Below are 144,179 nucleotides of genomic sequence, written 5' to 3'. Positions count from 1 at the left end.
GTGCTAACACACGTCTGTCTGTTTCTGCTAACTGACATTTGTCTGTCTGTCAGCCTTTTCATCCATCCATCCGTCTATTTGGATATAAGCATTTGCTTATGATCCCTTATTGATGTCACTTGTTAAATCCCCTTCAAACATTGTAGATGAAGGGAAGGAGACAGGTTAAATAATGATTTTTAAGCCTTGAGACATTGATTGAGTTTTTGTGCCATTCAGAGGATGATAGTGCAAGACAAATGTAAGTACCTTTGAGTGGTGTATGGTAGTAGGTGCCAGGCGCACCGGTTTAGCAATGCTGCTGGGTTTTTCACGCTCAACTTGTTTTTCCGGGTGTATCAAGAATGATCCACCACCCAAAGGACATCCAGACAACTTCACACAACTGTGGGAAGCATTGGTGTCAACATGGGCCAGCATCCCTGTAGAACGCTTTCGACACCTTGCAGGATCCATGGCCCCGACGAATTGATGCTGTTCTGAGGGCAAAAAAGGGGTGGGGGGAGCAACTCAATAGTAGGAAGGTGTGCCTAATGTTTTGGTATACTCAATGTATTTTATATTATTGTAATATTAATTATTATATATATCCATCTATGTGTGAGCTCTATCAGTTCAGACAGCCAGTCTATCTCCTCTGTGCCTCTCGTCCAGCAGCGTCTTCAGCTCTGTGATCAGGCCTTTGAACTGGATCCTGTTCTCCGGGTCAAACTCCCAACACCTTCTCATCAGGGAGTATACCTGCACGCACGCACGCATGTACACGCGCACGCACACAGAAAAAAAAGAAGAAAGTGAAAGAGATATGTATGAGTATGTCGCACATCACTAATGAGAGAGAGTCATTTGAAAAACAATTATCTCCATCAAAATGCGTTTGACAGAAATGCCTTCGGGAACATGTGAACTTTCATGTGCCTTAATAACAAACTTGTATGCCATCTGTAAATAATAATACAATTGTTAAATTACAAGCCTAGTTGGTTCAGCCACGGAAAAATACAGGAACCTTCGCACTAGCCATGATTGGCTGAGATAATGGATGGGCTGGACATGCCGAGAGATGAGTTCGGATTGGTCTGCCATGTAGCATGCTTCTGTCTATAACATGAGCTGCTCAGTATGTAGATAATCCTTGCTACTGCAGCTCTTTTGAGAGATATGTTAGCCTTGGAGAACTGAAAAAGCGTTGCTAACATTGCTGCCCTGAATTTAGCAGGCACTATCGACAAGGATCAGTGGGAAAAAATTGTGATGGACTACTATATACACACGGTCAGTGTGAACCGGAGTGACTTGTCACAACGGGCCAAACAAGCTGTACAAACAAAAAGACACAGGACGTCTTACTTCGTTAAAGGGGTTCTGCCATGAAGTGTTCCTCCATGTATATGGGTAAGTCTAGCTGCATTTTCAGATATCATAACTTTCTAATTTAGGCAGAAAGTTGTTTTCATTACAAGTTAAAGAGTATTGTTAGCTAGCTAGCGAACTTTAACTTGATTGCTCACAAGCTAATGTTACGTGTACGTTCTTAGCAGTAATATTATTCATATCTCAAATCCATTTCCATTGCTAGTTGTAGCCTAATGTTAGCTAGCTAGCTAACATTGAACCTAGTTGGTTAGCTTTAGCTACTTGCAAATTCATACTACTGCATTTTATGCGTGGTGGCTAGCTATGACTATCTGTTTGTATTGCTAGTATTGTATGGGTTGGGATTATGGTTCATTGTTTAGCTGGCTACATGTCCAAACAACAGACTCCACATCGCCAGATGATTACATGACCCATCAAGTTAGCCAAGTGTGTCTGAAGGTGATTACGGCCATCCATTGTATTTCATGAACATGTGTACATGTCTAGACATTAGTGACACATCCACTTAGCTAGATGTGGCTGGAGAGTGGTTGTAGCATTTATTTCACATACATTTAGACAGGTGTGTCTGGGTTAGCATCACCTACACACTAAACAAAAATATAAACACAACATGTAAAGTGTTGGTCCCATGTTTCATAACCTGAAATAAAAAAACACAAAAATGTTCCAGCTTATTTCTCTCAAATGTTTTGCACAAATTTGTTTACATCCTTGTTAGTGAGCATTTCTCCTTTGCCAAGACAATCCATCCACGTGACAGGTGTGGCATATCAAGAAGCTGATTAAACAGCATGATCATTACACCAGGGCGGTAGCCAGATGTATTTGTTTTGGATAGGCCTAGAAAAATGTGGATAGGCATTTTTTCTACTTACTCATTACATTTATTTTGCGATGTGCACCGTATATTATTTTGTAATACAATGGTTTTATACTAGTGCATAGTACTTGGAGCAACCTCGTTACACAAATGATTACCAATCCCAGCATATTAAAATAAGACAGTAACTTTAGACCAGTTGCCAACAACATAAAACTCATCTTCCGTCGCACTTTAATCTCGATGGGTAAACAATATATTTGATGTTACAATTTATACCACGGCGGGCAGTAGTACTATAAAAAGGTTCCTTACCTTTAGTAGATGCATCATAAGGCCTGACCTACATCACAAGGCGCAGACGGCGAGGCTTTGAGTTGAATATGGTGATGATTTCATCATAATCCAATGTATCTGTCAGTTCACACTCAAAAGACAGCAAACTGAAGTGGTTCAGCCGGGCGCTTGTCATTGATGTGTGAAGACCATTTTTTTTTTAAATATCCTAGTTGTTTTTGAGAAAAGTCTCTCCACACTGCATGATGTCATTGGAAGTGTGACAATGAATCCTTAACAGAGAGTTTATATAAGGGAAAATATCATCAGGGCAGCTGTCAAGTACACTCATTATGGAGGAAAAGTCCATCTTTCCCATGTTCATTTTGTAATTCAACTGCTGAGTAAAAACGGTGAATTCAGCATCCTCAATTGATATTGCATAATGATTGCATGAGGTCTTCAGCTGCTCTTTAAAGCCGCAGGTTTGGGATTCTTTGGAAAAGGAGGCTTCCGCTTGCATGATTCCATGTGTCTTCTTGAAATTTTGAGTTTAACTCAGTAATCTGTCTGTCTAGAATACTCTTCCAAAGTTGCCTCAGGTCACGGTCACTCTTGATGCTTTCCCTAATGAAGTTGTGACTACAAATCAAATCGATTTATAAAGCCCTTCTTACATCAGCTGATATCTCAAAGTGCTGTACAGAAACCCAGCCTAAAACCCCAAACAGCAAGCAATGCAGGTGTAGAAGCACGGTGGCTAGGAAAAACTCCCTAGAAAGGCCAGAACCTAGGAAGAAACCTAGAGGACCCAGGCTATGAGGGGTGGCCAGTCCTCTACTGGCTGTGCCGGGTGGAGATTATAACAGAACATGGCCAAGATGTTCAAATGTTCATAGATGACCAACAGGGTCATATAATAATAATAATCATAGTGATTGTCGAGGGTGCAACAGGTCAGCATTTCAGAAGTAAATGTCAGTTGGCTTTTCGTAGCCGATCACATTTAGAGTATCTCTACCGCTCCTGCTGTCTCTAGAGAGTTGAAAACAGCAGGTCTGGGACAGGTAGCACGTCCGGTGAACAGGTCAGGGTTCCATAGCCGCAGGCAGAACAGTTGAAACTGGAGCAGCAGCATGGCCAGGTGGACAGCAAGGAGTCATCAGGCCAGGTAGTCCTGAGGCATGGTCCTAAGGCTCAGGTCCAGACAAACAGACAGACAGACGAAAGAATTAGAGAGAGCATACTAGCACTAGCATGTCATTTGCTATTATCGTGTTTGCAACAAGCATTTCTTGTGAGTTTCCAGTTTTTAAATTCATCTCGTACAAATTTGAATTCGACATTTGCCCCAGGAAAGTGCCTACAAAACGTACAATATATTGCATATATTACTTTACTATACTGAATCCACACGAACTGGTCATACCACCTTCAAGAGAAGCAGCGTGATTTGCCATTTATCATACTTGAAGGGAATTTTGACTTGGTTGACAGGCTGGTTCATCAACGGTAGACATCTGTCGGTGGACCTACTGCAGGTTCACCCCCGCCCGCAGCATCAAGAACGGTAGGAGACGGTGGGGTAGGCAAGCATGCCTGGCTCAGCGTGGCATTGGCGGTTGTGATGGCAATTGCGTTTGCTTCTATCCTGGCGCCACCTGTTAATGTCTCATTCTGGGAGCTATCGGTAGATTGATCCAAATTATTTTCTGGCACACACTCCTTTTCCTCCAGACGTCTTTTTTTATTTATTTTATTTATAAACCTAGCAATCGACATTTGGTTTGCCATTGCTAGAACTACTAAATTACCTTAGCTGGTGAGTCAATTCGAATAAGCTAGTGTGGTAGAGCTTGCTAGTTTATGCGCCTCAAAGTTCAGCCACGTGACGTTGCCAGGTTATTTAGGTAAACCACTGTAGGATTAAAAACTTTTTTTAACCAATAGTCGGAAGCCAACTTGATTGTCGCAGACTATTTCTCTGTTACATTATATTAAAATGACCCTTGGAAAATAAATCTCACATGCGTTTCTTTTAAAAATTTAATAAAATAAATACTGATAAATATGTATATTGAATCATTTCTGATACTTTTTTGGGGTGAGATCAAACTGGGAAGGTCATGGCCTACCCGTGGCTATCCCGCTGCATTACAAAGGTGCACCTTGTGCTGTGGACAATAAAAGGCCACTCTAAAATGTTCAGTTTTGTCACACAACACAATGCCACTGACGTCTCAAGCTTTGAGGGAGCGTCCAATTGGCATGCTGACTGCAGAAATGTCAACCACAGTTGTCGCGAGAGAATTGAATGTTAATTTCTCGACCATAAGCCACTTCCAACGTTGTTTTAGAGAATTTGGCAGTACTTCCAACAGGCCTTACACCTGCAGACCACGTGTATGGCGTTGTGTGGCAGAGCGTTTGTTGCAGAGTGCCCCATGGTGGCGGTGGGGTTGTGGTGTGGGTAGGTAGGTATAAGCTACAGACAACGGACACAGTTGCATTTTTATCAAAGGCAATTTGAATGCACAGAGATACCGTCACGAGATCCTGAAGCCCATTGTTGTGCCATTCATCCGCCGCCATCATCTCATGTTTCAGCATGATAATACACAACCCCATGTCGCAAGGATCTTTACACAATTCCTTCAAGCTGAAAATGTGCCAGTTCTTACATGGCCTGCATACTCACCAGATATGTCACCAATTGAGCATGTGTGGGATGCTCTGGATCGACATGTACAACAGCGTGTTCCAGTTCCCGCCAATATCCAGCCATTGAAGAGTGGCACATCATTCCACAGGTCACAATCAACAGCCTGATCAACTATATGTGAAGGAGATGTCGCCCTGCATGAGGCAAATGGTGGTCACACCAGATACTGACTGGTTTTCTGATCCACGCCCCTACCTTTCTTTTAAGGCATCTGTGACCAACATGCATATCTGTATTCCCAGTCATGTCAAATCCATAGATTAGGGCCTAATGCATTTAATTGACTGGTTTCCTTTATATGAACTGTAACTCAGTAAAAATCTTTGAAATTGTTGCATGTTGCCGTTTATATTTTTGTTCAGTATAATAATTATTAAATATTTATTCTCAGCACTTTCTATTTTTGATATTGCTACTATGCAAGTAACCATTTCACTGTACAGTTTACACCTTCTGTATCATGTGCATGTGACAAATAAAGTTTAATTTAAATTTGAAATAGTGTGTGCTTACCAGAGACGGAAATGTGAAGAACAAATTGACCTGCACCAAAGTCAGATTAGGTGACATGCCAAGGGCTTGATAAAGTGTATTTTTACTTGATGTTTTTTCCTTATTGAACTTTGACCACTTTTAGTCTTGAAATCTTTGGTTGTTTACTACAGTACACTAACTTACTCTGTTTAGCACATGGCCTCACAAGTGAATTCTTAAAGAGATGGGTGGGGCTAAGGCTTCAGAGGATGTGAACAATGCTGAATAAGTGTCGACAAATAAGAGCTCTCTAGTAGGTGTACCAAAACATTCAAGGGTCCTTTTCTCAAAAGTGCGGTTACAAGTTTATCAACTTTCAAAGCAGAATTACTTTCCCATTGTTCCTTAACTGCAGTGTATGATATACCATTTTGTAGCGCTGAGTCTCTACCTTTATCCAATATAAAAAACAGCATTTCAAATGTTGCTTCACAAGACCGAATAGAAGTGGTCGGTCACAAATCATTACAATCTCCCCCAAAAATGTGGCAATCAGCTAAAAAGATGATAAAAGGTTGAAACATTGACCTACGGGTCAAAACATCATGATACCTTTGGGAAGACATGCTAATCCCAGTGTATGCAGTTGTCCTTTTTTGTTAATGAATATTTCAGGGTGTTCACTGTGTTTTCAAATCAAATCAAATTGTATTTTTCACATGTGCAGAATACAACAGGTGTAGAGTAGACCTTACCATGAAATGCTTAGTTACAAGCAATTAACCAACAATGTAGAATATTTTTAAAAGCAAGTAAGAAAATATTTGCCCCAAAAAATTAAACAAGAAAATAAAGTAACACAAAATAACAATGACGAGGCTAGAAACAGGGGCTACCAGTAGGGTTGCACATTTTGGGGAATATTCAGAGGTGGAAACTTTCCGTGGGAATTAACGAGAATATGTGCAAACTAATATTAATACCTTTTAAATGTAGATGTTTTTTGCATTGGATATATTTACCATATTATATGGGGACAGAAACATAAACCTTTTACCTTATCATAAGTAGACAATTGCAAATTATTAAATCCTTCCAATAGAAATGTAAAAAACTAATTGAACTTCAATTAAATGAGTTGACTCTTCGCATGGGATGATTTCACTGAACAACAAAAGAAATGTAATATTGAATGATCCCCAATGATCCATCGCACCTCCCAAAAACATTTTCAACATAAATCTGTCAAATGAAAGTCTAGAAACTAAAGCTTTGGTTGTCTTCCTCTCAGGCTTCCATGTCTTCTCCATGTACCTCCTCCATGTCCACCTCTTGAACATCTGAAGATGAGGCCTCAGAGTCTCTGTCACTTTCCAACCTAGTTGAGGATGGCTCGTTGTCAGGCTCAAAAAGCCTCAAATTTACCTGGATGGCCACCAATTTTTCAACCCTTGTATTGGTCAGTCTGTCGCGTGATTTGGTGTGTGTGTTCCCAAACAAGGACCAATTGTACTCTGAGGCGGCTGATGTTGGCGGGATTTGGAGGATGATGATGATGGAGGCAACAGGGGAAAGAGCCTCAGATCCACAAAGTCTCTTCCACCAGGTGGCTGAAGAGAAATGTTGGCACAACTGCCATATTGCATCTCCATCCCAAAGCCCTTGCTTGGAAGTGTACTTTGCCAGACTGCCAAGAACCTTGCCCTCATCCAGGCCAAGGTGGCGAGACATGGTAGTTATAATACCATAGGCCTTGTTGATCTCTGCACCAAACAGGATGCTCTTGCCAGCATACTTGGGGTCCAACATGTACGCTGAACTGCAGTTTCCTCTGCTTGGAGCAACAGTGAAGTGGGCAGAGCAGTACGGATTTCTTCTCTTACATCTGCAAGCAGAGTCTGAACATCAGACAGGATGGCATTGTCTCCCTTAATCCGTGCAATGGCTACTGCTATAGGTTTCAGGAGTTTCAGGCTGCTTACCACTCTCTCCCAAAATACATCATCCATGAGGATCCTCTTGATGGGGCTGTCCATATCGGCAGACTGTGATATGGCCAATTCTTGGAGAGACTCCTTCCCCAGACTGTCAAACATGATGACAACACCACCCCAATGGGTGATGCTGAGCAGCTTCAATGTGGTGCTCTTATTCCTCTCACTTTGCTTGGTGAGGTAGATTGCTGCTATAACTTGATGACCCTTCACATACCTAACAATTTCTTTGGCTCTCTTGTAGAGTGTATCCATTGTTTTCAGTGCCATGATGTCCTTGAGGAGCAGATTCAATGCATGAGCAGCACAGCAAATGGGTGTGATGTGAGGGTAGGACTCCTCCACTTTAGACCAAGCATCTAAAGTGACCATCTGTCACCAGTGCAAATACCTTCTGTGGTCCAAGGTCATTGATGACTGCCTTCAGCTCATCTGCAATGTAGAGACCGGTGTGTCTGTTTTCCCTTGTGTCTGTGCTCTTGTAGAATACTGGTTGAGGGGTGGAGATGATGTAGTTTATTATTCCTTGCCCACGAACAGTCAACCAACCATCAGATATGATTGCAATACAGTCTGCTTTCTCTATAATTTGCTTGACCTTCACTTGAACTCTGCATCCAGCAAATTACTAGATAAAGCATGTCTGGTTGGAGGGGTGTATGCTGGGCAAAGTACATTCAGAAATCACTTCCAATACACATTGCATATGAGCATCAGATGTGAACAGCTCAAGCAAGACATTTATCAGATTTCACTGACTCCGTTCCTCCATTGAGTAAAAAAAAACTTCTGATTCCAGGAGGACCATCAGCTGTTGCTATCGATAAGGTGTCTGATTCACCATTTTCACCTCGAATAGAAGTAGAGGAACTTTTGTCAGAAGTTGCTTGTTGTGAGCGCTGAGGGAACTTTATGCACTTGACCAGATGTTTCTGCATCTTTGTTGCATTATTCACACATGATTTGGCACAGTATTTGCATATGTACACAGCTTTTCCTTCTACATTAGCTGCAGTGAAATATCTCCACACATCAGATAGTGCCCGTGGAAATTTCCTATAAAGATTAGGGAAAAATGTGTTAAAAAACCCCAAATACAATTCCATGTACAGATAAATAGTTAAGCAGTTAGATTAAACAACTTTGTAAGATACATGTTTTATAATGAAACATGTATGGAAACAGGTGAATTAACACTGTTAGCAGGCTCAAGAAAGCTAAAACCCACATAGTAGCAAAAACTAACTAGCAGAAATTGTTAATAAGTTAGAAATGTTTTAATCACACTTTGCTGTAGGCTACTATATACTAGTTAACAAAAAAATAATGTCATATAAAATATATTCACCCCACCCAGTATTGCAATGAAAACTTATCAGAAAGCATGTCGTCCTTGGCTCAGACAGTGTAGTAGTGTGGGCTCAATAGCATCTCATTAATGTGCAAGATCTTGAGAATCAGCAGTACATGTGATGGAAGAGTGCACTGCATATGTGATGGAAGAATGCACTGTGCATGCAGAAGGTTGCAATTCCATTGAATTGGGGATAGTTTAATCAACTTATGCCACAAGACCTAGACTTGCCTTATGTGTATCCCACAAAAAAAGTGCACTGTTATGAATTTAAGGAAAGATTGCCCAAATTCCCGGGCTTAACTTCCCATGGAAAATTATCGGAAAGTTTCCGACCCTTTGCAACCCTAGTTATATTTGTGACGCTCGATGCGCTGCAAATCCCAAGTGGGCTCCTGAGTGGCGCAGCGTTCTAAGGCACTGCATGTCAGTGCTAGAGGTGTTACTACCAACCCTGGTTAGATTCCAGGTTGTATCACTTCTGGCCGTGTTTGGGAGTCCCATAGGGTGGCGCGCATTTGGCCCAGCATTGTCAGAGTTTGGCCGTCATTGTAAATAAGAATTTGTTCTTAACTGACTTGCCTTTTTACGGTTCTCATTGGTTTTTAGGAGCATACATAGGCGGAAATCCCAGGGCGGATGGGGGGGACACAACCCCCCCATCCGGCGAAAAATATGATTTGTCACCCCCAATATATCACTGTAAACACTATGTAATTTCAATAATATGAATAATATGCAATGAAAGCACTTGTGCTGATTATAGACACTTAATAGTGTGTTTTTAAGTTTTAAAAGATTGCGATCCCCCACCCTTTGCCCCACAATGGTTTGATCCACTGCCATTTCCTTATCTGGTAGGTAACAGAGGGTTCGTATCTACTGTCTGAAAGGCACTCAATGCACGTAACTGACGTGAGGTTAATCCAGGCAATCGCGCCGCGCCATAGCAATGTTTTTTTTTGTTTTTTTTTATGTTGGCAGGGTTTACACACACACACTAGCTGAATTTGCAGAGCTAGCGGGCAGACATTAACTATTAAGCTAGCTAGTACCTATTCCATATATGTGGCGTCGTCAAAGATTGAATCTATGCTATTGTCAGTTTATTCCAAGATCAGCATGCAGCTGTAGTGCTTCAAAGTCCCTGTGATAAGGTTAGCGATAAACTGAACTCCCAACTGAACAGAACTACACTCTCTTCTACTATTGTCTTAAATATCTTCAATGGTCTCGTTGCAAAAGCTAAATTATCGCTATGGGACTTTGAAGCACCTGTGTGCCGATCTTGGAGTAAACTGACAATAGCAAAGATTATAGCAAAGACCACAGAAATGGAATTGGTGCTCGCTAGCTTTGCAAATTGAGCTATTGTTGGAAACCAGCCAATATGAAACAAACTATATTAAAATTACAAAAGGTTGCAGCATATGTTGTGTAAATGGTGAACTTATACAACTGTCATCTCTTGTCACTGCAATCCGTTTCACATTTGCTAGCTACCTTTTAGATCGAAGCCCATATAGAATATAAGATGATAGAAGCCCATCTCCTACTGTAAATAACCTACACACTCTGTGTGTGTGTGTGTGTGTGTGTGTGTAGCTAGCCAGCCTGCCAGGTAGAAAAATGTAAAAAGACAGACATCAGAGTATTCTGCAGTACACCAAAACGCAAAGCAAGAACCCTAGTAGCCTAAGACTAGTTGATAAAATGTTCATTAGAAAGAAGTGAAATGCTAATGGAAATGTTTCACAATGATGTCATTAGGCAGATCAGGCAACAGAGGGCACACAGACAGCAGAGCTGGGGACAGATGGGCAGGGACAGACTGGCAGAGACAGGGAGTCTCAGGTAAGTTTGTTGAGTCTTTGTTTGGCAACATTATGAAAGGTTCTCCATTTTTTTGACTTGTAAAATAGGGACATAATTGGAAAATGCCATGGATTTATTTTATTTATTTATTTCACCAGGTAGGGCTAGTTGTGAACAAGTTCTCATTTGCAACTGCGACCTGGCCAAGATAAAGCGTAGCAATTCGACACATACAACAACACAGAGTTACACATGGAATAAACAAAACATATAGTCAATAATACAGTAGAACAAATGAAAACAAAAAGTCTATATACAGTGAGTGCAAATAAGGTAAGTTAAGGAAATAAATAGGCCATGGTGGAAAAGTAATTACAATATAGCAATTAAACACTGGAATGGTAGATTGCAAAGGAGCAAAATAAATAAATAAATACCAGTATGGGGATGAGGTAGGTGGATAGATGGGCTGTTTACAGATAGGCTAAGTAAACTGCTCTGACAGCTGGTGCTTAAAGCTAGTGAGGGAGATGTGAGTCTCCAGCTTCAGAGATTTTTGCACTTCGTTCCAGTCATGGGCAGCAGAGAACTGGAAGGAAAGACAACCAAAGGAGGATTTGGCTTTGGGGGTGACCAGTGAGATATACCTGCTGGAGCGCGTGCTACGAGTGGGTGCTGCTATGGTGACCAGTGAGCTGAGATAAGGCGGGGCTTTACCTAGCAGAGACTTGTAGATAACCTGTAGCCAGTGGGTTTGGCGACGAGTATGAAGCGAGGGCCAACCCACGAGAGCGTACAGGTCGCAATGGTGGGTAGTGTATGGGGCTTTGGTGACAAAACGAATGGCACTGTGATAGACTGCATCCAGTTTGTTGAGTAGAGTGTTGGAGGCTATTTTATAGATGACATCGCCGAAGTCGAGGATCGGTAGGATGGTCAGTTTTACGAGGGTATGTTTGGCAGCATGAGTGAAGGATGCTTTGTATAGGAAGCCGATTCTAGATTTAATTTAGGATTGGAGATGCTTAATGTGAGTCTGGAAGGAGAGTTTACAGTCTTTTTTATATATATTTTTTTTTTATATTTTCCAATTAAGAACAATCAAAACAAAAGTGAAAAGATATTAGACAACGATAGGACAAAGTGACAGTAACAGACGAGCGTAACAAAAATAAAAAATAATTATAATTATATAAACAAACATACAATAAGAAAAAAATGAAAAAAATAAAAAGAACGAGACATTGGATCACCTGCTGTAGGCTACATATTATACGTTACGTGTGAAACATTATGTGAGGATTATATATAGATTCAATCAATGAGATGTGGGGGGAGATTCTCCATATAGTCAATAAAAGGTTGCCAAATTCTGTAAAATATCTTTAACTTATTCCTCAAGCAGTAAGTGATTTTCTCCAAAGGGATACAACTATTAACTTCCGATAGCCACATTGCAACTGGCAGGGAGGAATCCAATTTCCATTTCAAGGCAATACATTTCTTGGCAATCGCTAGCAATATTTCTGTTAGCTTTATAGTATGGCTTTGCCTAAGATTGGTGTTAGTAAAGTTACCCAGTAGACAGACCTCCGGGTCTAAAGGGAATGCAACCCCGTGAATTGAGGATATGGTATCGCATACCCCCTGCCAGAAACCGTGTAGTTTTGAACACTGCCAAGTGGAATGGAGGAATGTTCCTTCATCTGAGCCACATCTAAAACATAGGGAGGAGATATCTGGGTTGAACTTGTGCAGTCTAGATGGGGTGATATAGAGCTGATGGAGGAAATTAAACTGGATCAGTCTGTATCTGGAGTTCAATGTGGATGTAACCCCATCCCTGCATAGGTCACTCCATAGATCCTCATCAAGATCAATACCCAGATCTTTCTCCCATCTAAGTCAGGGTTTATCTAGCCCAGGCAGTGTTAGTCCTGACATAAGAGCATTGTAAACACGGGAAATGGTCTTGAACAGTGGTTGGTCTGCGTGGCAGAGTTGTTCAATAGGTGACATCTTAGGGAGGTTCCATTGTCCCTTGAGAGTCACCCTAATAAAGTTTCGTAGTTGTAGGTAGCTAAAGAAGTCCCTGTTAGGCAAGTGGTATTTCTGTTTCAGCTGATCAAAAGACATAAGAACTCCCTCCCCGTAACAATGTTCCAGAAGAGTGATCCCCTTATCAGACCATGGTCTAAAGTTACTATTCTGGAAAAACATAGGGATCAATCCATTGTTCCATAAAGGGATTTTAGGGGAAAGGAATCCCCCTCGTCCGAACAGCTCACGCAGTTTGCACCATGCCAGGACAGAATGTATGATTAAAGGGTTGTCTGTGATGGTTTTTATAGATTTTCTGTCCCATTTGTATAACAAATCTGCCCCAGTGTCATTTACCTCAAGCTTTTCAATGTTCAACCATGAGGGAGAGGGACCACTGTCAAACCTCTGAGCCAGAAACCTAGACTGTGCAGCCCAGTAGTACATTCTAAAATTGGGGAGGTTTAAGCCCCCTTGACTGTAATCAAGGGTCAGTTTATCCAGGCCAACCCTAGGGGTTTTGCCGTGCCAGATAAACCGTCTGGTCAGCTTGTCGAGAGAGGAAAAAAATGCTGCGGGAACAAGGATAGGGAGAGATTGAAACAGATATAGAAACCTGGGCAGGACATTCATTTTAATTACATTGATTCTACCCAGTAGAGTGAGAGGTAAGTCCATCCATTTACAAAGGTCAACCTCCACCTTTTGCAACAAATTGGACAGATTGAGTTCATAGAGGTTGTTCAGATTACCATCCACCATTATGCCCAAATATGTGAAGCCCATAGGCGACCATCTAAAAGGAAACTTGTGCTTGATGGTATGATGGTCAAAGACAGACAACGGTAAGATTTCGCTTTTATCAAAATTGACCTTATATCCAGAGAAAGAACTATAACACTGTAGTAGGATTTGCAAGTGAGAGAGGGAGTGTTCTGGGTTTGTTAGAAATAAGATAAGGTCGTCCGCAAAGAGTAATAATTTATGGGTATGGGGGCCCACCTCAAAGCCATGTATGTCAGGGCACGTTCTAATAGCCTCAGCCAACGGTTCGATGGCGAGGGCAAAGAGGTGGGGGCTAATTGGGCAACCTTGTCTGTTCCCCCTATCAAGAGGGAAAGAGGAGGAAGTAATCCAATTGGTAGCAATCCTAGCTTTAGGAGATTTGTAGAGTGATTTTATCAAATTTACAAACACGGTACCTAAACCGAACTTTTCCAAGACGCGAAAGAGGTATGGCCATTCAACCCTATCAAAGGCCTTTTCAGCGTCGAGGGAGACTGCGAGACTAGGTATTTTGTTTTTGTTAGCAAGGTGAATTATATCAAAGAACCTTCTGAGATTATTGGAGGACAATCTATTAATTATGAAGCCAGTCTGATCTGGGTTGACCAACAGGGGAAGACATGACTCCAGTCTCTTAGATAGCATCTTGGTGACCAGTTTACAATCTGTGTTAAGGAGAGAGATTGGTCTATAGGAGGCGCACTTTAGCGGGTTTTTCCCTTTCTTGTGGATTACAGTAATCACTGCTTGAGAGAAGGACTCTGGAAAGCAGTTGTCTTCTCTGGCTTTTTTAAGTACCTCCATAAGGTAGGGGACCAACAGCTCCCTAAATTCTTTATAGAACTCTGGAGGGAAGCCATCCCCCCCAGGAGATTTATTAGAAGGTAAGGATTTAATGGCCTCCAACAATTCAGGAACTGAGAAGTGTTCACTCAGGCACTCACTGTCTTCCCCTGACAAGCATGGGAGGTTGAGAGAGGAGAGAAAGGAGTCGATCTCTGATAGATCATCGCTTGATTGGGAAGTGTAGAGGTCTTCAATTTCCTAAAAGTATTATTCATTTCAGTAGGGTCGAAAGATATCTCATTAGTAAGAGTTTCTATGGCATTAATTGTCCTACCAAAAGCCTGTATAGATCTTTAGTCGGGCCTCTTTGGTAGGTTCTCTAGCTCAGAGATTTCAGATTCAAGGGCACTCAGTTCCGCACCGTGTTTTTTCTTCAGCCCTTTAGTATAGGAAATAATATGTCCCCTCAGATAGGCCTTCAATGTGTCCCAGAGAATGAAGCTGTCAGGAGCAGAGGTTTTGTTTGTCAAAGTAAAAATATTGATCTGCTCTTTGATGAATGCACAAAATTCAGGTTGCTTTAGGAGTGTAGAATTTAGTCTCCATCTATATGCTCCATTTACCTTGGTAGGAATGGAGATTGATAATACCAGAGGAGAATGGTCACTAAGCAATCTGGGGAGATACTCGACATCTAACACTCTATGAAACAGTTGTGTCGAAAGTAAAAAGTTATCTATGCGTGTGTGTGTCTTGTGTGGGTGTGAATAAAAAGAGTAGTCCCTATCCTGTGGGTGCAACTGTCTCCAGATGTCTAGTAAATTGAGATCTTTCATGAATGACATGGTGAGCTTGCCGGCTTTGGTAAGAAGTGAGGGTTTGTCAGAAGACCTATCAAGAACTGTATCTAAGCAAAAATTAAAATCTCCTCCAACCAGTAGCCATCCTGGTGGTGCTTGAGCAACCTGAAGGAAGACATTCTGAATAAACATATGGTCATCGAAGTTAGGAGCATAAATATTCAATAGGGTCCAAGACTCTGAAAACATATGCCCCTGCACCAAAACAAACCTGCCAGAGGGATCAGAGATGGTGTTGTTGACGCAGAAGGGGATGTGTCTACTTATCAAAATTGCAGTTCCTCTTGCTTTAGTTAAAAGAGGATGCAAAAACTTGTCCTACCCATTCCCTTTTCAATTTCTTGTGTTCAATGGCTGTAAGATGTGTTTCTTGTAAAAACACAATGTCAGCCTTTAATTTCTTAAGGTATGTATAGACTCTTTTCCTTTTAAATCGGGCTGTTAAGACCTTTTACGTTGAATGTGACATATTTTAGTGGATTAAGCATAGGTTGGGTTTCAAATATGTAACTGAATAGAATGCAGATAATTAGGAAATGTTTCAACTTGGTTTGAGCACAAAAGTGACCTGTGTCTCTCTTTAGGAAGGAAACAATAAACATAGAAAAAAGGAAGAAAAAAATAATAAAAATCCCACCCACCCCGATTGTCAGAATAAAACAACAATCCCAACAATCAAACATGAATACACTTGTAGAGATACGTTGCTGCTCGCTTTCCATCTTGCTCTTACTAGCTAAACCTTGGCGTAAACTAAAACCTGCGAGCTCTCTAAATTGAAAACAAATCAATTATAGTGACCGGGAGATACCAGCAGTTCAATCCGGATAAGAGAAAACAAACTAACTGAATTTGATCCCCCAGAGAGACCGTCCTGGCTCAGACGTTGCTCAGTTCTTTGAGAAAAGTGTGCACTTCTCCCGGTGTGTTGAAGAGATGGCTTCGGCCTTTGTACTGAACTTTCATCCGCGCAGGGTGGATGAGGTAGTCGGTGATGTTCTTCTCCTTCAGTGCTTTGGCGGCAGGTCTGAACTGCTTGCGGCGTCTGGCGAGATCCGCGCTCATATCTGGGAAAAGGCTGACCCTCTTTCCATCGATGGTGATGTCCCCTTTGGCTCTTGCGAGTTGCAGTATCTTCTCTCTGTCTTGGAAACGGAGGAACCTGATCAGGACGGCTCGTGGGGGCTCATCTGGCCGGGGTTTCGGCGCTGATGTTCTGTGGGCGCGTTCGATTTCCAGCGGCTTGGTGAAGTTGATTATGCCTAGGACCTCCGGGATCCATTGAGTGAAGAAACGGACCGGGTCACGGCCCTCGCTGTCCTCTTTCAATCCCACCACACGGATATTACTACGTCTACTCTGGTTCTCCATCTGATCTACCTTGTTTTTGAGGTAGGCATTGTCCTTTTGCAGTTGTATCAAGACCTGGTCGTGTCTAGCGATGGTATCTTCAACTGTGCTAATGCGCAACTCTGCCTCAGTCGTTCTCAAAAGGAGATCATTCATGGAGGATTTCAGGTCGTCAATGGAAGAATCGAGTTCAGCCGATTTCTTATCAATTTTCAGAGAAAGACCTCTGTTACCATCCTGAATTTCCCGGAGGAGAGTAGCCAGCACGTCGGCAGGCTCGCAAGAGGCTGCTGAGAGCAATAGTCTGGAACTGTCGTCTGAGTTATGAGGGCTAATGCTAATCTTGCTAGCTGTAGCGTTATCGTTATCTTGGGAATCAACAACGTTTTGGTCGTCCTTCTTGCCTCTCGGTCGGAGGTCCATGGCTCTTTGGGAAGGTAAGTACTTGACAATTTATCAGCCGATGTTAGAATATTGTTTCAACGTTGTTATTTAGGTAAAAATAGAATAACTTTGAAGAGCTCGGTTTGTCAACGTCTGCTCAGCTCCGCGGCATCACGTGCTCCCGAGAGTTTACAGTCTAACCAGACACCCAGGTATTTGTAGTTGTCCACGTATTCTAAGTCAGAGCCGTCCAGAGTAGTGATGCTGGACGGGCGAGCAGGTGCAGGCAGCGATCGATTGAAAAGCAAGCATTTAGTTTTACTTGCGTTTAAGAGCAGTTGGAGGCCACAGAAGGAGAGTTGTATGGCATTCAAGCTCGTCTGGAGGTTAGTTAACACAAGGAGGGGCCAGAAGTATACAGAATGGTGTCGTCTGCGTACAGGTGGATCAGAGAATCACCAGCAGCAAGAGCAACATCATTGATGTATACAGAAAAGAGAGTCGGCCCGAGAATTTAACCCTGTGGCACACCCATAGAGACTGTCAGAGGTCCAGACAACAGCCTTACATAATCAGAAGGCTGCATTTTTACGAGATTTGTTATTTTTCTTGCAATAGGAATTACTTTGTTGATATTTTTTCAGTTTGTCATTTGACACACTGAACTCTATCAGAGAAGTAGTTGGTAAACCAGGCGAGGCAATAATTTGAGAAACAAAGGCTGTTGAGTCTGCCAATAAGAATATGGTGATTGACAGAGTCGAAAGCTTTGGCCAGGTCGATATATACGGCTGCACAGTAATGTCTCTTATCGATGGCGTTTATGATGTCGTTTAGAACCTTGAGCGTGGCTGAGGTGCACCCATGACCAGCTCTGAAACCAGATTGCATAGCGGAGAAGGTATGGTGGGATTCGAAATGGTCAGTAATCTGTTTGTTAACTAGGCTTTCAAAGACCTTAGAAAGACAGGGTAGGATAGATATAGGTCTGTAGCAGTTTGGGTCTAGAGTGTCACACCCTTTGAGGAGGAGGATGACTGCTGCAGCTTTCCAATCTTTGGGAATCTCAGACGATACGAAAGAGAGGTTGAACAGGCTAGTAATAGGGGTTGCAACAATTTCGGCAGATCATTTTAGAAAGAGAGGGTCCAGATTGTCTGGCCCGGCTGATTTGTAGGGGTCCAGATGTTGCAGCTCTTTCAGAACATCGGCTATCTGGATTTTGGTAAAGGAGAAATGGTGGGGGCTTTGGCGGGTTGCTGTGGAGGGTGTCGGGCAGTTGACCGGGGTAGGGTTTGCCATGTGGAAAGCATGGCCAGCCGTAGAGAAATGCTTATTGAAATTCTCAATTATAGTAGATTTATCGGTGGTGAAAATGTTTCCTAGCCTCAGAGCAGTGGGCAGCTGGGAGGAGGTGCTCTTATTTTCCATGGACTTTACAGTGTCCCAGAACTTTTTTGAGTTAGTACTACCAGATGCAAATTTCTGTTTGAAAAAGCTTGCCTTAGCTTTTCTAACTGCCTGTGTATATTTGTTCCTAACTTCCCTGAAAAGTGGCATATCACGGGGGCTATTCGATGCTAATACAGAACGCCACAGGATGATTTTGTGCTGGTCAAGGGCAGACAGGGCTGGCGTGAACCAAGGACTATATCTATTCCTAGTTCTAAATTTGAGAGGGGCATGCTTATTTAAGATGGTGAGGAAGGCACTTTTAAAGAATAGCCAGGCATCATCTACTGACGGGATGAGGTCAATGTCATTCCAGGATACCCCGGCCAGGTCGATTTAGAAAAGGCCTGCTCGCAGAAGTGTTTCAGGGAGTGTTTGACAGTGATGAGGGGTGGTCGTTTGGTCGCAGACCCATTACGGATGCAGGCAATGGGGCAGTGATCGCTGAGATCTTGATTGAAAACAGCAGAGGTGTATTTGGAGGGCGAATTAGTTAGGGTGACATCTATGAGGGTGCCCGTGTTTACTGATTTGGGGTTGTACCTGGTAGGTTCATTGATCATTTGTGTGAGATTGAGGGCATCAAGCTTAGTTTGTAGGATGGCCGGGGTGTTAAAAGCATGTCCCAGTTTAGGTCACCTAGTAGCACGAGCTCAGAAGATAGATGGGGGGCAATCAGTTCACATATAGTATCGAGGGCACAGCTGGGGCCAGAGGGAGGTCTATAGTAAGCGGCAACAGTGGGAGACTTGTTTCTGGGAAGGTACATTTTTAGAAGTAGAAGCTCAAATTGTTTGGGTACAGACTTAGCCTGCAGAGTTCTGTATTACTTTCTATCTTTGCAGTAGATTGCAACACCGCTCCCTTTGGCAGTTCTATCTTGGTGGAAAACTTTATAGTTAGCAATGGAGATTTCAGGGTTTTTGGTGGTTTTCCTAAGCCAGGATTCAGACACGGCTAAGACATCTGGGTTGGCAGAGTGTGCTAAAGCAGTGAGTAAAACAAACTTAGGGAGTAGGCTTCTAATGTTAACATGCATGAAACCAAGGCTTTTACGTTTACAGAAGTCAACAAATGAGAGCACCTGGGCGGTGGGAGTGGAGCTAGGCACTGCAGGACCTGGATTAACCTCCACATCACCAGAGGAACAGAGGAGTAGGATAAGGGTACGGCTAAAGACTATACGAACTGGTCGTCTAGCACGTTCAGAACAGAGAGTAAAAGGAGCAGGTTTCTGGGCACGATAGCATAGATTCAAGGCATAGTGTACAGACAAAGGTAAGGTAGGATGTGAGTACATTGGCGGTAAACCTAGGCATTGAGTAATGATGAGAGAGATATAGTCTCTAGAGATGTTTAAACCAGGTGATGTCATCGCATATGTAGGAGGTAGGACAACATGGTTGGTTAAGGCATATTGAGCAGGGCTAGAGGCTCTACAGTGAAATAAAACAGTAATCACTAACCAGGACAGTAATGGACAAGGCATATTGATATTAGAGAGAGGCATGCGTAGCCAAGTGAACATATGGGTCCAGTGAGTGGTTGGGCTGGCTGGGGACATGGCGATTCAGACAGTTAGCAGGCTAACAAGCTAACAGTTAGTAGGCCGGAGCTAAACAAGCTAGCAGCTAGTCGACCAGGGCAAGCTAGCAGTTAGCAGGCCGTGTTAGCAAGCAAGCAGTTAGCTTGGGCTAGCAGTTAGTAGACCAGGGCAAGCTAGCAGTTAGCAGACCGGGTTAGCAAGCAAGCAGTTAGCAAGGGCTAGCAGTTAGCAGATCTGGTTAGCAAGCAAGCAGTTAGCAAGAGCTAGCAGTTAGCAGACTGGGCAGGCAAGCTAGCAGTTAGTAGACCAGGGCAAGCTAGCAGTTAGCAGACCGGGTTAGCAAGCAAGCAGATAGCAGGGGCTAGAAAGTTAGCCTTTGGAGGGGGTGTCGCGATGGGGGTAAGTCCCACTCTCAACTTAAACAAATCTTAGTTCAGTCACCAGTTTAAGGCAATGATATTGCTGTTGTGAATAATTGGGTAGTTTTGGGTACCGGTAGTTAGGAGTACGGCAAACACCTTATTTATTTTCTAGGAGACAGACTGTGAGGCAGTGAGGGTGGTGAAAGGGAAAGAGCCAGGGAGAGAGACTTCAGAGGACAGTGCCACAGCCACGGCAGGACCAGGTGTCAACCTTATTGCCAGCAGCACCAGTATAGGGGACAGTGGCACAGCCACGGCAGGACCAGGTGTCAACCTTGTTGCCAGCAGCACCAGTATAGGGGAGAGTGGCACAGCCACGGCAGGACCAGGTGTCAACCTTATTGCCAGCAGCACCAGTATAGGGGACAGTGGCACAGCCACGGCAGGACCAGGTGTCAACCTTGTTGCCAGCAGCACCAGTATAGGGGACAGTGGCACAGCCACGGCAGGAACAGGTGTCAACCTTGTTGCCAGCAGCACCAGTATAGAGGACAGTGGCACAGCCACGGCAGGACCAGGTGTCAACCTTATTGCCAGCAGCACCAGTATAGGGGACAGTGGCACAGCCACGGCAGGACCAGGTGTCAACCTTGTTGCCAGCAGCACCAGTATAGGGGACAGTGGCACAGCCACAGCAGGACCATGTGTCACCCTTATTGCCAGCTGCACCAGTATAGGGGACAGTGGCACAGCATTGTCCAGTTACCTAAGTGATGGCACAAAACCATATCAGCCACACCCACAATGTATAGAACCGCAAACTCTTGCCAACAGTGTTTTGACGTTTCAAGAGAGATGGTTTCGCGATTTCCCCCCTACATTATAATCCATCAATAAAAGGAGTTTTGTGTTTTCACTGTAGCCAAGGGTTTCTCAAGCCAGCCATCTTTTGGCCAAAGAGTGGATGCTGCCTTCATTAGTGCAGGATTTAGGAACTGGAGAAAAGCCATTGTAAAATGCACAGCACATCAAACCCACCGCCACTGTGTAACTGTAACAGCACACCAGCTAAATCCAATCCGTGTCCAGTTATCCAGCACGTGGGGTAAACAGCAGAAATGACGAAAGCTACCTTGCACTGTATGAGAAAGCAACAACATTGATTGAATCCATTGAGACACACTCAAGACGATTTGCTGGCAAAGCAGTGGATCACTATAGAGCAGCATTTTTTAAAGTGTTGGATGGAGTGGAGGTTCAGTTTGGTGACCGTTTTGACAAGGACAGTGTAAACATTTTGCAAAAGTTGGAAAGAGTGCTTCTCATGGGAGAGTTGGATGAGTCTCTAAATCAGTACCCTGGGCTGAACATAGATTCTCTTTCAGTGCAGTTCCCTCTCTTTCACAACAAATACCCCTGGAACAGCAGTTGAGAGGCAGCAGAGGTCCTCAGGAGGCTTCCAGTGTAGGTGCGGGGGTTGGTTGACCAAGTTGAGGTGCTGATCAGAATTTTGTCTGTAATGTATATAAAGACAGGCTAGACAGTCTTGAGGGAAAATATCTGCCAGCAATTTGTTGGATCCATTGAAACCCTCAAACATAGGTTCGGTTCTTTTGTTCAGTAGTGTGTATAGCAGTGGTTCAACCTTTTTTGAGTACTGGAACCCCTGCATATTTTGAGGAAAGGCAGGCAAGGTTTTGAGTGGTCCTCGGGGACCTCCACCCCCTCTATATTATATGTAAAGTTAGTGGAATCCTTGTGCTGCTGAATACATTCATTACACTTTTTTATATTTCATGGACCCCTTGCCATTACATCAGGGACCCCTAGGGGTCCACCTACCCTGTTTGAGAACCCCTGGTGTATAGTATGATATGTTATTTTGTTTAGTAGTTTTTAGTACGACAGTACACTTACTAATTATTTATTTAATTTAAAATTGCATACTTTGTGTGACATACTTGTCCATAGCTGTTGTTTGAAGAGTTGAGACACTGACTGAACAATAACTAAGTATTTCTGAAGAATATTTTGGTTGATTTGTTTGGGTTTTTCATTGAAGTAGTTATTGGGTAACGATGCTTCGTGGGTGACTGTTGTCTGTGTGCAAAGGGTCCCTGTTTCGAGCCGGGGTAGGGGCAAGGGGACGGACTAAAGTTATACTGTTACACTTGCAAGTAGTTCACAGCCATAGTGAAGAATGATTGTGATGTTTTGAGAAAGCTCTCTTTAGACATGGCTCCATTGTCCTCTAGCTCTCTCAGAAGTCAAAACTGGAATGAAGTTGTCATCACGTCTTGCAGTGAATTTTGCCTCAATGTTTCTCAGAATTGCAGCGGACTCCCCAGCACAGTGGTCCTGGCCTCCAAGCATCTTGATCGTGTCACTGAATACGGTCAAGTTTCCATGGACAAAGGCCAGCCAAAGTTCAGTCAGTGGATCTTCGAACATTGTTCACAGGACAACAGGCCATTTGTCTTCAGAAATAAAAAAGGATTTCAATGGCACATACATTTTCAGCACTCTTTCTACAGCAGGGAGCAGGGACATCCAGCGAACATGGCTGTGTTCTAAAATATTATGGTACTTCTGGCCAACAAACTCACAAAAGCCCTTCAGTCTTTCTACTCTGACGGTGAAAATATGAACATATCCAAATATCTTTGTGAGCAGGTACTCAACATCATATCCAAAGCTGTTCTGGCCGTGTTATGATGTGGGCAGGACAACCTCAGCCAATCACCTCCCGCTGCAGAGCATTTTTAACTTTGGTATGGACATTGACCCTCCTCAGCCTATTCAGTCCTCCAAAGTTGGTATTTGTTGTCGGCAGAGAATGTTTTCCAGGTTACATTTGTGGATGACCACCAGGACCTCAGTTGCAATTCCCTCTCGTGTTGTTTCTCCATTCAATTCAACAAAATCAAGCAGATTTGTTTCCATAGATGCGCTGCCATCATAGATCTTACATATCTGACTACTATTGGCAGCAGCTTTAAATGTCCATGATTGGACGCATCAATGGACAGGGACACAAATTCAACCTGGTCTAGGTCCTGTGTTAGCAAAGTAGTTGCCCATGTTGCTAACAAGTTACTCATTATGGTGTCACATTTTGTCCTAGGACATGTAAATTTTGGCTCACAAAGCTTCCGTGTCAATTGTGCTGTGCAGTCCATAGATCTGTAACTATGATTGTGTCACATAGTGTGGTATGCAAAGACACCCTCCTGCACAGTTAAACCATATTCTTCTTGGGAAGGCTCTACCTTCTTGAAGAATGTGGTGACAGAGGGCATTTCAACACGGGCAATCAGATTTGTATTTTATATCAAAAACATTGTTTGGAATAATAAATTGTCAGGCTCTGTTACCATATCTTTACCTTTCCTCCTCTGTCTCCTTCACTCTTCTTCCTCCTCTCCTCTCCACTACTAATCTTATCCATGAACATTTCTAAATATATTTTCACACTACTTATTATAATGCCAAACCATTAAAATTGTAATCTACAAAAATATTCTCAGAATTAATTGTGCATTCATTTAATATAATCACATTTTCAAAATAGCCCGTCCACTGCATGTTTACATGTGAACGTTTTTTAACCTAGCTACCATAACAGTAGTTAGCTAACTTAACGTTAGTCTACATAGCTAACGTTAGCTAGCATAACCTATTTAAAACCTTATAGGGCAGATCTATCTATATAATAAATTGTGATATAACATCACTAGCTAGTATCTCAAACGATTGTAATTTACCTGGCTTGAAAAGACGTTTGTGGTGATGTTGTGGATTCACTTGACACTTGCTAGCTTCTGGCCGAGTTTTCCACAGCAGTTCTCTCTAAAACTATCGCGAGCAAATAGTTAGTAGAAGAGTGAATGAAGCTGCTATAGCGAGCAGGCCCCTCTGTTGGCCTAAACAAGCACAACGTGATTGAGACGTCAACCGGTAGGCTCTGCTGCCGGGTCTTTTTTCACTTTGCGGTCAGTTTGTAATGCACAGTTAAAAACGGGGACATTTCCGGGGACAGGCCACCAAAAACGGGGACGGTCCCTGGAAAACGTGGACGTCTGGTCACCCTAACCTACTGGCCTTTCTTGCTATTGCTGGTTGTAAATACAAATACCTGCATACATACTGGATTGATAAGGAACGCTGCTACATTATTAGTAGTAGTATAATGATTTAAACATTTTAACAAGTTGGGACAACCCTTCAGTTAACTACTGTACCTATCAACTATCCAGTAGTAGTAATTATGGTTTCTCAATATACATTTAACATATTACAACGTAGGCTGTGTTACAGCACTACTTTTGGTGTCCCCCTCAGGAATTGCTCTTGAGAAAATTATGTAATTGTCCCCTCCAAAGTTGATATCAGATTTTCGCCCCTGTGAGTATATACCCACGTTGGTGATAGAAAGATGAACTGAGGTCCAAACTCGTCAGTAGTGGGTAATGCACCTTAAAATTGGTTGCCAACCGCCAAATAAAGTCCAAGGGAGGAGAGATTACTAGAAAACGTTTTACCCTTTTATCTGTGGATTAATTGTCAGAGTAGAGGACCTTGAGCGTTTCAGTAAAACACCCCAATGTTTATATCCCAGGACAAATTAGCTAGCAACAGCAAGCTAGCTAGATAAATTGCCATAAATGTTTGCTTATCGACCTGTCCCTAAATTCATAGAATTGGTTCAGAGTTCGTTTTGATATTTCATCCTGCGTGTCCAGATCGTGTTTGACGTGGGGGATAAAAATCAACAGTTGGCAGAAGCACCCGCGGTCTGGTCAGCATGTCAGTGTGTGGCAAAAGTTAGATATCTAAATCAATGTCAAATTAAATTAAAATGATAAAACTAAATTAAGGGAGAAGGATAGGCTACAACGACCCCGAGCCAACAGGTAGGCTCCTTTTTAATATTCCCGAATTGAGTTATTTGTAACTGTTGAATGAGAAAGCGAATGCACTGCAGCCTTAATTAACCTTAGCTAGCTAGCTTGGCTATCTTCGTGAAGGGGGTAGCTGCATCCTAATATGGCGACCGGGTGTGTCGAAATAAGTGGGTGTATGGAAAGCGAGTCGGTCCGATTTGTTGGCACTCAAGACAGTTTTGCGTGGCAGATGGACTAGTCAATAACCCGGCGGTCAGTGCTCAATGTTCTAGTTTTGTGCCTGCCGACTCAAAGTTCTTCGTACTGTGTATAATTGATGGTCGTGTCGCCGGTGCGGTGGTAACTACGTGGCCATTTTCTCTCGCATTACTTTATTTCAAGTACGTTAGAAGCCTACACAATAAATAACTCACATTTATAACAATCTAGACTGTAATACATAGTCTACTACGGCAACAACCGGAACAGTGCCCTTTACTCCTGCTTGGAAAGTAACGGTAACGGCATGGAAAGTACCTACCCAGAGTGAAAGTAAGTACACGCATACAACGCATGAAGCAACAGTTACACCTATAATTAACTTTATCAAAAATACGAAAAGATGGTCCTTTTTATAACTGAAAGTGTACAATCATCCTCTGAGTTAACGGAAGAAAAAAACAGCTCAATCAAAAACCGTATGCCTTTACAAGTAGTTTTCCCATCTATCTAGTACCCAGATTTTTTCCTGCTCAGATCATGAGGGCAGGAAAAACTTCCAAGTCCAAACAGAAACCCAACTCTGCATGGTAAAGAAAGACAAAGACAAAGGAGATTTAAACTGCAACACAGACGATACACTTTCCGTCTACCAACTTTTATTAACCATTTGCATTGTGAACACATCAAATAAAGCAATGTCCATCATTCCTTTCATTTGCACAACACCAACTAAAAATAACTAAAAATCTTTACATCGTCATGTAGTGACCAAAGTAGTGCGCAGTTGCAAAAAAGAAAAAGAAAAGCCGCAAATATTGGAATTTACTGTCGAACATTTGAACCCATCTATCACTGAATCATTAGCTTTGTTATGCATCAATAATAAGATACCTAGCTTCTTTGATCTTCAAAGTCTGGCATATATCATCATATATACATTTGGATCGCATGGCACGTCACTCAGATGCTCCTTGGCTATAAGACTGCATACCTATGCGCTTTCAAACTAGGATTCTGTCCGAAATTGCACTCTATTCCCTTCATAGAGCACTGTAGTGCACTATTTAGGAAATAGGGTGCCATTTCGGAAGCACTTAGTAAAAAAGTAGAGACAAATGTTCCTATCTTAAGGAAGTAAAAACATCAGAAAATGAAACTGACAGAGGTCTCGTATTGCCAGCAGTGATCCAAAGGGCTTCTTATCCAGCTCATGTTTCACATGGAATTTACCAGATCCATTTCACAAAGGAAATAGTATGGGAAGTTGTTTTCCCCACCTCAATCTATCCATCCCCCTTTCGCTTTCTCTCACTCTTCAATTTGTCTCCACAGTAAAACGCTATACTGTTAGAAAATATATAGTTTTGGTATATTGTTTTATATTGTACATAGGAACATGAAAAACATGGGACGCTCCAACCTCCCCTTCCCAATGTCCAGACATACTGTATCTGCTGCTTCTATCTATGGAAACCATGAAGACCAGGTAGAAAGTATTTTCCTGAATGACAATCTGAACACGTGGGTCTATTCTGGATCCCCAAAGTGCTGGTGGGGGGGTGTTGTGGGCCCGTGTGTCTCCTTTCTCTTCTAGTGGTAGTCCTGGTGGGGAGGAGGAGGGCTAGGTTTGGGGCGGGAGTTTATAAATGCCTTGACGGGACCTGTGGAGGAAGGAGGCCACGGTCTAGGCTCAGAACCTCAGGTGCGACTTGTGTTTCACCATGTATCTGTAGAGAGAACCGGAAGAGAAGATGGCATGCATTCTACTGTCATCTCATTCAAATATAAATCCCAAATATTTCTATAACCCCAGAGTATATGAAGTTTACACTTTTACAGAGAATATTATTTAATCAAGAGTGCTAACATTTACATGGAAACATATCTTCCATTAGGGTCAATTCCATTTCAAATGAGAAAGTAAATCAAATTCCAACACCAGATTTTCCCAATTGAAGAGAATTGGAATTCAGTGCACTTCCATAATTAATTTTAAATAATACATTTTTTCAGACATATTTTAAGTAATTTTATTGAAAGGATAGACCAGTATAGAAAGAGGGAAGGGAGAAGGGTTTTCATAACAAGGTATAGGTGGGTTTGGTATCAACCCCATTGCGTCATGAACATACGTGCACAATGTGCTATCAAAACACACCTGTCGAGGGTCTCCCAGAACTTTAGGAACATGGGCCGGTCGAGATGGCGCTTGTGGTGGCTCAGCTCCAGCACGGTCACGTCCCACTTCTGCACATTGGGGTCCATCTTCTGCTCGTCATACTTCAGATGGAAGGCTCGGACTGCAGGGTGACCACAACCACACACAGTCAATTAGATAGGACCAATACTCGTTTCGAGACATGGGTTGGACAGGTTAGCTCAAATACATTAACTTAAGTCCATCTAAAGGGATCACAGGTTAGTAGCCAAAGAACTGTATGGGTAGCACTTTACAGTTTGAAATAACTGGGTAACCATTTACTTGTAACAAGAAAGACATACATACCTTGTCGAAAGTAATGTGCTACCCCTGTATGTATAAGAGCAAGTGGGAGGAATCTCACTTTTAGCGAAAATGTCCACAGGAGATCCGTCAGGTAGCAGCCAAGGCCAGCCCTTGAACTGCCAGGCAGGGCCTTGCACGAACACGGCCACCACGCGATCCCTGCACAAACACAGTCAACATCAACCTCTAGTGTGAAAACAATTAATACAAAATGAGACCGTTTTGCATGTGTGGCACAATAAAATGGGAGTAAGTTTTGCACAATCTTCACATTGTAAGCCAGATGTAGAGAGGATGTATAATCATTTGTGGCCATGGGTAAGTTGAGGGGCTGATTGCGCAAGTGGTGTAGCGGTATGTGGATTTGGGTCAAGTACTTTCATTTACAGCCGACCATTACCACAATATCGTGAGGTACTGTCGATCCTGTAGTACTGTTGTGTCTACACACACATGTACAAGAAACCTATTGCTCTTTAAGAGTAATGGGCAACATTTGCCCATTACTAATTTCAAAATTCTTCAAGTTCTGTCAAATTGGTTGTTGATCATTGCTAGACAAGCATTTTCAGGTCTTGCCATATATTTTCAAGTAGATTAAAGTCAAAACTAACTTGGCCTCTCGGGAACATTCGCTGTCTTCTTGTTAAGCAACTCCAATGTATATTTGGCCTTGTGTTTTAGGTTATTGTCCTGCTGAAAGGTGAATTTATCTCCCAGTGTCTGGTGGAAAGGAGACCAGGTTTTTATTTAGGATCTTACCTGTGCTTAGCTCCATTTCATTTATTTTTCATCCTGAAAAACTCATAACATACCCATAACATGATGCAGCCACCACTATCCAATTTGTAAGTCGCTCTGGATAAGAGCGTCTGCTAAATGACTTAAATGTAATGTTAAATGTATGCTTGAACATATGGAGAGTGGTGCTCAGTAGTATGTTTTATTGGGTTTCCCCAAACATAACACTTTGTATTCGGGACAAAAAGTTACTGATTTGCCACATTTTTTGCAATATTACTTTAGTGCATTGTTGCAAACAGGATGCATGTTTTTTCAAATTCTGTACAGGCTTCCCTTTCACTGTCAATTAGGTTAGTATTGTGGAGTAACTACAAGGTTGTTTATCCATCCTCGGTTTTCTCCTATCCCAGCCATTTAACTCGTCACAGTTGGCTTCATGGTGAAATCCCTGAGCCGTGTCCTCCTCTACGGCAACAGTTAGCAAGGCTATCTGTATCTTTGTAGTGACTGGGTGTATAAATACGCCTTCCAAAGTATAATTAATAATGTTACAATGCTCAAAGAGATATTCAATGTCTGTTTTTTTAATCTACCAATAGGTGCCCTTCTTTGCGAGGCATTGGAAAACCTCCCTGGTCTTTGTGGTTGAATCTGTGTTTGAAATTCACTGCTCCAATGAGGGACCTTGCAGATAATTGTATGTACTGAGATAATACTGAGATGAGGTAGTCATTCAAAAACATGTTAAATACTATTGCACAGAGTCCATGCAACTAGTTAAGCACAATTTAAACTTGCCATAACAAAGAGGTTTAATACTTATTGACAAGACATTTCAGCTATTAATTTGTAAAACATAATACCCCATAATGACAAAGTGGAATTGAGTGTAGGCCAGTGAAAAAAAAAACTCAATGTATTCAATTTTAAATTCCAGCTGTAAAAAAATGTGGAAAAAGTCAAGGGGTGTGAATACTTTCTGAAAGGACTGTATTTATGGAAGATCATGAATGTTCATAATGTGGTCATGTATGGTCCTGGAGACTCACCAGTTCTAAGTGAAGTGTATGTATTGAAGATCATAAATGGTTATGGAGTAGGGTCATGTACGGTCCTGGTGACACAGTGGCTGGTCAATGATACGGAGTGGAATGTATGTATCGAAGATTCCAAATGGCCCAGGTGGTGGTGACTCACCAGTCCTGTGGAGCTAGTTTTAGGGGCTGGTCGATGACCCTGTAGGGCACGGTGACACTGAGCGTGGCCCCCCCGGGCTGGATCTGGTCCTTGCGTCTCTGGAGCAGCACCTCGTTGTCCCGCTGGATGCCCTGCTTCTTCTTCTCCTCTGGCGTCACAAACCTCACGGAGAGGGGAGGGAGAAGAGTAATGGCTAATGCATACGATACAAAACCTCCGTCAAGAAAGCATTACTGTTAGCAAGGCAATGTTGTTTTCAACATGATTCTAATATAGGGATTTTTAAGTCCAACACATGTGAAGCTTGTTTTTTAATGAAACGTTTATTGGTACATGTGGATAAATGTTGCAGTCTTGTGTGTGATAGTAACTTCATCTTAAGTGTCCTAATTAATGAAGTGTTATTATTAGTTTCCAGCACAGCTATTTTAGCCCAGTCTGAATTGTTCCCACTCCTTTCCTCCATTTCCTTTCTAGCATGCTAGCATACAAAACAAGTCCTACAATCTTCTTCTACCCATCAAACTAACTACAGCCTACATACCAAAACAAATGACATCCCCGTAGTTTGTTGTTGCCCGTTTTAAAACTTGGTAACTGCGAGCATGCTAGCCTCTCCACACACAATACAAGACCTACTGTACTCCCCCTATCACATTCACTGTACAGTATAGCCGAGTATATGTATAGATGACATACCAACAACAAAAAAGTGCGCACCCCCCCATTTTTCACGCTTTATTTGGTCTGTTTACAAATGCAAATCTACACAGAGTCGGGCAGTAGACTGGGTTGGTAGCTAAGAGTCATTCATTTGACACTAAACCAGAAACTCAGTGAAACAGGGAGGAACTTCCTGGACTTAAGCCAATAATAAACGCTAAGTTTTAAAACACTTCTGGGAATCCCTCACAAAGCATACCAGACTAGGGTTTGGAAAGTCAATGGGAGAAGTGAAAAAGTCTTTAGTTTTTCCAAATCTAAAAAAGGCACAGTCTACCTAGAGATTTGTGCCATTGTCTTAAAGGCCCAGTGCAGTCAATGTGATTTGGAAAGTATTCAGACCCCTTCCCTTTTCCCAAAATTTGTTACGTTACAGCCTTATTCTAAAATTTATCAAATAAAAATCCTCAATCCACACACAATACCACATAATTACAAAGCGAAAACAGGCTTTTTTTTGCAAATGTAATAATAAAAATGTAAATAAGTATTCAGACCCTTAGCTATGAGACTCGGGTGCATCCTGTTTCCAATGATCATCCTTGATGTTTCTACAACTTGGAGTCCACCTGTGGTAAATTCAATTGATTGGACATGATTTGGAAAAGGCATGCACAGATCTGGGAAAGGGTGCTAACAAATGTCTGCAGCATTGAATGTCCAATAAAACATTCTTAAATGGAAGAAATTTGGAACCACCAAGACTCATCCTAGAGCTGGTCACCCGGCCAAACTGAGTAATCGGGGGAAAAGAGCCATGGTCACGGAGGTGAGTGACTAATAACCCAATGGTCACTGACAGAGCTCCAGAGTTCCTCTGTGGAGATGGGAGAACCTTCCAGAAGGACAACCATCTTTGCAGCACTTCACCAATCAGACCTTTATGGTAGACTGGCCAGATGGAAGCCATTACATAATATAAAAACAGATGACCACCCGCTTGGAGTTTGCCAAAAGGCACCTAAAGGACTCTGACCATGAGAAACAAGATTCTCTGGTCTGATGAATCCAAGATCGAACTCTTTGGCCTGAATGCCAAGCGTCACATCTGGAGGAAACCTGGCACCATCCCTGCGGTGAAGTATGGTGGCGGCAGCATTGTGCTGTGTGGGTGTTTTTCAGCAGCAGGGACTAGGAGACTAGTCAGGATTGAGAGAAAGATGAACGGAGCAAAGTACAAAGAGATCCTTGGTGAAAACCTGCTCAAGAGCGCTCAGGACCTCAGACTGGGGCGACGGTTCACCTTCCAACAGGACAACAACACAAAGCACACAGTCAAGACAGAGCATGTGTGGCTTTGGGACAAGTCTCTGAATGTCCTTGAGTGGCCCAGCCAGAGCCCAGACTTGAACCCGATTCGAACATCTCTGGAGAGATCTGAAAATAGCTGTGCAGCGACACTCTCCATCCAACCTGACAGCTTGAGAGGATCTGCAGAGAAGAATGGGAGAAACTCCCCAAATACAGGTGTGCCAAGCTTGTTGGTCACACCCAAGATCGAGGCTGTAATTGCTGCCAAAGGTGCTTCAACAAAGTACTGAGTAAAGGGTCTGAATACTTATGTAAATGTTATAAGTTTTATTTTTAATACATTAGCATACATTTCTAAAAACCTGTTTATGCTTTGTCATTATGGGGTATTTTGTGTAGATTGATAAAAACATACAATTTAATCAATTTTAGAATAAGGCTAACAAAATGTGGAAAAAGTCCAGGGGTCTGAATACTTTTAGAACACACTGTATACACAGTAGCAGTCAAAAGTTGACACCTACAAGGGGTTCTCTTCATTTGCATTATTTTCTACATTGTAGAACAATAGAGAAGACCTCAAAACTATGAAATGACACATGGAATCATTAAAAAAAAGTGTTAAACAAATCAAAATATATTATATATTTGAGATTCTTCAAAGTAGCCGCCGCCTTGGATAGCTTTCAACACTCTTGGCATTCTCTAAAACCAGCTTCATGAGGTAGTCACCTAGAATGCATTAACAGGTGTGCCTTGTTAAAAGTTCATTTGTGGAATTTCTTTCCTTCTTAATGCATTTGAGCCAATCAGTTATGTTGTGACAAGGTAGGGGTGGTATACTGAAGATGGCCCTATTTGGTCAAATTCCGTATTATGGCAAGAACAGCTCAAATAAGCAAAGAGAAACGACTGTCCATCATTACTTTAAGACATGGTCAGTTAATCCGGAAAATGTCAAGTTTCTTCAAGTGCAGTCGCAAAAACCAATCACTATATTAAAACTGGCTCTCATGAGGACCGCCACAGGAAAAGACCCAAAGTTATTCTCCGCAGCAGAGGTAATTTCATTAGTTACCAGACTCATAAATTGCAGCCCAAATAAATGCTTCACAAGATTCAAGTAACAGACATCAACATTAACTGTTCAGAGGAGACTGTGTGAATCAGGCCTTCATGGTCAAATTGCTGTAAAGAAACATCCACTAAAGACTAAAGGACATCAATAAGAAGTAGAGACTTGCTTGGGCCAAGAAACTCTACAATGGATTTTAGACCGGTGCAAATCTGTCCTTCGGTATGATGAGTCCAAATTTGAGATTTTTGGTTCCAACCGCTGTGCCTTTGTGAGACGCAGAGTAGGTGAACGGATGATCTCTGCATGTGTGGTTCCCACCGTGAAGCATGGAGGTGTGATGGTGCTTTGCTAGTGACACAGTCAGTGATTTATTTAGAATTCAAGGCACACTTAACCAGCATGGCTATCACAGCATTCTGCAGCGATACGCCATCCCATCTGGTTTGCGCTTAGTGGGACTATCATTTGTTTTTCCAACAGGACTATGACCCAACACACCTCCAGGCTGTGCAAGGGCTATTTGACCAAGGAGAGTGATGGAAAGCTGTATCGATGACCTGGCCTCCACAATCACCTGCCCAAAACCCAATTGAGATGGTTTGGAATGAGTTGGACTGCAGAGTGAAGGAAAAGCAGCCAACAAATGCTCAGCAACTAAAGGAAATCCTGGCGCATGCACGTGCACACAGTCTACTTACTTGAGGTCCTGCAGTAGGTCCTTTGCATTGAGCATGGTGATGAGGGATGTGGTGGCCGCTGGGATGATTACGATGGGAGTCCGAGAGCCTTTAATGAAACGAACACAATGTATATGTTTAGTTAATCTATTACCATTTATCACCATTCATCAATAACACTCGCACATACACACTGTCGTAGCAGTACATACCCTTCTTTTGATTTGGTGGGGGTCTGGCTTGGGAAACTGGAGGAGAAAAATAAATAATAAGTGACAGCAAGAACCGATATCCCATTATGAGCCATGTGCTGCAAAAAGTATCAAATTTGACAACAGATGACACACTGAACAGAGGAAATGACAGCTCTGGCTTGTGTCCTGAATTAAGTGAAACGGACAGGCATAAACCAGGTAAAGCTAATGCACTAATTCTCTGATCATTAAAAAAAAAAAAACCTTCAAGGAGTTAGTTTACCTCAGACATGCAAATTTGTAACGATGTCAGTTTGTCTGGTTCCAAGACCAGCTTTAGCCATTGGATCCAATGAGTAGTGGAGCAGCTACTCTTGGTATGTTTTGTATGTTTCACAGAAGCAAAGCGCCGGTCTTTATTGTAGTTAAAACACGGATATCCACAAAGCATCTCTGTCCCGAAATCAGGTCACCCCATCAATATAATCTTATTCATTAAAATCTAAAAGGCAAATGTGATCCTATATGAGCACTCCTACCCAGATCTCATCTAACAGAGCAATGTGTTTGATATGAAGAGCCTTGCGAGCTACAGTAGTTGCAGGCCTAGTGAGACTTCCAAAAATAGATTTGCTGTTTTGTTTTTAACGCTCACATCTCTTTTCAACCGTTTTTCCACCAAGGACACAAAACAGAATTGATCCTACTTTGATTATTAAGAGCTTACTTGACACGAGAGATGAGACACCGTGTTGCATTAATGCAAAAACAAAGAATAAGCAAAAGGGAAAGACATTGAAATTTGGGGTTCACAAATCAAAGAGAAGAAACACAGTGTCATTAAATAGACATAACACTCCAAAATCGAAATGTGTCAGATAGTCATAACTCAAGTGGTCATCGGAGTCCACAAACCAGGCCATTATTAAAGATGCAGCTATATCCCACAATTCAAAATGAATGGAATAATAGGCACCATTTAACTTCCAGATTTGCTGTGCTTCTCTTTTCCATTTTTTGGGGGATTGGAGGCAGCTGGGTCACCTTTTTTTAGCCGTTTGCAGTCCTCTCATTGGCAGAATTAACATCTTTCAGTTGCGCGGTCTGATGGAGCTGGTCTGCCCGGCTCTCCCACACAGCTCCCAGGCAGTCACTTGTCAATCTTTTGAGCTGATGCCAAGCCAGAACACTTGTCTTGTAACTAACCTAAAAACAATGTTTACGCTCTCCTTTTCATGTAGGCTATTTTTGTTTTGATCACATCAGAAGCTCTAGTTTCCCATATGCACCGTTTCAGTCAACTGTGTTGCCGCTCTTGCACCTATTGTGGAAATTGATGTATACTGAGAGAGACTAATTTCTTCAAACAATCACCTTTATTTAATATTGATTAATTATTACAATAATGCAGTTGGTCGGCCACACACTAAAAGGTGTTTTGCCGAGAGCTTAACCTTTTAATGAAAAAAAAAATCTTATAGGGGACCCAAAAATGCGAAGTCATGGTTGCTTCCACCTCCACATGCAGATCGGGGGCACCATCCTGGGTTCATCCTGTGGTCACCTGCACCCGGTGCCATTTCCCAGATGCAAGAATGATTGGACACAATATGGGATTGTTCTACTCCGCCAGGCTCTGTCTATCTCGGGTCACACACATCACATCTACGGAATGCCAGCTGTAGGTAAATTGTCAACTCAAGCCCCAGAGGCCCAACTCAGTCCCACAGACACAGATGAGTACTCATCATAGATATTCGATGCATAAACAGTTTTAAACGTAATCTTGCGGTTGCTTATTTCCTAATGGGGGGGGAAAAAAACGTTATTTGATGAATATTAGGAGTACAGTAATACTTGACATTTTTTGGAAAGCTCAAATTACCCCCTTGATGGTTATGATGGGGAGAAAATCAGAGCTGTAAATGGTTTAACCTGTAGCCAAGGCTTTATAGCCAATATGGTTAATTATGGCTGGCATTGGTTACAATCTGCCACAATACCAATGTTGCCAGCCAAGGTATACCAGGAGATAGTAGGCCTTGTCCAACTAGGCCATCTGAATGTGTACTATGGAAGTTAGAGGTAGCCTAAACATTCATTATTTAATAGAAAAAAAGCACTGACTAAAATGGCTGTGACTAAAACTAGACTAGAATTGTCCAGAGTTTGTCAACTGATAACTAAAACTAAAAGGATGAAATTACTAAAATGTGACTTAAGACTAAATGGTGTTAAGACTAAAACTAAACAAAAAAAGCTGCAAAAATTAACACTGCTTTAAACCCTCCAGTGGCTCAGTGGTCTAAGGCACTGCATCTCAGTGCTATGGGCGTCACTACAGACCCTGGTTTGATTCCAGGCTGTATCACAACCGGCTGTGATTGGGAGTCCCATAGGGTGGCGCACAATTGGTCCAGCGTCGTCCGGGTTAGGGTTTGGCTGGGGTAGGCCCATCATTGTAAATAAGAATTGGATCTTAACTGACTAGCCTAGTGAAATTAAAAATACACTGCTCAAAACAAAAAAGGGAACACTTAAACATCACAATGTAACTCCAAGTCAATCACACTTCTGTGAAATCAAACTGTCCACTTAGGAAGCAACACTGATTGACAATTTCACATGCTGTTGTGCAAATGGAATAGACAATAGGTGGAAATTATAGGCATTTAGCAAGACACCCCCAATAAAGGAGTGGTTCTGCAGGTGGGGACCACAGACCACTTCTCAGTTCCTATGCTTCATGGCTGATGTTATGGTCACTTTTGAATGCTGGCGGTGTTTTCACTCTAGTGGTAGCATGAGACGGAGTCCACAACCCACACAAGTGGCTCAGGTAGTGCAGCTCATCCAGGATGGCACATCAATATGAGATGGGGCAAGAAGGTTTGCTGTGTCTGTCAGCGTAGTGTCCAGAGCATGGAGGCGCTACCAGGAGACAGACCAGTACATCAGGACACGTGGAGGAGGCCGTAGGAGGGCAACAATCCAGCAGCAGGACCGCTACCTCCGCCTTTGTGCAAGGAGGAGCAGGAGGAGCACTGCCAGAGCCCTGCAAAATTACCTCCAGCAGGCCACATGTGCATGTGTCTGCTCAGACGGTCAGAAACAGACTCCATGAGGGTGGTATGAGGGCCCGACGTCCACAGGTGGGGGTTGTGCTTACAGCCCAACACCATGTAGGACGTTTGGCATTTGCCAGAGAACACCAAGATAGGCAAATTCTGGCGCCCTGTGCTCTTCACAGATGAAAGCAGGTTCACACTGAGCACGTGACAGACGTGACAGTCTGGAGATGCCGTGGAGAACGTTCTGCTGCCTGCAACATCCTCCAGCATGACCGGTTTGGCGGTGGGTCAGTCATGGTGTGGGGTGGCATTTCTTTGGGGGGCCGCAAAGGCCTCCATGTGCTCGCCAGAGGTAGCCTGACTGCCATTAGGTACCGAGATGAGATCCTCAGACCCCTTGTGAGACCATATGCTGGTGTGGTTGGCCCTGGGTTCCTCCTAATGCAAGACAATGCTAGACCTCATGTGGCTGGAGTGTGTCAGCAGTTCCTGCAAGAGGAAGGCATTGATGCTATGGACTGGCCCGCCCGTTCCCCAGACTTGAATCCAATTGAGCACATCTGGGACATCATGTCTCGCTCCATCCACCAATGCCACGTTGCACCACAGACTGTCCAGGAGTTGGCGGATGCTTTAGTCCAGGTCTGGGAGGAGATCCCTCAGGAGACCATCCGCCACCTCATCAGGAGCATGCCCAGGCGTTGTAGGGAGGTCATACAGGCACGTGGAGGCCACACACACTACTGAGCCTCATTTTGACTTGTTTTAAGGACATTACATCAAAGTTGGATCAACCTGTAGTGTGGTTTCCCACTTTAATTTTGAGTGAGACTCCAAATCTAGACCTCCATGAGTTGATAAATTTGATTTCCATTGATAATTTTTGTGTGATTTTGTTGTCAGCACATTCAACTATGTAAAGAAAAAAGCATTTAATAAGAATATTTCATTCATTCAGATCTAGGATGTGTTATTTTAGTGTTCCCTTTTTTTTTTGAGCAGTGTACATTTAAAAAAAACTAATAAAAAAAAAACTTTCAGTGTTCATTTCTCCAGGCCAGCATTTGTGATGTCTGCTAGTTTATCAAACCAAGCTCATCTATTAATCTACAAAAGCAGAGTAGTGGAAATGTGTAACATTCTGCCTGTCAGGCTATCTGTTACGAAATCCCTGCCGGAAACCCTTAGCACACCATCTCGCAGCTTTCTGTCGGGGATACAAACTCTGCAACTTTCTATTTGTATTGCTTTGAATCTTTTTAATGAATTTATCTTATTAACACTTTGTTCTAGCTAGCTATGTGTGTAGGTAGCTAATCAAGTAATGCCTTTGTGTAGAGCTATTTAGTAATACCTGTATGTGCAGGTAGCATATCAATATTCAAAATGAGTCCTTCCTTTGTTAATAGCCTTGTTGCTCTACTTGTGCTATCAGTTACTGTATTGTGTACAGTGCATTCATTACCTCTGTTTCTTTTGTTTCAGAAACACTACCTTTCCATGTACATTTAATCCGTGTGTGTGTCAATAAAGTACCCTTGCCTGTGTAACTGAGGTTGCCTTATTCACCTCTAACTGGGGGAGGTGCTAGTGGGTCACAGATCAGCCCAAACGGAGATTCGCTCTTTCATGATCGCTCACAACGTGGACGCACACTACATGCACAGGGCATTGTCATGCTGAAACAGGAAAGAGCCTTCCACAAACTGTTGCCACAAAGTTGGAAGCACAGAATTGTTTGGAATGCCATAGTATGCTGTAGCATTCAGATTCCCCTTCATTGGAACTATGGGGCCTAGCCCAAAGCATGAAAAACAGCCCCAGACCATTATTCCTTCTCCACTAAACTTTACAGTTGGTAGTATGCATTGGGGCAGGTACCGTTCTCCCGGCATCCTCAAAACACAGATTTGTCCGTCGGACTGCCAGATGGTGAAGCGTGATTCATCACTCCAAAAGAACGCGTTTCCACTGCTCCAGGGTCCAATGGTGGCGAGCATGACACCACTCTAGCCGACAGTTGGCATTGCGCATGGTGATCTTAGGCTTGTGTGTGGCTGCTTGGCCATAGCAACCCATTTCATGAAGCTTCTGACAAACAGTTCTTGTAATGAAGTTGCTTCCAGAGGCAGTTTGGAACTCAGTAGTGAGTGTTGCAACCGAGGACATAATTTTTGCGTACTGCGCGCTTCAGCACTCGCCGGTCCAGCTCTGTGAGCTTGTGTGGCCTACCACGTCGCGTCTGAGCAGTTATTGTGAAGTGGAAACGTCTACAAGCAACAATAGAACTTAGTTGCCCAGGGCAGCTCTAGCAGGGCAGAAATTTGACTAACTGATTTGTGGAAAGGTGGCATCCTATTGCAGACTGTGTGCTCGATTTTAAACACTTGCCAGCAACGAATCCACGAATTTGAAGGGGTGTCCACATACACAAACACACACTCCTAAACACACACACACACACACAGAGAATGTGACTTCTCTACACAGCCATAGAGATGCCGAATAACAGAAGGGGATAGAAAAACAGACATGTGATTCATCACGCTGCACAAAGACCGGGGAAGGGGTGACCTTCAGCTCTGGACCTCATGTTCTTTTCATTTCCACGATAACTGCCATGTGTGGGAACAATGACGGACGCTTGATGGCAGCGGCTAAACACTTGTCTGACCGCGTTCCGTGTAGGATGCCGATCACAGAATTGACAGGACGTTTATAACGTTGACGTTTGGCAGCTCTCCTTTCATGAACAATTCCATATACGCATCTAGATCCATAGCCTCCGATACGTTTTAGTGTGATTTGATTTGGGGAACGAATTCATGCGATTTGGTTTATTACTATCTGCTGCTGATGGGATGACTTCTCAAAGTAGAGTGTGTAGGCATTAGGGGTGGGGGCAATTTATAATTTTATTCCCCTCACTTATCTGAAACCGCCATCACCCACTGATTAACTTGTCATTTTTGCAGATCAAATGTTGTTGAGCTACTACTGTCAATATTCATCTTTAGAAATTAGCATGCATTTAGCCAATGTATATATTTGAGCTTCAAATTATTGCAGTCAAAACAGGGTGTGTGAGAATGCACCTCAAGGCTTAAAGAGATTCATAGACTGAACTCTGCAGGGGAGTGAAAGAGATAAGAAACAAGTCAGACATACCACTATAAAGCAACTTGGGGAGTGGAAAATTACTGCTGAGCCCTTAGAAAACTAGAACTATATTTTGCTCCTGCAAGTTTGTATAACTGTATATGCATGGGCTTGGTCTCATGAGTAGGTGTTGATGTAGGCAGTTACATCACTATGGGCAAGCATAATAAAAGCAACTTGGACTTCTCCTATTTTGCAGAACTCGGGAGAGACATCAGTTGTATGTTTGATCTTTGACTTCTGTCTACAGCCGTATTGATTAAAACTGATATGATTTACAAGTGCACATTTGGAGTATTCATTATTAAATAGAAGCCCAAGAAAAGAAGCCCAACAGTGGCTAGCTTCACAACACATAACCCGGTCCGGTCGAGCCTCACTAGCCAGATGAAGCTAGCTGGCAACTTATGTTAGCTTTGGGCAACAGGGTTAAGCAGCTGGCTAGCCATTTGTTTTCATGAACCGATGTTCAATTTCAATAGGCGAACAACAAGTGGCAACCTAGCTAATACTTAATCACAAGGATTCCTAAATCATTGCTAAGAATAATGAAAATGACTGCAGTTTCTACTGGTCATTGTTTTCAGGCTGGTTGTATTAGTGCTTGATTGGTACCAAGCTAAAGCTAGCTACCCCAGAAGTTGCAGTCAAACAAACAATGCTTTTATTACTAACACGGTATTGTAAACACATAATTTGTGACGAGTGTTTGCACAGCTTTGACAGTATCTATTTTGACACGCAATGAGCCAAACAGCGTTCCATAGTATGTATGTCGTGAAGCTAATAGCAGTGACGCTATTACTGTGTAACTCCGGTAGGGCAACATCTGAAAAATAGAGCACTTGGTAGTGTGTACTTGTGCTCGACCAGTCGGCGAAAGCCAACATCACACACGACAGAGAACGGTTGATTCTAAGGGAAATGAATTCCATTCGCCGAGTTGTCTCGCTAAAATGTTCTTACTCTTTCAAATGACTGCTTGACCTACACAGCCGACATTGTGGGCTTGGTTAGGAATGCTGTGTTGCACGTGAAGCGCAAAATCTTTCTTGCCATTATTACGTCATTACGTTATATAGGTATGCACGTTAGCTTTGACATCAGTTTTTAACATCGCCGTTAAACTAGATATCGGCCAATACCGATGTTGGCATTTTTTAGCTAATATTAGCCGATTCCGACATGTTCACCGATATATCGTGCACCTCTAGTTTAGACCAGGAATCCCCAACTATTTGCACCCACAATTTTTTTGCATATACTTTTTAAAATTGTTGGACATAAGACTGAGAATCAAAAAATCAGCACCAAGTGATTAACATTTTGGATATCTTTTCCCAAGTATTCCAACAGAGAATTTTTTTATTTTTTGGTCTACCAGCCACTGTTGCAGGTAGAAATGAAAAATCTACCAGCCGCCCAGATTTTTTTCAACAAAAACATCAAGCGCAACATGCCTGGTCCCAAATTTCACGAGCTGAAATAAAAGATACCAGAAATGTTCCATGCACAAAAAAATGGTTTCTAAGACTGTGTACAAATTAGTTTACATCCCTGTTAGTGAGCATATCTCCTTTGTCAAGATAATCCATCCATCTGACAGGCGTTGCAAATTAAGAAGCTGCTTAAACAGCATGATCATTACACAGGTGCACCTTGTGCTGGGGACAATAGGAGGCCATTAAAATGCTTAGTTATGCCACAAATGTCAAGTTGAGGGAGCGTGCAATTGGCATGCTGACTTCAGGAAGTCCACCAGGCATGTACCAGGCAGATGGTGTTGTGTGAGCGAGCAGTTTTCTGTTATCAACGTGGCGGTGGGGTTATAGTATGGGCAGGCATAAGCTACGGACAACATACACAACTGCATTTTATCGATGGCAATTTGAATGCACAGAGATACAGTGACGAGATCCTGAGGCCAATTGTCGTCCAATTCATCCAGCCGCCATTTCCTTATGTTTCAGCATTATAAAGCACGACCCCATGTCGCAAGAAACTGTACACAATTTCTGAATGCCGAAAATGTGCAAGTTCTTCCATGGCCTGCATACTCAGACATGTCTCCCATTGAGCATATTTGGGACACTCTGGATCGATGTGTTCCAGTTCCCGCCAATATCCAGCAACTCTATGCAAAGGAGATGTCGCACTGCATGAGGCAAATGGTGGTGAAAGTATTCAGACCCCTCGACTCTCTCCACATTTTGTTACATTACAGCCTTGTTCTAAAATGGATTTAGTTAACTTCTCTAGGGTAGGGGGCAGCATTGGGAATTTTGGATGAAAAGCGTGCCCAAATTAAACTACTACTCAGCCATAAAAGCCAGAATATGCATATAATTAGTAGATTTGGATAGAAAACACTGAAGTTTCTAAAACTGTATGCGAGTATAACAGAACTCATATGGCAGGCAAAAACCTGAGAAAAAATCCAACCAGGAAGTGAGAAATCTGAGGTGTGTAGTTTTACAACTCATTGCCTATCGAATATACATTGTCTATGGGGTAATATTGCACTTGCTAAGGCTTCCACTAGATGTCAACCGTCTTTAGAACCTTGTTTGAGGCTTCTACTGTGAAGTTGGGGCGAATGAGAGGGGATTGAGTAAGGTCTCTCCCAGAGTGCCATGAGCTGACCACGCGTGTTCACGTGCGAGTTAGCTTGCGTTCCATTGCAATTCTAAAGATAAAGGAATTCTCCGGTTATAACATTGGAGATTTATGTTAAAAACATCCTAAAGATTGATTCTATACATCGTTTGACATGTTTCTACGGACTGTAACGGAACTTTGACTTTTCGTCTGCACCTAGTGATCGCGCCTCATGAATTTTGATGACTGCGCAAACAAAAAGGGGGTATTTGGACATAAATGGACTTTATCGAACAAATCAAACATTTATTGTGGACCTGGGAGTGCATTATGGTGAAGATCAAAGGTAAGTGAATATTTAATGCTATTTCTGACTTCTGTTGACTACACAACATGGCGGATATCTGTTTGGGTTGTTTTGGTCTGAGCGCTGTACTCAGATTATTGCATGGTGTGCTTTTTCCGTAAAGTTTTTTTGAAATCTGACACAGCTGTTGCATCGGAAAATTCCATGCATAGCAGTTGTATCCTTAAGCAATGTTTATCATGAGTATTTCTGCAAAATCACCGGATGTTTTGGAACTACTGAACATAATGTGCCAATGTAAACTCAGATTTTGATATAAATATGAACTTTACCGAACAAAACATACATGTATTGTGTAACATGAAGTCCTATGAGTGTCATCTGATGAAGATCAAAGGTTAGTAATTAATTCTCTCTATTTCTGACTCCTCTCTTTGGCTGGAAAAATGGCTGTGTTTTTCTGTGACTTGGCTCTGACCTAACAATCGTTTGGTGTGCTTTCGTCGTAAAGCCTTTTTGAAATTGGACACTGTGGCTGGATTCACAACAAGTGTATCTTTAAAATGGTGTAAAATACTTGTGTGTTTGAGGAATTTGAATTATGGGATTTCTGTTTTGAATTTGGCGCCCTGCTGTTTCACTGGCTGTTGATGAGGTGGGACACTAACGTCCCACATACCCTAGTGAAGTTAAGTAAATGTGATTAGAGCATTGGACTAGTGGTTAGAGCATTGGACTAGTAACCGGAAGGTTGCAAGTTCAAACCCCCGAGCTGACAAATCTGTCGTTCTGCCCCTGAACAGGCAGTTAAACCCACTGTTCCTAGGCCATCATTGAAAGTAAGAATTTGTTCTTAACTGACTTGCCTAGTTAAATAAAAGGTAAAAAAAAATTAAAATTGCAAACATTTCTAAAAACTTGTTTTTGCATTGTAGTGTGTGTATTTATTAGGGGGAAAACAATTTAATCCAGTTTAGAATAAGGCTGTAACAAAATGTGAAAAGGTCAAGGGGTCTGTATGCACTGTAATATGAATTGTAACTCAGTAAAATCTTTTAAATTGTTTTAAAATTGTTGTTCAGTGTAAAACAATAAATCCATTATTAAGTAGTAATATGGTATAGTGGCTCACTTTGTAGATATTCAAGTAAATAAAAATAATCTATGAATGAACTTCACTTATTGCACACAGCTCCCCTGCCAGGCAGTGTGGGATATAGGATTCATATTTCTTTGTGCAATTAGCTGTTGTGAAACAAAACCACATAAATACTTTGTAAAGAGATACTGCAGCATTTTTCTAACTCACATGTGCTCATATTTGACTTTTGATTATTTTTATTCACAAATGTAATGCTCGCACTGTAGAGCCTTGCAAATTGACCACCCGCCAACGTGGCTGGTGAAATAGGCAGTATTACCCGCCAATACCTAAATTGACCCGCATTTGGCAGGTGTTCATTTTATTTCCCATTACTGATGCATGTTTAATATGGATCGGTTTGGGCACCCAGGACAGATGCTTATTGGGACGGATGCTTATCCGTGAATCTTACCATCCCTTACGTTTGGCTTAGGTCACAACCTTGAAGCAAACATCAGTTGTCCTGAGAAAGACTAGAAAGTGTTTCAAACGGCAGGAACATGATGCAGTAGTACATAGAAAGCTGTCTACATGTACAGTCATGGCCAAAAGTTGAGAATGACACAAATATTAATTTTCAAAGTCTGCTGCCTCAGTGTCTTTAGATATTTTTGTCAGATGTTACTATGGAATACTGAAGTATAATTACAAGCATTTCATAAGTGTCAAAGGCTTTTATTGACAATTACATGGAGTTGATGCAAAGAGTCAATATTTGCAGTGTTGACCCTTCTTTTTCCAAGACCTCTACAATCTGCCCTGGCATGCTGTCAATTAACTTCTGGGCCACATCCTGACTGATGGCAGCCCATTCTTGCATAATCAATGCTTGGAGTTTTTCAGAATTTGTGGGTTTTTGTTTGTCCACCCGCCTCTTGAGGATAGACCACAAATTGTCAATGGGATTAAGGTCTGGGGAGTTTCCTGGCCATGGACCCAAAATATCGATGTTTTGTTCCCGAGGAACTTAATTATCACTTTTGCCTTATGGCAAGGTGCTCCATCGTGCTGGAAAAGGCATCGTTTGTCACCAAACTGTTGGTTGGGAGAAGTTGCTCTCGGGGATGTGTTGGTACCATTCTTTATTCATGGCTGTGTTCTTAGGCAGAATTGTGAGTGAGCCCACTCCCTTGGCTGCGAAGCAACCCCACACATGAATGGTCTCAGGATGCTTTACTGTTGGCATGACACAGGACTGATGGTAGTGCTCACCTTTTCTTCTGGCAAGCTTTTTTCCGGATGCCCCAAACAATCGGAAAGGGGATTCAGAGAACATTACTTTACCCAGTCCTCAGCAGTCCAATCCCTGTACCTTTTGCAGAATATCAGTCTGTCCCTGATGTTTTACCTGGAGAGAAGTGGCTTCTTTGCTGCCCTTCTTGACACCAGGCAATCCTCCAAAAGTCTTCACCTCACTGTGCATGCAGATGCACTCACACCTGCCTGCTGCCATTCCTGAGCAAGCTCTGTACTGGTGGTGCCTCGATCCCGCAGCTGAATCAACTTTAGGAGACGGTCCTGGCGCTTGCTGGCCTATTGTTGTGAAGCCTTCTTCACAACAATTTAACTACTCTCCTTGAAGTTCTTGATGATCCAATAAATTGTTGATTTAGGTGCAATCTTACTGGCGGCAATATCCTTGCCTGTGAAGCCCTTTTTGCGCAAAGCAATGACGTGTTTCCTTCCAGGTAACCATGGTTGACAGAGGAAGAACAATGATTCCAAGCACCACCCTCCTTTTGAAGCTTCCAGTCTGTTATTCGAACTCAATCAGCATGACAGAGTGATCTCCAGCCTTGTCCTCGTCAACACTCACACCTGTGTTAACTAGAGAATCACTGACATGATGTCAGCTGGTCCTTTTGTGGCAGGGCTGAAATGCAGTGGAAATGTTTTTGGGGGATTCAGTTAATTTCCATGGCAAAGAGGGACTTTGTAATTATAATTGCAATTCATCTGATCACTCGTCATAACATTCTGGAGTATATGCAAATTGCCATCCTACAAACTGAGGTAGCAGACTGTGAAAATTAATATTTGTGTCATTCTCAAAACTTTTGGCCACGACTGTTTGAGTCAACCACTAATTCCAGTCCTTGAGAGTAACAGGTTCTGCAGGCCTGCCCATTAAAAACACACGAGATTCAACCAATAAAGGTCTTGAATCAGGTGTTTGAGTACTGTGCTGTAATGAAACCATGCACACCGCGGGGGGTTCAACGTGATGTGCAAGGTTTTATTCCAACCCAGCTCTAAAAGTTACTTTTTGGGCCAGGGTTGGTGGTGACTGCTGACACAGGGGCTTTGAAATACTGGGAAAGCTGTGTCTACAAAAGGCCTACATTAACACAATGTTTTCATGTCACCTGCTTTGGTGGTGACAGATATACAGACCTGGTCTGGGGACGGGCTGCAGGGCTGGTGTCTGGGCCTTCCTGGCAGACGCTCCCTCCTGAAACACACAAACAAAAACACAACGGTCAACCTACAGCCTGATGAATGAAAAGCCAACCCTACATATTGGCATAGGGTAAGCAAGTTCCATCCAACTCGGACTCGTCTACAACATATTTACAATGCATTTGGAAAGTATTCAGACCTTGACTTTTTCCATATTTTGTTACGTTACAGCCTTATTCTAAATGGATTAAATCGTTATCCCCCTCATTAATCTACACACAATACCCCATAATGACAAAGCAAAAACATGTTTAGAAATGTTAGCAAATGTAATATCACATTTACATAAGTATTCAGACCCTTTACTCAGTACTTTGTTGAAACACCTTTAACCTGTTGAGTGTAGGGGGCAGTATTTAGATTTTTTGGATGAAAAACGTACCCAAATTTAACTGCCTATTTCTCAGGCCCAGAATCTAGAAAATGCATAGAATTGTCAGATTAGGATAGAAAACTCTAACGTTTCCAAAACTGTCAAAATATTGTCTGAGTATAACAGAACTGATATTGCAGACGAAAACCTGAGGAAAATTCAACCAGGAAGTGGCCTCTATTTTGAAAGCTCCATGTTCCTTTGAATGCCTTCCCTCCATTTAAAGGGATATCAATCATATTCCTTTTCCTATGGCTTACCCATGTTGTGAACAGTCTTTAGACATAGTTTCAGGCTTTTATTTTGAAAAAATGAGCGAGAAAGATCACATCGCGTCAGTGTATAGCAGGGTGTCCCCAGAGTTTTTGGCTGTGTATTTGGAATTTTCGTCTGCGATGTCGTGGCCGCTCAAGCCTGTGGATTTCTGAACATTACGCGCCAAACAAATGGAGGTATTTTGGATATTAAAATAATCTTTATGGAACAAAAGGAACATTTATTGTGTAACTGGGAGTCTCGTGAGTGCAAACATCTGAAGATCATCAAATTTAATTTATTGCTTTTCTGACTTTCGTGACCAATCTACTTGGCGGCTAGTGGTTTGTAATACACTGCTCTAAAATAACACATCCTAGAACTGAATGTATTAAATTTCTTTACATAGTTGAATGTGCTGACAACAAAAATCACGCAAAAATTATCCATGGAAATCAAATTTATCAACCCATGGAGGTCTGGATTTGGAGTGACACTCAAAATTAAAGTGTAAAACCACACTACAGGCTGATCCAACTTTGATGTAATGTCCTTAAAACAAGTCAAAATGAGGCTCAGTAGTGTGTGTGGCCTCCACGTGCCTGTATGACCTCCCTACAACGCCTGGGCATGCTCCTGATGAGGTGGCGGATGGTCTCCTGAGGGATCTCCTCCCAGACCTGGACTAAAGCATCCGCCAACTCCTGGACAGTCTGTGGTGCAATGTGGCGTTGGTGGATGGAGCGAGACATGTCCCAGATGTGCTCAATTGGATTCAGGTCTGGGGAACGGGCGGGCTAGTCCATAGCATCAATGCCTTCATCTAGCAGGAACTGCTGACACTCCAGCCACATGAGATCTAGCATTGTCTTGCATTAGGAGGAACCCAGGGCCAACCACACCAGCATATGGTCTCACAAGGAGTCTGAGGATCTCATCTCGGTACCTAATGGTAGTCAGGCTACCTCTGGCGAGCACATGGAGGGCTGTGCGGCCCCCCAAAGAAATGCCACCCCACACCATGACGGACCCACCGCCAAACCGGTCATGCTGGAGGATGTTGTAAGCAGCAGAACGTTCTCCACGGCGTCTCCAGACTCTCACGTCTGTCACATGTGCTCAGTGTGAACCTGCTTTCATCTGAAAAGCACAGGGCGCCAGTGGCGAATTTGCCAATCTTGGTGTTCTCTGGCAAATGCCAAACGTCCTGCACGGTGTTGGGCTGTAAGCACAACTCCCACCTGTGGACGTCGGGCCCTCATACCACCCTCACGGAGTCTGCTCAAATGGTCAGAAACAGACACATGCACATTTGTGGCCTGCTGGAGGTCATTTTGCAGGCCTATGGCAGTGCTCCTCCTGCTCCTCCTTGCACAAAGGCGGAGGTAGCGGTCCTGCTGCTGGGTTGTTGCCCTCCTACGGCCTCCTCCACGTCTCCTGATGTACTGGCCTGTCTCCTGGTAGCGCCTCCATGCTCTGGACACTACGCTGACAGACAGCAAACCTTCTTGCCACAGCTCGCATTGATGTGCCATCCTGGATGAGCTGCACTACCTGAGCCACTTGTGTGGGTTGTAGACTCCGTCTCATGCTACCACTAGAGTGAAAGCACCGCCAGCATTCAAAAGTGACCAAAACAGCCAGGAAGCATAGGAACTGAGAAGTGGTCTGTGGTCACCACCTGCAGAACCACTCCTTTATTGAGAGTGTCTTGCTAATTGCCTATAATTTCCACCTGTTGTCTATTCCATTTGCACAACAGCATGTGAAATGTGTCAATCGGTGTTGCTTCCTAAGTGGACAGTTTGATTTCACAGAAGTGTGATTGACTTGGAGTTACATTGTGATGTTTAAGTGTTCCCTTTTTTGTTTTGAGCAGTGTATTTTGTCTACTGAGAGAGATGTTCTTACATAAACGTTTGGATAGCTTTCGACAAAAAGCTTTATTGAAATCTGACACGCCAGGTGGATTAACAACAAGCTAAACTGTGTTTTGCTATATTGCACTTGTGATTTAATGAAAATTACATTTGAATTTGGCGCGCTGCATTCCAGCTGATGTTGACGTAAATGATCCCGCTAACGGGATGGGTGCATCAAGAAATTAATCGCCGCCTGTCTCGGAGCTCTACGGACAATCCCTTTGACCTCATGGCTTGGTTTTTGCTCTGACATGCAATGTCAATTGTTGGGCATTATATAGACAGGTGTGTGTGCGCGCCTTTCCAAATCATGTTTAATCAATTTAAATTGACCATAGGTGGACTCCAATCAAGTTGTAGAAACATCCCAAATATGATCAGGATGCACCGGAGCTCAATTTCAAGTCTCATAGCAAAGGGCCTGAATACTTAAGTAAATAAGATATCGGTTTATCATTTTTACTAAATTTGCAAACATCTCTAAAAACCTATTTTCGCTTTGTCATCAAGGGTTTAGTGTGTAGACTTAGAATAAGGCTGTAACGTAACAAAATGTTGGAACAAGAGAAGGGATCTGAATACTTTCCGATTGCACTGTATATATTGTCCATATCAAGAGCCTCAGTGTTGTGTATGATGACTGTTGCTCCCTCAGGCCAATTCCCCTTGGAAGGGGTGTGCATCTAGTCTGATGGGAGTGTCTAATTCATCATCTAATGACAGTCCCAGAGCTCGGCTTCAAAGAAGAGCTGTAGAAACATTTACAGGGGGTTGTTAAGTGTCGATCCGGCCAGAACCTGGGACTCAAACCAGTGGTTGTATCACTAACCCAGACCCAATATTCCCTCTAAGTTGCGCGCATTAGAAATAAGCCTGCGAATGAACTTCACTCAGCCCCCCCGCCCCCCTTAGTTAACACTCAATGCTTTTCTTTATGGTGGAAATTGTGATCAAATCAACATTATCAACTTTTAATGCAACATACCAAAACAAACTATGCAAGACTCATTAGTATGCAAAACTATGCAAATGATTTTGTTGTAGGCAGAACGCATCTGATTCTATTGCATTGACATGTAGGACTGTTGTATTTTGAGACAAGCTTGACTAATCTACGTAGCAAATACGGCAGAGGGTAGCATAATTGATCTGATTCTCTGTAATAAATGGTATGGGAATAATAATGCATTTTATTTTTAAAGTGGTTTCTTGCAAACATTTTCAGTCACCTTCTTGTCTGAAGGTCAAGTGGATAAACAAGTTAACGTCAAGTCCTGCATGTTTTTTCCACAAAAGTCTTGTGGAATGTAAGCCTACATTTTACACTGCATGATAGAACAGCCATTTCCATGTTCAAATATTATGGGATGCATTTTGTTTTTGATGGTAGGCCACTCTGGTAGGTCTACATTATGATCATCCACAGAAGCCTATTTGACCACAGTCTGAAACTCAAAGCGGGTACAGCCTCAGTGTTCACAGTAAACACATGCTGGAAGTTCCACAGAATTTTCAAAGTTCAAGTTTGCACTCAGCAGACCTGAAATTTGCTCAGTACAGAAAAAAAGAGGAACCATTTTCCAGAACCTCGGTGGGTCAGTTTTGCATTTCCCCCTAATGGTTCAGGTTAGGATTGGGGGAAGGGAAGCTGATTCTAGATTAGAACCTAGGAGAAACTCCACCCTGAAGCACGTCTTGAAATACTGGCAATGTTGCTTTGACACATTGGTTCCTGTTGGATTTCTACTAGTAGGTTGAATAATTCTTTAGTCTCTTATTTTATTGGAGATGTATGGAACACGGTCCACAGAACTTCATGAAGAGTCACCAGTTGACCCAGTGTTTCCCATAGATTATTTTCCAATACAGTTAGGTGGCAGATTGAATGGTAGGGAAAACTGCTGTGACCAGAGCCATCTGTTCAGAGACGCAGAGTTCGGAGTTATATAGATAGATATGTTTTCATATAATTTTACTCAGAACTCCTAATGCGTCGGCTTCCTGCAGATTTGTCAGTTAACTCCATGAGCAGCAGCACAGACTTGTGAGTTGTAGATGACAGATATGATTCAATAGTTCAGGGCAGAGTCAAGAGAATGCAATGAAAATCCCGGGCCCATGGGCTGTTTTTTAAATGTATTATTGCGGTACATTAAAGTTCTTATGCAATAAATTATGCAAGCCTGTTTTGTATTGTCAAAATAATGAACGGTGAATATTTTATCAGATTAATTTAGCTGTCCAGATAGCGCACATCGTCCACCAATAAAGGCTTGAGTTAGAATGGCGGTTTAATACAAATTTTGTCCATCTAGTTCAAGGGAGAATTTCAATTTCAAATTCCTCGCGTCCTCTCTCTCCAAAATCCATTGGAGGTGGTCAGAGTGGAGGGACGTGTGACTTTGTCATCCAATGGGGTTTGAGGATGAGGAAGGATGCGAGGAGTATTCAAGTATGATTCTCCAAGTATGTAGAAAATATAAGTAACTATTTCTATGTAGGCCTGTACTTCTTTGGTGCCAATTCTTAATGACATTGGTCACCCTAACTCTCAAAATCAGTCAATACTACGCCAATAGTCCTCCAGTCCAGTCAAAAAGTTAGTAAACCTGTATGGGGGGGCCTCTGCCCCTGCAAAGGTTTTTGGTCGATCCCCCTAGAGCTGTTGTCCCTTAATCTCCCTCGCATCTAGTTTCTTTCCCACTGTCTTCTCTTTCCTATTCATGATCTACTGGCCTCACAGACAGATTAGTGAATCAGCAGTTTTGCTGGAATAGTCTGGAAGTCAAGCTGCTTAAACTACATCAACACTGGCCTGACTGGAATGCCAGTCATAGGCCTGCACAACAAGCCACAGAAGAGCCATGCTCTCAACAAGAAATGTAAAGGGATACTTTATTTTTCTTCGGTACATTTAAAAAATTGTAATGATCCGAACCAGGGCCTAAAATTACCTTTTTGGTCCCCCGGCCACTGTGGCAGAAAAAAACAAATAAAATCTACCAGCCACTGAGATTATTTTTTACCAGCCAAAATATTTTTCATATTTACATAACATTTGTAATCAAACCAATAAATAGCAACACCGGACTACTTTAAAATGGCCCGTATATAAAATGCACGTGAATCCCGATTAAAGGGGGGAGAAGGCACATCCAGTAAAAATGGGTCATATTTTTTTTAACCGTTTAGGCTTAGACAAAAAAACATTTATCTTTGCTGTAAGCATGCCTGTCAAAGTGGTGCTCTATGTTCCCTCGCTGACACTGCAGCTGAGGCTGCATGACAGTGAACTTTCAAAGTCTACTCAGACTAGTCTGTACTCTTGGTTATAACAAGTGATAATGATACAATGTAACAAATGCACAAATCTAACAGAAGACTCATCAGGGACTGCATCCCTGCTCGCCATCACGGCTAAATTATATATTTCTAAAACTGACGGAGGAATAGACGCACGTGAAGAGAGGACGGGGAAAAGCAGGTAAGGGCATGTAGGGGATGCAGCTGGCTGATTACAGCTGCCACACATGAAATGCGCATGAAAGTGAAGTGGATATTGGACCTGTGCATACAAGAGACTAGTGGCTGTTGCTTATTAAATTCAACTGAATTGAAACAAAACAGACTTGATAAACATTTTATAACAGGCGCCAGCAGATTTTTTAGATTGGTAGGACAGAAAAAGTCGGTAGTATATAAGACACGGTACTACGGTATTCTAAAATGTTGGTATTATAAGTAAACCTGGCGTTTTGGTACCGTGACATTACAGTGGTACCGGTATACCGTGCAACACTAAAATCTGGTATCGTGACAACACTAGCATACTGTCACCAAGCCTGCAACTATCCATCAGACCATAGAGAAAACAGCCCTGCCCCCCTCAGTAGCCCCCACCAGCTAGAGCAGATGCGACAGAGCGATAGCACAGCAAGAGAGATAGGGAGCGAGGGAGGTTGATAGAGGGGAAGCGTGTGGGGGCAGAAGAGACATAAGCGACACAGAGAGCACCGTGGATGAAGAGAATGTAGCTCGGGTGCTCTACACACACACAGGCACCAAGAGCCAGTGTGCCCGAGTGAATTTGACAATGAGTCATATTTAAAACCAAATGAGGGATCGCTCTGCGCGTGTGGGTGCGTTCGCAGCAAAAGGCATTGAAAAACATGGCAGAGAAGGAACGACACCGGCCAAAGCGGGATCCATAGAAGCAGTCGCACCGTTATTGGGCCATCCCACACAGAGAGAAAAGCAGCGATAAAACGGTAACCGTGAGATGGAGCTGAGAGGTGAGCCAAGGTGTGTGGTGGACAGGAAGAAATAGATAAAACCATTGAAGCTGGCAGCAGCACTGGGCAGAGTCATGGGCAGGTTGTTGTGCCCTAGTAGATGAGAGATGAGGGGAGCAAGCCTGAAACGACTTGAACTGGGGGAACAGGTATGTCTTCTGGTCCGGCGTGCTCAATTACAGCTCAAAAACACACACATGCTCTTACAAGAGCGTATTGGTAGTAAAAGCTGCCATGTACACACTGATGCACAGGTGCTGGCTGCTAGGAAGGAATATATAGCTTAGAGAGCTCGTTTTTGTTTAGAACCTGAGAACACATTGGGGGGTGTGTGTGTGTGTTTAATGTTTCTTTGCATTCCAGAGGATGCCTACATGAGGGATTTGGCTTTTTAGCACCTTTTGTGCGCTCTCACAAACAACCCTTTGTCTGGGGGGGGTATTTTAAGAGAGCGGCATGTAATCCAGTCGAATGTGAGAGAACCCACACCACTCTAGGGGACTAGTTGCCCGAAAATGTGAAAACAGTGCAGTGCTTTCACAGCAATTTAAATTAAACATACTTTTTCAGTTCCGTTGGGTTGCTGTGCCAAATGTGCCCACTTCTTGCTTACACCTTTATCCAAGTATCAATTCCTCCAATTGTCTAAAGGAGCGATTGAGGACATTGATCTTCATAGTTAACTTATTTAGTCCACCCATATATTAGATAGTAACCGTAATCATGCACAAGGGTGGTTCCTTACAAGGAAAGGCACAAATAGCCCTCAATTTAAGAGAGAAGATTTGCTATGAAGTCACTAACAGGATGTTGGTTTCCTCTTCATAACACATCTAAAAGTGAGGGTTTAAAAAACTGATACACATGTAAATACAAGTATAATAATAGATCCTGTGGCATGTCATTAAGAGTAATTTGGTTTATTTTCTCTCAAAAGTAACTGGCTCCAGTTAGACTTGTATGACTCACATGCAAAGCAACATTAGTAGTCCTTTTTTTAATGTAAATTGTAACACAGTACCAGTCGAAAGTGGGTGTCAATATTAGGGAGAGAGGCGCTAAAAGAGAAGGGTGCCACTAACTATTTTATAACGGGACGCTGGCCTTCTAAGCAGAGTTCCTCTGTCCAGTGTCTGTTCTTTTGCCTATCTTAATCTTTTCTTCTTATTGGCCAGCCTGAGATATAGCTGTTTCTTTGCAACTCTGCCTAGAAGGCCAGCATCCCAGAGTCGGCTCTTCATTGTTGACGTCGAGACTGGTGTTTTGCGGGTACTATTTAATGAAGCTGCCAGTTGAGGACTTGTGAGGCGTCTGTTTCTCAAACTAGACACTATTGTACTTGTCCTCTTGCTCAGTTGTGCACCGGGGCCTCCCACTCCTATTCTGGTTAGGGCCAGTTTGCGCTGTTCTGTGAAGGGAGTAGTACACAGCGTTGTACGAGATCTTCAGTTTCTTGGCAATTTCTTGCATGGAATAGCCTTCATTTCTCAGAACAAGAATAGACTGACAAGGTTCAGAAGAAAGTACTTTGTTTCTGGCCATTTTGAGCATGTAATCGAACCCACAAATGCTGATGCTCCAGATACTCAACTAGTCTAAAGGTGGACAGTTTTCTTGCTTCTTTAATCAGAACAGTTTTCAGCTGTGCTAACATAATTGCAAAAAGGGCTTTCTAATGATCAATTAGCCTTTTAAAATTATAAACTTGGATTAGCTAACATAACGTGCCATTGGAATACAGGAGTGATGGTGGCTGATAATGGGCCTATGTAGATATTCCATTAAAACAAAATCCGCTGTTTCTAGCTTCAATAGTCATTTACAACATTAACACGTTTAAATGTTTTACTCACATCGGCTGCAGTGAAGGAGTCCGCAGGTTTTGGTAGCGGGCCGTGTCAGTGGCACTGTATTGTCCTCAAAGCGAGCAAAGAAGTTTAGTCTGTCTGGGAGCAAGACATCCTGGTCCGTGACAGGGCTGGTTTTCTTTTTGTAATCTGTGATTGACTGAGACCCTGCCACATACCTCGTGTCTGAGCCGTTGAATTGCGACTCTACTTTGTCTCTACACGGATGCTTAGCTTGTTTGATTGCCTTACGGAGGGAATAGCTACACTGTTTGTATTCGGTCATGTTTCCGGTCACCTTGTCCTGGTTAAAAGCAGTGGTTCGCGCTTTCAGTTTCGTGCAAATGCTGCCATCAATCCACGGTTTCTGGTTTGGGAATGTTTTAATAGTTGCTGTGGGTACGACATCGCCGATGCACTTGCTAATAAACTCGCTCACCGAATCAGCGTATTCATCAATGTTGTTTGACGCAATGCGGAACATACCCCAATCCACGTGATCGAAGCAGTCTTGAAGCGTGGAATCAGATTGGTCGGACCAGCGTTGAACAGACCTGAGCGCGGGAAGTTCCTGTTTTAGTCTCGGTCTATAGGCAGGGAGCAACAAAATGGAGTCGTAGTCAGCTTTTCCAAAAGGAGGGCGGGGGAGGGCCTTATATGCATTGCGGAAGTTAGAATAACAATGATCCAGGGTTTTACCAGCCCTCGTAGCACAATCGATATGCTGATAGAATTTAGGGAGTCTTGTTTTCAGATTAGCCCTGTTAAAATCCCCAGCTACAATGAATGCAGCCTCAGGATGTGGTTTCCAGTTTACATAGTCAAATAAAGTTTTAGGGCCATCGATGTGCCTGCTTGGGGGGGGGTGGAATATATGTGGCTGTGATTATAATCGAAGAGGATTCTCTTGGTAGATAATGCGCTCGACATTTGATTGTGAGGAATCCTAAAATCAGGTTAACAAAAGGACTTGAGTTCCTGTATGTTGTTATGATCACACCATGTCTCGTTAATCATAAGGCATACAACCCCGTCCCTCTTCTTACCAGAAAGATGCTCCTTTCTGTCGGCGAGATGCATGAAGAAACCAGGTGGCTGTACAGACTCCGCTAGTGTGTCTCGAGTGAGCCATGTTTCCTTGAAGCAAAGAACGTTAGTCTCTTATGTCTCTCTGGAATGCTACCCTTGCTCGGATTTCATCAACCTTGTAGTCAAGGGACTGGACATTGGCGAGTAGTATGCTCGTGAGCGGTGCGCGATGTGCCCGTCTCCGGAGCCTGACCAAGCCAAACTTGCAGTGTCATACCCAAGAAGACTCAAGGCTGTAATCGATGCCAAAAGGTGCTTCAACAAATTACTGAGTAAAGGGTCTGAATGCTATTTTAAATGTAGTTTTTTTTTGTATTTACATTCACAAAAAACTGTTTTTGCTTTGTCATTGTGGGGTAGTGTAGATTAAATAGTTTCCCCCCTCATCAATCCATTTTAGAACAAGGCTTTAACGTAACAAAATGTGGAAAGTGTCAACGTGTCTGAATACTTTCCCAATGCACTGTATGTTATCACACCACTACAATCACTGTCACCCTAGACAAAGCGTTTGATGGTTTTAACTTGTGCTAACATTATCACTGTTGTTTTTCTCCTAGATAAAAACGTTGGCCTCTGCTGAAGACCGCATGAACCTGGTTGAAACATATGGACAGGTTTGACAACTGACCAACAATTCAAAGTGACTTGAATGTTACGGTTCAATACATGCACCACCTCCCGACTAATTACTTGGTTCATCAATGATATCGCACACAGCATACGCCTGACTTGACCGAGTGCGTTACGGCTGCCCACGTGAGGTGGTACACAGACACCATGCAGTGGAGGAGGCGCCACTGCTACACGCATGTCGCTGGCCTACTGTCTCTCCTCTCGCTCCTGATCATCCTGGGCCATCAAGACTGGCTGCCGGGCCTCAGGGGGCCAACATGGCAGATGGAGCACCTAGTGGCTTACACCGAAAGAGGACTACACTCTACCAAAGAAAAAGGGAATCACAGCTCATCACAGACTCTATGGAGGGACGCACTGGTTCCCCCTTCGCCTCCGGAAAGAAATGCCAACCTCAGTTCCCCTCAGGACTCCTCCTTTCCACAGGGGATTACGGGACTGGAGAACTCAGTGGCGGCTAATGCTAGCTTGAGTGGGGAAGTCGGGCTAAGGGGCTTGCTGACCTCAGAGCCATACCCTTACATCATCAATGAGCCCGACAAGTGCCGGGAGGGCAACCCAGAGCCATTCCTTGTGCTGCTGATAGCCACGGAGGGAAATCAGGTGGAAGCCAGGGAGACCATTCGGCAGACCTGGGGGAACGAGAGCATGGTCCCGGGCCTAAGCTTTGTTAGGCTCTTCCTGTTAGGCGTAAAGGAGGGCAGGGTAGGCCGCCTGCAGCAGAGCAGCCTGGAGGCCGAGAGCCGGAGGCACCATGACATCATCCAGCAGGATTACATGGACACTTACAACAACCTGACTATAAAAACCCTGATGGGCATGCACTGGGTGTCCACGCACTGCCCGGGCACCAACTATGTCATGAAGACAGACAGTGACATGTTTGTCAACACAGAGTATCTCGTGCACAAGCTTCTCCAGCCAGAGATGCACCCCAAACGGGACTATATTACGGGCTACCTGATGAGGGGCTATGCACCCAACAGGAACAAGAATAGCAAGTGGTACATGCCCCCCGAGCTGTACCCCAGCGAGGTGTACCCTACTTTCTGCTCAGGAACGGGTTATGTGTTCTCAGGGGACCTGGCTGGAAAGATCTACAGGGCCTCCCTGGGTATCCGCAGGCTGCATCTGGAGGACGTTTACGTGGGCATCTGCCTGGCCAAGCTGCGGATCGAACCCACGCCGCCGCCTAATGAGTTCCTGTTCAACCACTGGCGGGTGTCCTACTCCAGCTGCAAGTATAGCCACCTCATAACCTCCCACCAGTTTCACCCCAACGAACTGCTCAAGTACTGGCACCACCTGCAGAGCAACAAGCACAACGCCTGCATCAACACGTCCAAAGACAAGGTGGGCAGGTTTCACCAGAGGAAACTGCAGGGTGTACAGCCTATTTGGTGACAGAGGGTTGAGTGTGATGTTAGGTCATTGCCTGTGCAGGAGTCACTGGGCAAGAGATGACAGAGTCAAGCATGTTTTTGGACAAACTAATGCTTGAAGACCATTTTTTTTAAAACTACAGTTTAATACATTCATTGATTGAAAGAATATATGCATTGGGGTACAGAGAAAGACATCACTTATGTGAAATGTGGGTGCTGTTTATTATGAGGATATATCTTAAGACTATTGGTGGACTGTCACCGTCTAGTATCCATTTTGTTCAACTTGAGTTTAAATACTTTTCCTTTTAACCCCCTAAGGTTGAATCGAATAATCATATTAAAAAAAGATCTGTAAGTTTCAGCTAGAGATGTTTTTTTTTTTTCTCCAATGGATCCACACGTCACACTTCCGCATCTGTGGTGAAAGTTGGACTAGAGCAGTTTGTCAGACAATGAGACATCCAAAAATCGGTCTCACAAAATCATCCAAACAGTTTGACTACAAACTTTTATAACCCCTCTATGGAAAGATGACTCACGCAAACAAGAGTGTTCTCCATTTTGCTCTACGACCACCACAACTTGGGATTCATCATAAGTTGGTACAGATGATCTGCCAACTTCTGTATGCAGCATCCGAACAGTATGAGCTACACACTAATATGACCCGTATCCCTCCAAGATTTAGCAACATTTCTGATTTCTACAGCCAAAAAAAAGCATTAACTTTTCTGAAACTCTGCTATACATTTCATATTAATTTCATATAAAGCAATAAAAGTCATGTGCTCAGTTTGAGGACGACTAAGCAGAATGCATAATAGAAAAACAATTAGAACATCTAAAGTGCTCAATTTTGGTTATTTTCCTTTTAACATCTGTCATAATCCATTCACACCTCTCCATCTGGCTTGCCATCAACACAGGATGCATCTCTTAACAGATTCAAAGCTGATCAATCTCTTTCAATTTGAGGATCAGTATTTCTTTCTAATAAGTTATCACAAGCAAGAATTTTCAAGACTTTTTCTGAAAGGGTTGTAAAAGGGAAATGAAGAGAACTTAAAAATAGAGAATTGTGGTTGATATTTACTATTCCATTTATTTAAAAAATCCAGAAAGATCGTGCTTTCATGATAAGTATTACGTTTTAGTTTAAAACAGCAATGCTGACAAATTGCACTCAGTGCTTTGAGCAGCACTCTCCATAGACAGACTGCGGAGAGAGTACTGACCCTCCCACTAAAGCCAAGGTTAGCGGAGTAAAAGTTTGAGTAAAACGCCACTCAACTTGATTCTTTCAGCGCTTGCCACAGTCTTCCCTGCTACCACTTCAGTAATGGTGATCTGCCGCTGCTGTGGGAACTGTTCTGACATTCTCATATGCTCTGCTGATGCGAAGTGACTTGATCGTCGACATTCTCTAGTTTCCAAAAACATTTGGAAATTGTTTCGCGCGGTCGTTAGCTGTTATTTTTGTTGGCAAATGAGATTGATTTCTGTTCATTATACTGCCCGTCAGCCATCAACAATCACCCATCTTGGCACGCGAATATGCTGACAGGCCAGGGAGGAGAGAGGGGAAAAAAAAAAAAAAACTGTTGACATGTGGTTGGATTGGGCCATTTTCCACGGTAACAGTGCAGTAATTGGTAAAAAATTACAAACCCGCTTTTGATTGGAACCTTTTATGCGCAAAAAGTGTGGGAATTGGTCAAAATTGCGAACTACTGCATCATATGCGTTGATTTTGCAATGAATCACAGAAACGCAGAATCCTGGAGGGACTGCCCTCTGTGCAAAGATGACCCTCACTGACACGAACATGTCGGTTGTTTTGCTCTAAGACGCCCATAGGCCTCACTCATCTGAACGTCCCCTGGTACCAGTTGAAAGACATTTATGAAAGTACACTGAACAAAATATAAAAAACGCCACGTATTGTTCGTGAGCTGAAATAAATAAAAATACTAGGAATTTTCCATATGCACAAAAAGCTTCTCATTTTGAGTATTTCTGTCTGCAATAAAGCCCTTGTGGGAAAAACTCATTCTGATTGGCTGGGCCTGGCTCCCATGTGGGGTGGGCCTATGCTCAAATCAAATCAAATCAAATTTATTTATATAGCAGCACCCCAGCCCCAAACAGCAAACAATGCAGGTGTAAAAGCACCCCTGCCTAGTCCTGTGAAATCCATAGATTATGGCCTAATGAATTCATTTAAATTGACCGATTTCCTTAACTGTAAAGTCAAATATTACAAATTGTTGCATGTCGCGTTTGTATGTTTTGTTCTCATGTACATACACTACCGTTCAAGTTTGGAGTCACTCAGAAGCACAATTTTTGTTCATTAAAATAACACCAAATTGATCAGAAATACAATTTGATTATCTTGTAAATTACTATTGTAGCTGGAAACAGTAGATCACATAGGCGTACAGAGGACCATTATCAGCCACCATCACTCCTGTGTTCCAATGGCACGTTATGTTAGCTAATCCAAGTTTATAATTTTCAAAGGCTAATTGATCATTAGAAAATTGCAAAAGGGTTATGTTAGCACAGCTAAAAATCTGTTGTTCTGATTAAAGAAGCAATAAAGCTGGCCTTCTTTAGACTAGTTGAGTATCTGGCGCATCAGCATTTGTGGGTTCGATTACAGGCTCAAAATGGCCAGAAACAAAGCACTTCCTTCTGAAACTTGTCAGTCTATTCTTGTTCTGAGAAATGAAGGCTATTCCATGCAAGAAATTGCCAAGAAACTGAAGATCTGGCAAAAGAACACAGACATTGGACAGAGGAACTCTGCATAAAAGGTAAGCATCCCGGAGTCGCCTCTTCACTGTTGACGTTGAGACTGGTGTTTTGCGGGTACTATTTAATGTAACTTCCAGTTTCTGGCCATTAGCCTTTTAAAATGATACACATAGATTAGCTAACAACGTGCCATTGGAACACAGGAGCGATGGTTGCTGATAACGGGCCTCTGTATACCTATGCAGATATTCCACAAAAGAACCGTTTCCAGCTACAAGTCATTTACAAAGTCTAAACTGTATTTCTGATCAATTTGATGTTATTTTAATGAACCAAAAAAAAGGTGCTTTTCTTTCACACACACACACGTCAAGATTGGACACCTACTCATTCAAGGGGTTTCTTTATTTGTACTATTTTCTACATTGCATTATAATAGTGAAGACATCAAAACTATGAAATAACACATATGGAATCATGTAACCAAAAAAGTGTAACACAAATCAAAATATATTTGAGATTCTTCAAAGTAGCCACCCTTTGCCTTTATGACCGCTTTGCACACTTTTGGCATTCTCTAAACAAGCTTCAAGAGGCAGTCACCTGGAAAGCATTTCAACTAACAGGTGTGCCTTGTTAAAAGATCATTTCAATAGGGTTGGAGCGAGCAGTCGCATCCGCACTTCGGTCTGCAGGTAGTATAACTTTTCATTACATTTCATTATAGTACAACGGTTTGATTTGTCTAATCTTAGCAATTTCTTCTTAGCTAGCTACATAGCCGTCTTTGTATCAAAGATAATTGCGTACTTATCGTATTTCGTCGTCCTAACGTAGTCTACACTGCTATCTGCCCAGCAGCTAGCCAGCTAGCTAACGTCCACCGGCTACCGAATAGCAGCACTGTAGAAACTATTACCCTCAACTGAACGACTTGATTAGTGTAGTGTTAGCTAGCTACATAGTTGTCTTTGCTGTCTTCGTATCCAAGATAATTGTGTAGTTTAGAGTGTGTAGTTTTAGAGTGATTATCTTAATTTACCGAGGTTAGCTAGCCAGCTATTTGTCGTCCTTAACGTAGGAGACACTGCTAGCTAGCCAACAGCTAGCCAACGTCTACCGAATAGAACTCAACAACCCGGTCGCATTCATTCCGCCTCGCTCCACAGGTAGTATCACATTTTCATTTCATTACAGTACAACGGTTTGATTTGTTGATCGTAGCTAGCTACATAGCTAGCTACATAGCCGTCTCTGTATCAAAGATAATTGTGTAGTCTAGAGCGATTTTCTAGGTTAGCTAGCCAGCTATTGTCGTTCTTTTAACGCAACGTAACGTAATCAACACTGCTAGCTAGCCAGCTAGCCCCCGAATCAACAACGCAGCCACTGCCAGCTAGCCTACAAAGTCAACAACGCAGCCACTGCCAGCTAGCCTACTTCAGCAGTACTGTATCATTTTAATCATTTTAGTCAATAAGATTCTTGCTACGTAAGCTCAACTTTCTGAACATTCGAGACGTGTAGTCCACTTGTCATTCCAATCTCCTTTGCATTAGCGTAGCCTCTTCTGTAGCCTGTCAACTATGTGTCTGTCTATCCCTGTTCTCTCCTCTCTGCACAGACCATACAAACGCTCCACACCGCGTGGCCGCGGCCACCCTAATCTGGTGGTCCCAGCGCGCACGACCCACGTGGAGTTCCAGGTCTCCGGTAGCCTCTGGAACTGCCGATCTGCGGCCAACAAGGCAGAGTTCATCTCAGCCTATGCCTCCCTCCAGTCCCTCGACTTCTTGGCACTGACAGAAACATGGATCACCACAGATAACACTGCTACTCCTACTGCTCTCTCTTCGTCCGCCCACGTGTTCTCGCACACCCCGAGAGCTTCTGGTCAGCGGGGTGGTGGCACCGGGATCCTCATCTCTCCCAAGTGGTCATTCTCTCTTTCTCCCCTTACCCATCTGTCTATCGCCTCCTTTGAATTCCATGCTGTCACAGTTACCAGCCCTTTCAAGCTTAACATCCTTATCATTTATCGCCCTCCAGGTTCCCTCGGAGAGTTCATCAATGAGCTTGATGCCTTGATAAGCTCCTTTCCTGAGGACGGGCACCTCTCACAGTTCTGGGCGACTTTAACCTCCCCACGTCTACCTTTGACTCATTCCTCTCTGCCTCCTTTCCACTCCTCTCCTCTTTTGACCTCTCCCTCTCACCTTCCCCCCCTACTCACAAGGCAGGCAATACGCTCGACCTCATCTTTACTAGATGCTGTTCTTCCACTAACCTCATTGAAACTCCCCTCCAAGTCTCCGACCACTACCTTGTATCCTTTTCCCTCTCGCTCTCATCCAACACTTCCCACACTGCCCCTACTCGGATGGTATCGCGCCGTCCCAACCTTCGCTCTCTCTCCCCCGCTACTCTCTCCTCTTCCATCCTATCATCTCTTCCCTCTGCTCAAACCTTCTCCAACCTATCTCCTGATTCTGCCTCCTCAACCCTCCTCTCCTCCCTTTCTGCATCCTTTGACTCTCTATGTCCCCTATCCTCCAGGCCGGCTCGGTCCTCCCCTCCCGCTCCGTGGCTCGACGACTCATTGCGAGCTCACAGAACAGGGCTCCGGGCAGCCGAGCGGAAATGGAGGAAAACTCGCCTCCCTGCGGACCTGGCATCCTTTCACTCCCTCCTCTCTACATTTTCCTCTTCTGTCTCTGCTGCTAAAGCCACTTTCTACCACTCTAAATTCCAAGCATCTGCCTCTAACCCTAGGAAGCTCTTTGCCACCTTTTCCTCCCTCCTGAATCCTCCTCCCCCCCTCCTCCCTCTCTGCAGATGACTTCACAACCATTTTGAAAAGAAGGTCGACGACATCCGATCCTCGTTTGCTAAGTCAAACGACACCGCTGGTTCTGCTCACACTGCCCTACCCTGTGCTCTGACCTCTTTCTCCCCTCTCTCCCAGATGAAATCTCGCGTCTTGTGACGGCCGGCCGCCCAACAACCTGCCCGCTTGACCCTATTCCCTCCTCTCTTCTCCAGACCATTTCCGGAGACCTTCTCCCTTACCTCACCTCGCTCATCAACTCATCCCTGACCGCTGGCTACGTCCCTTCAGTCTTCAAGAGAGCGAGAGTTGCACCCCTTCTGAAAAAACCTACACTCGATCCCTCCGATGTCAACAACTACAGACCAGTATCCCTTCTTTCTTTTCTCTCCAAAACTCTCGAACGTGCCGTCCTTGGCCAGCTCTCCCGCTATCTCTCTCAGAATGACCTTCTTGATCCAAATCAGTCAGGTTTCAAGACTAGTCATTCAACTGAGACTGCTCTTCTCTGTATCACGGAGGCGCTCCGCACTGCTAAAGCTAACTCTCTCTCCTCTGCTCTCATCCTTCTAGACCCATCGGCTGCCTTCGATACTGTGAACCATCAGATCCTCCTCTCCACCCTCTCCGAGTTGGGCATCTCCGGCGCGGCCCACGCTTGGATTGCGTCCTACCTGACAGGTCGCTCCTACCAGGTGGCGTGGCGAGAATCCGTCTCCACACCACGTGCTCTCACCACTGGTGTCCCCCAGGGCTCTGTTCTAGGCCCTCTCCTATTCTCGCTATACACCAAGTCACTTGGCTCTGTCATAACCTCACATGGTCTCTCCTATCATTGCTATGCAGACGACACACAATTAATCTTCTCCTTTCCCCCTTCTGATGACCAGGTGGCGAATCGCATCTCTGCATGTCTGGCAGACATATCAGTGTGGATGACGGATCACCACCTCAAGCTGAACCTCGGCAAGACGGAGCTGCTCTTCCTCCCGGGGAAGGACTGCCGTTCCATGATCTCGCCATCACGGTTGACAACTCCACTGTGTCCTCCCAGAGCGCTAAGAACCTTGGCGTGATCCTGGACAACACCCTGTCGTTCTCAACTAACATCAAGGCGGTGGCCCGTTCCTGTAGGTTCATGCTCTACAACATCCGCAGAGTACGACCCTGCCTCACACAGGAAGCGGCGCAGGTCCTAATCCAGGCACTCGTCATCTCCCGTCTGGATTACTGCAACTCGCTGTTGGCTGGGCTCCCTGCCTGTGCCATTAAACCCCTACAACTCATCCAGAACGCCGCAGCCCGTCTGGTGTTCAACCTTCCCAAGTTCTCTCACGTCACCCCGCTCCTCCGCTCTCTCCACTGGCTTCCAGTTGAAGCTCGCATCCGCTACAAGACCATGGTGCTTGCCTACGGAGCTGTGAGGGGAACGGCACCTCAGTACCTCCAGGCTCTGATCAGGCCCTACACCCAAACAAGGGCACTGCGTTCATCCACCTCTGGCCTGCTCGCCTCCCTACCACTGAGGAAGTACAGTTCCCGCTCAGCCCAGTCAAAACTGTTCGCTGCTCTGGCCCCCCAATGGTGGAACAAACTCCCTCACGACGCCAGGACAGCGGAGTCAATCACCACCTTCCGGAGACACCTGAAACCCCACCTCTTTGGAACACCTAGGATAGGATAAAGTAATCCTTCTCACCCCCCTTAAAAGATTTAGATGCACTATTGTAAAGTGGCTGTTCCACTGGATGTCATAAGGTGAATGCACCAATTTGTAAGTCGCTCTGGATAAGAGTGTCTGCTAAATGACTTAAATGTAAATGTAATCATTTGTGGAATTGTATTCCTTCAAATGCGTTTGAGCCAATCAGTTGTGTTGTGACAAGGTAGGGGTGGTATACAAAAAAATTGCCCTATTTGGTAAAATAGCTCAAAAAAGCAAAGTGAAACAGTCCATCATTACTTTAATCTCTCTGCGCATGGATCGCTACTTAAATAGTCATTAAACGTTCATGAAAATACAAGTGTCTCACATGTATCGAAAGCCTAGAATCTTGCTAATCCAACTGCGTTGTCAGATTTAAAAAAGGATTTACTGCGAAAGAATACGATGGGATTATCTGAGCATAGAGCCCCATAAAATAAAATAAATTTAACCAGCACAGGCGTAACATAAATCACAAAATGCATTAAAATAAATCGTTTACCTTTGACGATCTTCGTCTGTTTGCAATTCCAATGCTCATTGTTACACAATTAATGATCTTTTGTTTGATAAAAATCTGTTTTTATAGCCTAACACGAAACATTTTGTGAACCGCTTGTGTCGTGAATTCCGTCTCATTCCATTTTCGACGACACATTCCAGGTAAATAACCCACAGAGAATGTGACTTTTCCAGTCATGTTTGGTTTCACTGCAATCAACTGGTTTGTTTGTAACACAATCAATGGGCCATTTCGCGGGACGTATTGACTGAAAGAAACCGATTTGAAGACAACAAGTCATGACATTGTGCACCAATGATTTGCCCGCTGTTTCGTTGATTGACTTTTAACCCAATGACCACTGATCGTCTTGAAATCTAGCTGGGTAGATAGCCAATGAGCTGAGCTAAACGGCAATACGCCATGTTTATGTGTTGCAAGACCAACCCATGTAGTAAGCTTCAGCGTAAAGTGAGTCATTCGCTATTGAAGTTTCATACCGGAAGGAGCTACGCACATTACGCACTGCATTGTTTGGTAAACGCGCAGATTCAGATTATATCAATATTATGGCGACCAAGTCAGGGAAAGCTAAATCTAAGTCTAGATATCTGTGTATTATACCAGTTGATACAGGACTCATGTGAAACTATTCTAACTGAACATTTTCTTTCACAGTGACACTGACTCCGAATGGGAGTCGTATCCGGTGTCCTGTGTGAATTTAAGTATGCTCTCTCTAATTCTCTCTCTCGGAGGACCTGAGCCCTAGGACCATGCGTCAGGACTACCTGGCATGATGACTCCTTGCGGTCCCCAGTCCACCTGGCCTTGCCGCTGTTCCAGTTTCAACTGTTCTGCCTGCGGCTATGGAAACCTAAACTGTTCATTTTTACTCTTGGGGTGAGGATTGTGGACTACAGGAAAAGGAGGACAGAGCACACACCCATTTTCAACAACGAGGCTGTAGTGGAGCAGGTTGAGAGCTTCAAGTTCCTTGGCGTCCACATCAACAAACTAACATGGTCCAAGCACACCAAGGCAGTCATGAAGAGAGCACGACCAAACCCCTTCCCCATCAAGAAAATATTTGCCATGGGTCCTCAGATCCTCAAAAGGTTTTACAGCAACACCATTGAGAGCATCCTGACGGGTTGCTTCACTGCATGGTATGGGAACTGCTCAGCCTGCGACCGGCAAGGCACTACACAGAGGATAGTGCGTAAGGCCCAGTAAATCACCGGGGCCAAGCTTCCTGCCATCCAGGACCCCTATACCAGGCTGTGTCAGAGGAAGAACCTAAAAATGATCAAACACTCCAGCCACCTGTGTCATACTGTTCTCTCTGCTACCGCACAGGAAGCGGTACCGGAGCCCCAAGTCTAGGTCCAAGGGGCTTCTAAAAAGCATCTACACTCAAGCAATTAGACTCCTGAACATCTAATCAAATGGCTACCCAGACTATTTGCATTGCCCCCACCCCCCTCTTCTACACTGCTGCTACTCTGTTATCTATGCATAGTCACTTTAATAACTATAACTACATGTACATATTACCTCGACACCGGTGCCCCCGAACATGGACTGTACAGGTAACACCTGTATATAGCCCCGCTATTGTTATTTACAGCTGTTCTTTAATTATTTGTTATACTTATCTTACTTTTGTGGGGGTCTTTTGTTAAATGCATTGTTCATTAATGGCCTGCAAGTAAGCATTTCACTGTAAGGTCTACACCTGTTGTATTAGGTGCATGTGACAAATAACATTTGATGTCAGAGGTAAAACCAAGCCATGAGGTCGAAGGAACTGTCCTTAGAGCTCCGAGACAGGATTATGTCGAGGTACAGATCTGGGAAAGGTTACCAAAGCATTTATACAGCATTGAAGGTCTCCAAGAAGATAGTGGCCTCTATTATTCTTACATGGAAGAAGTTTGGAACAACCAAAACTCTTCCAAACTGAGCAAATCGAGGGAGAAGAGCCTTGGTCAGGGAGGTGACCAAGAACACCATTGGGTTCTTGGTCACCTCCCTGACCAAGGCCCTTCTCTGCCAGAAATCCTGGAGTTCCTCTGGAGATGGGAGAAAGTTCCAGAAGGACAATATCTCTGCAGCACCACTCAACCAAATCAGGCCTTTAAAGTAAAGTAGAGTGGCCAGATGGAAGCCACATGACAGCCCTCTGGAGTTTGCCAAAAGAGAAACAATATTATCTGGTTTGATGAACCCAAGATTTGACTCTTTAGACTGAATGCCAAGCGACACTTCTGGAGGAAACCTGACACCCATCCTACGGTAAAGCATGGTGGCAGCATCATGCTGTGTGGATGCTTTTCCAGCAGCAGGGACTGGGAGACTAGTCAGGATCAAGGGAAAGATGAACAGAGCAAAGTATATTAAAATGGTTTTTGCTTTGTCATTATGGGATATTGTTTGGAAATTGAAAACAATTTAATCCATTTTTAAAAAAGTCTAACAAAATGTGGAAAAAGTAAAAGTAAAAAGTGTACAGTATCAAAAGGAACATCGAATCATTTCACAAGTAACAGTTGATCTACATGAATTCTGAAGGGCAGGACAACTGCAAGAGAGAATGTGGGTGAAAGTGGAAAACGATATGGGTGGTACACTACAAACCACAAGTGGTAAAATACATTTAATAAGGTCATACATTTTTCTGCCATTTCCAGAGATGAAAATAATGAATCCTCCTTGGTCAGGGTTCAGCCCAATGATTGATAAATCAATACATCTTGTTTATATTGAAAGCACTCCACCCACCCCTGACAATCAGCTAGGCAGAGAGATCCAAACTAAATACATTGAATAATCCTTATGAAAAAGGTGTCTACAGTACTATGGTAGTCAGTTCAAGGGTTTAACCAACATTGGTGTTAAATCTGTTTCTAGCTTACCATGTACAGTGCCAGTCAAAAGTTCAGACACACCTACTTATTGAAGGGTTCTCATGTATTTTTTACATTGCAGAACAATAGTGAAGACATCAAAACTATGAAACACATGGAATCATGTAGTAACCAAAAATAAAATAGTGTTCGACAAATCCAAATATATTTTATATTCTTCAAAGCAGCCACCCTTTGCCTTGACAGATTTGCACACTTGGCATTCTCTCAACCAGCTACACCTGGAATGCTTTTCCAACAGTCTTGAATGAGTTCCCACATATGCAGATCACTTGTTGGCTGTTTTTCCATCACTCTGCAATTCCAACTCATCCAACTAATCTAAATTGGGTTGAGGTTGGGTGATTGTGGAGGCCAGGTCATCTGATGTAGCACTCCATCACTCTCCTTCTTGGTAAAATATCCTTTACACAGCCTGGAGGTGTGTTGGGTCATTGTCCTGTTGAAAAACAAATGATAGTCCCACTAAGCACAAACCAGGTGGGATGGCGTATCACTGCATAATGCTGTGGTAGCCATGCTGGTTAAGAGTGCCTTAAATTCTAAATAACTCTGTCTCATCAGCAAAGCACCACCACACACGCAGAGATAATCCGTTCACCTACTCTGAGTCTCACAACGACATGGCAGTTGGAACAAAAAAAAAATCTCAAATTTGGGCTCATCAGACCAAAGGACAGATTTCCACCGGTCTAATGTCCATTGCTCGTGTGTCTTGGTCCATGCAAGTCTCTTATTATTGGTGTCCTTTAGTGGTTTCTTTGCTGTAATTTGACCATGAAGGCCTGATTCACGCAGTCTCCTCTGAACAGTTTATGTCTGTTACTTTAACTCAAGCATTTATTTGGGCTGCACATAGGCTGGTAACTAATTAACTTATCCTCTGCAGCAGAGGTAACTCTGGGTCTTCCTTTCTTGTGGCAGTCTTCATGAGGGCGAGTTTCATCATAGCGCTGGATGTTTTTTGCGACTGCACTTGTAGAAACTTGATTGAGATTGACTTTCTCAAGATCTTTGCTTATTTGAGCTGTTCTTGCCATAATATGGACTTGGTATTTTACCAAATAGGGTGATCTTCTGTATACCACCCCTACCTTGTCACAACAACCGATTGGCTCAAAATGCATTAAGGAAAGAAAACACAAGTGAACTTTTAATTGAAATGCATTCCAGGTGACTACCTCATGAAGCTGGTTGAGAGAATGTGAAGAGTGTGCAAAGCGGTCATAAAGGCAAAGGGTGGCTACTTTGAAGAATATCAAATATATTTTGATTTGTGTAACACATTTTTGGTTACTACATGATTCCATTTGTTATTTCATAGTTTTGATGATGTAGAACATAGTACAAATAAAGAAAAACCCTGGAATGAGTAGGTGTCCAAACTTTTGACTGGTACTGTAGAATAGTGAAGAAACAGAACACTAACACACAACAAATCATGTAACTATTAATTGATAAAGCTGCAACTATATTGCGCATACCATAACAAATAACTGAAAACACAATGTAATAGAATGCACTCAAAATAGTGACCATGAAGTTCAGCCTTGATCGAAAAAAAAAGTTCAGCATAATTCCGTCACGAAGGAGATATGTACATTCATCATGAGTTCTTCCTACGCATAAGACCCCACCAAAGAATTGCTTCAGAGTAACTCAGAGTAAATTGTATTCGGCTTTGTGAATTAACCGTCTTCAGAAGCGTTGATGAAAATTAAGCTTGAAGATGAACTAAAACAGCAGCAATGGCAAAGTAGAATCAGCATTAAAATTTCAGAATGATGATACACTAAAATGAGACCACTGCAGTGTGTGTGGATGAGGAAGACAAAAGGCAGCTTGACCTTCCCAGGTTTGCCCATTTGCAGAGACGTCGCCGAGTCATGACTCATTCCCTGTACTCGGTGGTTCCCTACAATCAGTACCTGGAGCCCAATCTCATTATAGACTGGGCAGCCTCTGGACACAGATCACAGGCCCCAAAGACCTGGAGGTGCAGCGAGCTAACAGAACACGTCAATGAGCTGGCCAGAGCACAACAATATACCTCAAGCTTTGGGTAATAAATTAGTCACAGAAACCGATCAGAGGAACATGAACTCCCTATTACAACAGTAGAGTAGAAACTGGACTTCCAACTGGTTTGAATCTGTTATTGTCCAAGGTATGTAATAGTTCAAACAAAATATAACGTTGATAATAAGAATACGATCAATGTGAAGATATGCTTTTTCGGTAGGATTTTCAATACCCCAAATGTTTTATATATTGAACAAAAATATAACAAATTCAAAGATTTTACTGAGTTACAGTTCATAAGAAAAATCAGTCAAACAAATTAATTTAGGCCCTAATCAATGGATTTCACATGACTGGGAATACAGATATGCATCTGTTGGTCACAGATGCCTTAAAAAAGAAAAGCTAGGAGCATGGATCAGAGAACCAGTCAGTATCTGGTGAGACCACCATTTGCCTAATGCAGCATGACATCTCCTTTGCATAGAGTTGGAATGTTGTCCCACTCTTCAATGGCTGAGCGAAGTTGCTGGATATTTGCCCAGTACATTTGAAACCGGGATTCATCTATGAAGAGCATTTGCCCACTGAAGTCGGTTATGATGCCGAACTGCAGTCAGGTCAAGACCCTGGTGAGGACGACAAGCATGCAGATGAGCTTCCCTGAGAAGGTTTGACAGTTTGTGCAGAAACTCTTTGGTTGTGCAAACCCAGTTTCATCAGTTCTCTGGTTGGCTGGTCTCAGACGATCCCGCAGGTGTAGAAGACAGATGTGGAGGTCCTGGGCTGGCGTGGTTACACGTGGTCTACTGTTGTGAGGCCGGTTGGACATACTGCCAAATTCTCTAAAACAACTTGAGACAAGGTGCCTTATGGTAGATATTAAATTCTCTGGCAACAACTCTGGTGGACATTCCTGCAGTCAGCATGCCAATTGCATGCACCCTGAACTTGAGACATCGGTGGCATTGTGTGACAAAACAGCACATTTTAGAGAGGCCTTCTATTGAAGCAAGCACAAGGTGCACCTGTGCAATGACCATGCTGTTTAATCACCAGCTTAATATGCCACACCTGTCAGGTGGATGATTACCTTGCCAAAGGAGAAATGCTCACTAATAGGGATAAACAGATGTGCACAAAATACAAGAGAAAGCTTTGTGCATATATATGGAACATTTTGGGGATTTCTTTTTTCTTCAGCTCATGAAACCAACACTGTTGCATTTATATTCTTGTTCAGTGTAAATTAAGCAAATTACATTCTCTCCAGCTATTTGGGATTTAATGATTCACAGATATACATTTTAACCTTGGACCGATGCATAAGATACTAGTGCATGGGAGCATTTGAAAACCGATCCAAAACGTTATGAATTGCCGGTTTACTAAATGTTTTCCAAAAATATTCAAAAAATACCTTATCTGTTGTGGCTGAATTGACGAGTCCTCTCCTTCAGTTCAGTAGCCTATCAAACATTTATGCATGTAACTGCGTACAACTATTTGATAAGTGTACAGTTTAAGACAGTTGCTCATGTCAACGAGAGATGGTCCTTATCCCTGTTCTAATAGGCTATTTGTGCATCTGCACAGCACGTTCAACATTCAAATGCTTGTAAAAGTGGCTTTCACACTGTCAAATCATAGGCTTTATAAGTGACAAACAATGTAATTTGCTGGGTCATTGTTACCAAATGTAGAGAATGGCGTTTTAACAGAGAGGACAACCCACATCCAACTGCTGCTTGGAGTTTTCAAACATTCAGAATTTACTTCGATTCAGGTTCACCATAATAAATAGTTTGGCTTTAAAACAGCCAGGGTAGTGATTTTTACATGAACAAGGTCATCAAGGACATAATCTTTTAAAAGTTGCATAGACATGGTCACAATGGTCTAGAGGTGTAACGGTACACGTATTAGCACCGAAACAGTCAGTACAGCAACCTCTGACCCGCCTGCGGAAGAATACATCGAAAATAAAAATAATTGTCAGCCCAAAAATCTCTGGAGTTCTGTACGATGGGGGTGGTCGATAAACCAGAATTGGAGGATCCTCCATGATCGTTAAAATCCTTAGTTTGGGAATATTTTGGCTTCAGAGTAGATTACAACAACGATGGACCGAAAGTTGTGGATAAAACGTTAACAGTATGGCGCCACTGCTCAACAAGAATAGCCTACGCAGATTGGCGCATGTAGCTTGTTGTTATTGGCTAATCACAAATCATCAACACGGCACTATAATCATAGAGCCTCCGTTTCGTGACAAAGCAAGTTGAGATGATCCAATCAATGGAAGATATGGAAATAGTGCCTTCGGAAAGTATCCAGACCCACTGACTTTTTCCACATTTTATTACGTTGTAGCCTTATAAAAATGGATTTTAAAATAAATAATCCTCAGTCTACACAATACCCCAGTCACAAAGCGAAAACAGGTTAAATGTTTTGCACATTTATTTGCAAACAAAAATCCCTTATTCACGTAAGTATTCAGACCCTTTGCTATGAGACTTGAAATTGAGCTCAGGTGCATCCTGTTTCCATTGATCATCTTTGAGATGTTTTGTCAGAGCCCTCAAACTCAACTCTGGACCGCGAAGCCAGTTCCACTGCTTGTTTTCAAAATCAGGTAGAACAGAATCCAAGCAGCATCCAGACCTCGTAGAGTAAGAGTTGAATACCCCTGGTGCAGAGAATCATTGTACCATCTAGACCACTGAAATATCTTTTCAATAACCCCAAATTTGTAGTTTCAGCTGTTTGAAACTGGTGTACAAAACCAAGACTTTAAAACCGGAAGCATTGAAATGGCGCACTTAGAACAAATATACTGCTTCTGGACTTACTTTCAATGAGAATGACAGATCTATAACTCAAATTTCTATGTGAATTTGGTCAGGTCACCCAAAAAGTTAGTTAGATATTGCATCTTTAATTGAGAAGGATATGACCAAAAGTCAACAGGTAGACTGCTACTTAATAGTCAATGGAGGTTAGGCTTGGGTGGTATACTGTATACCGGGGTATTTGGAAAAGACCACAAAATGTTTTTTTTTTCAATACTGTCAAAACTAATAGTAGTTTTCCATAAATGTTAATATTTGTAGATACTTTAAGTTAATACCTGCAGTTAACTTGTAAAATGCATTAGAGGATAACGCTTACTTTAGTTCCCCAGAACAGTTGAGCCAGTCAAGTTTGTAAATAGCATAACAGGAGAAAGTGGGAGGTGGTGAATCCATAGCGTTCTATATCTATCGGCAAGTCTGTTGTGCAGCGCACTTGAGGTGATGAAGTTATACTTGTATGCAATTCACTACTAAATGTTTGCCATCAGATATCTTACAATGGCTTTCTGCTGTATTTGAGAAGTCCTACTACTAGAGTTTCTCCCACATCCCCTCTGCTCCGTGTACACCTGCTGCTCTTCACTCAGAAAAGCATGCACAACAACTTTGTTCATTTGCACAATTTCTCTCACCAAAAACGACATTCGGTAGCTACTAATAATGCTTGTATAGCTTTGAGCTCGATTTGCCATTCGTTGCAATTACATTTGCATTTCGCTAATGGTGGCTATGTGACTTTGCTAGTACTTGTGCCAATTTTGTTAGCATTCTGGTAGACGCCCCAAAAGAAGATGGACTTACCGTTACAGATTTCAGAGTCATGCCGTGGTAGGTGCCCATGGTGTCAATCTTGAATCCCTCCGTTTCTAAAAGGACACAAGTCAATCAATCAGTAATGCACGTTACTTTTCAGGTGGCTTAGGGTAGGGCTGCGGCGGTCACGACATTGTGTCAGCCAGTTGATTGTTAATTAATGGCCATTTTATTGACTAACACATTTAGCATCTCCTGGCTTCCACGCATAGCCTACAAGCCACTGATGCAAACCTTTGGAACATCTACATTCTAAAAGGTCTAATAAATCCATGTAATAAAGCCTACACCATCCACAATAAATCAATTATTCATTTTAGACAGGTCTAAAAGAAACATGTTAAGAAAATGTAGTCTATTTCAGAAGAGAATACTTTGAGATGTCCTTATGTTAGGCCTTGATCTGGCTATGCCATATGGCTGTGGGCTACACTAGTTCATTTAGTTGTCCTTATGTTAGGCCTTGATCTGGCTATCTGGCTATGCCATATGGCTGTTAGCTGATCTGGCTATGCCATATAGTTCATTTAGTTGTCCTTATGTTAGGCCTTGATCTGGCTATGCCATATGGCTGTGGGCTACACTATGTTCATTTAGTTGTCCTAGTTCATTTAGTTGTCCTTATGTTAGGTCCTGATCTGGCTATGCCATATGGCTGTTCATTTAGGGCCTTGATCACTAGTTCATTTAGCAGACAAGATTTGCTTAGTTCATTTAGTTGTCCTTATGTTAGGCCTTGATCTGGCTATGCCATATGGCTGTGGGCTACACTAGTTAATTTAGTTGTCCTTATGTTAGGTCCTGATCTGGCTATGCCATATGGCTGTGGGCTACACTAGTTCATTTAGCAGACAAGATTTGCTTAGACATTCCACAGCATTATTTTATATTATCTATATTATAAAGATTACAATTGAACATAGCTGAATAAAATAAACGATTTGAGGGAGTGCGCACATGCGGCCATTCTGTGTTGAGCAGATAAAGAAAAAGGTACTCCTATATGCCTAGTTTAAATTAATTTATCCAACTTTTAGTTGTGATACAAAAGTTGGGGTATACAGTGCATTCGGAAAGTATTCAAAAACCTTCACTTTTACAGCCTTAATCTAAAATTGATTATTATTTTTACCCCCCTCGACAATCTACACACAAAATATTGACAAAGCGAACACGAAATATACTTATTTATAAAATGTATTTATTTATAAATACTTTAAATTCAACTGATTGGACATGATTTGGAAAGGCACACACCTGTCTATACAAGGTCCCACAGTTGACAGTGTATGTCAGAGCACAGGATTGTGTCGAGGCACAGATCTGGGAAAGGGAATCAAAAAATGTCTGCGGCATTGAAGGTCCCCAAGAACACAGTGGCCTCAATCATTCTAAAAAGGAAAAAGTTTGGAACCACCAAGACTCTTCCTAGAGCTGGCCGACCGGCCAAACTGAGCAATCGGGGGAAAAGGGGCCTTGGTCAGGGAGGTGACCTGTGGAGGTTCTCTGTGGAGATGGGAGAACCTTCCAAGAGGAAAACCATCTCTGCAGCACTGGAGGAAACCAGGCACCGCTCATCACCTGGCCAATACCAACCCTACGATGAAGCATGGGATTGGCAGCATCCTGCTGTGGGGATGTTTTTTAGCAGCAGGCACTGGGGAGACTAGTCAGGAACGAGAGAAAGATGAACAGAGCAAAGTACAGAGAGATGCTGGATGAAAACCTGCTCAGGACCTCAGACTAAGGTGAAGGTTCAACTTCAACAGGACAACAACCCTAAGCACACAGCCAAGATAACACAGGAGTGGCTTCGGGACAAGTCTCTGAATATCCTTGAGTGGCCCAACCAGAGTCCAGACTTGAACCCGATCGAACATCTCCGGAGAGACCTGAAAATAGCTGTGCAGGTATGCTCCCCATCCAACCGGACAGAGCTTGAGAGGATCTGCAGAGAAGAATGGGAGAAACTTCCCAAATACAGGTGTGCCAAGCTTGTAGCATCATACCCAAGAAGACTTGAGGCTGTAATCGCTGCCAACTGTGCATCAAAGTACTGAGTAAAGGGTCTGAATAATTATGTAGAAGTAATATTGAAGTTTTTGCAAAATATTCTAAAATCCCGGGGGCTTGAAAGAGTCGCATTAAGTATGTATGACTACAGACAGCGGATCGAACATGGTCAACGCAATGGACAAGACTAGGTAGGGTGTTTCGGACACAGGCTACACATTGCTACTGTTAAGTTTCAACTTCCAAAACAGAGCTAGGTGGAAAGATAACGTAACTTACAAAACTTAAAATGCAGAATACCCATTGCATTCCTTATCTCATGTTTAAAGTTATAGCTGACTACACTGCCTGATTCTTCAATACATTAAGCCGAATATATACATTACATTTACATTTAAGTCATTTAGCAGACGCTCTTATCCAGAGCGACTTACAAATTGGATGCAAATCTATAATATTTGTAAATGTGCGCAATATCCAAACATTACATGGATTACTTTGATTTTATTTTTAATTGATACATTAGCCTATGGTTTCAAAATATGAATCTATCCTCTTTCAATAATAAATAGCCTACTCAATAAATGATCGCATTTCATAAAGCAACATAGCTCTCTTAATCACAACAGATGTAAGTAAATCTATAGATGGATGACATTTGTAAACATGTCCAGTGTCCATGCTGTAAATCCATCAGATGGAATGTTATTTCTATTGAATAATTCCGATTCATATGTAATTATTTTTCACCTTTTCATTGAGTGTCCAAAACTAACCACAGGGGTGTGCAAGAAAGTGGTCAACCCATTTTCCTATAGTTGGAAGAAGCAGAAGGCCGAAAGTACACAGGATAAACTGAGCCTGCCCCACCCCAAGCTCATCAGGGAACCCGACAAGGTGGGGGATCTCGACTGCAGATGGAAAGAGTCCAGGCAGCAAACAACTATTTGTTTTTTTATATACACTGCACCTTGCACTCTCCTGGAAAGACACTGAGGTCTTTGAATCTATCACAGCAGCACTTAAACCCCTCCAGGATTTCACAGATTCCCTGTCAGGAGAGACATACATGAGTGTGTCTGAAGCCAGTCCTCCATTTGTTCAAGTCCTCAATTACAAATACACCGACCCGGAAACAGATGAGCTGCTCACCATGGCTACCTTTCTGGACCCAATGTTCAAGAGGACCAGAGTGAGAGAGAAAGAAGCTCCCACTTCGCCACAATCAGTGTCCAAGAAGGGCCTTGGGAGCTTCTTTAAGAAAACCAGAAGTGTACCTGCCTTAAGATCACAGAGAGAGGTCATCGAGCAAGAGCTGGACAGCTACACTCTGATGATGGCAGCAGACAGTCAGGCTGATCCTTTAGAGTGGTGGCAAGTTCACACATCCAACTTTCCCAAGTGAGCTGTCTGGCAAAGAAATACTTCAGCATCCCTGCCACAAGTTTGCCTTCAGAGAGTATGTTTCACTGGGGGCAATGTGATCACATGCCAAAGGGCAACTGAAGCCAGAAACTGTCAATAGGCTGATGTTCCTGGTACGGAACTTGTGAAGAGGTAGTGAATTGTTACATGTTGAACCGAGAAACATAGACTGTCTCGTTAATGCTTGAAAAAGTTTGTTTAAAAAAAGTTTACAACTTGAATTCATAACGACAAGTGTTATGTTAAAAAAAAGACCACTTATATTTGGCAGGAAAAAGCCCCCAAACAAAAAATGTAATTCTTTAAATATTTTACTTATATACCCTTGTTTGTTTAATGTTTGCACAGGTTTACCACAGAAATATATATAACCTCTCTGAGATGTGTGGCTAGCGTCCCACCTGGCCAAAAGCCAGGGAAACTGCAGAGCGCCAGATTCAAATAAATTACTACACTGCTCAAAAAAATAAAGGGAACACTAAAATAACACATCCTAGATCTGAATGAATGAAATATTCTTATTAAATACTTTTTTCTTTACATAGTTGAATGTGCTGACAACAAAATCACAAAAATGATCAATGGAAATCAAATTTATCAACCCATGGAGGTCTGGATTTGGAGTCACACTCAAAATTAAAGTGGAAAACCACACTACAGGCTGACCCAACTTTGATGTAATGTCCTTAAAACAAGTCAAAATGAGGCTCAGTAGTGTGTGTGGCCTCCACGTGCCTGTATGACCTCCCTACAACGCCTGGGCATGCTCCTGATGAGGTGGCGAATGGTCTCCTGAGGGATCTCCTCCCAGACCTGGACTAAAGCATCCGCAAACTCCTGGACAGTCTGTGGTGCAACATGGCGTTGGTGGATGGAGCAAGACATGATGTCCCAGATGTGCTCAATTGGATTCAGGTCTGGGGAACGGGCGGGCCAGTCCATAGCATCAATGCCGTCCTCTTGCAGGAACAGCTGACACACTCCAGCCACATGAGGTCTAGCATTGTCTTGCATTAGGAGGAACCCAGGGCCAACCGTACCAGCATATGGTCTCACAAGGGGTCTGAGGATCTCATCTCGCTACCTAATGGCAGTCAGGCTACCTCTGGCGAGCACATGCGGCCCCCCAAAGAAATGCCACCCCATACCATGACTGACCCACCGCCAAACCGGCCATGCTGGAGGATGTTGCAGGCAGCAGAACGTTCTCCACGGCGTCTCCAGACTGTCACATGTGCTCAGTGTGAACCTGCTTTCATCTGTGAAGAGCACAGGGCGCCAGTGGCGAATTTGCCAATCTTGGTGTTCTCTGGCAAATGACAAACGTCCTGCACGGTGTTGGGCTGTAAGCACAACCCCCACCTGTGGACGTCGGGCCATCATACCACCCTCATGGAGTCTGCTCAAACGGTCAGAAACAGACACATGCACATTTGTGGCCTGCTGGAGGTCATTTTGCAGGGCTCTGGCAGTGCTCCTCCTGCTCCTCCTTGCACAAAGGCGGAGGTAGCGGTCCTGCTGCTGGGTTGTTGCCCTCCTACACGTCTCCTGATGTACTGGTCTGTCTCCTGGTAGCGCCTCCATGCTCTGGACACTATGCTGACAGACACAGCAAACCTTAGCTCGCATTGATGTGCCATCCTGGATGAGCTGCACTACCTGAGCCACTTGTGTGGGTTGTAGACTCCGTCTCATGCTACCACTAGAGTGAAAGCACCGCCAGCATTCAAAAGTGACCAAAACATGAGCCAGGAAGCATAGGAACTGAGAAGTGGTCTGTGGTCACCACCTGCACAACCACTCCTTTATTGGGAGTGTCTTGCTAATTGCCTATAATTTCCACCTGTTGTCTATTCCATTTGCACAACAGCATGTGACATTTATTGTCAATCAGTGTTGCTTCCTAAGTGGACAGTTTGATTTCACAGAAGTGTGATTGACTTAGAGTTACATTGTGTTGTTTAAGTGTTCCCTTTATTTTTTTGAGCAGTGTATAAAAATCAAACTTTCATTAAATCACACATGCAAGATAGCAAATTAAAGCTACACTTGTTGTGAATCCAGCCAACATGTCAGATTTCAAAAAGGCTTTTCTGCTAAAGCAAACGATGCTATTATCTGAGGATAGCAGCTCCGTAAACAAAGAGAGAAACCATATTTCAAACCTGCAGGCGCGACACAAAACGCAGAAAGAAAAATATAATTTGACGAGCTTCTTTTGTTTGCACTCCAATATGTCCCATAAACATCAAATGGTCCTTTTGTTCGATGAATTCCGTCGATATATATCCAAAATGTCAATTTATTTGGCGCGTTTGATCTAGAAAAACACCGGTTCCAACTTGCTCAACGTGACTACAAAATCTCAAAAGTTAGTTGTAAACTTTGCCAAAACATTTCAAGCTACTTTTGTAATAAAACTTCAGGTATTTTTTAACGTAAATAATTGATCAAATTGAAGACGGGATGATCTGTGTTCAATACAGGAGGAAAACTAACAGTAGCTAGCTTTCTGGTCACGCGTCTCTATCTAACAGTACACTTCAAGTGACCCTCGTTCAAGATGGCCGTACTTCATTACACAAAGGAATAACCTCAACCACTTTCTTAAGACTGTTGACATCCAGTGGAAGCGATAGGAACTGCAAGAAGGTCCCTTAGAAATCTGGATTCCCAATGAAAACCCATTGAAAAGAGAGTGACCTCAAAACAAAAAAATTATATGAATGGTTTGTCCTCTGGGTTTTGCCTGCTAAATAAGTTCCATTATACTGAGAGACATGATTCAAACAGTTTTAGAAATTTCAGTGTTTTCTATCCAAATCTACTAATAATATGCATATCTTATCTTCTGGGGATGAGTAGCAGGCAGTTGAATTTGGGCATGCATTTAATCCGGACGTGAAAATACTGCCCCGTCACCAAGAAGTTAACTGCAATGCTCGCTTTCTGTTTCTATAAGGCTAAAAGCAATATTTTGTCATTTATTATTATTATTATATTTTTTTTTAATGTACAGTATATCGTGATATTATATCGTTATCGTCCGGACAGTGGAAAATATCGTGATATGAATATAAGTTCATATCGCCCACCCTTAATTGAACTAAAGGAGAGAAGGGCGCTACCAATACTACTGTCTGGGCTGGTAGGACGGCTAGTATGGTTAGCTGGCTTTGTTAAGTGCAAGCCAAGTTAGCTATGCTTCGCAGCCTAGTTGGTTAGCACAATGCCAACCGGAAAAAGCATGCGCTTTCTTTGTCTCTTGATGAACAAAGCATCTGTGTAGATAAGTCATCAGTCTAGTAAACACAAAACAAGGGAATGTGGGTTGAACTCAACGAGCGAGGAGAGCTAGCAATTCTAGCTTACCAAGTCGCAGTAGCTAGCCAAGTCGCAGTAGCTAGCCAAGTCGCAGTAGCTAGCCAAGTCGCAGTAGCTAGCCAAGTCGCAGTAGCTAGCCAAGTCGCAGTAGCTAGCCAAGTCGCAGTAGCTAGCCAAGTCGCAGTAGCTAGCCAAGTCGCAGTAGCTAGCCAAGTCGCAGTAGCTAGCCGTGTGACCCTTAACAGACATAGAACACAGCTGCAATAACATGTCGATTGCGAGAATTTGTAACTTTCCAGACCAAAAAAAAAAAAGACAGAATTCTGCTGCAGCATAACATTTTTTTTTCTCCCTCTAAGAACAATAGTCATCACTGATTGATGTGCTGCTCTGTTTATGGTATGGGAGCTAAATGTCTTGGTAAGTCAAGGTATTTAACAAACTTGAAAGTACTTTTTTATTTAGGCGATTGTTCTGCACGCAGGCAGCAGGCAGGGCGCAGCAGCTCAAGATTATTTGATTGACAGTTCCGGCCTAGTGATGGATGTTAGTATTGCTTCAGTCCCCTTCAAACCCTATCCCAGTCTGCTGTCCCCACATGGTCCAGATGGCCACCATTGTTCCTGTTCCCAAGAAAGATAAGGTAACGGAACAAAATGACTATCGCCCCGCAGTACTCACTTCTGTCATCACGAAGTGCTTTGAGAGACTAGTCAAGGATCATATCACATCCACCCTACCTGTCACCCTAGATCCAGTCCAATTTGCTTACCGCCCCAATAGGTCCACAGACAACGCAAACGCTATCATACTGCCCTATCCCATCTGGATAAGAGGACTACCTATGTAAGAATGCTGTTCATTGACTACAGCTCTGCATTCAACACCATAGTACCCTCCAAACTCGTCATTAAGCTTGAGACGCTGGGTCTCGATCCCACCCTGTGCAACTGGGTCCTGGACTTTGACGGGCCGCCCCCAGGTGGTGAAGGTAGGAAACATCTTCACCCCGCTGATCACAAGGGTACGTTCACAGCCCCCTCCTGTACTCCCTTTTCACCCATGACTGCGTGGCCATGCATGGTTCCAACTCAATCATCAAGTTTGCAGACGACACCACAGTGGTAGGCATGATTACCAACAACGACGAGACTGCCTACAGGGAGGAGCTAAGGGCCCTCGGAGTGTGGTGTCAGGAAAATAACCTCACACTCAATGTCAGCAAAACAAAAGAGATGACCGTACACTTCAGGAAACAGCAAAGTGAGCACCCCTCATCCACATCGATGAGACAGCAGTGGAGAAGGTAGAAGGTTAAGTTCCTCTGTGTACATATCACCGACAAACTGAAATGGTCATGCACACAGTGTGATAAAGGCACAATAGCGCCTCTTCAAACTCAGGAGTCTGAAAAAAATGGCTTGTCACCGAAAACCGTCACTAACTTCTACAGGTGCACAATTGAGAGCATCGTGTTGGGCTGTATCACCGCCTGGTACAGCAACTGCACTGCCCACAACTGCAGGGCTCTCCAGAGGGTGGTGCGGACTACACAACGCATCACCGGGGGCAAACTACTTGCCCTCCAGGACAATAACCAACCGAGACACTGCCTGTTCACCCCACTTCCATCCAGAAGGCGAGGTCAGTACAGGTGAATCAAAGCTGAGACAGTGTGAAAAACAGCTTCTGTCTCAAGGACATCAGATTGTTAAACAGCCACCACTTGCACAGAGAAGTAGCTACCTACCTACAGAGTTGATATCATTGGCCACTTTAATAAACGGAAAACTAGTCACTTTAATGTTTCCATATCTCATACGCATATACTGTATCCTTCACTATCTATTCTTTACCATCTATTGGCTCTTAGCTGCTCTGTCACTGCTCATCCAAATATTTTATACTTATATTCTTATTCCATTCCTTTACTATTATCGTATTAGGTTTTGTTGTGGAACTTGTTAGATATTACCTGTTAGATACTGCTGCACTGTTGGATCTAGAAGCATAAGCATTTCGCTACACTCGCGACACTTTGAGAAGCCTCATTCCTTTACAGACAAGTAAAATGCTGGTTCATATATTCAGAGGTTTCGTGCCCACATTAAAATGTTTGCCTACCTGTACAGACAAACCTGTCGTAGCCGAGGCGCACTCAAGAGGACACATTCCATTGTGTGTGAAAAGGTTCAATTGATAAAGGCTACCAGCAGCCTACTGTAATTTCATATGAGACAAAAACAAATAGTTGGGTACCCCGTGCTTGCAAGACTGGCCTGAAGACACCCCTGTAGCCCAGAGACATCGTGCCATGAATAGGCTAGGGTATCCTACACGCAACTGATTGAATACCAAATGCACACTTGCATCATTAGCAAAGAGACAGAGCAGGCAGACAGCGCAAAGGCGAGAGGGGAGGGGCAGGCAGAAGCGTGTTCATACACCGTACCCAAAGCGGCCGAGTATGTGCGCAAATAGATTGTCCCCAAACACAAACGCGATCACGACACGCAGGTTGAAATATCAAAATAAACTCAACCAAATATATTAATTTGGGGACAGGTCGAAAAGCATTAAACATTTATGGCAATTTAGCTAGCTAGCGTGCAGTTGCTAGCTAATTTGTCCTATTTAGCTAGCTTGGTGTTGCTAGCTAATTTGTCCCAGGATATAAACTTTAATACCTGAAATGCACAAGGTCCTCTACTCCTTCTACGCTTCTATAAACCAATGAGGAGATGGGAGAGGCAGGACCACAACAACAACAAACTAGATTGGTCCAAACACACCAAGACAGTCGTGAAGAGGGAACGACAAAGCCTATTCCCCCTCAGGAAACTAAAAAGATTTGGCTTGGGTCCTGAGATCCTCAAAAGGTTCTACAGCTGCAACATCGAGAGCATCCTGACCGGTTGCATCACTGCCTGGTACAGCAATAGCTCGGCCTCCGACCGCAAGGCACTTCAGAGGGTAGTGCGTACGGCCCAGTACATCACTGGGGCAAAGCTGCCTGCCATCCAGGACCTCGACACCAGGCGGTGTCAGAGGAAGGCCCTAAAAATTGTCAAAGACCCCAGCCACCCCAGTCATAGACTGTTCTCACTACTACCGCATGGCAAGCGATACCGGAGTGCCAAGTCTAGGACAAAAAGGCTTCAACAGTTTTACCCCCTGCCATTAGACTCCTGAACAGGTAATGGTTACACGGACTATTTGCATTGTGTTCCCCCCCCCTCTTCTACGCTTCTGCTACTCTCTATTCATCATATATGCGTAGTCACTTTAACGATACCTACATGTACATACTACCTCAATAAGCCTGACTAACAGGTGTCTGTATATAGCCTTGCTACTCTTTTGTCAAATGCCTTTTTACTGTTGTTTTATTTCTTTACTTACCTACACATCCCTTTTTTTTCACGCAACATTGGTTTGAGCCTGTAAGTAAGCATTTCACTCTAAGGTCTACACACCTGTTGTATTCGGCGCACGTGACAAATAAACTTGGATTTGATTTGACTTACAGATTCACAAATAGAACTGGCTTCTATTTTAGCGCTTGGCAACGCAGACGCTCGTTGGCGCGCACGAGCAGTGTGGGTGCAATAATTGAATAACATGTTAACATTTATTTTGCAATGCGAGCGCACGCGACAAGCGGTGTTGTCAGCATGTAATATAACAGTTTTTTTGGTTAGGGATTTTTCTTAACTTTAAGGATCACAACTTAATTGAAATATTCACACCCTTAGTGCCAAACATATCAAACGCATAGCAACAGCGCATAACTCCATTCCATTCATTCCATTACAATGAGCCTGTCCTCCTTTAGCTCCTCCCACCAGCCTCCTTTACACACACACACACAAAATACTATTATTCATGGCCATATTTACAAAGAAACAACATCACAATGACAATGTGTGTCCGTCCTGGTCCCACTCACCCTCTTTTCCTTTGAATCTCTCCTGATCGTATCGGTTATAGGCAGCTGGGACAGGTTGCTTGTTCCTTATGGACTGGTCCTTGAGGGGAGGCAAGAGGTTACACTCAAAACACAGGTCATTTTCAATTAATGATCCGCATATTGAGACTATTATAATGAAGTGGTAATACTCCGCTCAACCCTGCTTCGACAGGTTACATACACATTTTTATGGAGAAGCACCAAGTTCATTTCACGCTCCATTTCGTTTAGAAATGACAACAGGGAGGTGAGGTACTCATAGATGTTATGGAATTCCGCAGCAAGAGCATTTACTGGCCATGGATTTAATTCTCAATAATGCATTGGCTGGATTCTTCGGTTGCAAACGTGCGTATCCAAAATCAAATCTATGGTGGTACTTCTACAGCGTGCATTAAATTAAACATGTTCCTTACCACCAGAGTGGTGTTCTGTGCTGGCCTCTGCTCAGGGGCGCGCCCCTCCTCCCTGGCCTTCACCGATTGCAGGATGGCAAAGATGTTTTTGGAGAAGTTCTGCATGAGCAAAAGACTTATAAGCACAGTGTAAAAAGTAGGCAAGACATCACTCCAAAGAAAAAGCTTTGATGTGTAGATCAAAGCTACAACGGACCCTGTTCTGTGCACATTGTGCAGTGACATGTGTAAAGCAAGCACCATAAACAAATCCATTGAGCTCCCTCTACCCAAAAATGTCCTAAACTCAAATGTATATAAATCTAGAGGTATTAATAATTGGGGAGATTAGTCCACAGAAATGTGACATTTTTTTATATACCTAGATTCTGATAACATGGAGGTTTTCTGCAAGATGTATAATCTCAGACATCACTTAATAGATCTCACCACCAAATCAAAACACATTTCCCCTGTGGTGATGCTGCCACCTGCAGGCATAAAAGAACAAGTTTTAAACCAAAGGTTTTTGATCAGCTACGGATAATCGCCCCCACCCTTCAAGGCCAATTTTGTGCTATGGTTACCCGAGGGTAACGCCTACATGGAGTGTGTGACTTCCCATGTGGCCGGCTTCCTCCTCATAATGTCATGAAATGACAGCATCCATAAATGACAGAATGACGACCCCCCCCCCCCTCAGTCATTGCCAGTCTAGTCTAGGGGTTAACCTCTGACCTTTCCAGTGCTCTGTAGGATGGTGGTCCTGGTCCTCCACACCCGCTCCCTGCTGACAATGTCCCTGGTCACGTCCACCTCAGCGTCCACAAAGCTCCTCTGCTTCAGGGTGATGTCCTCATCCAGGTCTGTCTTAATGGTGGAGCGCTTCTTTGCCATGATCTTGGCTTTGATGGCAGCGATCTTCTCCACTGACATAGCCTCAGACAGTGACCTGGGGGGGGTAGAGATTATTTCAGCTAACACTTATTTCACTAGGTGAGCTGAAAGGAATGTTATCATTTAGCTTTTTACTAAAATTATGAAAAGCTAAGTTGTCATTGAGTAGAGGTTCATGTCCGAGGTTGATTGAGCAGCAATGTGATTAAATAAGGCACCGTTTTTGAGAATAAAGCAAGGTTCCTGGTTTGTGTTCATGTCTGCTAACCGCTCTCATTGGGATTTGTTAGTTAGTATCTTAAAACCTGTGTGCAGCAATGGTGGCTTATTGACATTTGCCCCCTTTAGTAAATAGGGAGCTCAATGAATGAGTCTTCATACCTATCCTAATGCTAGTCATAAGAAAGTGAGACTGCTCCACTAAAGCCAACATTACCAACTTCTTTCATCCATTGCTAAGGACCTACATCTCTTTTTTATCCATGTACATTTTAATAGCAATTCAGCTTGTTGGTGCCAGTTGTACAATGTTGTTGAAGAACAGTAAAAAAAAAAAACTAAAACATTTCTGCACTTCCAACAACAACAACAAAAAAAAAATTGATGGATGGATGGGAAAAGCACCGAAATACCTGATCTGGTCAGTTTGCACAATGCCCTCTTTGTGGCCCTCCAGTCGAGCAGCCAAACGCTCCTTGTCCAGACGCACTCGTTCCTCATCCTAGAGAACGACAAAATGTTATAGAATGGTATAAAATGCTCCGTTTTCTATGGCAAGACTTAAATGGCTGTCTAGCAATGATCAACAACCAACTTGACAGAACTTGAAGAATATTTTTAGAATAATGCGCAAAAACTGTACAACACTGGTGGGCAAAGCTCTTAGACTTACTCAGAAAGACTCACAGCTGTTGTCTCTGCCGAAGGTGACTAACGTGTTGACTCAGGGGGTTGAATACTTACCTAATTAAGATTTTTGTGATATATATATATATATATAAAACACTCTGTCAAAGTGGAAGTAAAATTAACATATATATATATATATATATATATACACACACATACACAAACATTTTTTTACAAATGTTAGAATTTTTCTTCCACTTTGACAGAGTGTTTTGTGTAGATCGTTGACAGAAATTACAAATAAATCCCACTTTGTAGCCAAATTAGGAAAAAGTCAAGGGGTGTGAATACTTAAGCACTCTTGTTAAACAGGATTTCTATTGAGCTGAGGAGTCAGAACGTTGCAGGTCAAATAAAAAAATATTATTCACCTCTATCCTTGGTTTTTTGGCTTCAGATGACACCTCGTCTGCTGCTCGTTTGACTGAGGATGCAAAAAAAATGAATAATTAGCCAACTACGCAATACCTTTACAATATCTCTCAAATGACTTTCTACTTCGCCGTTTCTCACCAAACTGCACACAAATTGCATAAGTGCAACAAGCCAATGGCGTACAAATTGCATATTAGGCCTCACAGCATGGACTTTTTTTAAATTTATTTTTTTACCTTTATTTAACTAGGCAAGTTAACTGCCTGTTCAGGGGCAAAACGACAGATTTGTACCTTGACAGCTCGGGGATTCGAACTTGCAACCTTTCAGTTACTAGTCCAATGCTCTAACCACTAGGCTACCCTGCCGCCCCGACTGTGGATATATCTGAGGCAAGAGAAAATATTGCCTAATATAAATGGATTAAAATCATCCAGTCAATCAATGGAAGAGTATCCAAAATGCTTAAACTGTACCTTGTGTTGGCCTTTGCAAACCAATCTCTATGGGGGCACTTCTGTCGATACTTGTTGAAGTAGCTGTGAAGGGGAAATCAAAAGGGGAATATGTTTTAGTACAACGATTTCAATGGAATCAACACGTGTATTAATTTTACTAGTTAGGTTTCCATCTAATTGGAGACATCATGCAAATATTTTAAAATCTGCATAAATAATTCTCAATTCATACTTACAACTTTCTCCATTGAGATACGAAAGCAAGCCCTTTCGATCAGGTCTTCTGACAACTGGAATGTTTTCGGTCTAGGGTGATCATAAAACCATGTAAATCACGATGAAATAGAACAAAATTGACAAAGGTCACTATAAAGCTTCCGACAACAGCCAATAGGCCAATGGCAACACCAGGTTAGAAGACATGACATTCATTTCAGCATCAGGCAACACATTCTAACTAAGAAGCTTTTGGAATGAGGATATAAATGTACTTACTGCAGCCCTTCGCACATAGGATGGATGAGGGAGATGCACATTGTTGAGCAGGAACAGGATGGAGTCCAGAGTATAGTACTCCTTCGGCTGACCCTCCTTCCCAGTTCTGAAAATGAGAGGTGAAAATTACCATCAGCTTAGACCAGCAGTTTTGTCCACAGTTGTTAAAGAAAAATCGATCGTGGCCCCCTCTTATGGAACTAATCTGGAATTTAGGCACAATGCATATATTAATAGCTATGGCTATTTTGTTTTTTTAATGGTCTAAATCCTGTATTTTGTTAATGACACACAAATTGTGACCAGGGCAACCATGTCACAGCTCTTCAATTACACTTCCAACAACTGGTCCAACTTGCTTGGTTCAGGTGCACGAGGTTAATTAAGGGATGGTCCAACTATTACATTTATTATGGCCTGAAAGACTGTTGGTTCTGCAAAAAAACTGGAAATACTGTAGGTAGCTTGCAAGCAAAAGTAGATTTTGTGGATAGATAACACTCTACTAGCCAACTTAGTTACCCGACTTGCACATAACATCAAGGTAAATGTCTACCTGGGCAGGCTAGAAATGTCAAACAGTGACATTTATGGTCACGTGCAGAAATCAATAATAGCTAGCTAACTGCAATATAGTAGCTACCTGGCTAGCTAATCGATCGTGGACAGATTCTCAAATACAATTTTACTTCTGGATTACTAGTTAACGTTACCTAACTACTGTTAACTGACTAAACCTGGTGGGTTTGCATTGTATGCGAGACAGCTGGCTTACGACAACGTTGCCTGGCATGGTTCTGTTAGCTAGGAAGCTAACCATAGCTAGCTACACGAACCATAACAGTATACAGTTGAATAAGCAAGTTAGTTAGCTTGAAATTAGACGGTTAACGTAATAGTTTAACCCCAAAACAAACAGTAAAAACCAGCTGCATGTGCGATCTTTCAGTGCAATTAGTCGCACCTTACAAACAGCAAGAAAAGTTTTGGCAACACAGCAGTGGCTAGCAGCTAACTAACGTTACTCATTAGCTCGCTACAACAGGCCAATTGAATAGTTATTTACCAATTTATTTTAAAAAAAATAACATACCCCCAAATGACATAGTTAGTTTTGACATTTTTAGGCCAAGAGAACTCTCCAAAGATAACTTCGTCTCCTTTGGCGACGATTTCTTTTTTCTGGATGTTGTACAGGCGAAGAACACTCAACACGTCCGCCATCTTCACTTGTCTTCATCTAGCTATGATTGCAAGGCCTCCAATCACCTATCAACAGAATGCAATGTGGGCTCACTGAATGCCTGATCCCAATTTCCAGTTGTATTTATGTTCAATGTCAATTGATAAACCTAGCCTGAAAAACTGCATTACACATATTTTGACTGATCCCTCTATGTACACACACACATTCAAAAAGTGTATTTAATTCATGCCCATTAACGTTATACCTCAAAGTTTGAGATGCACTAATCTCTGCAGTAAACAGTGTAATTAACGTTACCCTCATAACATATTTTCTTTGTTTTCCCTGTACAAAAAAAAAGTACAATTGATAGTAAACACTACTATTATTAAGGTTGGCATTGACACTATGGCTGCTGTAAATGGCTAACCCATTCATGGATGCTAATTTAGCAAGGTGACGTTTTGTAAGAGCCCAACGACACTCGTTCTGAATGTTACAAACTCATAGCTTGCGGTACGGATTTGAAAACATAAGACCTTATCTTTCATATCAGTTAGAAATAATTTTCTAAATACAAAAGGTTCAATTACAACACACCTTTACATGGGGATGAAGTGGAGTTCATCATTAGTTGTGGTACCGGGCAGCCTCCCAGGCGTGAGCCCAGGTGCCTTGTTCAAAACAAGTGACATAGGAGCACGTGGAATAATGATTATGATTGTGTTTTCACATGCAAAAGTGATTGCCTTTGATTAAAAAAACACCTTACCTTTCTTCCCAATGAAAAACAATTTGAAAATTCAAACATTTATGGGAAAGAGAGGTTTTTGGATGATGAACCATGTTGCCTTGTTGACATTCGATTTGAGAAGGTTGCTCTACCCTCATTGTTTTTGCTCATTCATGTCACGTGCCAACGATCGGTGCCCTGTGGCTCAGCATAATCGAATCTTCCCAGTGGCAGCCCATCACATTACCCTGGAGTGGGAGGACGATGTACCATGGTACAGACATGCCCCCTTTATGAAAGTCACAACCAGGGCTTGACATTAATATTTTTAGATGTCTTTTGGACATGTAGGACCGAATACTTGATTTATTATTTTATTTAAACTTTTTTTTTTTAAGTATTATTATTATTTATTTTTTACTTGTCCGAAAGCTGAAATAATTTGTCCAAACAACAACAATAAAAAAGATCCGTAACACCATAGGTCAAACGGGGTGACTGAAAATCAGTGTACATAGGAGGGATCGATTATTGCTACTCCCTTGTACCCGCTTGATGAATTAAGGTCACTAATTAGTAAGGAATTCCCCTCACCTGGTTGTCTAAGTCTTAATTGAAAGGAAAAAACAGCAGACACTAGACCTTTCATGGAATGAGTTTGACATCCCTGCCATAGACAATGTTATCGCACTAACAGCCATCCTAAATAATGTACCAAAAAGTAACACATTAAATAAAAATACTTCTACGCATTTGGCTGGCATGCTACTAGAGGGATGAGAGGCATCATGGCATTGACAAAATATATTTAGTGGATGCAAATCTTTTCAAATAGCCTATTCCATTCTGGTGGAGTGACAGTCAACAGGCCATCATGAACTGGATAATTATAAAGTAATTAAAAATGTTTCCCACATCCTCCTCTCGTTAGTCCTAGGCTACTATATGCATTGTAGGTGGGTTGCACATTGCTAGAATAATAAAAGGAATAGGCCTAGGCCAACTACTCATTTATTTCATAAGACTTCCTCAGTTGTAGCCTCAACTCTTTTGACTCCTCATTAGATTTTCCATCTTGGTATTGTATGCTCAATTTCACTTCGTGTGGCCGAAAATATGTAATTCAAAATAAATCTGTGAATGGGAATAGCAGACTCCGACTTCCATAATTATTCCCATTTAAAAGCTGAAACTTTAGGACAAACACTATTAGAACAGTTTGGAAAATACTCTTCATAACTTTAATGTCTTAATGCTTTTATCATATTTCAGTTAGTATGATTACATTTCTGACTATTAATGCTTTGCTCCACTGTTTGTTAAAATTTCTCATTAGAATTGTATATATTGCTATTGTTTTTTTCTCTCATTATTACCTTAGATCCCATGTTTTGGGGTTATTCAAAAACAACTTACCTTTGAGATATCTAACAGTTCTAGGATTCATTCATTTGTTTGATAATGAAATTACACAGCTGGAGAAATCTAGCATGCATTAAAATGAAAGAGTGGTTTAATAGGTCAAGTCATATTCGTATCAAATGAAGAGAAAATAGAACATTTGGGCTTCGACAAGACACCTGTGTGTCCGCTATAAAAAATATATACTTTGGTTGTTGATTCCAGATCGTCAGATATTCGAGAGTTAAAATAAAATAATTATCCGAATGGATATTTTGTGCTGCTTTGGTGAGATTCTCTTGCTTTATGAAAATAGAACATATTTATTGAAATAGGCTATAGTAAATAGCAATATACGCAATTTACTCAGAATCTCAAACATGCACTGCCTTGCTTTGTGCTGCGGCAGCATAGCTGCCTGATCCAATTCTGATCGGAGTAATTGTTTGATAGTGATTAATGCATTACAAATTGTATTTACGACTTCACAACTGGTCAATTCCCACATGGTTACAAAAACGCAGCATCAGAGTGGAAATTTAAGAGTCCCAGCATAAAGTCCGGTCACAACAGACAATGCCAGGAACATTGTGAATGGCATTTCATTTTCCCACTGTACCGAAACGCAAACTGTTACAACCCAATTCTTAGTAAATTTGGTGATGGTATGTTGTGTGATTAGTGACACTTACCATTAAACCTAACCCAATACAAAACCCTTTACTGTGTGTGTTTGGGACTTTTTACCATTGAAAACCCTTCGAGACCATAACATTGAAACCAATAGAACTGCTGTAGCCTAGTAGTTTGCTTCTTCACCAAACACACAGGGGTGGTTTTCTGGACACAGATTAAGCCTAAGAGAAGGACAAACTCAACTTTTTTCATGGAGGACTGGCTTGATGTTACGATCTTGATAATGGATGGACCAAGGAGCAGCGTGTGTAGAGTTCTATATCTTTATTTATTTTATTTTATTTTTTATTTCACCTTTATTTAACCAGGTAGGCTAGTTGAGAACAAGTTCTCATTTGCAACTGCGACCTGGCCAAGATAAAGCATAGCAGTGTGAACAGACAACACAGAGTTACACATGGAGTAAACAATTAACTAAGTCAATAATTAATTAAGTCAATAACACTGTAGAAAAAAAAGGGGGAAAGGCATGAGGTAGGCGAATAATTACAATTTTGCAGATTAACACTGGAGTGATAAATGATCAGATGGTCATGTACAGGTAGAGATATTGGTGTGCAAAAGAGCAGAAAAGTAAATAAATAAAACAGTATGGGGATGAGGTAGGTGAAAATGGGTGGGCTATTTACCAATAGACTATGTACAGCTGCAGCGATCGGTTAGCTGCTCAGATAGCTGATGTTTGAAGTTGGTGAGGGAGATAAAAGTCTCCAACTTCAGCGATTTTGGTTCGTTCCAGTCACAGGCAGCAGAGTACTGGAACGAAAGGCGGCCGAATGAGGTGTTGGCTTTAGGGATGATCAATGAGATACACCTGCTGGAGCGCGTGCTACGGATGGGTGTTGCCATCGTGACCAGTGAACTGAGATAAGGTGGAGCTTTACCTAGCATGGACTTGTAGATGACCTGGAGCCAGTGGGTCTGGCGACGAATATGTAGCGAGGGCCAGCCGACTAAAGCATACAAGTCGCAGTGGTGGGTGGTATAAGGTGCTTTAGTGACAAAACGGATGGCACTGTGATAGACTGCATCCAGTTTGCTGAGTAGAGTGTTGGAAGCCATTTTGTAGATGACATCGCCGAAGTCGAGGATCGGTAGGATAGTCAGTTTTACTAGGGTAAGCTTGGCGGCGTGAGTGAAGGAGGCTTTGTTGCGGAATAGAAAGCCGACTCTTGATTTGATTTTCGATTGGAGATGTTTGATATGAGTCTGGAAGGAGAGTTTGCAGTCTAGCCAGACACCTAGGTACTTATAGATGTCCACATATTCAAGGTCGGAACCATCCAGGGTGGTGATGCTAGTCGGGCATGCGGGTGCAGGCAGCGATCGGTTGAAAAGCATGCATTTGGTTTTACTAGCGTTTAAGAGCAGTTGGAGGCCACGGAAGGAGTGTTGTATGGCATTGAAGCTCGTTTGGAGGTTAGATAGCACAGTGTCCAATGACAGGCCGAAAGTATATAGAATGGTGTCGTCTGCGTAGAGGTGGATCAGGGAATCGCCCGCAGCAAGAGCAACATCATTGATATATACAGAGAAAAGAGTCGGCCCGAGAATTGAACCCTGTGGCACCCCCATAGAGACTGCCAGAGGACCGGACAGCATGCCCTCCGATTTGACACACTGAACTCTGTCTGCAAAGTAATTGGCGAACCAGGCAAGGCAGTCATCCGAAAAACCGAGGCTACTGAGTCTGCCGATAAGAATATGGTGATTGACAGAGTCGAAGGCCTTGGCAAGGTCGATGAAGACGGCTGCACAGTACTGTCTTTTACGGTGAAACTTCAAACAAACAAACAAAAAATAAATAAACCAAAAACGTGACATCAGCGGTGCAACCAGCACAAACAATATCCCACAACCCAGGTGGGAACAATGGAGAACTTAAGTATGATCCCCAATTAGAGACAACGATAATCAGCTGCCTCTAATTGGGAACCATACCAAGTACACCAACATATAAATAGGAAAACTAGAACACCCCCCTATGTAACGGATGTGAAACGGCGAGCTTAGTTAGCGGTGCGCGCTAAATAGCGTTTCAATCGGTGACGTCACTTGCTCTGAGACCTTGAAGTAGTAGTTCCCCTTGCTCTGCAAGGGCCGCAGCTTTTGTGGAGCGATGGGGTAACGATACTTCAAGGGTGACTGTTGTTGATGTGTGCAGAGGGTCCCTGGTTCGCGCGAGGGGACGGTCTAAAGTCATACTGTTACACCTAGTCACGCCCTGACCTACAACACCATAGAGAACTATAGCTCCCTCAGAGTGTCTCTGCCTCCGTCCGCACAAGAACCTGTAACAGACACAACCAACTAGGTACATAATGTTAAAATAGTCCCTCTCTAAAATGCCTGGAATGGTCATTACAATTTTACATAACATGTACTCATAACAGAGCATGCCTGGAATGCCTGTGCCCTCTTGAGATGGTGGCATGTGGGGGGGGATGTGGCAGGAACCCATGGAATCTCTCAACAGACCCTTTCCTTGACCTTAGCTTCCTCCAGAGACCGTCTAGCCTTCCCATGTTTATAGATGCAGCTTAGAAACACAGCTGTGACAACTAGTCATTAAACCGTGCTTAGGAGTGCAGCTATAGTTCAACAGAGAGCCCACCCCCCATCTTTTCCATTAACGCTTCTGTGTCAAGTGCAGCTTCTATCCATCTCTATGGTGCATCTTGAGTGCAGGATAGTCGTGTTGACTTACCATGGCTATCGCTGCAGCCGTGACCACCGTGCTGACTGAGGTCCCCTGAACAATGCTGCTCAGAGGCGTGCTAATGTCCACGGCCACCACAAAACGCTTTCCCGCCGGATCCACCATGTAATTTTCTGATGCCGCCAAGATGCTGAAGGGGTGGACTTTTGCCTACAATAACAATACAACTACTAGATAGATCTGAGAAAGCAGCAAGTGAATGAATCCCAGTTCATTGAGCGTGAGAGACAGCAGGTAGGTATGTCTCACCTTTTTTAAAGCCACCCAACTCTGGATCATCTCGCCAACCGCTACCACGTCTGAGCTTCCTGGTTAGAGGACTTGGTCTGGTGTCATCTTACCCATGACTCGTAGCACTGATGCCATGGGCATCTCCTTTAACAATGTTTTCCATACCTACAGAGAAGAAAAGGCATCATACAATCAGAAGACCAAAAAACAACCCCCCAATCTTATCCCAAAAAAGTAATGAGAATGTCTTGAGACCCTAATATGAAAAAGTGATAGTTCCATAATGCTGAAATTATATGGTGCTTATCTTTCCCATTCATCTACAAAAAAAAAAAAAAAACACCTAGCAGGGAGGAGAACTTCTCAACATCTGACCAACTTTAATTTGGAGTGAATTACCCCTTTTAAGAGTTGGTTAACTAAGTTGGTTGGTGCACACTGTCCACCTCTTTGGACTTCAGGTGGTCTGTCAGTAGTTGTTCCCGCTCCAGCCTGTGCTCCTCTATCAGATGGGCGACCTCTATCTCGTCAATAGTGTTATTGACCTTCTAAACCGCTTCCATGTACGAGAGGACTTTGACTACCCCCTCAGAGTTCTCATTGTCGCCGTATGCCTTTTTATGAGAGTACAGTACATGTCGGACAAAATTTAATGACAGGCCTAATGGAAACAGAACTCGTTTCCGTAAACTTTCCAAATGTAGACAAAACTAAATGCGCTCGGAAAGGTGGGATCTTTTTGTGTCTGTAAAATGTATTATGCTTTAAACGCTTTAATACGCAAGTATTGATATAAATCCATCATATCAAAGTAAACGTCAATGACGTGGTCCTCCCACTAGGAGTCAGGAAAGCATGCAGTTTATTAGGCTACAAATAAAATAAATTAGGAACTTCACAGGGTGGTGAAAGTGTAAGGTGATGAGCTTGATGCTCCTTTCCAATAAATATCGAGGGTCTTATTCTGCTGACATGACAAAAAAATAATCTTGCTCTTTTGTCCATAATAACCTCATCATGGTAGGCAATACATGCGCTCTAGCCAACAGCGTGAAGATAACGATAGTAAGTTACTCACCATGCTTTTTTCTTGTTTTTTTGTGTGATTTCAGAGTTTCTTGCTATGGTATCTTATCACCACACACAGTTGCTTTTTGGTTGTGACATCACTAATTTCATCATTAATCAATGAGTAAGACTCATTCCCAATGTCCTTTAGTTCCTCATGCACCGCAGGCCCTATAACTGCATTGATGAGCGCTGTGCATTTTGTTCTGTGGATAGTGTTGAAGATAATGTCTTGAACAACACATCCCAGGTGATCAACAGTTGCAATGCTGGAGTGGCATGCAATGTGTAGCCATCAATAACTCTGATCGTTTAACTGTGTTATTCTCTCTTACAAATGCAGTTATTGTGTCATATTCTTGCATTAGAAAATGGAGCAGCGTTTTTCTTGTTTCTCCATTTGTTCATGAGAAATAAGATCGTCGTGGTGGGCTCTCATTTCTGATTTGCAATACCGACAGTAAGCTTTTCTGTCATTTCCTGGGATGCTCTTCATCAATTACATTATAACCCGTTCTCTTTCCCAGCCTTTGCAATATTTTGCCCATTTTACCTGCCATTCTGACAGTAGAATCGTGTCTAGCCAGTAAACTAGCGTATCAAATCGGTTCGTTCCTCTGTCTTCAACTTTCTGGCCATACATACCCAGAGAGAAAGCACATTGTTCGATCCTCTCTCTGAAACGGTTGTTTGTGCATTTCTCCGTTTCTCTCCCTTTCTGTGTTGGCTGTCATGATTGGTAGGACTGGGGGCGGTCAGGACACAAGAATGAAGCAAATAAGAAGTATGTAGCTAGCTACCTAGGGCTGCTGTTGTTGAATCTCACGTCACTTGTCATGATGTGCGCTCGTGCTGCTCTTCTTGGACGTGACTCAGCTGAGCTGCCTGCTGCAGCAGAAGCACTCTCTGTCTGCTAAGTTTCTAACATTTATGGTTGAGATTGAATGAATATAACTACGCACCGTATGAATTTTATTAACACTCATGCATGACGCAGATGTTAGTAATGCGTTGGTATGACGACATGTTAGGTACACGCAGACGTTGGTAAGGCTTTGGTATCATGTCATGTTAGTCAGACGTTCAAAGGTAGACGACAGCCACACGGTGGTACCGTTGCCTAGGCTTAATTCTGGCACTCCGGTCCGTCCCTCCCTTCCAACGACTGTATATGAAGTGCCTTCCCCGCACCACTCCCTCACTTAGCAGCAGCAGCCTACCTCACTACCTGATAGTCAGCAACAGCAGGTCACAGTGAAATGAATAGATAACACAACAAGTGAAATGCTATGGCGTCCGCAGTGCAATTTAGAAGTAGCTCAAAAACCTACAACCAATACATTTTCACCCGCGACATTGTTTTCAAAGTAGCCAATTCCCAGGAAAACTGAGAACATGAGCAGCAGCAGGGGTGTATTCATTACTCAGATTCCGTTGCAAATCTTCAACCTAGGTTCTTAAACAGAAGTTGGGGTTAATTTTAATTGTATGGTTTCAACGGGTTGCCATTCCAATCTGAATAGTCTAAGAAGTGTGACACAAGCTGCACATCTATAAATGATCGGTTCTTCCATGATCTAAAGTGGAGTGAATTCTTCCAGACAAAAAAAGAGAAACATGACTTAACTACAACTTCTGTTTAAGAATAAAACAGAACTCAACAGAAGAAACCTTTGTAACGTAAACCGTTTAAGAACCAAACAGAAGCAAATAGAGCAAACCAAATGAAACGGGGAGGGACCTACCTGAATTTGTCCAGTAGAAACTCTCGTTTTCTTTTCAATATGTTTACCGTTTGGAGTAAACGGTTTCTTTTGCAAACGTTTTGCCATAGAATTAGCGTAATGATTACACCCCAGTTGTACACCTTTTCATCCTTCTGCCTTGTTAAAGACGTCTCGGAACTTGGAAACTCAGAAATGTCCGACTTGGAAACTATGAAGAGAGTCAATGTGAGTCCTTGTGCTACTTGTCAGAGGCTGCGTTTACACAGGATCCCAATTCTGATATTTTTTTCCTTCACTGATTAGTATTTTGAGCAATCAGATCAGTTCTGATAAAGCCAGTAATGGTTGGGGAAACACCCCCCTGACACCTCCCTATGCGTAAATTTTTGATGCCTTTGCTTTCAAGCTAACTTCAGAAACTCGGAACCTCTGTGAGTTAAAATGTCAGTACGTTTTTTGCATAGAACTTCCTATTGGTTGATTCTGATACTTTCAAAGTGGGAAATTCGAACTTTACCTCTTTTCAACATGACATTTCTATTTGCAACATTGGACAACATTTGACTACTGAATGTGGCCCTTGATTAGAATGATCCTATCCAATCCTTTTCTGATAAACTAGCTTAAAATCAACCATTATTGATCTGATATTGGATTGCAAAATAGGGGATAAAATAATCCACATCATTCCTATCCATATAAAAATAATTTTTTAAGTAAAACTGGGGCTTTACTAAGCTCAGATTTTGTCCTGGTACTAGTCTGGTCAACCAGGCAAACTGTGCAAGTGGGCTATTTAATGAATAATAAATCATATTCTGCAAGTTGATCGTTTCAGAGAGGCCTTTGTTATAAAGGGCCTCTGCTATGAGCTGTAACGTCAAATTCACATCCTAGTCCACTGTAAATTTAAAGTAACTCTCCAGTGTTTCCATATTTTTATGAAATATGACCTATCATTAATAGCAATATGAGTGAAATAGTTTTACTTTGAATTAAGTATGTTAAAAAGCAGCTTTTCTGTGTTAGAATGGTGTGGGCGTACACCAACAACAGAATGGTGTGGGCGTTTACCAGTCATAAAATAAATATCAATGCGAGTAAACCGCTCTTTGCTCAGGTGGGTTTTTTTAAGTGTTTTTTTTTTCAATCCAATTTATGCTTTGGCTACATACGAGTATAGGATGAGTAAACAACATTATTTGGGTATGAGTTAACAGAATATGAACTTTTAAATGTGAGATTTTCACTGGACAGTTACTTTTATGTGAGCTAAAAACATCATAAGGTGTTAGGCTTCTTTAATTTCTAGTACCACCAGAGGACACTGTTGGCTAAAATATAGACACTACTGGTTTTAAGGAAGCAAAAGCCTACCAATGTAAGGCTTCGACCCCATGCCGGCAAGGGAATGATTGTCGAGGAAGGCTGCCTTAACCGCAGCACCATCCTCAGGCAAATATGTCTTGAATTACATAACCTAGATAATAGTATTATCCCAATGACCTCTTCTGACTGACTAAAGAGCAACGCTGCATGCTCAAGTAAACTCAGCAAAAAAAAGAACATCCTCTCACAGTCAACTGCGTTTATTTTCATCAAACTTAACATGTGTAAATATTTGTATGAAGAAAACAAGATTCAACAACTGAGACATTAACTGAACAAGTTCCACAGACATGTGACTAACAGAAATTTAATAATGTGTCCCTGAACAAAGGGGGGGGGGGTCAAAATCAAAAGTAACAGTCAGTATCTGGTGTAGCCACCAGCTTCATGGACTTGCTGTGAGATGCTACCCCCTTCTTCCACCAAGGCACCTGCAAGTTCCAGGGGGAACTGGGGGAATTCCAGGGGGAATGGCCCTGGCCCTCACCTCCAATCCAACAGGTCCCAGACGTGCTCAATGGGATTGAGATCCGGGTTCTTCGCTGGCCATTGCAGAACACTGACATTCCTGTCTTGCAGGAAATCATTCACAGAAAGAGCAGTATGGCTGGTGACATTGTGATGCTGGAGGGTCACGTCAGGATGAGCCTGCAGGAAGGGTACCACATGAGGGAGGAGGATGTCTTCCCTGTAATGCACAGCGCTGAGATTGCCTGCAATGACAACAAGCTCAGTCCGATGATGCTGTGACACATCGACCCAGACCATGACGGACCCTCCACCTCCAAATCGATCCCGCTACGGAGTACAGGCCTCGGTGTCACGCTCATTTCTTCAACGATAAACGCGAATCCGACCATCCCCCCTGGTGAGACAAAACCGCGACTCATCAGTGAAGAGCACTTTTTGCCAGTCCTGTCTGGTCCAGCGACTGTGGGTTTGTGCCCATAGGCGATGTTGTTGCCGGTGATGTCTGGTTAGGACCTGCCTTACAACAGGCCTACAAGCCCTCAGTCCATCCTCTCTCAGCCTATTGCGGAATGTCTGAGCACCGATGGTGCATTCCTGGTGTAAGGTGTATTGTTCGGATGTACCGATCCTGTGCAGGTGTTGTTACACATGGTCTGCCACTGCGAGGACGATCAGTCTCCCTGTAGAGCTATCTTAGGCGTCCCATTGCAATATATTTCCCTGGCCACATCTGCAGCCCTCAATGCCTCCTTGCAGCATGCCTAAGGGACGTTCACGCAGATGAGCAGGGACCTTGGGTATCTTTCTTTTGGTGTTTTCAGAGTCAGTAGAAAGGCCTCTTTAGTGTCATAAGTTTTCATAACTGTGACCTTATTTGCCTACTGTCTGTAAGCTGTTAGTGTCTTCACAACCGTTCCGTTCCACAGGTGCATGTTCATTAATTGTTTATGGTTCATGGAACAAGCATGGGAAACAGTATGTAAACCCTTTACAATGAAGATCTGTGAAGTTATTTGGATTTTTACGAATTCTATTGGATGATGTAACACCTTCTGGTGGTGCGCGATGTGGCATTGTGTGATTACTGTAGGTGTTCAAATTGTTCTGTCAGTAAAGAATTTGGAAATGTTGTAAGAAATATTTTGTGTGTGCGCCTGTGCGCATGCGCATACAGTACCAGTCAAAAGTGTGCATACGCCTAATCATTCATGTTTTTTTTTGTTTTTTTTTTTTTTTTTATACAATTTTCGACATTGTAGAATAACAGTGAAGACATCAACACTATGAAATAACACATATGGAATCATCTACTAACCAAATAAGAGTTAAACAAAACAAAAATTATTCTAAGTAGCCCTCCTTTGCCTTGACAGCTTTGCACACTCTTGGCATTCTCTCAACCAGCTTCATAAGGTGCTTACATTGCATTCCAATAAACAGGTGTTCCTTGTTAAAAGTTAATTTGTGGAATTTCTTTCCTTAATGTGTTTGAGCCAATCAGTTGTGTTGTGACAAGGTAGGGATGGTATTGATTATTATTATTTGACCCTGCCGGTCATCTATGAACATTTGAACATCTTGGCCATGTTCTGTTATAATCTCCACCCGGCACAGCCAGAAGAGGACTGGCCACCCCTCATAGCCTGGGTCCTCTCTAGGTTTCTTCCTAGGTTCTGGCCTTTCTAGGGAGTTTTTCCTAGCCATCGTGCTTCTACACCTGCATTGCTTGCTGTCTGGGGTTTTAGGCTGGGTTTCTGTACAGCACTTTGAGATATCAGCTGATGTAAGAAGGGCTTTATAAATACATTTGTTTGATTTGATATACAGACGATAGCTCTATTTGGTAAAAGATCAAGTCCATATTATGACAAGAACAGCTCAAAAAAGCAAAGAGAGATGACAGTCATGAAGGTCAGTCAATGCGGTAAATTTCAAGAACTTGGAACGTTTCTTCATGTGCAGTCTCAAAAGCCATCAAGCACTATGATGAAACTGCACTATGATGACCACCACAGGAAAGGAAGACCCAGAAATCAAATCAAGTCAAATTTTATTAGGCACACACGCCGAATACAACAGGTGAAATGCTTACTTTTTACAAGCCCTTAACCAACAGTGCAGTTTTTTTTTAAATGGAAAAGAATAAAAGTAACAAGTAATTAAAGAGCAGCAGTAAAAAATAGCAATATATACAGGGGGGTGCCGGTACAGAGTCATTGTGCGGAGGCACCGGTTAGTTGAGGTAGTATGTACATGTTGGTAGAGTTAATTAAAGTGACTATGCATAGATGACAACAGAGAGTGACAGTGGTGTGTGTGGGGCTACACAAATAGTCTGGGTAGCCATTTGACTAGACGTTCAGGAGTCTTATGGCTTGGGGGTAGAAGCTGTTTAGAAGCCTCTTGAACCTACATTTTGTGCTTCGGTACTGCTTGCCATGCGGTAGCTGAGAGAACAGTCTATGACTAGGGTGGTTGCAGTCTTTGTACCGCCTGGTACAGAGGTCATGGATGGCAGGAAGCTTGGCCCCAGCGATGGACTGGGCCGTTCACACTGCCCTCTGTAGTGCCTTGCGGTCGGATGCTGAGCAGTTGCCAGGCAGTGATGCAACCCGTCAGGATGCTTTCACTGGTGCAGCTGTTGAACCTTTTTGAGGATCTGAGGACCCATGCCAAATCGTTTCAGTCTCCTGAGGGTGAATATCTTTTGTCGTGCCCACTTCATGACTGTCATGGTGTGCTTGGACCATGTTAGTTTGTTGTTGATGTGGACACCAAGGAACTTGAAGCTCTCACCATGCTCCACTGCAGCCTCGTCGATGAAAATGGGGGCATGCTCTGTCCTCCTTTTCCTGTAGTCCACAATCATCTCCTTTGTCTTGATCACGTTGAGCGAGAGGTTGTTGTCCTGGCACCACACGGCCAGGTCTCTGATCTCTCTTTAGGCTGTCTCGTTGTTGTCGGTGATCAGGCCTACCACTGTTGTGTCATCGGAAAATGTAATGATGGTGTTGGGGTCGTGCCTGGCCGTGCAGTCATGAGTGAACAGGGAGTACAGGAGGGGGCTGAGCACCCACCCCTGAAGGGCCCCTGTGTTGAGGATCAGCGTGGTGGGTGTGGTGTTACCTACCCTTACCACCTGGGGGTGGCCCATCAGGAAGTCAGTGTTTAGTGTTTTATCCCAGGGTGCTTAGCTTATTGATGAGCTTTGAGGGCACTATGGTGTTGAAAGCTGAGCTGTAGTCAATGAATAGCATTCTCACATAGATGTTCCTTTCGTCCAGGTGGGAAAGGGCAGTGTGGCGTGCAATAGAGAATGCATCATTTGTGGATCTGTTTGGGCGGTATGCAAATTGGAGTGGGTCTAAGAATGTGCAAAGCAGTCATCAAGGCAAAGGGTGGCTACTTTGAAGAATCTAAAATATATTTTGATTTGTTTAACACTTTATTGGTTACTTCATGATTCCATATGTGTCAAATATCCGTCAAATATCCGTCAAAACAAGATGGCGTTGGCTAGAGGAGATTCTGAGCAATGGTGTCTTTTGTGTAGAAATTGACATTCACCTGATAGAGAAAAAAAAGGCAATGATCACAATCTTCCAGTGGTCTCCTCAGAGGAGGACCACCCTCCTGAGTGAAATTTCATTAAAATAGTATAACATTGTTAATGTTATCCTTTTTAGATAATACAACACTAAATATATTAATTTTGATTTGATATGTAACCATATAATTGATTAAAATACACTGTTTTGCAATGGATATCTACAGTAACTTCAACAGCACTGTCTGGGGTAGCACCATGGTGTAGCTGGTGCTACAGCTAGCTTCCATCCTCCTCTGGCTTCATTGACTTCAATACAAAACCTAGGAGGCTTGTAGGCCTCACCCCCTTCCATAGACATACATGGTAATTATGACCACCTCTGGAGGACGTCCTCCAACCAATCAAAGCTTTCGCAATATGAACTGACATATTGTCCATCCAATCATATAATTAGGATCAGAGAACGAACCTAGTGAGTTGTATTGGGATTGTGCCACAAAGCATTTTGGGGGTTCTATGTGTTGAGAGTCTTGGTGGCATTGTTGGATAGAGATTGAGTGAAGAGTGATAGTTTAGCATTTTTGTCATATTATTCAATTCAAATAAGTTTTTTCAAATTACAGGAGACAGAGGTATATTGTAGTTTTCTTGGTTTTAGAACTTTATTGGTTTTAGAACTTTATTTTTGTGTCCAGTTAGTGCAATTTATAAAAATAAAAATTTATAAAAACGTTCCTTGCTAACTTCAGTAGCTAGCTAGCTACCAGCACCAGTGTGCAGTTTTCTCTGTCAGAATGGCCAATGCTGCCAAAAATGTTGACTTTTTGTTGAAGAACCCCTTTGATTCTCTGGGGTACACAGAAAAGGGGTGAATTAAAAAAAAATCAGTTTCATGAAGGATGAAAAGGTGAGGGCATTCAATACCAACTGGTATCAAAAGTATTGCTGGCCCTGCTTCTTGGAAAGTCTGAGCCTTGGTCGTAAGCAAGAATTTGCTTTTAGAGGACACGACGAGAGGGAAAGTATCGTTAACAAACTTCTTAACAACTACAAGGAGCTTGCAGGTAATTGCACGTTACGATGCTTTACTTGCTGAACATATCGAACTTTCGACTGTCTTTTCTGGAATGCCGAAAAACAATTCTGAATGATTTGATAGCTTCCATCGCATCACCATTTAAAGTTAGATTAAAGAGAGACCTTGACACAGTGCATTTTTTTATAGTGCGCTCAGGTAGGATTTCCACTTTCCTCCGGTATTTATTTAGCAAAGATGGTAACACGTAATCACTCTGGACAGACAAGCAAACACTCATGACATAAATGTTGCAGCAGCCTAGGCTACACCTAAACTATGTTTCAGTCAACTGTTAAAAATGGCCCCACCGCTCTGGGACATATGGGGCCACCAGTCTGCTTGCAGTTGTCAGTTATCGTCAGGTATGTGGATAATCAGGGCTTTATTCAGGGACGTTTCTTGGCATACTTTAATGTGTCAAGTGGGCGAGATGCGCAGTCCGTGTTTGACTTTATGACTTTTGAGATCTGAGTTCTGAGTTTAAGTTCATAGAGACACTTTTTGTCCAAACCTACGACGGTGCAGCTGTAATGGAATGTATCTGCTGTTTGTATTTACAGCTAAGTCACCTCCTGTTCCCTGATTAAGAGGTGATAACTATTCCACTGAACACCTCAACTCATGCCTCATACCCTCATTCAATCACTGCTGTGATCCCTTTCCAACACGTTGTAAGTAGCCCTCTCATTCCCATTCCCCATAATATTGTACTATAAATGTCTTTATTAAATGCTTTAGGTTAAAATAATTCATCTTTGACGATTTTTGAAACACACTTGGTCATCTCTGTACGTTCCGCGCCTATACCGTGGGTCTCCCGTCCTCCTCAATTGTTCAAGTCACCACCTTCCACTGCAATCTACACAACCTTTCATAACACTTACGACACTATTATCATACATATCAGTATTGCTTCATCTAATTTGGTTTACATTTAGGTTATAAACTTCTAAATCTATTAGATGTTTTCATGTCATCCTGGAATGCTCAAAGATGACATTCTCTCACTGTGCAGTAATTACAGAGTTACTCATGGTGAATTTCTAAATATTATTCTTATGGATCTGTATAACTTGCAAAAAAAGTCACTTATTTATTATCACTATAAGGAAAGTAATATAATGTTATTGTCATAATGATAACTTTGTGTGTTTACCTGCATGGGGGAAGTCATTTTGGATGAATTCTTCATAAATGCCGGTAGCTCTATAGGCAAGCTTCTCTGGACTGGTGATGGACTTGAACTCTTCGCAGGCGAGCCTAAACTCCGACTTCAGGAAGACCTGAAACGACGCTCGGCCAACTAGAAGCGATATGGAGGGAAAATATTTGAGTCAACTTGGGTGGACAATGTAGACTGGTAAAGTTTTTATTAAATGTATTTACTGTATAAAAACTGTTTTTGTATTTACGTTTATGAGTGAGTAGTTTCTCTAAGGATTGTCCCCACTGTTTCGTCTCATAAACAGATTGTCTGCAAAGAAAATAACAAAAAAAAGGTTGAAACATGGGAATAGTTTAATTCAATATTTTTTACCTTTATTTAACTAGGCAAGTCAGTTAAGAACAAATTCTTATTTTCAATGACGGCCTAGGAACAGTGGGTTAACTGCCTGTTCAGGGGCAGAACGACAGATTTGTATCTTGTCAGCTCGGGGGTTTGAACTTGCAACCTTCCGGTTACTAGTCCAACGCTCTAACCACTAGGCTACCCTAACACATAGAAAAACTATATACCTGAACACATCATAACAAACCATTTCAGTATCTCATTCCTTTTGAATTTTCTTCCTTGAGTTAGGTGAGGGACTATGGATGAACATGTGGAGTCTGGATTTCCAGGGTTTATGCCTGCAGAAGAAATTAAAAGACCACATGAAGAATGCTCACAAGAATGTTAAAAAAAAAATATATATTTAATTATAGCTAGGGTTGCAAAAGGAGCTTATATTACTGGAAATGTTTACCAGTAAACTACCAGCATTTTGATATCTTTCAAGGATTTTATGCAATCTATCACAAGACTTCTAGTGATCCTTTTGTGTACTTATCACAGGTGTTTGTAATTATCTCTGGCCTTCTGTGTGGTCTTATCACATGTAAAATATATGAAATAATTCAATCAGATAATTTAAAAAAATAAAAATTAGAATGAAAAAGCTGTAAAACTTTATCATAAATATAAACCATCAACTTAGTTAATACCATTGGTGTTTAATATGATGGTTCCAGCATGAATTATCCTTTATGTATGTATATATATATATTTTATTTTTATTTTTTATTTACTATGTCAATACGTATTTGTTGTCAATGGTTTGGCATCAAACTGGTGGCAGTTGTGAAAAAAGTCAATGAATTACAGATAACATGAAAATAATGGCAGTTTTGATTAGATGTTTTTTTTTTCATTAATAGGGCAATATTGTCTTGAACCATATGGTCTACTAGAAACTCATGGACAATATGTACACAGATTATTTAAAAGTGACCAAAGTTACAATAGATGGCCTTTTCTGTTAATTTCCAAGATTACTGAAGATTCCGGTAACTTTGGTAAATTACCGGTAGCTTTACATCCCTAATTATAGAAAACTTAAAGAACAGTGACATAATATTTTTTCAAATATGTGCTGAAGTTATGAGAATATTATACAAATATAACTAATAATTATTATTATTATACAATCAAATGAACATCAACAACTTACAGAAAATGTTTGTTCTTGTGAAGCCATCTCACAGCAAATCATTTTTTTAAATAATTTGTGTTCAATTGCTAAGTACTGTGTACATAGTACCCTCTCAACCCTATTCCATGAGTTTACAGATACATTCTCAAGGATGCTTGGTTGACTCTTTATGCTCTCGGATACACCCAATAATTCCAAAGTTCCACCTGCGTCTCACTCTTGATTGGCTCTTCTACATAATCAGGGTCAAAACTACCATTCCTCAGATGATTTTTATTTATGTTATAAACGTTTGTACATATGAACACTGTCAACCCATCCGTGAGTAAGTGTGGGCTCTGAAAGGGGTAGGATTAGGGCCACGAGCTGGAGAGCTTAGTAGGGTAGAAGCCTCACCTTCCGTTGGCTCATGTCTCAATTCTGCGCCCCTTGCCCTTAGGCCTGGACCGTGATCCAGCTCATCTAGGTGAGTGTATGGCATGTTCTGGTTTGTTGTCTGCTCTGCTACGTGCAGATCCACCCGATTGTGACGATAGAGGGAGCAACCAAAATTCAACAGGTAAGAACGTGGTGCAACTCTCTGTAGGCACGTGCCCAGCCTCCAAAGTCCTGTGTGGTCTCCCGGCAGAGGTTTCATCCTTATCGTTTCACCCACCTCCAGCTCTGGTAGGTCTCGAGCAGTCCGGTTGTAGAAGCACTTAGCGAGCTGCTTTCTGTGGCTCAGTTGTCCGTGATGCCAACAATGATGCAGGGCTCAAGTAGCTTGTTAGCTATGGGGATGGGAGTCTGGGCTACTGTCCATTTTTTCGGTGTGTATGTTCCCCCACTGTAAGATTACTTTCAGGGCTCGCTGATGTCACGCAAGGCCTTGCCTAACAGTTCTTTTGCAATCTTGACAACTGACTCTGCCTTGCCATGTGCCTTTGGATGACTTGGAGAAGGGGGCAAGTGGTCAAACTCTCATTCTGAGGCGAAACGCTTGAACTGTGCAGTGAATTCTGGGCCATTGTCTGTGATGACGTTGTCAGGCTGGCCTTGCAGCACTTTATGACCGTCTCTGCAGACAAGGAGCAGTTCAATATCCCAAAAGTCAGAGTAGTGATCAACAATGAGAAGACATTCAGCCACAGACAAAAAGACTAAGTCCATGCTGACGATTTGCCAGGCCCTTGTGGGCAGTTCGTGCGACGTCATGGTTTCCTTTTGCTCTTCATGAATGTACTCTTTGCATGTGGTACAGCTGCTGACAAAGTCTTTAATTTCTGCTTGCATGTTTGGCCAGTATAATGTTTCATGTGCCTGGTGTTAGCATGCGTCACCTCCAATGTGACTGGAGTGTATTCGAGTAAGCATCTCTGGGTGTAGTTATTTGGGGATAATGACCTTCTGCCCTCTGAACAAGATGCCATTCTGCAAGCTGATCTCATCTCGAAAGGTCTATTATTCTCTCGCTGTGAACGGTGTCTCCTCTTTTAGGTACGGCCAACCTGTGAGAACCATGGACTTCAGTGACTGTAGGTGTTCGTCCTAGTCAGTGCGTTGCCTAATCTGGTCTAGGCTGTGACGTTTAAGTAGTCTGCCTGATTGATCTGTTGAACATCTTGTTGTTTCGGCTCCAGGCCTTTGGCCGAGAGAATGTGGCCATAGAACTGGACATCTTTCACCTTGACCTGCAGCTTCTTCAGGCCAAGGCACAGCTTAACTGATTGGTAGTGCTCCATCAGTGCCAGGAGCTTCACATCGTGGTTGCGTTCTGCTTCTTTATCGGTGTCACCACAGCCTACGATCAGGACATCATCAGCAATGGGTTCAGTGCCCTTGAGCCCAGCCAACTTGTGCTGCTTGTGTTGGTATACCTCAGTTGCCACTGAGTCACCAAACGGGAGCTTGAACCAGCATTTCTGACCCCAGGGGGTCCAGAAGGTAGTCATGAAGAGCTGCTTTCTTCATCCAGCTTGCATTGCCGGAATGCATCTTGGGTGTCCCCCAAGGTGAAAATCCAGGCCTTAATGTAGTGTCGCCATAATGTAATGGGTGCGTTTCAGTGCTTGGTTCAGATGCTTTGGGTCGATGCAGACCCTTAGCTTCTCTGGCTTTTTCACTATGACCATATTGCTGATCCAGTCAGTTGGTTCAGTCACAGATGTCATGTAGCCATCGGCCTCATACTTACTCCAGCTGGGCCTTCGCAGCCACTTTCATTGCAATGGGCACATTGCGAGGAGCACACTGGACTGGAGTGATGCTCTCATTCAATTCAAAGTGTACTGATTCAACTGGTCCGTTGAATGCATCATCATATCTGCTGTGTAGTTGTTCTTTGGACAGGGGTCCATGCTGGACATGATCCACAATGTGCAGGTCATTTGGTATGGTGAACTGCATCAGTCCCAGGCATTTGCATGTAGAGCCCGAGAGGAGAGGATGTTGACTGGTTTTCACGATCTCAAACTCCAGCTTGTGTTTGTGACCCTGAATAACACTTTCGGCCTCAAATATGCCCAGAGGGCTCATTAGCACTCCTGAGTACAGCTTTAGTCTAGTAACGCTGGGAAAGAGATGCGTGTCAAGTGTCAGATAGATTTTGTCTTTGTAACGTAGCACCGGAATCCAGTTGACATTGTTGCAGCTTGTTATGTAATTCTAGTGTCACAAACCATTTCTTCCCTCTTAAAGTGTACAGCCCCAATGGATTCATGCATGTACATGTGATATCACCAACACAGTGAATCTTGCCCTCACTCACCCTTGTTTTGCGACACACTTTTGCAAAGTGATTATTAGTTCCACAAGCTCTACATGGTTTTCCATAGTGCTCTTCGCCTCATGCGTGTGCATTTCCACAGTATTTGCTTGCTCTGGGGCTGTCTCGTGGTGAATTACTCTACCTCAATTGGTTTTGTCTGAATGTCTGCCTGGCAACAGCATGAACAGTATCAGCGTCGGTGTGTGGGGTTTCGATTACTATTGCTCTCATTTCAGTGACTTTGGCAGTGCGGCTCATTTCAATGGCAGTCACTAATGTTAAGCCTCTCTCTCTTGCAATTCCCAGCACTATTTTGTCACGAATCAGTTCATCTTTCAATCCCCTCTATTCACAAGTAGCGGACATTTCAAATGGGTTATAAAGTTGTGTACTGACTCACCCTCTTCCTGTTTGCAGCTTCCAAAAAACGAACCACTCGTAAATTACGTTCCTGGCGGGTTTGAAGTAATTCCCCAATACATCCAGTATGGCGTCATACTTTGCGTCACCCTGTTGTCGTGCTGTGAGGGTAAGATTGTGCAGATATGGTAGATATGTCGGCATTCGCTGCCCATTAAGCTCCTCAGAGTTGCCGCTTGGACCTCGTTGGGTTTTTCATGTAGACCGGTCGCCAGCGCATAGTCCTCGAATTCATCCTTGAAGTTAGTCCCTAATAGTATTCCAGTCCCCATGAGAACCATGGGTTTTGGTGGTGGAATGTTTGCGGCCATTGTGATGGAATAGGATATCTATTTGCCTTCAGCCATCGAGGTGGGTAGTGATGCCAGCTAACAACATGTTGAACAGTGTTGAGACTAACGTTAGCAGTAGGAAACGGCGTGCGTTCGCATATGGAACCTAACTGTGCCTATACAGTACTTAGCTACAAAAATAACAAACGTGTGGTTTTCGAGCCACTTCTGATACCATGTTTCTGTATGATATGTTAGATTAAAGAATAAAGACAGACACAAATGTCAAGTTCAACAGCCTTGTTCAAGCATTGTACAAAGTCCCTACATACGAGGTCCGGGGAACAGCCCAGCTAGTCGATTACCTATCAACTAGACTCCGTAACAGCAACCTATATCCCGTGGACCAATCAACACTATAGCACTCCCAATGGAGGCTCGCCCTTGGCCAAGCTGGATGACTCCTGTCAGTACTGTGCTTTATTCTTTTGAAAACACTATTGTTGATCTTTGAATAGGCTCATTCATTTTCCTCCAAATGAGATATACCCCCACACCCCTTTAACCCATGGAAGCAGGTAAGCACCACATTTGAAATTCAAAGATGAAGAAAAGTGTTTAAAATAATTGAGCAGAGTACTGGCAGGAGTCATCCAGCTTGGCCCAGGGCAAGCCTCCATGGGGGTTACTTTAGTTTCAGGCCCTGCTTAGACTAAATGCAGATGCTATTAACCAATTTCTCCGGCTCTACTAAAAATAATTGTCATCCTTCAAGAAGTGTATTTGTGTGTTTTATTCAAGGAACTAACAGTTGTTTTAGCATGGTGATGTCTTGAGGTGCTGGAGAAACCTTGATAGTGATGCTTGAATTTTATTTCTGAAAAGGTGTAGGAGGCCGGATGTATAATATTAATACCAATAATTCAAAGTAATTTATTCATTCCTAATTCACTGTAATTCATTCATTGAATAATTAATTGTGTTTTTAATATATCAGTGACAGTCACTAAGGCAAGCTAGCAATGACTAGCATTAGTGCCTCCTAAGGATCCGTAGAAGGCGAGTGAGAAAGCTGCCGTTACCATCAATATTACTCACGTGCAGTCCTTGGACAACAAATTAGACCAGGTACAATCACGAATATCCTACCAAAGGGACATCAAAAACTGTAATATCTTATGTTTCACGGAATCGTGGCTGAATGATGACATGGATATTCAGCTAGCGGGATATATTCTGCACCAGCAAGATAGAACAGCACACTCCGGTAAGACGAGGAGGGCCGGTCTGTGCATATTTGTAAACAACAGCTGGTGCACGAAATCTAAGGAAGTCTCTAGATTTTGCTTGCCTGAATTAGAGTATCTTGTGATGAAATGCAGACCACACTATTTGCCTAGAGATTTTTCAGCTATACCTTTCGTGGCTGTTTATTTACCACCACAGACAGACTAAGACCGCACTCAGTCAGCTGTTTAAGGAAATAAGCAAACAGGAAAACGCTCAACCAGAGGCGGTGCTCCTAGTGGCCGGAGACTTTAATGCAGGGAAACTTAAATCTGTTCTACCTCATTTCTATGTTAAATGTGCATCCAGAGGGAGATCACTAGATCACTAGTACTCCACACACAGAGAAGCATACAAAGCTCTCCCTCGCCCTCCATTTGTTAAATCCGACCAAAATTCTAAGGTAATGGCTCACATCAACACCATTATCCCAGAAACCCTAGACCCACTCCAATTTGCATACCACCCAAACAGATCCACAGATTATGTAATCTCTATTGCACTCCACACTGCCCTTTGCCACCTGGACAAAAGGAACAGTGAGAATGTGAGAATGCTATTCATTGACTACAGCTCAGCTTTCAACACCATAGTACCCTCAAAGCTCATCACTAAGTTAAGGATCCTGGGACTAAACACCTCCCTCTGCAACTGGATCCTGGACTTCCTGACAGGCCGCCCCCGGGTGGTGAGGGTAGGTAGCAACACATCTGCCACGCTGATCCTCAACACTGGAGCCCCTCAGGGGTGCATGTTCAGTCCCCTCCTGTACTCCCTGTTCACCCATGACTACATTGCCAGGCACGACTCCAACACCATCATTAAGTTTGCTGACGACACAACAGTGGTAGGCCTGATCACCGGCAACGATGAGACAGCCTATAGGCAGGAGGTCAGAGACCTGGCTGGGTGGTGCCAGAATAACAACCTATCTCTCTACGTAACCAAGACTAAGGAGATGATTGTGCACTACAGGAAAAGGAGGACCGAGCACGCCCCCATTCTCACTGACGGGGCTGTAGTGGAGCAGGTTGAGAGCCACAAGTTGCTTGGTGTCAACATCACCAACAAACTTGAATAGTCCAAACACACTAAGACAGTCGTGATGAGGGCACGACGAAGCCTACTCTCCCTCAGGAAATTAAAAATATTTGGCATGGGTCGTCAGATCCTCAAAAGGTTCTACAGCTGCAACATCGAGAGCATCCTGACTGGTTGCATCACTGACTGGTACGGCAATTGCTCGGCCTCCGACCGCAAGGTACTACAGAGGGTAGTGCGTATGGCCCAGTACATCACTGGGGCTAAGCTACCTGCCATCCAGGACCTCTACACCAGGTGGTGTCAGAGGAAGGCCCTAAAAATTGTCAAAGACCCCAGCCACCACAGTCATAGACTGTTCTCTCTACTACCACATGGCAAGCGGTACCAGAGTGCCAAGTCAAGGACAAAAAGGCTTCTCAACCATTTTTACCCCCAAGCCATAAGACTCCTGAACAGGTAATCAAATGGCTACCCGGACTATTTGCATTGTGTGCCCCCCCAAACCTGTTGAATTTGGCGCAAGTGACAAATACACTTTGATTTGATTAGCATTCAGAGGGGTGAATAAGCATGCACAACCTTGAGCAAGTTCATAGCCATTTACTGACATTTATGGGAGAGACGGGCGGATGTGGTCGGAGACGTTAAACGTGAATGTGGTGGTTTGTGGGGATTTACTGAACAGTTTCTGGACATACTGTGTCCGAGCATAAAAACGGGTTGTTTGGATCCTGGATGCTGATTGGTTTTAACAAGAAGTTATTGCACCACAATCCCCGCATTCCACGGGTAATGCCTGTTAACATTACCTACCCCCCCATTTTACGCTGCTGCTACTCTCTGTTCATTATCAATGCATAGTCACTTTACCTCTACTTACATGTACATATTACCTCAATTACCTCAACTAACCTGTGCCCCCCGCACATTGACTCTGTACCAGTGCCTCCTGTATTCAGTGCCTTGCAAAAGCATTCCTCTCCCCTGGAATTTTTCCTATTTTGTTGCATTACAACCTGTAATTTCAATTGATGTGGATTTCATGTAGTAGACATACACAAAATAGTCAAAATTGGCGAAATGAAAAAAAAAACTTGTTTCTAGAAATTATAAAAAATAAAAAACAGAAAAGTGGTGCGTGCATATGTATTCACCCCCTTTGCTATGAAGCCCCAAAATAAGATCTGGTGCAACCAATTACCTTCAGAAGTTGCATAATTAGTTAGATTGTACACAGATGGACTTTATTTAAGTGTCACATGATCTGTCACATGATCTCAGTATATATACACCTGTTCTGAAAGGCCCCAGAGTTTGCAACACCACTAAGCAAGGGCCAACATCAAGCAAGCGGCACCATGAAGACCAAGGACCTCTCCAAGGACAAAATTGTGGAGAAGTACAAATTAGGGTTGGGTTATAAAAAAATATCTGAAACTTTGAACATCCCACGGAGCACCACTAAATCCATTACAAAGACATGAAAGAATATGGCACCACAACAAAGCTGCCAAGAGAGGGCTGCCCACCAAAACTCACAGACCAGGCAAGGAGAGCATTAATCAGAGAGGCAACAAAGAGACCAAAGATAACCCTGAAGGAGCTGCAAGCTCCACAGCGGAGATTGGAGCATATGTCCATAGGATCACTTTAAGCCATACACTTCACAGAGCTGGGCTTTATGGAAGAGTGGCCAGAAAAAATACATTGCTTAAAGAAAAAAATAAGCAAACAGGTTTGGTGTTTGCCAAAAGCTCAAACATGTGGAAGAAGAAACTCTGGTCAGATGACACTAAAATTGAGCTTTTTGGCCATCAAGGTAAACGCTATGTCTGGCACAAACCCAACACCTCTCATCACCCCGAGAACACCAGCATTATGCTGTGGGGATGTTTTTCATTGGCAGGGACTGGGAAACTGGTCAGAATTGAAGAAATGATGGATGGTGCTAAATAAATGGAAATTCTTGAAGGAAACCTGTTTGTCTTCCAGAGATTTGAGACTGGGACAGAGGTTCGCCTTCCAGCAGGGCAATGATCATAAGCATACTGCTAATGCAACACTCAAGTGGTTTAAGGGGAAACATTTAAATGTCTTGGAATGGCCTAGTCAACGCCCAGACCTCAATCCAATTGAGAATTTGTGGTATGATTTACACCAGCAGAACCCATCCAACTTGAAGGAGCTGGAGCAGTTTTACCTTGAAGAATGGGTAAATATCCCAGTGGCTAGATGTACTAAGCTTTTAGAGACATACCCCAAGAGACTTACAGCTGTAATTGCCACTAAAGGTGGCACTACAAAGTATTGACTTTGGGGGGTGAATAGTTATGCACGCTCATGTTCTGTTTTTTTGTCTTATTTCTTGTTTGTTTCACAAAAAAATATATATATTTAAAGTGGTAGTCATGTTGTTTAAATCAAATGATACAAACCCCCCAAAAATCTAGACAATATTTCCCCATGCTGCTAATATTTGGTTTGGTACAGCGGGGGTTAATATAAGCCTTGCTATGTGCCTATCCTACCTGTGCAACAGCTCACTGGGCAAAAACATTGTTTCCACATCATTTCAACCCCCCAAAAAATCAATGTTATGATGACAGAATGTGGAAAACTGATTTGGATTTGCAAAAAATCATCATCAATGTAAGGGCATTCATTCATTCGTTCAAATTAATTTATTAGGATCATTATCGTTATAATTGGCAATAGAAAAAAGAAGGTAAAACAAACAAAAATGCACGTAGTTTGCTATCATAGTTTGCTACCTCTGGCCTAAGAACAGTTATCACACAATAATCCCTTGGTTCTCATGCCTTATTGCTGAAATAACTTACTTGTCTACTGTCCTCAGATGGAAAATCTTGGCCTCAACATTATTGTGATGCTACAGGGAACTGTGTGACTGCCTGAGGTTTGTGTTTATTGGGTCATGTGGTACAGTAAATGAGTGTCACAGAAAAGGTGGTAGTATGTGTACCAATCTATTTTAGCCATAGTCTTGTCCTGTTTGTCTTGTTTTGTTTGGCCATGCATGATGTAATGTTGCTGTGTGGAAAACCAGTCAAGTATCTATGGGCTCTGTGTGTGCATGTCAAACTAGTAAATCCACCAACTCAGCATAGAGGATTCGTTGTTTTGAATTTGCATTGGGTAACTACTCTATAAGCTTAGGGAATGGAAAAAGTATATTTGCATAGAGCAGCATATTCATGCAGCGATACAAAGAATAATCATGTGAGACGCCTCAGATATTCAGAGGTCATACTGACCAAATCATTTCCAAAGATTATAGCCAACAGTAAGTGTAGTCAGCCTTAGAATAGTCTAACACCAGGGCCCGTATTCACAAAGTGTATCAGAGTAAAAGTGCCTTTCATATCAGGTCTTCTCTCCTATTTATTATGATTTAAAAGCCCAAACTGATCCTAGTTCAGCACTGGTCTGAGACTCTTTGTGGATAAAGGCCCAGAAATGTAGCCAAAACATAGACATTCCTTCCTTTGTTCTCATGCTCTAAAGGGCCTGACTTTCCTTTTTCTTCATTTGTTAAAAATGTGGAACATATAAAGTAGGTTACTGTTCATATACCGTAGGTAGAGAGTTGTGTAGTCAATGGCTATGTAAGAAAACATATAATTTGTCTGATGACCCAGTTGTCTCTGACGCAGAGGAAGTGAGAACCTGCTGATCAAAACATATTACAATCGTTGGAAACGCTCACATTGTTTTCCTTCAATGAAGCAAGCATTTTCACCTTTCTTTGGTTTGACATACTGTACAAGGCTTCCCTTATGCTTTCACATAGTGTTTGTCTATAGATTTCCATATGATTAGCAAAGAGTTTTTCGTCTCATGACTTGGACTGATGCAGTGTATTCTTGATTTGGTCTGAGGTTATGTTTTGAACCAGACAATAGATATAGTGATACATCGAGACTATAGACGTCATAGATAGGTCATAAATATGCACAGGTGTCCAACTGAGTTCCATGTGCATATGTACTGACCCAGTGTATTGTGTGTAAGCAATACAAGGGAACTTGCTTTGTCACTTTGGGTTGTTCTTCCATGAAAAGGAAAATGTTTTTGGTAACACTTTACATTCAGTTATGCTTTAACGAGTATTAAACAGTAGTTTTTAAAAGGAGTTTTTTGAACTGTTTATTATTAGCTTGTATGTTGTTTATACAAAGCCACTATAACAGATATGCATCTTGTTCCTCTGACGAGATAGAAACACTGACATGACTGTCATAAGGCTTCTGACTGTCACATAACCTAGTTATCTTCGGAGAATATAGTTATTAATATACAGCGTTGTCTAAACAAGGAAATTATGACAGGTTGTCATGATGTGATGTGGTTTTGTCCCACTGCCTCAAACAACAACCAAACCTACACGAAACAGGATACTGGTTTAGGAGGTGACAAACAGGCACTGTAAAGTGAGTTTTTTTCTCACCAAAATCCTCTGCTGGTAACACTTAACTTAAAGTATCCAGCTGTAATGCTTTATAGCTTTTTTGTAAGCATGTAGGATCCTTTATAATGTCCTATAACAAGGCTTACAATTTCTTATATCTCTCTTTGCATAACACTTTCAACTGTCAAGACCTCTTAAGGATCGGACCCTTTTTTTTTTTTTTTTCGCCTAAAATAACTGCCTTTTAGCTCAGGAACCGAAGCAAGGATATGCATATTCTTGATACAATTTGAAAGGAAACACTTTGAATTTTGTGGAAATGTGAACTGAATGTAGGAGAATATAACACATTAGATCTGGTAAAAGATAATACAAAGAAAAAAAACATGCGTTTTCACCATCTATTTTTTTCATAATCTTTCAAATGCAAGAGAAAGGCCATAATATAATACTGCAGTTTAGGCGCAATTTAGATTTTGCAAAGCAGTGTGTGCGCAAAGTTTCAGATTGATCCAGTGAAGCATTGCAATAGTGGACAATATTTTGTATCAAGTCTGCCCAAATGTGCCGAATTGGTCAATTGATACATTTAAGTACATAACTATAGAGAATATACAAAAATGATATGGTCATGCAAAATTTAAGTTTACACACTCCCAGAATGTCATACTGTACATGATGGATCATTAGCTTATACACTAACTTTTACACATCTAGATGGCCAGGCGGAGTGGGTGTGGAGCCAAAGACTGCAGGGGTTCATACTGTAGAACCCAGTTCCTACATTTAAATATAAAAATTGATTTTATCAAACAGAACTATGCAACATTTTATCTCTGGGACCCTCAGGATGACAAATCAGAGCAAGATTACTGAATGTAAGTACATTATTTACCTTCAGATGTGAATGTATCAAACCAGGGTTTGTTGTTGTGCACTCTCCTCAAACAATAGCATGGTATTATTTTCATTGTAATAGCTACTGTAAATTGGACAGTGCAGTTAGATTAACAAGAATTTAAGCTTTCTGCCCATATAAAACATGTCTATGTCCTGGAAAGTTTGCTGTTATTTACAATGTCATGCTAATCACATTAGCGCACGTTAGCTCAACCATCCCGGTACAGGGACACCGATCCTGTAGAGGTTGAACTGCCTGTTATTTTGTCAGGATACATAATGCATTATATCTGGATGATTTAAGTAAAGTGTTACGGTCATGTTATTGACAGCCAAGCCTGTCAAGATCACGGCGGGGAAATGAGGACATCCAGAGTGCGTTAAAGCACTGCCTAGACGCCTTCGATTGGGAAATATTCAAGCAGGACAATGCCAACATTCGCCTACTACAAACAAAAGGCAACTAATGCAGCAGACAAGCTCCCACATCCACAAAGAACCAGGACAATGGCCCACATCCACAAGGAACCAGGACACTATGTTCTTGACTTGTGTAAAACCCTGTTTCTTTCTGTTTGATGTGCAGCCGCCCACAGGAGGGAATGCAGTCCAGAGGTATCCCACAATTTCAAAATTTGCTTCTACATCAACAGTTTTTCTCTTGTTTTGTCAGTCACTGACAGTCACTCAATTAGCCCATGTCAGCTAACATTTTTTAAATTGGTAAGCTAGCCTAGCCAGCAGTGTCGTAGTAAATATTCCAGTCTCGAGACCAGGGGCGGACTGGGACAAAAAGTATTATTCCCTGGCATTCGAGCCACACCAGCCCACACAGGCAGTAATGTTACTGACACATAACATAGGCAATTATTGTACAGCGTTTTTCAACTTTTACCGTACCAGTAACTGGTGAAACATAGTCCTCCTTTTTTAACCTGACAAAATACAATGTGTAAACGCATCACTGGAGATAATACTCACCACTATAACTGTGCCTCTTGCCTCCCTGTTGTGCAGTCTGTCTCTCTATGTCTGTCACTCTGTCTGTCTGTGATTCTCTTTGTTCTCCTCGGTTGTCGCTGTTTGTCTTTGCTTGTCCTTTGCTCTGACATGCACTAACAACTATGGGACCTTATATGGACATGTGTGCCTTTCCATATCATGTCCAATCAATTTAATTTTCCACAGGTAGACTAGTTTGTAAATGCAATTCCTCAAAATGTTCTTAGGAATTTGTAGTTTTCTTAGGAACTTCGTAAATATCTTCTTATGTGCCATTGACATTAGTGGCTTGCTTGAAACCAGTAAATAAGCCTATGTTACAGGGATGATCAGATTTGGTTATTTCATTATTTTTCACACATTATAGCCATCAGACTAGCTATGTCAAAATCCAAAATGGATAACCAAGAAAAGAAATTGAAGTGATGGTGGAGGAAATAGCAGCCATGCAAGGTTGCTGTTGGGGAGACCAAAAAGAAAGGACAGGCGAGAGTGGCCGAGTCTGTCTCTGCCGTCGGTGGTATAGCAAGGGACAGTGACGCCGTAAAAAAGAAGTGGTCCGACATCAAGTTGGCTGCTAAGAAGAAGGGAGCTGAGAGACCATTCATGTGGACCAGCTGGAGGAGAAAGTGTCGCCCATCATAGAGATGGTGGTAGAGGGACTGCGCGACTTGTAAGTTAGTTAGCTACGTTAGCTAGCTAACACGTAAAGACATTATGGCCAACATAGCTAACAACGTTAACGTTAGCTATGTTAGCCAAGTTCTTCTTTGCAAATTGAGATAGTGCTAGCTATTTAACACTTCTAGATTATTGTAATGTAATGTTTAATTACTAGCTATCTAGATAATGCGTGTTTAATTTGTATCCGTGCTGTATTTAAATATCCGGTAGCCAAGAAAACGTTCACGGTTACAAAGTATCCATTAGTCTCAAGACAAGGGTTTAGCTGTCCTAAAGTTAAGTACATTTCCAAGAAGAAATCCTAAAGCATTATTTTCAAGAATCCCATTTCTTCTTAACTTTTTTCTGAGTAAGAAACTTAGGAAAAACCTTAAGAAAATTTCCAATAACTTTATTGAGGAATAGCAAGTCTATAGTTAAGGAAAAAAGGGCAGTTAAGAAGACATTTCTTAAGAAGGTTTTGTGAATCCAGCCCTTGCTCAAGAGTGCTCAGGACCTCAGACTGAGGTGAAGGTTCACTTTCCAACAGGATAACAACCCATATCACACAGCCAAGACAACGCTGGAGTTGCTTTGGGAAATTCTCTGAATGTCCTTGAATGGCCCAGCCAGAGCCTGGGCTTGAACCCGATCGAACATCGTAAAAGCCTTGTTTTCATGCATGTTAACATTAGAAGCCTCCTCCCTAAGTTTGTTTTATCCACTGCCCTAGCACCCTCCACCAATCCGGATGTCCTAGCCATGTCTGAATCCTGGCTTAGGAAGACCACCAAAAACCTTGACATTTCCATTCCTAACTATAACATTTTCCGACGAGATAGAAGGGGGCGGTGTTGCAATTTACTGCAAAGATAACCTGCAGAGTTATGTCTTACTATCCAGGTCTGTACCCAAACAATTTGAGATTTTACTTCTAAAAATGTACCTTTCCAGAAACAATTCTCTCACCGTTGCTGCTTGCTATTGACCACCCTCTGCCCCCAGCTGTGCCCTCGACACCATATGTGATTTGATTGCCTCCCATCTATCTTCTGAGCTTGTGCTGCTAGGTGACCTAAACTGGGACATGCTTAACACCCCGGCCATCCTACAATCTACGTTTGATGCCCTCAATCTCACACAATTTATCAATGAACCTACCAGATATAACCCCAAATCCGTAAACACGGGCACCCTCATAGATATCATCCTAACTAACTCACCCTCCAAATACACCTCTGCTGTTTTCAACCAAGATCTCAGCGATCACTGCCTCATTGCCTGCATCCGTAATGGGTCTGCGAGCAAACGACCACCCCTCATCACTGTCAAACGCTCCATAAAACACTCGTGCGAGCAGGCCTTTCTAATCGACCTGGCCCGGGGTACCCTGGAATGACATTGACCTCATCCCGACAGTAGAGGATGCCTGGTTATTCTTTAAAAGTGTTTCCTCACCGTCTTAAATAGGCATGCCCCATTCAAAAAATGTAGAACCAGGAATAGATAAAGCCCGTGGTTCACGCCAAACCTGTCTGCCCTTGACCAGCACAAAAACATCCTGTGGCGTTCTGCATTAGCATCGAATAGCCCCCGTGATATGCAACTTTTCAGGGAAGTTAGGAACCAATATACACAGGCAGTTAGGAAAGCTAAGGCTAGCTTTTTTAAACAGAAATGTGCATCTTGCAGTACAAACTCAAAAAAGTTCTGGGACACTGTAAAGTCCATGGAGAATAAGAGCACCTCATCCCAGCTACCCACTGCTCTGAGGCTAGGAAACACTGTTACAACTGACAAATCCACTATAATTGAGAATTTTAATAAGCATTTCTCTACGGCTGGCCACGCTTTCCACCTGGCTACCCCATACCCCGGGCAACTGCCCGGCACCCTCCACAGCAACCCGCCCAAGCCCCCACCATTTCTCCTTCGCCCTCTCAAAGATTGGAAAGCTGCTGTTGTCCGGACCTCTGGCGGTCTCTATGGGGGTGCCACAGGGTTCAATTCTCGGGCCGACTCTCTTCTCTCTATACATCAATGATGTCGCTCTTGCTGCTGGTGATTCTCTGATCCACCTCTACGCAGACGACACCATTCTGTATACTTCTGGCACTTCTTTGGACACAGTGTTAACTAACCTCCAGACGAGCTTCAATGCCATACAACTCTCCTTCTGTGGCCTCCAACTGCTCTTAAACGCAAATAAAACTAAATGCATGCTATTCAACCGATCATTCCCCGCACCTGCCCGCCCATCCATCATCACTACTCTGGACGGCTCTGACTTAGAATACGTGGATAACTACAAATACCTAGGTGTCTGGCTCGACTGTAAACTCTCCTTCCAGACTCACATTAAGCATCTCCAATCAAAAATTTAATCTAGAATCGGCTTCCTATTTCGCAACAAACCTTCCTTCACTCATGCTGCCAAACATACCCTCGTAAAACTGACCATCCTACCGATCCTTGACTTGATGTCATCTATAAAAAAGCCTCCAACACTCTACTCAGCAAATTGGATGTAGTCTATCACAGTGCCATCCGTTTTGTCACCAAAGCCCCATATACTACCCACCACTGCGACCTGTACGCTCTCGTTGTCTAGCCCTCGCTTCATACTCGTCGCCAAACCCACTGGCTAAAGGTTATCACCCTATCTAGCTCGCTGGTCACCATAGCAGCACCAACTCGTAGCACTCGCTCCAGCAGGTATATCTCACTGGTCATCCCCAAAGCCAATTCCTACTTTGGTCGCCTTTCCTTCCAGTTCTCTGCTGCCACTGACTGGAACGAACTGCAAAAATCGCTGAAGCTGGAGATTCCCATCTCCCTCACTAGCTTTAAGAACAAGCTGTCAGAGTAGCTTACAGATCACTGCACCTGTTCATAGCCCATCTGTATACAGCCCATCTATCTACCTCATCCCCATACTGTATTTATTTATTTTTCTCCTTTTGCACCACAGTATCTCTACTTGCACATCTACCATTCCAGTGTTTAATTGCCATATTGTAATTACTTCGCCATCATGGCCTATTTATTGCCTTAACTCCCTTATTTGACCTAATTTGCACTCACTGTATATATCAAATCAAATCAAATTTATTTATATAGCCCTTCGTACATCAGCTGATATCTCAAAGTGCTGTACAGAAACCCAGCCTAAAACCCCAAACAGCAAGCAATGCAGGTGTAGAAGCACGGTGGCTAGGAAAAACTCCCTAGAAAGGCCAAAACCTAGGAAGAAACCTAGAGAGGAACCAGGCTATGTGGGGTGGCCAGTCCTCTTCTGGCTGTGCCGGGTGGAGATTATAACAGAACATGGCCAAGATGTTCAAATGTTCATAAATGACCAGCATGGTCGAATAATAATAAGGCAGAACAGTTGAAACTGGAGCAGCAGCACAGTCAGGTGGAAGTTGAAACTGGAGCAGCAGCATGGCCAGACTTTTTCTTTTTTTCCTGCTGTATTAATGAGTGTATGTTTTGTTCATTCCATGTGTAACTCTGTGTTGTTGTATGTGTCGAATTGCTGTGCTTTATCTTGGCCAGGTCGCAGTTGCAAATGAGAACTTGTTCTCAACTAGCTTACCTGGTTAAATAAAGGTGAAATAAAATAAAAATCTCTGGAAAGACTTGAAAATAACTGTGTAGCGACGCTCCCCATCCAGTCTGACAGAGCTTGAGAGGATCTGCAGAGAAGAATGGGAGAAACTCCCCAAATACAGGGGTACCTAGCTTGTAGCGTCATACCCAAGAAGACTGAGGCTGTAATCACTGCCAAAGGTGCTTCACAAAGTACTGAGTATAGAGTCTGAATACTTCTGTAAATGTAATATTTAAGTTGATTTTTTATACATTTGCAAACATTTCTTAAAACCTGTTTTTGCTTTGTTATTATCGGGTATTGTGTGTAGATTGATGAGGAAATAAACAATGTTATCCATTTTAGAATAAGGCTGTAACGTAACAAAATGAGGGAAAAGTAAAGGGGTCTGAATACTTTCTTATGCACTGTATGTACATCTACTGTAGGCAGGGGTAAAAGTTACTAGTCAATCAGGAAGGATAATAAACAGAGTAGCAGCTGTCATGACTCCTGCCAAAATCGGTCCCTCTCCTTGTTCGGGCGGCGTTCGGCAGGTCGACGCCACCGGTCTTCTAGCCATCACTGCTCCACCTTTCCTTTTCCATTTGTTTTGTCTTGTTTGTTTCCTTGTTTTCTGGCGCGGGGCGATCCGGGTGGAGGCGGTGGAGGCGGTGGAAATCCCTCAAGAGGGAAGGATCTAAAATGTCCTTCCCCGGTACCCAGCACCTCTCCTCCGGACCGTACCCCTCCCAGTCCACGAGGTATTGCAGGCGTCTCGAGTCCAGAATAGCTCGTACTGTGTACGCCGGGGACCCCTCGATGTCCAGAGGGGGCGGAGGGACCTCCGGTACCTCACCTTCTTGTAGGGGACCAGCTACCACCGGCCTGAGGAGACACATGAAACGAGGGGTTAATGCGATAGTAAGAAGGAAGTTGCAATCTATAACACACCTCGTTTATCCTCCTCAGGACTTTAAATGGCCCTACACACTGCGGCCCCAGCTTCCGGCAGGGCAGGTGGCCGGGCAGGTGGAGGGTCGAGAGCCAGACCCTGTCACCTGGTGCGAACACAGGGGCCTCACTGCGGTGGCGGTCAGCGCTCTTTTTCTGCCGTTCACTGGCCTGCCTGAGAGAATCCTGGACTGCCCGCCAGGTCTCTCTAGAGCGCTGTACCCACTCCTCCACCGCAGGAGCTTTGGTTTGACTCTGATGCCACGGAGCCAGGACCGGCTGGTAGCCCAGTACGCATTCGCATGGCGACATGTTCGTGGATGAGTGACGAAGTGAGTTCTGGGCCAACTCTGCCCAAGGGATGTACCTCGCCCATTCTCCTTGCCGGTCCTGGCAATACGACCTCAGAAACCTACCCACTTCCTGGTTTACTCTCTCCACCTGCCCATTACTTTCGGGGTGATAACCAGAGGTAAGGCTGACCGAGACCCCCAGACGCTCCATAAACGCCCTCCAGACCCGGGACGTGAACTGGGGACCTCGATCAGATACGATGTCCTCTGAAACCCCGTAGTGCCGGAAGACGTGGGTAAATAGAGCCTCAGCAGTCTGTAGGGCCGTAGGGAGACCAGGCAATGGGAGGAGACGGCAGGACTTAGAGAACCGATCCACAACGACCAGAACGGTAGTGTTCCCCTGAGATGGGGGAAGATCAGTAAGAAAATATACAGAGAGATGAGACTATGGCCGTTGTGGAACTGGGAGGGGTTGTAACTTCCCTCTAGGTAGATGCCTAGGAGCCTTACTCTGAGCGCATACCGAACAGAAAGAGACATAGAGCTTCACACACAACTAAGATGGGCCACCAGTATTTCCCCCTAAGACCCCGCACTGTCCTATCAATCCCCGGATGACCCAAAGAAGGTAGTGTGTGAGCCCACCGAATCAATTTATCACGGACACCAAGCGGCACGTACCTAAGACCCGTCAGACACTGTGAAGGCGCAGGTTCAACCCTCAACGCCCGCTCGATGTCCGCGTCCACCTCCCATACCACCGGGGCCACTGCTCCTCGCTGCTCGAATATACTCCAGATTGTGGTGGTCAGTCCAGATGAGGAAAGGGTGTTTAGCCCCCTCTAGCCAGTGTCTCCACACCTTTAGGGCTTTTACCATAGCTAGTAACTCCCGGTCCACCACATCATAGTTCCGCTCCGCCGGACCCAGCTTCTTGGAAAAGAAAGCGCAGGGACGGAGCTTCGGTGGCGTGCCCGAGCGCTGTGACAGCACGGCTCCAACCCCAGCCTCGGACGCATTCACCTCCACTATGAATGCTAACGAAGGGTCCGGATGCGCCAACACGGGAGCTTCAGTAAACAGCGCCTTCAACTGGTTGAAGGCTCCATCGGCCTCGGCCGACCACCGTAGACACACCGGCCCCCCCTTCAGCAGTGAAGTAATGGGCGCCGCCACTTGGCCAAAACCCCGGATAAACCTCCGGTAGTAATTGGCAAACCTTAAAAACCGCTGCACCTCCTTTACCGTGGTCGGAGTCGGCCAATTACGCACACCGTTAACGCGGTCACACTCCATCACCACCCCCGAGGTGGAAATGCGATAACCCAGGAAGGAAACGGCTTGTTTGGAGAACACACATTTCTCAGCCTTGACATATAGGTCATGCTCCAGCAGTCGCCCAAGGACCTTACACACCAGGGAGACATGTGGCAGAATAAATCAAGATGTCATCAATATAGACTACCACACCCTGCCCGTGCAAGTCCCTGAGAATGTCATCTACAAAGGATTGGAAGACGGCTGGAGCATTCTTCAACCCATAAGGAATGACGAGGTACTCATAGTGGCCTGATGTGATACTAAACGCGGTTTTCCACTCGTCTCCTCCCCGAATACGCACCAGATTATACGCGCTCCTGAGGTCCAGTTTTGTGAAGAAACGCGCTCCGTGGAATGATTCCACCGCCGTAGCGATGAGAGGTAGCGGATAACTAAATCCCACTGTGATCGAATTGAGACCTCGATAATCAATGCACGGATGCAGTCCTCCCTTCTTTTTCCTCACAAAAAAGAAACTCGAGGAGACGGGTGACATGGAGGGCCGAATGTACCCCTGTCTCAGAGCTTCCGTGACATATGTCTCCATAGCCAAAGTCTCCTCCTGTGACAATGGGTACACGTGACTCCGGGGAAGTGCAGCGTTGAACACTTGAACACCTACCTGAACACTTGTCTGACCACCCCTGTGTCTCCAGGAAATTAGGGGATTGTGAATAGCTAGCCAGGGAACCCCCAACACCACTGGAAACCCAGGTGAATCAATAAGGTAGAAACTAATCTGCTCCCTATGATCCCCCTGCGTTACCATGTCCAGCGGAATCGTGGCCTCCCTGACCAGCCCTGACCCTAACGGTCGACTATCTAAGGAGTGCACGGGGAAAGTTGGGTCTATCTGCACCAACGGAATAGCCAACTTACGGGCGAGTCCGCGATCCATAAAACTCCCAGCTGCGCCTGAATCGACTAGCGCCATGCTGGAGAGAGGGGAAAAATGCAGGGAAATAAATCAACAAAAACATGTGACCAACAGGGAGCTTTGGGTGAGTTTTGTGCCTACTTACCTGGGGTGGCCGAGAAGTGTTCCGCCTGCCAGCTCGACTCCCAGAGGGACTCCTCCAGCACCGGTCCGAAGTGTGTCCTCTCCGGCCACAGTAGGTGCAGGAGGAGCCTCCTCCTCCGGTCCCCCTAGATGCAGCTCCTCCCAACTCCATCGGAGTTGGAGCAGGTGGGCTGGAAGGTGGAATTGACAGGACCCCTTCTGAACGCCCGCGTGCAGCTAGCAGGTTGTCCAGTCGAATCGACATGTCTATAAGTTCATCGAGGGAGAGTGTGGTGTCCCGACAAGCTAGCTCCCGGCGGACGTCCTCCCGGAGGCTGCATCGGTAATGGTCCATCAGGGCCCTGTCATTCCACTCTGCACCAGCAGCCAGGGTCCGGAACTCCAACGCGAAGTCCTGCGCACTCCTCGTCTCATGTCCATCATCTGGTCCATCGCTGAACCGATCCGATGGAGGACAGCTGTATGATGATGAACGCGCTCTTCCATAGTTGGGAGAGGGGTGGTCGCTGCTCCTGCTGACTCCATTCAGTAGGGTGTGGGCTTCTGTTATGACTTCTATGAATGGTGGGTGGAGGAGTCAAGCGCAGAGAGCAGGAAGTTCTGTAGGTGGATCTCTTATTCCAATGACAGCAGAAAATCGGACATTCAAAACACAACGGCACATGAAACAACCCATCCAAAATAAACAGGACTAAAACTGTCCGGAAAAATAGAGATCACAATAATCAACCAACACCATAAAACAGAGAACAATCCCGCACAATAACCAGCGGGCCTAGTGCCCTTAAATAGCCTACAAACAAAACTAAACTCAAAACTGGTGTAACCAATTAGACCCAACTAACAGAAACAAAAGGAAAGTGAATCGATGACAGCTAGTAGGCCGGCGACTACTAGCGCCTAGCCACCCGAACAGGAAGAGGCACCATCTTCGGCGGGATTCGTGACAATCCATACATGCATGCGGACATATATACATACACATACCTATATAGACATACATACTTTAAAAAAATTATATACCTTTATTATTTATTATTCCCCGCAAACCCTACCACCGATCCCCCAATTGGAGTAAACTAATAAACACTTCGGCTTTTACCTACAATTTATACATCTAAAACACATTTTACAGACAGTCTATTTCATAATAGTTATTTTTTGGTTGTTTTTAGTCCTTCCTCTATTTCTGATGTCACGTTGTTCGTAATAATGATCGGACCAAGGCGCAGCGTTCTTTGAGTTCCACATACTTTTAATGAACAAAGTGAAACTTAAGCAAATACAAAACAAATAAAGAATTAACAAACCGTGACAATGCAGTGCGAACAGGCAACTAAACATAAACAATATCCCATAACCCACAGGTGGAAAAATGCAAATTAAGTATGATCCCCAATTAGAGACAACGATTACCAGCTGCCTCTAATTGGGAATCATACACAAACCAACATAGAAAATCAAACCTAGAACCCCACATAGAAATAATAGACTAAAACCCCTAGTCACGCCCTGACCTACTCTACCATAGAAAATACAGGTTTTCTATGGTCAGGATGTGACATTATCTTGTTTTCAGTCCCACCCTTCAGCTCCATTCAAACCCTCCTATCTATCTCTCAACATCATCCATTTCGGATTTCTACTTGCCATATATTTTTCAACTGTGCTGTGATGCTTCACAAAAGAATTTAACCTTCCTATTCTCATAGCTTCTACAGATTGTAAATGAAAAATATTTTTTTTTGCTAAAATAATTATTATATTATTCATTGATTGACTATGGCTTTTCAAATCACCCAGTACTGGTGTGAGGTATTGTTTGTTCGTTACGTGTGTGACACTTCAGGCTGATTTTTTTGCGCCGGGGGTTTTTGTAACCCGTGGTTTTGTTATTTATACCCATTTTCTGAAATTTGTGCACTATCACTTTTCCCCTTGGGCCAGAGTGTTGTGACGCAGTTGCGTCCGGCTGTTTTCCTCTGCCTGAATAAAGTGTGACTGTTCACTCATCTCTGCTCTCCTCACCTGACTTCCTTTGACCAGCTGCGCACATTCTGACAGCAGCAGCATATGTGAAGAGTGTGAAAGTGTGTCTGGGTGTGAGTGGGTGTGTGTGTGGCGTCAATATGTTTGTCAAATCAAATGTTATGTTATTGGTCACATACACATGGTTACCAGATGTTAATGCGAGTGTAGCGAAATGCTTGTGCTTCTAGTTCCGGCTATGCAGTAATATCTAAAAAGTAATCTAACAAATTCACAACAACTACTTTATACACACAAATGTGAAGGGATGAATAAGAATATGTACATGTAAAAATATGGATGAGCGATGGCGTGCGGCATAGGCAAGATGCAGTACATGTTGTAGAATACAGTATATACATATGAGATGAGTAATGTAGGAGATGTAGACATGATTAAAGTGGTGTTATTTAAAGTGACTAGTGATACCGCAATGTAAACATTAATAAAGTGGCGTTATTTAAAGTGACTAGTGATACCGCAATGTGAACATTAATAAAGTGGTGTTATTTAAAGTGACTAGTGATACCGCAATGTAAACATTAATAAAGTGGTGTTATTTAAAGTGACTAGTGATACCGCAATGTAAACATTAATAAAGTGGTGTTATTTAAAGTGACTAGTGATACCGCAATGTAAACATTAATAAAGTGGTGTTATTTAAAGTGACTAGTGATACCGCAATGTAAACATTAATAAAGTGGTGTTATTTAAAGTGACTAGTGATACCGCAATGTAAACATTAATAAAGTGGTGTTATTTAAAGTGACTAGTGATACCGCAATGTAAACATTAATAAAGTGGTGTTATTTAAAGTGACTAGTGATACCGCAATGTAAACATTAATAAAGTGGTGTTATTTAAAGTGACTAGTGATACCGCAATGTAAACATTAATAAAGTGGTGTTATTTAAAGTGACTAGTGATACCTTTAAGTCTGTTAATTTAAGTGGCCAGAGATTTGAGTCTGCATGTTGACAGCAGCCTCTCTGTTAGTGGTGGCTGTTTAACAGTCTGATGGCCTTGAGATAGAAGCTGTTCTTCAGTCTCTCAGTCCCAGCTTTGATGCAGCTGTACTGACCTCACCTTCTGGATGATAGCGGGGTGAACAGGCAGTGGCTTGGGTGGTTGTCCTTAATCTTTTTGGCTTTCCTGTGACATTGGGTGCTGTAGCTGTCCTTAAGGGCAGGTAGTTTGCCCCCTGGTGATGCGTTGTGCAGACCGCACTACCCTCTAGAGAGTCTTGCGGATGAGGGAGGTGGGGGTCGGGGGGGGGGCTCTCTGCTGTTTCCTGAAGTCCACAATCATCTCCTTTGTTTTGTTGACGTTGAGTGGGAGGTTATTTTCCTGACACCACACTATGAGGGCCCTCACCTCCTCCCTGTAGGCTTTCTCGTTGTTGTTGGTAATCAGGCCTGTAGTGTCAAATCAAATCAAATCAAATAGATTTATATAGCCCTTCGTACATCAGCTGATATCTCAAAGTGCTGTACAGAAACCCAGCCTAAAACCCCAAACAGCAAGCAATGCAAGTGTAGAAGCACGGTGGCTAGGTAAAACTCCCTAGAAAGGCCAAAACCTAGGAAGAAACCTAGAGAGGAACCAGGCTATGGTGTCCACTCTAGTGTCTGTAGTATCGTTTGTAACCCCTGTAGTGTTGTCTGCAAACTTGATGATTGAGTTGGAAGCGTGCATGACCATGCGGTCATGGGTGAACAGGGAGTACAGGAGAGGGCTGAGAACGCACCCTTCTGGGGCCCCAGTGTTGAGGATCAGTGGGGTGGAGATGTTGTTTCCTACCTTCACCACCTGGGGGCGGCACGTCAGAAAGTCCTGGACCCAGTTGCACAGGGTGTTGACGAGACCCAGGGTCGCAAGCTTAATGATGAGTTTGGAGGGTACTGTGGTGTTAAATGCTGAGCTGTAGTCAATGAATATCATTCTTACTCTTGTCAAGATAGGATAGGACAGTGTGCAGTGTGATGACGATTGCATCGACTGTGGACCTATTGGGGCGGTAAGCAACTTGGAGTGGGTCTAGGGTGACAGGTAGGGTGGAGGTGATATGGTCCTTAACTAGTCTCTCAAAGCATTTCATGATGACAGAAGTGAGTGCAATGGGGCGATAGTCATTTAGTTCAGTTACCTTAGGTTTCTTGGGAACAGGAACAATGGTGGCCATCTTGAAGCATGTGGTGACAACAGACTGGGATAGGGATTAGTTGAATATGTCCGTAAACGCGCATGCTCTGAGGTCGCAGCTAGGGATGCCATCTGGGCCAGCATCCTTGTGAGGGTTAACATGTTTAAATGTTTTACTCCTGTTGGTCACGGAGAAGGAGTGCCCACAGGCTTTGGTAGCGGGCCGTGTCAGTGGCACAATACTGTCCTCAAAGGAAGCAAATAAGTTGTTTAATTTGTCTGGGAGCGACAGGGCTGTTTTTCTCGTTCTAATCCGTGATTAACTGTAGACCCTGCCACATGCGTCTCGTGTTCGAAAGCCGTTGAATTGTGACTACTTTTTTATCTATACTGACGCTTTGCTTGCCTTGCGGAGGGAATATCTGTGCTCTTTGTATTCGGTTGTATTTCCGGTTGCCTTGCCATGATTAAAAGCGATGATTTGCACTTTCAGTTATGTGCGAATGCTGCCATAAATCCATGGTTTCTGGTTAAGGAAGGTTTTAATGGTCACAGAGGGTATGACATCTCCGATATACTAGCTAATAAACTCGCTCACCGAGTCAGCGTATACATCAATGTTATTGTCTGAGGCTATCCGGAACATATCCCAGTCCACGTGATTGAAGCAATCTTGAAGCTTGGAATCCGATTGACCACCGTTGTATTGACCTGAGCACGGGCGCTTCCTGTTTAAGTTTCTGTCTATAGGCTGGGAGCAACAAAATGGAGTCATGGTCAGATTTGCCGAAGGCAGGGCGGGGGAGGGCTTTGTATGCATCACGGAAGTTCGAGTAGCAATGATCCAGAAAGCTACCATTTCTTGTTGTGCATTTGATATGTTGATAGAATTGAGGAAGTATGGTTCTTAAGTTAGCTTTGTTAAAACCCCCAGCTACAATAAATGCATCCTCAGGATGTGTGGTTTCCAGTTTACATAGTCCAGTGAAGTTCTTTCAGGGCCGACGAGAGATCTGCTTGGGGGGGTATACATGGCTGTGACTATAATTGAAGAGAATTCTCTTGGAAGATAAAGCGGTTGCCATTTTTGGTAGGGTGAACAAAAGGACTTGAGTTCCTGTATGTTGTTGTGATTACACCATGAGTTGTTAATCATAAGGCATACACCCCTGCCCTTATTTTAATTGGACCTTTATTTAACTAGGCAAGTCAGTTAAGAACAAATTCTTATTTTCAATGATGGCCTAAGAACAGTGGGTTAACTGCCTGTTCAGGAGCAGAACAACAGATTTGTACCTTGTCAGCTCAGGGGTTTGAACTTGCAACCTTCCGGTTACTAGTCCAACACTCTAACCACTAGGCTACCCTGCCGCCCCAGATGAGATGTTTGTTTCTGCCGGCGCGATGCATGAAGAAACCGGATGGCAGTACCAACTCTGACAACATATCCCGAGTGAGCCATGTTTGCTTGAAACAGAGACTGTTACATTCTCTGATGTCTCTCTGGATTGCAACTCGTGCCCTGATTTTGTCCACCTTGTTATCTAGAGATTGGACATTGGCGAGTAATATGGTCGGAAGTGGTGGATGGTGTGCTCGCCTTCTGAGTCTGACCAGTAGGCCGCTCTATCTGCCTCTCCTGCGGCGACCGCGTTGTTTTCTGTCGGCCTCTGGGATAAGATCGCATGTCCAGGGTGGAGGTTCCGAACAAAGTGTCCGCTTCGGGAAAGACGTAGAGATGGTCGTAGAGATGGTAAGTTGACATCGCTTTTATATCCAATAGTTCTTCCTGGTTGTAATAACCCTTGAAAACACTTGAAAATAACACTTGAGATTTTCTGGGCTAACAACGTGAGAAATAATACAGAGAAAAACAAAACTGCATAGTTTTCTAAGGACCTGAAGCGAGGCGACCATCTCTGTCGGTGCCATCTTTCTTCTCAACTGTGTGTGTATTTTCATGTGAGAGTTCGTAGTTGGTGAAATGTGTAGAACATTTTCTCTACGCCCCGTGGCAACATGTGTAGAATTTAAGGAAACTCTGATACGTACATTTTTACTCTCCGCTGTCAAGTGAAGTGCCGCTAAAATGTTTTGCTCGCTAGTGCTCTGAAAGCATGTGTGGGTATGCAGACCCGCGATCCACCGTGGCCCCTCATTTTTTGTGGGCCCCCACCCCATCAATGTTGCCTATCCCTGATCTAAAAGCAAAACCAAATTCCAATGGAAAATGTAAATGTCCGATTTTTGGTTTAGTTTTTAAGATACACTTCTTCTTAATGCAACCGCTGTGTTACATTTATTTTTAACGTTACAGAATTCGTTCACTAGGCTATAATATGAGACGGCGCTCAGACATTAGCAGTATGTCTCCTCTACGTTTGGAGTCCACAGAAACCCAAAATAACCACATAAATATTCCCTTACCTTTGATGTTCTTCGATCAGAAGACGTAGAAGGAGTCATACTTACCCAATACATCGTTTGGTTTCAAGTTGTGTGTCTCTGTATTAGCATATGCTAACAGCTTCAGCTGAAATGCACCCAAAATGACTTCCGGTCCCGCACTCTTGCGCATCAAAACTTCAAAATTACATATTATATGTCGACTAAACTGGTCAAACTAAGTGCAGAATCGAGCTTTATGATGTTTTAAACGTGTAAAACAATGATCAGCGCGAACAGACAAACCGACATCAATTGGTGTTTCTTGGAAAAAGAGAGCGCCCCAATCAGACACGCGCAATAGAGTGCATGTATTTTCGCGTGACCCGAACGTTTTAGCCCGCCAAAAGACGAGGGCGCACGAGATTCTCACAATGAACGCCCCATTTGAAAGCAGACATCGCGCTGAACACATACAAACTGTTCCCAGATCCGTAGCTGCTTGGGAAGGGTGGGGGCGATGACGTCAAAGTTGACCCAAATTTTCTGTTGACAAGAGAGAGTTTGGGAGAAAGGCTGCCCTGAGAGTTCTGCTTTACATACAGACATAATTTAAACGGTTTTAGAAACATTAGAGTGTTTTCTATTCAATAATAATTATTATATGCATATATTAGCAATTTTGGACAAAAAAAATTCTGTTTACTATGGGCACGCAGTTCCTCCAAAGGGGTCGGTATTCAGCCCTAGTCTTAACTGGTTAATGTGTTATCACTGCGCTTTTAACCATTTTAAAAGCACAATGGGTATACAATGTGAGATATTTTGAATACTTGTACAACAACTTTATATTTTGTCACATCTAATAGCACAACCAAATAACCTGGATTGCAGTTGAGATTACATTAAAGTACATGGTGCAAGTGATCAGTGCCGTTGCAGATTATTCTAGAATTTGTGAAGATTTCCTTTGCATGCTATCTTGAACATGCATGCTTTCTATGACAACATGTGGCCATGATGTGTTATTAATTTTAAGGTTGAATAAATATGGTTACATTAGTTTGTAAAATAGCCTTAGCTATATGCTATTTACTGTATTACAATGGTAATATTGAGTTTGGTTGACAACATAACCAAATATCAACATTTAAAGGAGATGTATCTAGTGCTTGGATAGTTCCATCTGAGCCACTGGTTTAATCCTTTTGGTTGAGATGGACAAGTGGATCCAACACATCATTTGTTAACTTGTTAACTGGCTATTTACTCTATTGCAAACGTGATAATCAATATTGTTTTGTTGTCATTGCAACCAAACATCAACATTTGAAGGATATGTACAGTATCTTCTGCTTGGATAGTTCCATCTGTGCCACTGAGTCTGTCTTTAATCCTAGTTTGTCTACAAAATGAATAGATATGTTGGATTCACATCTCCATTTCAACCAAACATCAAAGTTAAAGAATGGGACTAAATCAAATTTGAAATGCACTTTAAATACAGTTTGATTTAATTTAGTTTTATTCTTTAACTTGGATTTTTGGTTGAGATAAAGAAGTGAATCCAAAATATGCATTATTAACTTGTAAATTCCATTTGAAATCAACCAAAACATGAAACAGTAGAGATTTCTCAACAATCCTTCTCACAATAGCACATCGGTAGTAAGTAGTCAGTGGCAAATATCTAAACAGGGCTTGGTTAGATAGATCAACTCTCCAGTAGGAGGTGCAGCCCAGCCTATAGTTTTTTTCTTCTTAAATGGGATATTATGTTGAAGATCTGACGTTGTTTCAATGGTACAAATTCAACATATTTTATATCAAGTTTGACTATGTTGAAAATGGACTACTATGATGACATAATCCCGTGGTATAAATTTCACAAAACAACAGTTTGTTAGAATCCAATGTATTTTCCACGTAGATTCCACATCACATTAAGTTGAGAAATTACATTGAAACAATGTTGATTCAACCAGTTTGTGCCCAGTGGGATGGTGGTTTCTGGGAGCATGGAGGGAAATGGATTCTTGTGAGTTTGACGAAAACAAGATGGACACCTGCCTCCTGGACTGCCCCACTTCCTGTGCCTTTCGCTTACTTTGATTGGTTTGTTAGTGTCATTTTAAATTGCATGGTTTGTAAATGTTCCTGGGCCATGAGAAAAGCCACGGATGAAAAGGTAAACGTGTAAACCATTACTTATTATGTATTAAATGGTGAAACTAGTGCCTTGTTTCCTGCTTCTGCCTGCTCAACCCAGATCGAAAATAACCTGTCATATTTCCAACTCGTGACATTACCCTTTCAGTAAAGTTTGGGAAGCTCCTTAACAAACAAATGCAGTCAAATATTAGGATATTTTAAAAGTGCTTTGAAGGTTTGAAGCATTTACATTTTTGTGAATTTTTGTTTTTACTAAATGTATAATTTAGCTGTTCGAATTTGGAAACCATGTGCCATTTTATAAATACACCTATAGAAATCTGAATTTTTTACACATATCCAGTGTATCAACAGCATTTTTTACATTCAGTAATTTCTTCACAAAATCAATTCTCCATAATGTTATTTTTTAAAGCTTACATCACAAACATGCCTCATTGTGTTAAAGTAAACAAAATTACCCATTCTAAAATTGTGGTTTTAAAAAAAGTCAAATTTAGTAGATTATTTTATCAAATGCCTTATAACTCAACTGATGACCTGCAGATTATGTGCAACTGCAGATACCTTTTCATACAGTTACAGCCCAGACTGTTTAGATTCTACATAGTAAACATCCCCGGAACTTTGACACAGAAAGTCCCTAGCAATAACATGCCATGCAAGGTAATCCCCTGACACCACCATGTCTCTGTCGTAGAAATAGAATCAACATTATATTTCTATGATCTCTTTAGTCCCCTTCTATGTGACGTATGTTCCTCTTTCAAGTGAAAGTACATAGACTAAACACAAATGTCAAGAAGGCTTGCCAGCACAGTCACTTCTGTATGTTCCTCCCAGCATTCCCATAGGCCTCGTACATCTGTACCCAGTATAATTCACACTCGGAAGCATCTTCTTATGAATCCTGTTTGTAGAAGCTCCCTGGCTGTGAAACATTGCAGTCCATTGTTGGAAGCCTCAGTTCAGTTTCTATCATCGGTATTCATTCACATCTTCGTGTAGTCTGATGCGGAGTCCAATAAGGTCCTGTAGATGTTGGATCTGAGGAACCTGGGGTAGGAATCTTTCTCCATCAGGCTGTACACAATCCTCTGGGCCTCGTCGAAGCAAACTGTGGAGGGCGTCTTCACATTCTGCCCGATGAGATCTCTGGTCTTGTGGTCAATGTTGATCTGGAGAGATTTAGAGGGAATTGATGAGACTTAGTGGATACAAGGAGTAGATGTGCTCATGCAAAGCAAATGTGGCAATAAAAAGTAGATACATACGTGATCAAAGATGTACATGTTTTTGTGAAGTATTATACTATGTTTGTGAGTACAACATGCCTCTTTTGGAGCCTCAGCTTCAATGTATGTCTTGTAGATCTTCTTGGCCCTGGAGGAGAGCCTGAAGGAGGACTTAATCTTCTTGTAGTCTTCACAGATCAGCCAGAATTCAATGTTCTCATCGCTGAACTCTGATTTCAGAAAGGCCTGAAATGTTGCCATGCCATCTAAAAGGGGCATGAGAAGACATACTTAGCTAGGCTTTAAAACCTGCAAACCTACGAAAATGGACATATGATCATCATATCTTCAATGGTTCAACCTCCTTTTGTCTGTTTAAACATTGTTTTGACGAACATGAAATGCTTACATTTTGACGTGAGAAGTCTCTCCAAAGACTGGGACCACAGGATCATTTCCTCGGTACTAAGTCTGTAAAGGAGGAGGACAGTTATTTTCAGATCAAAACACTGGATGTTAATGTGGATGGTGGATGGGTCCTGATAGGAAAAGCTCATGGATATGGAGAGTCTATCCTTAGGCTATTTACCGTTCAGTGTTAGGGGCATGGGAAGATCTGCGTTGTAGTCGGGACCTCAAGTCGCATCCCCTGAAACAAATAAATAGGTAAATACACAATCATACACACAAACATGCACATGCACAGAAAACCTCAAAGTTCTCTTGCTCCTACGTGCAAAGGCAGCCAGCAACATAATTGAGTGTTTTTAAAGAACAATTGTTTTTAAGAATCTGCAATTGTGCCGAATGACCAACAAACCAATAAATCAATGTGGAATGCAAGCAATACTTTATCAGCGAATACTCACTTTGTCTGCTTTATTCTGTTGTCCTCCATGTCAATGTTGAGTGGATGCAGTTCCCTTGATGGTGATGTGACTAAGATAAGCATGTTTGGGGGAACACGATCATTGGGTTCTTTGTATGTATTACTCAGTGTTGGAGTTCTCTGCTAGCTTGTCAAATTGTGTCTGTTTTGACGGTCCTCCAAACACCCTCCTTTATACAAGCGACGGCTACTGTGATGTTAGTGTGTGTAGCGTCACCCGTTTCGTTGGCCTCTAACCACAGAAATAGAGGAAGTAGGGGATGACGCTAGCTTGTTCACACCAGTGCAATGCAACTGACTGTCTGCGTTCAGAAACCTGCACAGGTCATTACCTACCTATATTAAGGCCAGGGTATGCAAATGTAACGTGGAAAATTAAACAACCGATAAGCAAATTCTTACCTTCACTCTGTGGGCTCAAGTAAAGAACAAGGTCCTTTGTTTAATGTTTGAAACGCATTTGTCAGGTGGAAGTGATACTTTCATTACGTCTTTTGCTTTCATGTCCCATGATAGTGGAACTGTTGCGTTTTTTTTTTACCAATATAAACGTTTGCCTTTTCACAAGTATAACCCTAATAATTTTATCTGGAGTTTTTGGCAGGCGAGAACAATTGAAATAGGTCAAACCATGCAAGCAGAAGAATTTGCCGGATTCGTCAGTGAAAATCCCGCTGTCCACCTTTAAGTCTCACTTCTCCTTCTGGTACACTTCACCTTACTGTATGACATCAGTAGTGGCCTCTGACATGTATTTTTCCGTCACAGAGAACCAATCATATATAGTATGTTAGATAGATGGACAGATCGGGGCCAGATCACAATAGATACAAAGAAGATTTTGTCTTGACTAGATGACTAAACATATTGTTACTTTATTTCCATCAAAATGGCAGATCTTTATCAGATGACAACTAAGCAGACAAAACTAGCAGTCACAGTGTTGCTCACAGTTAGTCACCATGAGAAACCAGTCAGGATAGACGTAAAACAGTCACATGGGTATGAGATCTCATGCACAGGATGACCTGCAGCATATAACATCCTACTTCCAATACAGTCCTTGGGAATACATTGTTTCCTGCTATACATTATGATATACATGATTTCAAATGAATAGATCGTATTAACAATGTATATCCATATTTAAATCAACATTGTAATTGAATATTGATCAAAGCAATGCATTTTTCAACTGCATGCGTGGGTGGGCATGCGTGTGCGCTTGTGTCACTTTGTGAAACAAACCACATCTACTTCCACTTCCTCTTTCCTTAGCAGCCAACTGAAATGTGTTATATAATGACATGACTAAAAACAAAACAAATACATGAAATATCCCAGAAATGAAATATATGGTAGTCGGTGCATTCGACATGAGGTTGGTAGACAGTGAATTTCACTGATAGGATTGGCATGTTAACACATTGACTATATATATTTTGGAAATCTTTTGGAAAAAATAACACTAACACATTTTCATAGTGTTGTACACCGAACATGCCTCCTAACTGCAGACCATGCAGAGCCTGCAGGGTCGTTGCTGTAATGAGTACGATGGGAGACAGAGTGCTGGTTTCAAGCGCAGGGCGCAACAGGTGTTTACTAGTAAAGGACCACAGGAGAAGGCCGGTAGCTGGGTCCTGGGGCAGGCAGAAGGTCATCCAACAAGGTAACAGTACAGTCAGGGAAAAGGCTAATAACATAGTCTGGGAGATCAGGCAAGAGATTGATGACTGATGAATAATAATAAAAGAGCATTATTAGTGAGGATGGCCAAAAACTACGATACACGGGAGGACTCATACGGACCTAAACAGCGCTCCGACTAGACTGTGTATCAAAACAAACAATACCTCACAATGATGGGGTGCAAAGAACTGAAGTAAATAGTGTGTGTAAATGACATACAGGTGTGTGAACAGGTGATCAGACTTCAGGTGATTGGGATCTGGAGAGTGAGCTGCGTTCAGGGAATCGATGTGTTTGAGAGTGTGAGCTGGAAAGTGGGATGGAAAGTGAGCTGTGTTCAGGGGATCTACTGCATGTGTTTGAGAGTGTGAGCTGGAAAGTGAGCTGTGTTCAGGGGATCTACTGCATGTGTTTGAGAGTGTGAGCTGGAAAGTGAGCTGTGTTCAGGGGATCTACTGTATGTGTTTGAGAGTGTGAGCTGGAAAGTGAGCTGTGTTCAGGGGATCTACTGCATGTGTTTGAGAGTGTGAGCTGGAAAGTGAGTTGTGTTCAGGGGATCTACTGCATGTGTTTGAGAGTGTGAGTTGGAAGCAGACGTTACAGTTACACCACAAAAAAGCACAAGAAAGAGGATTTCGACACCCACCATCTCAGATTGTTCTGGAATTGTTTCTGCTGTTAGGATTAGCATTCCTGTAACATTACTTTGTTGAAACCTAATGTAAGCTGATTGATTGCATCCAAGTTGGCCATTTTCATTTATAGGGTTCATATAATATTGAATAAATATAGTACCAAAATCATATTTGAATCAAACTTTTTTTTATAACAATGAGTTAGACATTAGGAATCCAAACGAATGGACAAAAGACAACCACGGACCCACACCCAATACCAATCCCACCCCAACAAGTATACACTGAGTATACAAAACATTAAGAACACTGGCTCTCTGGCTGCTGACTCATCTTCACATAGTTGATTGAAGTGCTGATCCCGCTACTGACGCTGGGCCTCAAGTGTCTCCAGGTATGAGGCCTCGGTCTCCCTCATGAAGTTCAGGTATTCGCTGGTTGTGCTCGCAGTGTTTCCTCTTCCCTGGGAAAATATATAGGCAAAAGTAATGAAATGTACAGTACAGGAATTATAAGGTACTTCATAGCAAACCTGAGGGCAACCAGTGTGAGCGCAGTCTTGTTCTCCAACCATGTATTATCTCATAAAATGTATTACATCTTATCCAGCAAAGGCCAGTATGCGACCAATCAGATTTACCAAGCAGATACACCAAAGATGCAAATAATAATTGTCTTGGGTCTCCTTGAATAATGTTCAGGATCATAACCCTGCCATGACAAAAGCACTCTGTAGATGAGCTTGCTCTGTTTGAGACAGCTAAATTGTGTGATAAGGGCTTAACAAGTGAACATGACAATCAATTGATATTGAACTGTTTCCAAACCGAGAATGGAACCTGGGTGTCTGTGGGTGCTGGGCTCTGAGGTTGTGGCTTCACCATTATAACATGCAGCTTTCTCTGGGTCTGTAGGTTCAGGAATGTCCTCTGAAAAGAAATGCTTGCTCATTTATTTAGAATTCAATACAGAAATATCTAATATACATAAGTATTCACACCCCTGAATCAATACTTTGTAGAAGCACCTTTGGCAGCAATTACAGCTGTGAGTCTGTAAAAGTCTGTAAAAGCTTTACACACCTGGATTTTGCAACATTTTGCCCAATATTCTTTCCAAAATTCTTCAAGCTCTGTCAAATTGGTTGTAGATCGTTGTTAGACAACCATTTTCAGGCCTTGCCATAGATTTTCAAGTAGATTAAAGTAAAAACTGTAACTCGGACACTCATTCACGGTCTTCTTTGTAAGAAACTCCAGTGTAGATTTGGCCTTGTATTTTAGGTTATTGTCCTGCTGAAAGGTGAATTCATCTCCCAATGTCTGGTGGAAAGGTTTTCCTCTAGGATTTCTCCTGTGTTTAGCTCCATTACGTTTATTTTTTATCTAGAAAACTCCCCAGTCCTTAACGATTACAGGCATACCCATAACATGATGCAGCTACCACTATTCTTGAAAATATGGAGTGGTACTCAGTAATGTGTTTTATTGTATTTTCCCCAAATATAACACTTTGTATTCAGGACAAAAAGTTAATTGCTTTGCCACATTTTTTGCAGTATTACTTTATTGCCTTGTTGCAAACAAGATGCATGTTTTGAAATATTTTTATTCTGTACAAGCTTCCTTTTCACTCTGTAATTTAGGTTAGTATTGTGGAGTAACTACAATGTTGTTGATCCATTCTCTGTTTTCTCCTATCACAGCCATTAAAATATGTCTCATGGTGAAATCCCTGAGTGGTTTGCTTCTTCTCTGGCAAATGAGTTAGGAAGGACATCTGCATCTTTGTAGTGACTGGGTGTATTGATACACCATCCAAATTGTAATTAATAACTTCAAACCATGCTCAAAGGGATATGCAATGTCTGCTTTTTTTTTTTTTTACCCATCTACCCTTCTACCCTGCCCTTCTTTGCGAGGCATTCAAAAACATTCCTGGTCTTTGTGGTTGAATCTTTGTTTGAAATGCACTGCTCTACTGAGGGACCTTACAGTATGTGTGGGGTACAGAGCTGAGGTAGTTATTCAAAAAATGATGTTAAACACTATTATTGCACACAGTCCATGCAACTTATTATGTGACTTGTTATGCACATTTTTACTCCTGAACTTATTTAGGCTTGCCATAAAACAAAGGGGTTGAATATTTATTGACTCAAGACATTTCAGCTTACTTTTAAAATTTTATTTACATAATTCCACTTTGACATTATGGGATAATGTCATTATGGGATATTTTCCCACAAAATGTGGAAAAAGTCTAGGGGTGTGAATACTTTCTGAAAGTACTGTCAGTATGTTTGTTTGTATCATGTAAGGTCGGCTGCTCCGGCTAACGTCAAACATGTAGCTATGTTCCCGGTATTGGCCTTCCATGGATGTTTATATGACAAGTTATCGACCTTGGTTACGTCTCTCGCAGTGCTCACTCTGACATGCTACAGCTAGCTATGCTGAAGACATTGGTAGCTAGCTAGATAGTAATTTAGTGACCATTCCTTTGGATTTTTCACAAGTTACTCATTGTTAGAAAAACGTTTGTTGGAAATGGGATGTTAGCTACGGTATTTATTGAATATTATATGAATCTCATGAATTAAAATGGGCAATTTGTGGCGGAATGAATTATCTTCATTTCTCAGAGATCAAATTATGTTTCAACAAAATAATGTTGCAGAAATGCTAATCTTTCCTGTTTCTAACCAGAGAAACGATTTCAGAACCATCTAAGATGGTGGGTGTCATGGCTTGCTGAAATGACATGGAACGACTCACCATTTAGATGGTATTATTCGGAATTGTTTACATGATTAGAACCAATTATACATAACTAGAAAAATACAATTCCTGAGTAATATTTGTGTGCTTGCTCAAGCTGTCCAAAAGTATTTTGATGGTCGTGGGAGAAGTTTAAATTGTTTGAGCACAGTGTAGAATTCAAGCCGAACAGAAGATAAAGCAGTCGTAAGAAGACATTGGAGACTTTCTATGATACCAGATGTACTATATTTTG

At 42.7% G+C, this 144,179-nt stretch overlaps 3 protein-coding genes and 1 long non-coding RNA gene across 12 annotated transcripts in view; 1 reads left to right on the top strand and 3 right to left on the bottom strand.

Annotated features, from left to right (window-relative positions):
* Positions 1–25,437: 25,437 nt before the first annotated feature.
* On the top strand, positions 25,438–58,781 carry LOC115114130 (beta-1,3-galactosyltransferase 2-like). 8 transcript variants are annotated; one of them, XR_010461756.1, is made up of 3 exons: positions 25,438–25,839; positions 33,489–35,564; positions 38,436–38,500. XR_010461756.1 is itself a non-coding variant. In XM_029642133.2 (2 exons), exon 2 carries the CDS (start codon positions 57,177–57,179, stop codon positions 58,434–58,436), a length of 1,260 nt encoding a protein of 419 aa, XP_029497993.1. In that variant the 5' UTR covers positions 25,453–25,839; positions 56,957–57,176; the 3' UTR covers positions 58,437–58,781. The 8 variants fall into 8 exon arrangements, 5 of the variants coding, with proteins under 5 accessions (XP_029497993.1, XP_029497997.1, XP_029497994.1 ...); XR_003861194.2 differs by having other exon boundaries at positions 35,408–38,500; XR_003861195.2 differs by having other exon boundaries at positions 33,489–38,500.
* LOC115114129 (parafibromin-like) lies at positions 26,123–90,969 on the bottom strand. The gene is made up of 18 exons (XM_029642132.2): positions 90,885–90,969; positions 90,192–90,367; positions 89,099–89,204; positions 88,840–88,909; positions 88,622–88,684; positions 88,142–88,194; positions 87,494–87,582; positions 86,703–86,916; positions 85,986–86,084; positions 85,549–85,627; positions 74,826–74,890; positions 46,553–46,610; positions 33,898–33,933; positions 33,707–33,794; positions 29,957–30,118; positions 28,074–28,174; positions 27,668–27,809; positions 26,123–27,236 (listed from the first exon to the last, which is right to left on the bottom strand). Exons 2-18 carry the CDS (start codon positions 90,320–90,322, stop codon positions 27,200–27,202), a joined length of 1,593 nt encoding a protein of 530 aa, XP_029497992.1. The 5' UTR covers positions 90,323–90,367; positions 90,885–90,969; the 3' UTR covers positions 26,123–27,199.
* A 45,471-nt stretch (positions 90,970–136,440) lies between these two features.
* LOC115114128 (regulator of G-protein signaling 21-like) lies at positions 136,441–139,077 on the bottom strand. 2 transcript variants are annotated; one of them, XM_029642130.2, is made up of 5 exons: positions 138,818–139,077; positions 138,538–138,597; positions 138,358–138,419; positions 137,988–138,214; positions 136,441–137,891 (listed from the first exon to the last, which is right to left on the bottom strand). In XM_029642130.2, exons 1-5 carry the CDS (start codon positions 138,898–138,900, stop codon positions 137,706–137,708), a joined length of 618 nt encoding a protein of 205 aa, XP_029497990.1. In that variant the 5' UTR covers positions 138,901–139,077; the 3' UTR covers positions 136,441–137,705. The 2 variants fall into 2 exon arrangements, with proteins under 2 accessions (XP_029497990.1, XP_029497991.1); XM_029642131.2 differs by having other exon boundaries at positions 138,048–138,214; positions 138,818–139,056.
* Positions 139,078–141,329: 2,252 nt separating this feature from the next.
* Positions 141,330–144,179, bottom strand: part of LOC135565776 (uncharacterized) — a 6,116-nt gene continuing 3,266 nt past the window's right edge. The window contains exon 2 of the long non-coding RNA XR_010461853.1: positions 141,330–141,627. This is a non-coding gene — a long non-coding RNA (uncharacterized LOC135565776). The remainder of the gene's footprint in view (positions 141,628–144,179) is intronic.

The sequence above is a fragment of the Oncorhynchus nerka genome, linkage group LG9b (genome assembly GCF_034236695.1).
Source record: "Oncorhynchus nerka isolate Pitt River linkage group LG9b, Oner_Uvic_2.0, whole genome shotgun sequence".
NCBI lineage: Eukaryota > Metazoa > Chordata > Actinopteri > Salmoniformes > Salmonidae > Oncorhynchus > Oncorhynchus nerka.
The sequence above is the reverse complement of the archived record's forward strand: the minus strand, read 5'-3'. Positions and strand labels throughout refer to the sequence as shown.

What these genes read in the sequence shown, in the direction of transcription:
- LOC115114130 (XM_029642133.2), top strand. Translation starts at nt 57,177, where the DNA reads ATGCAGTGGAGGAGGCGCCACTGCTACACGCATGTCGCTGGCCTACTG.
- LOC115114128 (XM_029642130.2), bottom strand. Translation starts at nt 138,900, where the DNA reads ATGCTTATCTTAGTCACATCACCATCAAGGGAACTGCATCCACTCAAC. An exon ending in AACAGAATAAAGCAGACAAA is followed by an intron (nt 138,598 to 138,817) that starts GTGAGTATTCGC and finishes TATTTGTTTCAG; the next exon opens with GGGATGCGACTTGAGGTCCC. An exon ending in ACATGTACATCTTTGATCAC is followed by an intron (nt 137,892 to 137,987) that starts GTATGTATCTAC and finishes AAATCTCTCCAG; the next exon opens with ATCAACATTGACCACAAGAC.
- LOC115114129 (XM_029642132.2), bottom strand. Translation starts at nt 90,322, where the DNA reads ATGGCGGACGTGTTGAGTGTTCTTCGCCTGTACAACATCCAGAAAAAA. An exon ending in CCAAAAAACCAAGGATAGAG is followed by an intron (nt 87,583 to 88,141) that starts GTGAATAATATT and finishes GTCGTTCTCTAG; the next exon opens with GATGAGGAACGAGTGCGTCT. An exon ending in TCCTACAGAGCACTGGAAAG is followed by an intron (nt 86,085 to 86,702) that starts GTCAGAGGTTAA and finishes TTGCTCATGCAG; the next exon opens with AACTTCTCCAAAAACATCTT.